The sequence below is a fragment of the Papaver somniferum genome, chromosome 10 (genome assembly GCF_003573695.1).
Source record: "Papaver somniferum cultivar HN1 chromosome 10, ASM357369v1, whole genome shotgun sequence".
Classification (NCBI taxonomy): Eukaryota; Viridiplantae; Streptophyta; class Magnoliopsida; order Ranunculales; family Papaveraceae; genus Papaver; species Papaver somniferum.
The window spans coordinates 144,151,098-144,295,276 of NC_039367.1; the positions used below are offsets into that span (position 1 = coordinate 144,151,098).

A 144,179-nucleotide genomic window follows, 5' to 3' on the forward strand; every position below is an offset into this window, starting at 1 on the left:
GAAAATAATCTTATTCTTTAGTAGTGTCCTTACTTTTATTTTGGTGTTTTTTTTAGTTTTTTTATGATTTGCACACCTTGACAAGGGGTAACCAAGGGGTTGCTCAGTGGATTCTCTTCCTAGAACCATACCGCACTCACAAGTGTGGGCCTCATCTCACGTGAATTAACAGGTGTCAGTCTTTGGGTCCCGCTGTGTTAGAACTTTTCTCAGTGTTTTGTTTTCTCGGTTTTTATTTGTATGTTAAATATGATCCGGAAGATAATAACATTATCCCCCAGAAATGAGTTTCCTGTCATGTGTGTTGTTTTTCTGTTCTCGTACAAGGTGTATACCCATTGCTGGTGTCCATAATCCCTCTCACCTGCTGCTGCTCCATCAAACAGCTAATATTGTAGTGCACAAATTTCGAACAAAGCTATTCTATGATTCCTATCAGTCCCCGCATTTTCTAAGGATCCGTAATTCATTTGAAAGAGAAGCATCAGCCGTTAGATTTTTATAAAAAACGAGGCGTCACCTCAAGTTTCTGTCAAAAGTACTTCCTCTTCCATTTTTTTGTACTAGACCGGGAACGATATTGCTTTGGTGCTTTTAACTTTCTTCCACATTAAGAATTTCAAAGTGCACTTAAGAGTTCCTCATTATCCACTGGGTAATACAACAAAAGGTACATCCTCATCCATCTTTTACTTTCTGGGTTTCAATTACAAATTCTAATTGGCTCTGCAAAATTGGAATTTAGCGTTTGTTTGTTTCTTCTCATTGAGAAATTGGATTTTTGGGTTTTTGTTTCTTCTCAAATTGATTAATTCATTGCCAAATGGTAGAGTAGGGTTTATCTGAACAACTAATTTTTTTTGATTTTTTCAGTGTCGGTTAAAAAAATGGAAGAAACAATAAATGAATCTCCATACTCTAATGGGAAAGATAGGATCAGTAGCTTACCTGATGAAATAATTCACTGCATCATGTCTTTTAATGATACCAAAAATGTAGTCCAAAGTTGTGTTTTGTCCAAAACATGGATTCATATTTGGAAATCTATCCCATGTCTAAGCATCAAGAGAAGTTCATTTTCTCCAGGCAAAGAACATGATCAAAGGTTCATACGTTTTGTCGACATGGTATTCATTCTTCGCAATGAATCTGATATTAAGTGCTTTGCTATAGATTGGTATAGATATGAAGAAGATGAAGATATTGTGATGAAAAATGTTTATAGATGGATTGTTCAAGCTGTTAAGCGCAATGTTGAAGAAATGAGGCTAGAAATCCGTCAAGGTCATCCAGAAGCTCTTGAAATTTCTCATCAACTTGTTAATTGCAAGTCACTGGTGAATTTGGAAGTGCGAGTGAATCTTGGTGTCAGATGTACATATGTTATTTTACCAAATTCAATGGACTTACCTCGGCTCAAAGTTTTGTGGATTCATGGAGCTTCGATCCCCAATGAAGAACTATCTAAAAGGCTCTTTTCAAGTTGCCCAGTTCTTGAAAAGTTATCCCTATGTCATTGTGACATACCAAAATTGACTGTTAATTCTCTCAGCCTCAAGAAATTCTTGTGCAAGCGATTACTTGGTAGTACAGATAATGTTATCAAGGTGACTACTCCAAATCTAAAAGCTTTCAGTGCACGTCTTGCGTGACTCAATTATATTCTCTCGAAAATTGTTCTCTTCTATCCGAGGTATCTTTTGATTTGGGGCTCAAAGAAAGAGTTTTAGGTGAGAATGTAGAAGCATATTGTAATTTTCTCTCACAGGAAGAAATGGTATATGCTACACATACGACGAATTTTCTAAGATAGGCTTGTATGGTGAAAACTCTGTGGTTATCATATGGATTCCTCGAGGTATGGCTTATATGATGAAGGTTTTTTTTTTGTTATTAGCGCTCGATTATGTCTAAGGAAAGTAAATCCTAGGCGCTAGGCGAAGGGCTTGGCGCCTGGCCTAGCGCCTAACACAACAGAGCTATCGACTAGTATTAGTATCTATTAGCTCTTACATTATTTTAAACAATTTCTTTGTTTCTTAAGGTTCTGTCAAGAGCGCCCGACTTATTAGTCTCTCACCAACAACCTTGCTTGTTTAATGTGCGATCTTTGTATCTAAAAATGCGGTCTACAAGAGGTTGAATGCGGGCTATAGCGTACTTGATCAAGATTTCTCCTTGGGTACAGAGTATACTTCTTTAGTCCAAGCAGGTAACAGTTAACCAAGCTTTACGTTTATTGATCTGGCCTGTGATGTAGTTCGGAAAATTCTAATACAGCGTCAATGTTTATCATGTATCTCATGGTGAATTTTATTTTTTAAGAACATTTTGGAACCTTTGAGTATGCAGGATTTCGTATTTTGTACAATTATTATTTGTCATCAAGTGACCTATTAGCTATTGTGATTGTTTTGATGTAGTTAAATTTGACCTATTAGCTATTGTGATTGTTTTGATGTAGTTAAATTTAGTGGACGTCGGGGAAGATTCGGAAGAAGGGTTGTCATCCGAGGGGATGTTGTCTCGCCTCACTTATGTTTGTTTCTGCGAAGTAGAAGGATGTGATGCTGAGCTCAACTTTTGAGTTTTTTTTGTTAAAACATGGTCAGGTTTTGACTAAAGTTGCTCTGTCCTTCTGTACTGGTACTTGCTCGCCCGATAGAGAAAGGGAACTATTTCTAGAGAAGGTTAGAGCACTTCCAACAACATCTTCAAGTGTGAAAATAGTATGTTGTCCTAACCGTCACTGTACATGATGATGTACTTGAATAATGAAAAGATAAGAATTCCATAGCTAGATCTAGTATTTTGAGCTTTCTTCCTTTTTGTTTTTTTCTTCTTATGTGATATGTGCTTCTATGAAACAGTATGATTGAAATGTCTATTAAGGATAATAGACATTTCAATGCTTTCTAATTAAGACTGTACTCGTGTGCTGCTTAAGTGAACTTTTGTCTGGAAAATAATCTTATTCTTTAGTAGTGTCCTTACTTTTATTTTGGTGTTTTTTTTAGTTTTTTTATGATTTGCACACCTTGACAAGGGGTAACCAAGGGGTTGCTCAGTGGATTCTCTTCCTAGAACCATACCGCACTCACAAGTGTGGGCCTCATCTCACGTGAATTAACAGGTGTCAGTCTTTGGGTCCCGCTGTGTTAGAACTTTTCTCAGTGTTTTGTTTTCTCGGTTTTTATTTGTATGTTAAATATGATCCGGAAGATAATAACATTATCCCCCAGAAATGAGTTTCCTGTCATGTGTGTTGTTTTTCTGTTCTCGTACAAGGTGTATACCCATTGCTGGTGTCCATAATCCCTCTCACCTGCTGCTGCTCCATCAAACAGCTAATATTGTAGTGCACAAATTTCGAACAAAGCTATTCTATGATTCCTATCAGTCCCGTGACCAACTTTTTCAAATTAAAGATGCTTTCCCCTGTATGCTTCTTCAAACCCTTATATGGTGTCTTTTCTCTGGAAACACCTATTACCTTTCATTTTTATCTTCATGGCCTCCTATAAATGTTGAATCTTTTTGGTTTGTTGTTGATGTGGATACCCCATGAACAAGTGAAACCCCAGATTAGTTTGTTGTTTGTTGTATTGGAAAAATTTCTGATTTTCCTGAGGAGGTTTTGGAGTTGGTATTTCATTTCTTTACATCACACAAAGACATGAATGTTGTTTCTCTTGTTTGTAAGTCATGGTTTAGAGTAGAGAGATGGAGTAGGAAAGAGTTCTTATAGGAAATTGTTACTCCATTACTCTTGAAAGATTGATTACTGGGTTTCCTAGAGTTAAAGCTCTTACGTTGAAAGGGAAACCTCATTTTTCTGATTTTAATTTGGTTCGTCATGATTGGGGAGGTTTTGTAAGTCCTTGGATTGAAGCTATGGCTAAGAGTTATCTAGGGCTTGAGGAGATACGGTTGAAGAGAATGGTTGTCTTTGATCACATCCTTGAGTTGTTATCTCATTCGTTTCCCAATTTCAAGTCGATTGTACTTGTTTCTTGTGAAGGGTTTACTGCGGATGGCCTCGCTGCTATAGCTGCTAACTGCAGGTGAAATATCTTTTTGGTTCTTGTCAAATTTTGATTGAATGCTCATGTCCAAAGTAATACGCGGGCGTGTCTTCATGATTGTTGTCTCTTAGGGAAATTGCATTAAAAGTACAAATTCATATGCACCATCAGTTCGAGCCTATGGTTGTTGTCGTTTCAATTGAATTTTGAGATTCGGGAATAAGTATACCAAATCCATCATTTGACGACCATAGGGATAGATGCATAGTTGTCAAATTTTGGTTAAATTTTACATTCTTTAAAGGTTCTCCTTACTTTGGTATGATCATGAAGGTGGTTCTTAAAATTTTACATTTTCTGTTTTCAACTTGACCCAACCATATGCTGAAAACAGAAAATGCACCCGTTCTGTCGTAGATATGGCAGTTGCACTATGTACCTAATTTTCAAAGACACCCAGAAGGCGGAAAGTTATAATTCTGTTCTAATACCATGTTTTTTTTTATGTAGGAATCTTAGGGAGCTGGACGTGCAAGAATCTGACGTTGAGGATCAAAGGCGCCAGTTGTTGAGCTGTTTTCCACACACATGCACTTCTCTTGTCTCTTTAAATTTTGCACGAAAAAGGAGAAGTTGATTTGGGTGCTCTTGAGAGTCTTGTGGCAATATGCCCAAACTTAAGAAGTCTAAAGCGAAACCGCTCAGTGCCCCTTGAGATTCTCCAGATAATCCTCACTCTTACACCTCATCTTGTTGACTTGGGGACTGGTTCATACCTCGCAAACTCGAGCGCGAGACCTATGAGAAATTATCCGAGGTAATCCTCGAATGTAAATATGTTAGGAGTTTGTCAGGGTTTTTCGAGGTTTCAACTGCCTTGTTACCTTATATGAATTCTATTTGCTCAAACCTGACTTCCTTGAATTTGAGCAATTCACTGGGAATCGAAGTTATGGAGCTCACCGCAATAGTTCTTCGCTGCAACAAACTTCGACGATTATGGGTTTGATCTCTTAACACACTTTTGCTAATGTTGTACTTGATTTAACCTCATTATATTGATGATTAAAGTTTTCATTTCATACGCAGATATCAAATTGTATTTGAGATGAGGGGTTACAAGTTGTAGCTATTAAATGTAAAGAGCTGCAGGAGTTGAGGGTGTTTCCATCCTTTCTTTACGGCAGAGAGAATGCATGTTCAACGGAACTTGGAATGGTTGCTTTATCCATGGGTTGCCCAATGCTTAATTCATTGTTATACGTATGTCAGCAGATGACAAATGCTTCCCTCGTAGCTGTGCCTGAGAACTGCCCCAATATTGTTCGCTTTAGATTATGCATTCTTGAGCCTAAAAAACCTGACCATGTCACCTTGGAGCCACTAGATGAAGGCTTTGGAGAAATTGTCCAGTCTTTCAAGGGGCTCACACTATTTTCACTTTCTGGACTTTTGACCGACATGGCTTTTATGTACATCGGTAAATACGGGGAACAGTTAGATATGCTTTCTGTTGCTTTTGTTGGGGAAAGTGATATGGGCATGCTTTATGTGTTGAATGGCTGCAAGAAACTTAAGAAGTTGGAAATCAGGGATAGCCCTTTTGGTAATACAACGCTTCTCACAAACATGGGAAAATATGAAGCAATGTGATACCTTTGGATGTCATCTTGCCATGTTACTCTGGGAGGCTGCAAAACTCTTGCAAATAAGATGCATGCGCTTAATGTGGAGATCATGGATGAAAGGCAGGAGAAACTTGATGATATGCAGAAGGTAGATAAGTTATATGTATACCGATCCCTAGATGGACCTCGAAGGGATGCTCCAAATTTTTTTTGGACCTTGTGAGATGAACTACAGTACATCTGCTCTTAGATAATCTTCCTTAGCAGTCATGCTGGAATACATACAGATTTCTATTGAGGATTTCTTTCTTTTTCTTTTTTTGACATGCTGCAGTCAAAAATTCTATTGTGGATTTTTTTTCCTTTTTTCTTTTTTTGTCGTGCTGGATAGGTATGGGACTGTGTTTATTTTTAGGCTTAGAATGCAGACATGTAGCAGATTTTAGTTTTTGTATGCTGCTGTGGAATTTGATTGCTTTTAGAATTGTTGGGAATGTTTGGTGCGGGGGGTATTTGTTGGATTTGTTGTGTATTGTAAATCGAAAGAAAATTCTGGTGTAAAAAAAGCAATGATTTACCTGAGTCTTTTGTTCTTTACTAGAATTAGAACTAGCCTGTCTCCAACTTTTTCACAAAATCTCACAACTTTGCATCCTTTTTTACTTTCTAGGTAAAAGAAATGTTCATTTAAATTTAACACTCTCAATTTGTTTGAACTTGCGTGTATAACAGCTGCGGATAACAGCTGCACACTAAAAATGATTGTAAACAAGAGTGTTCAGATGTTTTGTTCCCAACAACATATTTTGATGTAGCCATTTTTCTCCACATGAACAATCCTGTTTACAAGGCCAGTCTCCGCGTGTGCCATTCACATGCGTGACAGATGCTTCCACCTCAATCCATACCACCCCACACCTTAATACAAAAAAATAATTTTAAAAGCAAAATAAATTATGAAAGAAAATAAAGTTTTTTCTAAAATATAAAAAAGATTTTTAATTTTTAAGAGCAAAAGAAATTATGAAAGAAAAAGACTGTGCAGGTAATATCCGTAACTAGAAACCAGGGAATATCTACAACTATAAGGCTATTATGGTCTTCCCAAATTACTGTGAATAGTAACTGCACAGTAAGAATAATTGTAAACAAGAGTTGTTCAGATGTTTTGGCCCCAACAACATATTTCGATGTAGCCATTTTTCTTCACCTGGACAACCTTGTTTACAAAGACAGTTTCCGCGTGTGATTACGTAACTATCACAAGTTGACTGTTGACACACACTATATTTATGACAGACACGTTCTATTTATCATCTGTTAAAAACAAATTCAAAGAATAAAATGTAAGAAAGTACGATTATATATATACATACATACATACATATATAAAAGTACAAAGTTGGAGAGGTCACAGGACCACTGAATCCTTTTTACAAATCGTGCCTCGTCAAATTATTCGTTATCCTAGTGTGTCCAAGGCATTTCGATAATTTACACAATGCCTGTTCACATGTTTTGCCATCGGCATATTTCAATATAGGGATTATTCTTCATGTGAACAAAGAAACATATTTCTTAAATGTTCAATTTTAATACTCTGAAGAGTATTTGAAGCAATTGAGTGGAAATCAGATAGATCGTATTAAGTGGTTGATTTAAAGGTTTAACTTCCTCAGAATCCAATCTATAAGTTGATATCTCTCTCCATTTTGTAGATCAAGAGCTTCCAATTGTTGTAGATCCGGCCTTTGTTTTTCCAACTATTGTAGATCCGGCCTTTGTTCTTTCCTGTTCCAGAATCTTTCTGGGAAGCAGAACCAAACATTCGTTACTAGGGAAGTCAGAACCCTCCCGGAGCTTGATAGTTCATAGTTTGTACGCCGTTATACCACATTTGAAGTTCATGACTTGCACAAAGAGAAAGCACAAAAGCACAAAGAGAAAGCACAAATAAACACACCAATTATCGAATTCATTTTTCATTTTCCCGATTCATTCTTATACGTTTTTTGGATTTTTTTATATCAGAATGTCGATAACAATGTTCTAAATTTATTAATATTTTTTTTGGATTTTTTTTTCATGTCGAAGGTTGATAATTAAACTGAATACATGAGTTCGTATTAGCACAAAGAGAAACACACATGCTTCACAATCTGTATGAGCCTCCCAAATACACTGAGCTTCATATTTATTTATTACGATTATGTATCATGCTAAGTTTGAAGTTTGAACCTTCCCAAAGGTTATTGCTTCATAATTTAAAAGCACAAAGAAACACACCAATTATCGAATTCATTTTTCATTTTCCCGATTCATTCTTATACATTTTTTGGATTTTTTTATATCAGAAGATCGATAACAATGTCCTAAATTTATTAATATTTTTTTTGGATTTTTTTCATGTCGAAGGTTGATAATTAAACCGAACACATGAGTTCGTATTAGCACAAAGAGAAACATACATGCTTCACAATCCGTATGAGCCTCCCAAATACAATCTCATCCGTCAAGATCTTTTCTCAATCCGTATGAGTGGATCAAATGAAACATGGTCCGTCTATCATTTTCATTCGGATTCACTTTTTTTGTTTTTTTGAAGCATTTGTTTATTCACTTATTCTTGGTTGTATCACCAAACCTTCACTCACTTTTGAAGCATTTGTTTCACTATAAATTACAAAGATTTGCTCTAGATTTGTTTTTGTGGTCTTCACTATAATCCTGATTTCAGCCCATTTTCCAAGTATTGTCCAAGGGTTAGATAAGTGTTGAGTAATGTGCTGAAGTGATACCTTTGGATGTCATCTTGCCATGTTACTCTGGGAGGCTGCAAAACTCTTGCAAATAAGATGCATGCGCTTAATGTGGAGATCATGGATGAAAGGCAGGAGAAACTTGATGATATGCAGAAGGTAGATAAGTTATATGTATACCGATCCCTAGATGGACCTCGAAGGGATGCTCCAAATTTTTTTTGGACCTTGTGAGATGAACTACAGTACATCTGCTCTTAGATAATCTTCCTTAGCAGTCATGCTGGAATACATACAGATTTCTATTGAGGATTTCTTTCTTTTTCTTTTTTTGACATGCTGCAGTCAAAAATTCTATTGTGGATTTTTTTTCCTTTTTTCTTTTTTTGTCGTGCTGGATAGGTATGGGACTGTGTTTATTTTTAGGCTTAGAATGCAGACATGTAGCAGATTTTAGTTTTTGTATGCTGCTGTGGAATTTGATTGCTTTTAGAATTGTTGGGAATGTTTGGTGCGGGGGGTATTTGTTGGATTTGTTGTGTATTGTAAATCGAAAGAAAATTCTGGTGTAAAAAAAGCAATGATTTACCTGAGTCTTTTGTTCTTTACTAGAATTAGAACTAGCCTGTCTCCAACTTTTTCACAAAATCTCACAACTTTGCATCCTTTTTTACTTTCTAGGTAAAAGAAATGTTCATTTAAATTTAACACTCTCAATTTGTTTGAACTTGCGTGTATAACAGCTGCGGATAACAGCTGCACACTAAAAATGATTGTAAACAAGAGTGTTCAGATGTTTTGTTCCCAACAACATATTTTGATGTAGCCATTTTTCTCCACATGAACAATCCTGTTTACAAGGCCAGTCTCCGCGTGTGCCATTCACATGCGTGACAGATGCTTCCACCTCAATCCATACCACCCCACACCTTAATACAAAAAAATAATTTTAAAAGCAAAATAAATTATGAAAGAAAATAAAGTTTTTTCTAAAATATAAAAAAGATTTTTAATTTTTAAGAGCAAAAGAAATTATGAAAGAAAAAGACTGTGCAGGTAATATCCGTAACTAGAAACCAGGGAATATCTACAACTATAAGGCTATTATGGTCTTCCCAAATTACTGTGGATAGTAACTGCACAGTAAGAATAATTGTAAACAAGAGTTGTTCAGATGTTTTGGCCCCAACAACATATTTCGATGTAGCCATTTTTCTTCACCTGGACAACCTTGTTTACAAAGACAGTTTCCGCGTGTGATTACGTAACTATCACAAGTTGACTGTTGACACACACTATATTTATGACAGACACGTTCTATTTATCATCTGTTAAAAACAAATTCAAAGAATAAAATGTAAGAAAGTACGATTATATATATACATACATACATATATAAAAGTACAAAGTTGGAGAGGTCACAGGACCACTGAATCCTTTTTACAAATCGTGCCTCGTCAAATTATTCGTTATCCTAGTGTGTCCAAGGCATTTCGATAATTTACACAATGCCTGTTCACATGTTTTGCCATCGGCATATTTCAATATAGGGATTATTCTTCATGTGAACAAAGAAACATATTTCTTAAATGTTCAATTGTAATACTCTGAAGAGTATTTGAAGCAATTGAGTGGAAATCAGATAGATCGTATTAAGTGGTTGATTTAAAGGTTTAACTTCCTCAGAATCCAATCTATAAGTTGATATCTCTCTCCATTTTGTAGATCAAGAGCTTCCAATTGTTGTAGATCCGGCCTTTGTTTTTCCAACTATTGTAGATCCGGCCTTTGTTCTTTCCTGTTCCAGAATCTTTCTGGGAAGCAGAACCAAACATTCGTTACTAGGGAAGTCAGAACCCTCCCGGAGCTTGATAGTTCATAGTTTGTACGCCGTTATACCACATTTGAAGTTCATGACTTGCACAAAAAGAAAGCACAAAAGCACAAAGAGAAAGCACAAATAAACACACCAATTATCGAATTCATTTTTCATTTTCCCGATTCATTCTTATACGTTTTTTGGATTTTTTTATATCAGAATGTCGATAACAATGTTCTAAATTTATTAATATTTTTTTTGGATTTTTTTTTCATGTCGAAGGTTGATAATTAAACTGAATACATGAGTTCGTATTAGCACAAAGAGAAACACACATGCTTCACAATCTGTATGAGCCTCCCAAATACACTGAGCTTCATATTTATTTATTACGATTATGTATCATGCTAAGTTTGAAGTTTGAACCTTCCCAAAGGTTATTGCTTCATAATTTAAAAGCACAAAGAAACACACCAATTATCGAATTCATTTTTCATTTTCCCGATTCATTCTTATACATTTTTTGGATTTTTTTATATCAGAAGATCGATAACAATGTCCTAAATTTATTAATATTTTTTTTGGATTTTTTTCATGTCGAAGGTTGATAATTAAACCGAACACATGAGTTCGTATTAGCACAAAGAGAAACATACATGCTTCACAATCCGTATGAGCCTCCCAAATACAATCTCATCCGTCAAGATCTTTTCTCAATCCGTATGAGTGGATCAAATGAAACATGGTCCGTCTATCATTTTCATTCGGATTCACTTTTTTTGTTTTTTTGAAGCATTTGTTTATTCACTTATTCTTGGTTGTATCACCAAACCTTCACTCACTTTTGAAGCATTTGTTTCACTATAAATTACAAAGATTTGCTCTAGATTTGTTTTTGTGGTCTTCACTATAATCCTGATTTCAGCCCATTTTCCAAGTATTGTCCAAGGGTTAGATAAGTGTTGAGTAATGTGCTGAATATGTGTCTGTGAACAAGTTTGTTCAGATAGCCAAATTTGTTAGCATTTGGAAATGCTGTCAGTTTTGTTCATGTGAACAATCCAGTTTACAGATTCTAGTTTCCCTATTATCCATTACCAAATCCGTCCTAAATCATCATATTAATTCAACCAAAAATCTAATAAAAAGAAATGGAGGAAGGATCCGATGTAATTTTTGTGAAAATAACTCAACGAATTCAGAATTTAGGTGAAACTCTATCTCATGAAGATGAAGATAATATTAGAGGACAACTGGTGAATCTGGTAGAAATGGGGTATGATGTTAAGAAATTAACAAAAAGATTTGATTCACTAGTTGAACTTGCTAAAGAAGATCGAGAATTGGAGAATGAATTGGATACCATAAACTCTGATGAAATGGTTCAATTAGGAGTCATTCAATCTCGCATTTCTTAATTAGACAAAGAGAAGGAGTCGTCGAAAACTCATCTTATTGCTTTGAAATTAGAAATTATTGCGCTGAAGTCCAAAGTGGATAGGCAGGAACATCCGAGCAGACTGTTGGAAAAATTTAGGTTCATTGTAATGGATATATGGAAGTGATCCATGGCATTCGATGATACCAATTAAGTGGAGTTTGATCTTTAGTTTGTTTGATTTTTTGTATCCCAGTAACATATTGTAGGGTATTATTTATATATCGTTCCTTCACTGTTAGAAAACATTCGATTAACAGTCTTTCCTATTTTATTTCGTGGTCTCATTCCATATTTGCTGCAACTTTATTGGTGTTTTCGTCATCTTTGTAGCAAATGCGACTAATTGCTAGAGACTTCGAATCCTGCGAAGCTCGGCTGTACAACTATGAAAGAATTTGAGGAATCATATCAAATTAGGTGAATTTTGATAACTAAAAGAATACGGGAAGCAAGCCCAAGAAAAAAAACTAAAAGCCCAACCAAGCAGCCAATCAAGCAATCTTGAATTTTTGACAGAATTTTTGCATCTTTAAATGACCAGAACACGATCAATAGAATTTCGACAAGGATTTTCTTCTTCTACAAAAGGTGTGGTTGCATTTAACAAAAAAAGACATGACAAACCAAACATGAGCAAAGCCAGAGTTGAGTTCATCGACATAATACTTGCATATCCAAAATTCCATGTACCCTCATTCAGGTCAGAGCTGCACAAACAAACAGATAAAGGGGTTACTTCGGATGATAGAGGCCACACTTGAATATATATTTACATCATGTCAATTCACCACTTCAGATATTACCTCAAGGAACTGTTTCTTGTAGATTTGAACAACTATTTCCCGACGATATCGCAGAATTGACTTTTATCAATATCTTCCAAATCAATCCCCTTGATTAGATGCTCGACGAACTTCAAGGAATATACCCCGCATGAGGTTCTAATATATGCAGAAACCGAGTTGGCATCAGAAATGTGTATCATTATTTACTTAACTTACAATACAACCAACATCTCAAAATAAATTGGGATGAAATAGAAGTCGGGTGTGAGGAAAAGAGTAGTTACATGTCGGGTTGTCGAGGGAAACCCTCAACAAACTTGGGATACCAGTCAGTATCAATGTAGTTCCCCAAATACTCTGCTATACGCGTATTTCAGGATAAACTCCGTTTGATTTAGAATTATGTTGCGGTGTCATGGAATCATATATATGAATGTTTTGATGTTTTAAGTCGATACGTACCGCCACCCAGTGTTTTGTTTTGACGATATGCACCACACCATACAACATACAGACTCTTTGCCACGTTTTAGCCCCACCAAGTGGCAATATCCCTTTTTCATATTCTTTCAATTTAGCGGTGTTCGACGAAGGCTTCCCATTCACATAAGGCTGCGGAACAAAATCAAAGGTTAGTTAAAACAATACATTACTATAACAATTAAAAATAATCTCAGTATCTTACGTAACATACTTCAAAATGAGTGTCTATAGTGGTCCATCCTCCACGGATGCCAAGATTTGATTCGCACATAAGGCGCAGCATGATGTTATGTTGTATGAAAACCCAAAAGAAATAAGTTGAACCCCCACAAAAACTAAAATTTCTATTATCATAGAGTAAAAATCTGATATCAATGTTGTAGTTTAATTCAACTTAACATACATCCGTCCCTAAAATCCCATCCTTGTCGAGTAATTGTTTAAAATCTTGACAGCTTAACTGATAGACACATTTTTGTGTCTAATTTGATCTCAATACTATATATTGTTGGCACTCGATTTTGTACTAATTTTGTTATTTTATGTATTTGTAGGTATTTTTTGGAAATAAACATTTTTGGAAAATTCTGCTCGAAAAGTTGATTTTGTCACCCGGAGGACAAGTGTTATTCGGACTCTCGCTTTTGGATAAGGGGTAACCTAATTACTAAGGGGCACCCCCAGGTCACCCCAAGGAAGCTGCTATTCGCACCCAAGTTCTGGTTAGGGGGAGGACATCTTCTTCCCAAATTCAAAAAAACAAAATTGGCGGGAAAAAATTGTTATCAACTGGCAGATTTAGGGTTGGAAGTTTGGACGGGATTAAAGGAGATTCAATGGCCCAAATTAAATGGGTTTGTTCCTAGGGCCTAGATAGAGCTGGTATGGGTGTTGGATTCGGTCAAAATTGGTTAGATAACCGGTGGTAATCAAATCAGGGAAGATATTCTAAAATAAGAAAAATATTCTATTCTTGGAATTCTTGGATGGAAGAGACGTGCATGGGTTGATTTTATTGGCTGGAAACAATCCATACAGCTCAAGGATGACGCGTGAGAAGAGATAAAACATGGAACAATCCGTAACAAATCAGAGAATTAAAGAAAAAAATATCGGGAATATTTTCATTCACTGCCGAGTAATGGGAAGATTTTTTGGATTAATGGAGGAGATTCAATGGTTCAATTACGTATAAATATGTTCCTAATGTGCTACACAGAGGCTGTCGAGAGTTTGGGGAGGTTTGGAGGCGAGCAGAGAGGCGCAGGAGGAGTTGCAGAGAAGTTACCTGCTGCTGCTGCTGCCATTAACACGCCTGAAGAACACGAAGAACGGACTCGCAGCAGCAGTCGTTCCTCAACAGTGAAATCGACTGTCGTTTGTGGGTCGTAGTTCTTCAACGACAACAACACCTCAGCTCTGTCGTTGATTCTGGACGCCTTCTGTGGGTCGCAGAGTTCTGTTTTCATCAATTTCTTGTATTTCTCTTCATTGTAAAACACTTTTGAGCATCAATGAAATATTTTGAGAGCATTTTTACTATGATGAGTTAAACCCCAACACTGGGGCGACGGAGGAGGCCGAGCTTCATAAATGGGTAATTTTATTAATTCTTTTTAAGACTTTTGCATTAAAAATTTAGTGAAATATGATTTGATTAAATTGGGTGTTATTTGATTAGATGGGTCATGCTTAGCTTAGGTGATTTGATGTTCCATGCTTAACATTTACAACCAATGTTTTGAGAATCGACTTTGGCAAAATAAGAGTCCATATATGTTTTGAGCTATTATTGTTGAGAATAAATCATTAAACCTTATGTTATGAAGATTGGCCGAATCATTAGTCCCAGTTACTCTCTACCAATTTGTCAATATTTGTATATATATTTTTAAATCTAAAAATCCATTACCTTCACAAGTTCGAGTTTGAACGATACCCCTTATCATCATTACTACAACCACCAAAAATCTTATAACAAAATGGCGCCGCTGACGCGGACTTGTATATAGATTGATTTATTTTTTTTAGGTTTATTATTATTTTATTTTTTAGAATTTTTTGTTCCCTTTTACGTTTCTTTTTGTCTTTATTTTGCAGGTTCAAAGTGAAAACTAAGGACTTGGAGAGGAAAAATCTTAAAGAGAAAAGCGAAAAGAGAAGAAAAAAAAGACAATTTTAGGATTTAATTTTTAATTTTTTTTTTAGAGTGTGTGAGGAAAACTGTAATTTTTTTCTTTATTTATTTATTTGGACTTTGGACTGGACTCTTGGACTTTGTTATTATTTTTTTTAACCCTACGGAAGGGTATTATTATTAAAAAAAAAAAATTATATAAACTGTGTGCAGGGAAGGACGACGATTACTATATCGTCTCGGCCCCTCGGGTTCGTACACGGCATAGGAGTCGTGGCCCGAGTCGACGACAACGGTTCATCGCCCGTCTGGTACGGGAGGTAAGTCCAATCGAAACACCCGCGAATCTCCTGCAAGCGGGTTACTGTCTGCCTTAAGGTGATAATTGTTTGAGGACGAACCGGACTGTCTTTATTTTCCTAGTAAAGGGCAAGGCCTGGCCAATACAAGATAAGGGTTCGGATTTCATCACCGCTCCCTTCTTGCCCGCCTTAGGAAAACGAAACCTAACGCGAACCTAACCTTAAAATTTGGAATAGAACAAGACCGATAGGGTAACGAGCTTAATAGGAAACTCGTTCGAAAAATATTGGTTGCTCTTTAAGCACACTCCAAAGTTCATGATGGTTTCTGTGAGTTGAATGCGTGACTGCGCCGCCTTGTGATAGCGGTGAGGCCTTGGGTATCAAAGCTCCACTCAGCTTCCCTGCCTCAATTCAACTTACTTTGACTCGGATTGATTCCAGAGGGGTTTGCTCAAATTGCAACGAATTCCCTTTCGAAAGATAGAAGCTGGTCTAGAAACAATCTAAGTGGAGCCATCATGCTTTTTGTTTGCTAGAAATCTTTAGGTTTGTTTTGGTGGAGTCGAGTCGGCCTTGTTTGTGGTTGTGTAGAATTCCCTTGCAATTAAGAATGTCGAACTGGTATGATAGAAGCCAATACAATGAGTATCGACCTGAATTTGAATATGGACATCATCAGTTTATGACCATGGTGGGAATAGTAGTTGGGAACGCCAACCTTTCAAGGATATGGGTCATACCATGGTGAGCCCAATTACTATCCACACATGCATCAGTCTTACGAGCAAGAAGATTATAGTACTAGTTCTTCGTCTCTAGAGGATACAATCAAACTATTGAAAAGTAGTCCTTTTTATGATCCTTCTGATAATTCCTCTTTACTAGAGTCAACACGTAAAGTTAGCTGAGTCGACACGTAAGTTAGCTGAATAATAGTTTTTGACGAAAGAGAACTCTAAGAGGAATCCCTCAAGTTGATAGCTGAGACGAACGAAAGATTGCTCGAAATATCTGAATTTCCAAATAGTGTTCCTAATTACCCTTGAGATCAATAGTGAATTTGCCAATAGAGACGAGGTTAGAATAAGACACTACTTATTTAGATAAGGTTCAATCATCTTCGTACTATTATGATGATGAGGATAGTAGTGATGAAGAATCTGAAATATGTAGGCATAGTGATCAGGAATCTAGTAATCCAATTGAGCTTTATAGTGATTATAATTTCTACTTCAAATCCAAATAATTTTTATGATTATTCACCTATTCAAGAGGACGAGGATTTGATTAGGAATACCACCGTTTTAGACGATGTAGTATTTCCTTTTGATTACGAAGCCGATAGTGGTTTAGAGGAACGGGTTTATTCTGAAAATGTTTTAGAAACAATAATCTTGAATGAAGAACATAGACTCGTAGAGATGAGTAAAGATGCACTACCTGATAATAAATTAGAAGAATCAATTGACCATTTTCAAGAATCTAATGATCCAGAAATTAGGGAGATTGTAACTAGTCTATCTAGAGACACTAAAAACTCTAAGTTTGGGGGTGATTATCACCTTCATAGTGCCTTACCTTTAACTCTCAGAAAGTCCCTTCACTAGGACTTGATATCTCTGCCTCGACAATTTTACAAGATTACCTTCATACTCGTTTTCCCGAACCTAATGATGTCCTGAAAAAGGTTCAGTCGTTAGAAACCCATCCTCTGGTCGATGTGGTTTGCCCAGGCTATGATACCCAGATTGACTTTGTTTTCCCACCAAATAGTTTTCTTCCAATTGTGGGAATATAGATTTCAAATGTGTCACTTATTAAGTTCTGAGACTAAGCCTAAGTACTTTAGGAAATTAGAATCGACACATTTTCCTAAGAATGACCACTCTCACTGTGGTCAACTTTGTAAGTCAACCTGATTGACTTAGAGGATCCTCATTATTTAGGTTATTATTATTTGTGATTCTAAGTTTTATTGAGTTTTTCCAGACTCTAAGACCTAATAATTTGGATCCAACCTATGAAGAAACGCAGCCAATGAAAATATATTTAGACCCTTTCATAGAACCTGAACCTGAACCACAATTAGCGATAGTTATCAGGAAACTAGGTAAGGGCATGCTAGTCTTGTACATTTTCTTGGTTCACTGCAGTTTCCTTTTGTCAGCTCTTTTTGGTTTTAAAGACCCACAGTTATTCCGGCTACTGTTATACGGTTCGAGTTGACTAAACCTTTCCTAGTCTGGCTGAAGACTTTAAACTTAGCACTTCTTGGGAGGTAACCCAATCTCATGCAACACGGTAATATCCTTCCTTAACTCTTTGCTTCAATGGTAACATTTCTCCTTGTTCATGCTTTTAGTTTCATCTTTAGAACATTGAGGACAATGTTAGATTTAAGTTTGGGGGTATGGGAGAAACTTTTTAGTTGCAATAAATAAACTCCAGAGCCTAGAAATTTACGCCTATTAAGGATAGCACTAACCAATCTAAGTGGATGGAAACATTTTTGTTTTAGGAGTTGAGGAACCAATCTGACTAGATGGAAACATCTATAGAGTCTATTCATAAAAGCACAGAGCTCAGGTGTTAGAAATAACATGATAGTTTCGCCATATCTTGTCGAGTCCTTTTCACTTTCTATTTTTAGTTTTTTTTGTTTCAAGTGATTTGGTGGGGCACACGATTCAAGTTGTTACCTTTGCTAGGGTGAAATAGAGTGACTGAGTTACCTTTTTCAAAAAAAAAAAAAAAAAAAAAAGACCGGACCAGTTAGACCAATCGGAATAAGTATTAACACTTGGATAGCAATATGCGTGTGTTCTCCCTGTTTCCGTCGCCTAAGCAAGCGTGGAATGCAGGACCCGTGGGAACTATCGTGTAATCTGCTGACAAGAAGCATGCGCTTGGATCAAAAAAAAGATCTATTCATGCCGTTAAGTTAAAAAAAATGGTTATTGTTATGTGTAGTCAACTACTGGTTCCCTTGTATTTGCCAGTTTGTTGATCTAGATTTAAGTTATTGACCACTGGTTCCCTTGTATATGCCAGTGTGTTAATATTAGTCAGACTGGTATCTCAGTCATTTAGGTTAGGTTCATCTTGGCATATGCCTTCAGACAGATATGGGAAGCACCGTTCGCTTTTCAACCATCTACATTTTTCTTTTTCCATCTTCTTAATCTTTTCATGTGATTAGTCTGACTCCGAGTATGATGTCCATCGTGAAACTATCTTAGTAGAGCTTTGTCACTTATATGAATTTTAGTATGCTTGAGTGCAAACTCGTGTACAACAATTGGAATTTCGCATCAGGGTTCTTCCTCTTAGAGTCAATAATTGTATGCCAACCAAGGAGGTTCTTTAGTGCTTTCCAAGGTTCTGCGTAGATAGCTAGGGTCTGGAGTATTGGTTTTTGTGGGTACACCTCTGATAAACCCACCCGAGATTAACTCGGTCACTTTTCAAGAATAAATTTGCTCGAGGACTAGCAAATAATAAGTTTGGGGGTATTTGATAGACACATTTTTGTGTCTAATTTGATCTCAATACTATATATTGTTGGCACTCGATTTTGTACTAATTTTGTTATTTTATGTATTTGTAGGTATTTTTTGGAAATAAACATTTTTGGAAAATTCTGCTCGAAAAGTTGATTTTGTCACCCGGAGGACAAGTGTTATTCGGACTCTCGCTTTTGGATAAGGGGTAACCTAATTACTAAGGAGCACCCCCAGGTCACCCCAAGGCAGCTTCTATTCGCACCCAAGTTCTGGTTAGGGGGAGGACATCTTCTTCCCAAATTCAAAAAAACAAAATTGGCGGGAAAAAATTGTTATCAACTGGCAGATTTAGGGTTGGAAGTTTGGACGGGATTAAAGGAGATTCAATGGCCCAAATTAAATGGGTTTGTTCCTAGGGCCTAGATAGAGCTGGTATGGGTGTTGGATTCGGTCAAAATTGGTTAGATAACCGGTGGTAATCAAATCAGGGAAGATATTCTAAAATAAGAAAAATATTCTATTCTTGGAATTCTTGGATGGAAGAGACGTGCATGGGTTGATTTTATTGGCTGGAAACAATCCATACAGCTCAAGGATGACGCGTGAGAAGAGATAAAACATGGAACAATCCGTAACAAATCAGAGAATTAAAGAAAAAAATATCGGGAATATTTTCATTCACTGCCGAGTAATGGGAAGATTTTTTGGATTAATGGAGGAGATTCAATGGTCAATTACGTATAAATATGTTCCTAATGTGCTACACAGAGGCTGTCGAGAGTTTGGGGAGGTTTGGAGGCGAGCAGAGAGGCGCAGGAGGAGTTGCAGAGAAGTTACCTGCTGCTGCTGCTGCCATTAACATGCCTGAAGAACACGAAGAACGGACTCGCAGCAGCAGTCGTTCCTCAACAGTGAAATCGACTGTCGTTTGTGGGTCGTAGTTCTTCAACGACAACAGCACCTCAGCTCTGTCGTTGATTCTGGACGCCTTCTGTGGGTCGCAGAGTTCTGTTTTCATCAATTTCTTGTATTTCTCTTCATTGTAAAACACTTTTGAGCATCAATGAAATATTTTGAGAGCATTTTTACTATGATGAGTTAAACCCCAACACTGGGGCGACGGAGGAGGCCGAGCTTCATAAATGGGTAATTTTATTAATTCTTTTTAAGACTTTTGCATTAAAAATTAAGTGAAATATGATTTGATTAAATTGGGTGTTATTTGATTAGATGGGTCATGCTTAGCTTAGGTGATTTGATGTTCCATGCTTAACATTTACAACCAATGTTTTGAGAATCGACTTTGGAAAAATAAGAGTCCATATATGTTTTGAGGTATTATTGTTGAGAATAAATCATTAAGCCTTATGTTATGAAGATTGGCCGAATCATTAGTCCCAGTACCTCTCTACCAATTTGTCAATATTTGTATATATATTTTTAAATCTAAAAATCCATTACCTTCACAAGTTCGAGTTTGAACGATACCCCTTATCATCATTACTACAACCACCAAAAATCTTTTATCAAAATGATTCTTGATAAAAGAATAAATTTTGCTCGAGGACTAGCAAATAATAAGTTTGGGGGTATTTGATAGACGCATTTATGTGTCTATTTTCATCTCTTTTGTGTATTTTGTTAGTACCCATTTTTGCTTATTGTGGTGTTTTTATGTTTGTTTAGGTGTTTTTGGAGAAATACCCCTTGTGTAGAAAGAGTTGCTCAATAAGTAATGTTTTACACCCCGGAGAAATGCACTGAAAGGCACCCCAGAAATGCACCGGAAACGTCCCAGAAATGTACCGGAGGATCCCAGAAAAATTACCATTTCCACCCCAAAATTACTATTTCCACTCAAATTACTATTCGCACCCCAGCACTCTGGATAAGGAGCACCTTCTTCTCAAATTCAAATAAACTTTTTGGCGGGAAAATTGGTTCATCAACTGGCAGAATTTCAATCGACAAAATGAAGGTGTTGTGGTGCGATTCAATGGCTCAAACTTGGTAGGAAGATGTGATATAGGTTAAGGAACACGTTTTGGGCTTTTGGTTCGATCAAATTTGGCCATAATTAGCTGGACAATTCACGGAAGCAAAACAGGGAAACACGGGTTGGACACGGGATTGGAGAAGATTTGAGCGTGTTCTTCTCATGCATGAGGGCTCTAGAAACGTTTTGGGTCGTGTTTAAGCACTTCTAGAGTGACCAGGATGGAAATTTATGCGTACCAGAGCAAGAATGGAAAGAAAATATTCCCAAGAATATTTTTCTTTACTGCCGAGTTAAAGAGAATTATATGGAGTAATTGAGGGAGATTCAACGAGCTGTAGGTGTATAAATATGTTCCCTGGGAGTACTAGAGAGGCTGTCGAGAGTTGGGAGTCGAAAGGAGGGCCAGAGGAGCAGAAATCAGAGTTTTCAGAACTCTGTTGCTGCTGCTGCTGCTGCCCGTGAAGAACAAGGAATCGGCCACGGTTCCTTCATCCATTTGCAACTGTTTCTTCAACTGCTCTGCAACGTTTATCTTCATCGCAACAGTTTCTTCATCATATTTTGCAACAGAGAAGTAAACCACAGCATTTAATTTTCCGTCACCATTTGTTTCTCTGTAACAGTCCAACATCGTCTTCGCAACAGGAACTGCTGTTGCGATTTCTCTGTTGCATTGTTTACTCAATTGTAATCAACTTTGGAGCAATAATAAAACATTTTGAGATTATGATTAATATGAGGAGCTAAACCCAACATTGGGACGACGGAGGGAGTCTATTTTCGTCATTGTGGTAAATTTAATTTATTCTTTTTATGACTTTTGCACTGATTAAAAATTGAAAAATGATTTTAATTAATTAGTTATCATTTTATTTGATGCGGCATGCTTGCTTAAATGTTTGATGTCCCATGCTTACGATTTATAACTAATATTCTGAGAATCTATTTTGGCAAAATAAGAGTCCATATATTTATGTTTTGAGCAGTGATTGTTAAGAATAAATAAAATATACCACATGCATGAAGAATTGGCCAAGTCCTTAGTCCCAATACCTCTCGAACATCTTGTGATAAATTTGTACATATATTTTCGTTTTAAAATCTATTCAAGTCCGAGCAACGAACTTTTACTACCACTTTCAAAACTATAACATTAACCAATCGCCTTTAGCACCGCTATGCCACACAATAACAACATGATGGTTAAGAGTTACTTTCTAAATAAACAAGTACACTGAAGAAAATAACTGATATATCAGGGACACTCACCCTTGGTATATGAAATCATTCACACCATTTATGTCCTGCTTCGTTATCAGCCGGATAACTTTGAAATTTCGAAAAAAATTCTCCCTAACAGCGCATCCATCATCAATTAAAATCCTAGAATTCTTCTCACCCTTATTCTCGACATTCACGGAATTATTTTTTTTCTTATCACGTTTCCTCTTCTTACCAACTTCATTCACATCGGTGATTACATCTCGCAAAAACCTTACCTTTTTGGGAGCCGTCTCATCAGCGGCAACACTCATTCTATTCTTAGGAATTGTAGCAGTAGTCATTTCACAAGTAGTCAATCCAGGAGTAGTAAATGCATAAGTAGCATGTGGTATCTTCAATAGTTTCCCAAGCTTCTTTTTCCTAACACCCTAAAGTACATTCTCATTGGCCTGACATGATGACTGTGCCTCATCATGTTGTTCTCTTTTCTGTTTTGCGATGTTCTGAAACATATCCGGAGGGCCAGAGACAATGAAATGGAATTTCAATCAAGGAGAAACAGTTCGGAGAAAAATACATCCATATCAACAAACCCTACTATAGAACAAACAAAAATCTTAAAAAGAAAAAGAAAGATATACCCCGATTAATATCCCTAATCTAAACAACAAGAGAAACATACACTCAGGCTAACAACCCTAATTTTGAACATAAATTTTTATTTGTACCAAAGAAGACATGCACGAAATACTTACAATTTTCTCAGAGCCGCCAGATAGAGAGTCATATGAACCAGCTTTGCTTGATTCTTCCTTATGGCCTCCACCAATGTCGCATGAGGTTCTACTATATGCATAAATCGAGTTGGCATCAGATTATATCATTATCTATTACTTGCAACAACCAACATCCCTAGATAAATTGGAAATAGAACACCAATGTCAGTAAAAGAGAAGTTAGTTACTTATCGTGTTGATCAAATCCACAAGAATCATATCTCGGCAACTTCCTTCATTAAAAATGTTCTGGTTATCTATCTGTTTATCATCTTTAGATTCAATACCAGCCTCAAGTTTAGAAGATTCCATTCGTCTCCAGTACGCCACAAAATGTTGAGGTATTTCGTCCAAGGGCGTTACCTAAGTTTCTGAAGGACGACCCTTCCATGTTATATCAAAACAAAGTCAAATTAACAGGAAGCCACCGACAAAAAAAACACGATGTCTGGAAATCGTTTTCAACCGTTATTATATGGATTCATCACTAGTCAAGTTTTCCTTTCAACTTATGTGCATAACAAATTAACAAGATTTATGTGAGATTTTAACTTATAGCACAACCATAATTTGCATATTTACTCACAATAATTTGATTTATCGCGATCATTTCCTGTCTCACTTCCATCAGTATCTGCAGCACTGCACTAGTCTGAACGTTAGTATGCTCTAGTTGAGTCTTCAAGACATTCATGTCGCTATGAAGTTGACCTAAACTAGAATCCATACTCTTCGTCTTCCCATCTTCCAGGATCTCATCTTCATGCTCCATACCATCAGGCGCATTTCCCGGAACACGACCTTCATACTTCCGTAACAGACCTTTAGCCTCGAGATCCTCAAATTGTTTATACCTGAGGGGTCCTTCAGCCTCGAGATCCTCCCACTGTTTATAACTGAGGGGTCCTTCAGCTACCCAAAGAATTACTAACAGTTCCGATTCATTGTGATAACACTTCATTTCTTCACCCTCCCTCATTTCTGAACATGCCACTGATTCACATAGCTGTAGATGTCGAACGACCTTCGTGCACAACACGTCAAGAATAAGAGGGCGCCACCCTTCAACTGTATTCTTTTTTCCCATTCTCCACGCACATCCGGCAACAACGAAAGGAACCAAACCTGCGGTAAAAACAAAAACTATCAAAACACCAATTACCAAATACTAGACATGCAGAAAATTTCAGTCCAATCACTCTTACCACCAGCACTTGTGGCATTCCTTTTAGCTTGACAGTTGGTTTACTAATCATATTTCTTGCAGTCTCTTTTTTCATTTGAGATTTGATTGCAGAGTCACTTTCAAACAGAGTCGCCTTGTACACCCTCTCTCCCCATGGATAATTGTTGAACTCTGAGAGATTGTCCACCAAGTTCCACAAATCGTCAGCAATTCCATGGATGTTCTGTGTCCCCAACAAAAACATGTTGACCACTTACACTAATGCCACCTTCACCCTATCTTCAACCGGAGATGGAACCGGTTCTACGTCTTTATATCCTGCCTGACGGTTATGTATTTTCTTAGATATGGTTGCACTGGCGTCACTTGTTTTACTAACACTGGTTTCTCTGTCAACCTTCTCTATCCGATCCTGTGAGACTGTTTTGCAAAATAGAAAGTCATACAAAACCTTCCTCACGATTTATTTATTTTCAGAAAAGTACTTTTGGCTGAGTTCCGAGTCTTTTGACGCCCCCTATTGAGAGCCCAATTTAGAGTCAACACCGAGAGGTCTATCCCTCGAATCCCGAAATCTAAGACCGGATATCAGAGCAAAGTTCGTCTTTCGGAAACACAATTCTTTGTCTGCAACTCTAAATACATTTCTTCATTTTTCCTTCTTTCAGGTTCGACTTTGATCTGCCGACTCATTAGGAAACAAAATATTGCAGAAGACCAACTTTGTTCTTCGGGAATGTCCATTAAATGCCCGATCTCAGTTGTCCTGAACAAGTCTTTCTCATCTTTAGAAAGCACCTCCACAAGTCTTGTAGTGTTCCCAAGCTCGAGTAATTGCTCATATTAAAGGCGAGTCCCCGGTTTTTGAGAGGGTAGACAAACCGACTGCGAAACACAATAAAAAGTTGAAAGAAACAATGAATAAGTTACAAATAATTAGTTGAACTTACGAAAACATTATCTGAAAGCAGTATAATCCTCTGCTAGAAGTGCTTATTTTTACCTATTGTCCACAGCTGCACTAGGAACTTCAAAATATAAAGGTGGTCCTCCACTCACTTCCAATTCAATCGTCTTCTTGGTCCTCTTCTTGGGAAGTCTACTAGAACCCATTGATTATACCTACAAATACTGAATTTAGAAAGAAAGCTATAGCATTAAACGTGAATATGAGAGATTCCGAGACTATTGAGAAATATAAAGGAGGTTTTCCTTTTGCTATACACCCAGAACTTGCGTTATTTTCAGTAATTGACATTGACGATGCTTGTAAGAAAGCTATTTCCATAATAATATGTTCCATTTGTGTGCAGCTATTATCTACGGTGTTCTTTTAGTGTGCAGCTATTATCCTCAACAAGAATAATATGTTGTGCAGAAAATATCTACAACTTATTATGGTCCCTAACATCTGTGCAGGAAATATCCACAACAAAATTCTTACCAGATCTCTCCTACTCGATATAAATCTTCGAAACAATTATCTATTGATCCTAACTCAATAATCTAATTCATCAGAAACAAACATTTGAAAATCAACAACCATGAACCATCTAGAAATATAGATCACTACAATATCCATTCAAAGTTCAAAATAAAAAGCTTAAAGATTGAGTTTACCATCTCTAATCGGGTCACCAAAAAAAAGGGAAATAGAGTATCAACAAGGTTTATTAACACCAATTTCTAAGGCAATAGATTGATTATGGAAACTAATGCTGAGACGGTTCAGAAGCAAGACTGTTGAGATGAAGAATCAACCCGTTGGAGCAAAGCAATCAAGAACTGAAGAAGGAGAGATTGTGAAATTTGTCCATAAAGAGGGAAGAACTAATCATGTAGTGGCGAACGAAAACATCCGATACTGCGGAAACTGAAACACTTTTCGACATTCAAAGGAAGGATGTTGGATATTACATCCGGAGCTAAGACCAACATGGTGGAAAAACCACAAACAAGCTAACACAACTATCTATAACAAAGAAGAAGAAGGGGGATGAAGATGAGGTAATCGATGGATCTCCAAATCCCGAAAACAAAGTTGTGATGATGACAAGAAAAGGGGTTTTAACTGCGACATAAGGAAAATTCAGTAGGACAAAATCCACGATCTCAGAATCTACTAAAGAGGATCTATTTTGGGTGAACGCAGAAGTTAAGCAAACACCTGTTCTCACTCTATTAGATAGCGGATTGCAACGAAACTTAATATCTGAACAACTAGTGAAGAAGCTGAAGCTGAAGAAAACACCACACCCAAAGCCATACACGCTGGGATGGTTGAAGAAGGAAACAGAGATGCAAGTGACTGCTCAATGCACCTTCGGGTTCACCATCAACAAGAAATACGTAGATCAGGTAACATGTGATGTTGTCCCATTGGATGTTTGTCATATTGTATTTGGTAGTCCTTACCTATGGGTAAGAAATGCAACTTTCTCACCACGAGAAAGAGTTTGGACGCTGGTAAAAAGTGGAAAAAAGTTTTGAATTCTGGCTTCTAAAGAGAAGAATAAACTACAACATCTGTCTGGACAGCAAACCAAACACTTGGTAAATGCTAGTCAGAAATTTATCCTACTCACAGTTCGACAAGTTATCAAAGAACCTAGTGAATTGGTTTGTGCAAACTCTTGCGAGTGCACTAAAACCGAAAAGAACAATCTGCAACGGTTGCTAGAAGGGTTTGAAGACACCCTGCAACAGACTCATAAGGTACCACCAGAACAACGCGTGGAACCAGAAATCAAGCTACTGGACGAGCAAAACAAGTCGCCATCATTACAAGTTGCGTAAGACTTAGCTCTAAATGAAGTAACAAAAGATAATCCAACACATAGAAAGAAGACACAAATGACTACAACTAGAGAACAAGATTTGTCTCAAGACTATGTTAAGGGGAAAGGTTCAAAGCATGCCAAGTGGTACTCAAAATTAGAAAACATCTTAAAGGAAAATATTGAATTGTTCTTTCAAAACAAGAAATAAAGATAAAACGTTTATTGCAATCTGTCAGTTCTTTTTATTCTACTTGTGTAGCTATTCTCTATCTATCATTTTGGGGCTAGAAACTGATCAGTGGTATCAGACCAAGAAGTTAAGTAAGCAATGTTTCCAGCAATGATTGGAAGGGCTTCGACCCAAGGGTAACAAGGTATTACCATTAGATCCTAATATTGATAGAAAGAAGAGGACATTTGTTTCATCATCATCATCACCTAATCCGTAATAAAACACTATGGAGGAAGATATGGATAAACTAATGGAGATGATAAAAGGATTATAACAAACACCACAAGTCAAATATAGAAAAACATCCAGAGTTCATAGATGATTCTCCATTCAAAGTGGAGGCAAGAATCAGAATCGCTTATTACAACGGAGAATTAGACCCAGAGAAGTTAGATGGATGGATCAAGTATTTGAAGGTTTATTTCAACACCAAGGGATTTACTGAAGAGCAGCAGGTAAGTTTCGCTAGACTAAGACTTGATGGACATGCCCTAATCCGATGAGAAGCGTATATGTCAGGTTTGTCCCTTACCAGTGAAGCACCAGTAACTACTTGGAAGCAATTCACAACTGCTATCCAGAATCAATTATGGTTCGAGATAAATCTAACAGTAAGTAAACAAAATGGCAACTCCACCGGTTACAGAACCCGCTAAAAGATCAACAACATGACCTGTACCCATTGTAGGACGGTTATTCAAGATCCAACATCGATATTTCTCCTATGTCATGAAATGTAATGTTGAATACAACTATCTAAATAAGACTAACACCGTTTCCTCTGATTTAGACCACAAATAAAGAATCCTTTGAATTAAAAACTTTTCTTTTCAGCAAAAACCAATCTAAAGAAATCACAAAAGAATTCATAAAGCAATGTAGCGCATTATGATTTACTTATAGAATACAAATACACTCTCATGCTTCAATAAATTTTTCATAGACTGATACACACCAATTGAATGAAAACCTTCTGTTATAGTTTAAAAATTAAAATCCCACCAAAATCAATAAAAAGATCCGGATTTTTTTTCAAACCAACATTTACACAGAAATCTTAATTTAACTAATTACCTTTAAGAAAATCTCAATGCGTTCCAAAAATATCAGCAGCACCACCAGCAATCGATCTTTTAGAACGCTTCAAACAAAAAAAATTGAATAACTCATCTTAAAAATCAAAATTTTAACTTGTAATATCACAAATTCTTTATCCCGTCCTTATCTCTAGGTACATAAAACTTATTCTTGCTGAAAACCCAAAAATTCCATAAACCCTAAATGTCATTCAAATCCAAAAAATCCAAGCTACCGAGAATGTGATTTTTGAAAGAAGAACAATGTATTTAATCAAAAACCCATCTAAAAAAGTGAAATTGAGATTAAAAAATCACAGACCTAAATCAGGTGTGACAAATGAAGATGAATAGGTTAAGTTTGATTTAGAGAGTGAGAAATCGCCGGGTTAGGTTATCGCCCAGTTTTGAGAAAGAGAAAGAAAAATGTTTTTCAAACTATGGACTGAAATTAGTAGAAAGGTGATGTATTATAATACAGTTAGTATTGATTTCTAATTACTAATTAGTGGTTTCCCAACAAACACCATTGTCTCGACACCTACCGTATAAAGGGTATCTTAGTCATTATGGAAATACACACATAGTTTTGGTCAACTATTTGTATTTGTTTCAGTTTGGGTCAAATTATTGGGAATCAATCATATTTTTGGTCATTTCCACGTATTCATGCACCTTTGCTAATGTTAATTAACGTATTGGGAATCAATCATCTTAGAAGGTTGAGACTATTTTTAAATTTAAATTCTTTAGTGATTTCTTCGAATGAAGAATGACGTTGCATTTTCCTTGCGGCTCTTTTTTTTACCTTGCAAATTTCATTCTGAAAAAAGGCCATATAACGCTCCAAAACTATGCCATATCAATGATGATGTTGTCATCTACAGTCCCCATAGTTGTGCTAAAGAGGGAAAGGCCTATTTTTTTGTAACGACACGTTCTCTTTCAATTGTATTCTGCGGCTTTTTCAGACCTTTGGTATTCTGCGGCTTTTTCAGACCTTTGGTTTATCTACAAGCTGTTAATGGAAATTCCTGATTCCCATGGATACTCAAACTCTGATATCTCATCTGAAAACATGTACAATTTCAAAATCAATAAAACAAGGCAAAATTCTCCACCAAAAGATCATCACATCCGGATTACAAAAGAACATCATTTTCTGCAAAAAATCTTATCAACTTTTACTTGTCATGCCAATTATATGAATGCTAGTTTCCCAAACCATTGAGAATCCGTCAGACATTTCCATATGGTATGGACTTATATCAGCAGTTAAACTAAGAACCATATGTGTAATGAAGCTTATCATAGGCGCCCTCTGCATTCTCTGTATTAAATGCCATTGCCTAAATTTCTGTATGGAGCTCGGAGTGTTCGTTATCAGCCACCCATGCATGAGTCCCGACTGTCTCTATCTTACTCCAACAAGCCTGCCAGAATTATTACCATGGCCAACATCAGATGAAGATGAAAAAGCCTTTCTTTTCACATAACCGAATAGTGTCCGGAAAAAGAAGACAAATGCAGCATTCATGTGGATTCTCAACATTGTGCCATCTGGAATTACACTTGGTCCTTAGTCCCTATTATTCGGTTCTTCAGTAAACAAGGTGTCTGGAGATTTCGGTGTTCTCTATAACCAAACACATCCTTTTACTTGGAAACAGATTTCTTTCTCAATAAACCCCAAAGGGCCGAAACTACATATTTAGCTTTACTTTCTCCAGTCCACCACCAAAACTCACTATTTCTTCCGAACCCTAAACTTTCTGTGTAAATCCCTCTTTGTTAATGGGGAATTTGAATCATCTCCCAACTGACATTGTTTCTAGAAATACTGACTCGTTTACCAACTGAGTCAGTATTAGATTGCAAATTAGTTTGCAAACCATGGAGGAATCTGGTTTCTCATCATCCATCGTCTCAATTGCATCTAACTCGTCCTCACGATTGTGGTAAGTTGAGTTTTATGTTTAGAGCTAAGAATCGAATGCGTTATTTTGAGTATAATGAGATTCATGATGAGACACCTGAACATAGTATTAGATGGTTCAATATAAATCCTCCATTTAGATATTCCTTTCAGATTCTTGGTTCATTCAATGGTTTAGTCTGTCTTCTCGGATGGCAAGATCCTGCTTATTGTATTTGTAACCCAGTGACCAGAGAATATGTTATGCTTCCAACATTCAATTGAGAAAAATCATAGAGAATTTGGTGAATTTTCCCCCGGATTCGGGTATCTTCCTTCAACTAACGAGTACAAAGTTGTTGAGTTGTATAAGTTAAGTGGAGAACTTAACGTTATTCAGGCAGTGGGTAAGGGTGGAGAAATGTTGGGAGGTTTGATACTGAATCCCCATGTATCGATATGTTTGGTGTCGTTGCAAATGGGGCGCTGCATTTGGTGGATGTAGAAGGAAGGAAGGTGTTGGCCTTCGATTTGAATGAGGAGAAGTTTCGTGAACATATTACACTACCTCCTCCTTTGCCACCAAATGCTATGTCGTATGCTTATACTTTAGGGGAGCTGTGCAGGGTTTTATATTACTTTAGAAAGATCGAAAGTTTGTGTTCGGACATATGCTTATTTAAAGAGAAGAATGATGATCTTAACATGATGGAGCAGGTGGAACACAAGCCATTGGGATGGAGGAATGAGTTTAGTCTTCCGGCCGGAAAGAAACCATTAGCCTTTACCAAGAGCGGTGTTATTTTATGTTACAATTTTCAGTCTCTCGATATCTATGACCCAATAGCCTCGACATTGAAAGAACTTGTAGATTGTATTTTATTTGATGACATATTTCCTCACAAGAACACTTTTGTTTCGTTGAAAGAATTAGGAGAAGAAGATATAAAAATACTGGAGCCAGCTGAAATTTGAAGACAAAGCAGGTAGCAAAATGAGATCCCTGGATACCCTCAACATTCGGTTTAGCTTTAGTACGTACTGTGGAGCCGTTAATGCAAATAACTTTCCCCTTACAAGGGTAGTTCACTTTTTGTTTGCTTTCAGAAATTCTGCTTGAACTTTGTTTCCGGTACTCGGAAACTAGCAGTGCTTAGCCCATAATCGAGAAAATAGACTTAATTGTCCTAGGAATCTTGAAACAATTTCCTCGCTGCTATAGGTTTTTATTTTATTTTATATTTTGTGTCCAATCTGCTGGCTGTCAGGAATTGATCTCTGGTTAATCCAGTATGTGCAGTATACCTGCACTTCTGGTAATGTTGATGTATCATCCTAGAAGGTTGAGACCTTTTTAAAAGTTAAAATTCTTTAGTGATATCTTTGATGGAAGAATGATGTTGCATTTTCTTTCCAGCTCTTTTTTCTTTGTTGCAAATTTAATTCTGAAAAAGGCTATTTAATGCTAACAAACACGGAAATGCAAGCATATATCAGTGCTTGTTGTCAGCTACAGTCCCCATAGTGATGCTGAAGATGGGAAGGTTTTTTTATCAAAACAAATAAATAAAGACCTATTTTTTGGAACTACGCATTCTCTTTCTTGTTCAGAAGGTTTATCTTTAAGCTGTTAATGGGAATTCATCATGCTGATGGATACTCGAGCTCTAATATCTCTACTGAAAACATGTACTACTTCAAAATCATTAAAACACGGCAAGATTCTCCACCAAAAGATCATCACAACCGGGTTACAAAAGAACATCGTTTTCTGCAAAACTCTCATCAACTTTTACTTGTCATGCCATTCATATGAATCTGCGAAGCAAGTTTTCCAAACCATTGAGAATCCATCAGACATTAAGATATGGAATGGATTAATATCAGCTTACACCAAGATCCAATATGTACAATGAAGCAATTGATTTACGGCTTAACCCTTATCTCAAACCTGATAGTTATACTTACCCGAGTGTTTTAAAAGCGTTTAGTGGATTAAGAAAAGTGAATGAAGGAATGAAAATTCATACTCAGTTTATCAAATCTGGGTTTTTAGGATTTGATGTTGTTGTTGCTAGTGCACTTGTTGGTTTATATGCGAAGTGCAATCGATTTGACAGTGCGACAAGTCTGTTTGATGAAATGTCTGACAGAGATGCGGCGTCTTGGAATAATGTGATTTCCTGTTATTATCAGAGTGGGATGTCTGAGAAAGTATTGGAATTGTTTGAAGAGATGAAGAAGAGTTGTTGTTTCGAACCTGATTCAGTTACATACACGACTGCTTTGTCTGCGTGTGCTAGGCTTTTGGATTTGAAAAGAGGAAAGCAGATTCATTGGGATGTTAAAAGAAGTGGGTTGGAATTGGATGGCTGCTCTTGTGGATGTGTATGGGAAATGTGGTTGTCTTGAGATGGCTAGGGAAGTTTTTGATCGGATTCCTAACAAGAGTGTTGTTTCATGGAATTCGATGATTAGTGGGTTTGGATTAAGAGGTGATGTTCGCTCATGTTTGGAGCTTTTCCGGAGAATGAACAGCGAAAATGTGAGTCCCAGTTCAACTACAATCAGTAGTTTACTAATGGCTTGTTCCAGACACAGTAAATTGCAGGAAGGAAAATTCTTGCATGGGTATCTCATAAGAAATGGAACTGAATTTGATACGTTCATCAGTAGCTCACTTATGGATCTTTACTTCAAATGTGGAAGCATTGGTATGGCTGAACAAGTCTTCAAAAGTACACCTAAAACTGACATAGTCACTTGGAATGTAATGATCTCTGGATACGTTTCGGCTGGTTCTAACTTTAAGGCTCTTCAAATCTTTAGTGATCTTGGTTTTTCTGGTGTGAGACCAGATGCAGTTACTTTCACTAGTATTTTACCAGCTTGTTCACAATCAGCAGCTTTAGAACTTGGTAAAGAAATTCACCAATCCGTGGTCGAAAATAGACTGGAATCCAGTGAAATAGTCATGGCTGCTCTCTTAGACATGTATGCTAAATGTGGTGCTATAGATGAAGCACGTAAGATCTTCGATCAGTTACTGGAGAGGGACTGCGTTTCATGGACTTCTATGATCACCGCATATGGTTCTCATGGTAAATCTGCGGAAGCTCTGGAGATATTTTCAAAGATGGAAGAATCTAAAGTAAAACCAGACGAGTTACTTTTCTCGCAGTCATATCTGCGTGTAGTCACGGAGGGTTAGTTGATGAAGGGTGTCATTATTTCAACCAAATGACCGATACATACGGGATATCACCCACTGTAGAGCATTACTCTTGCTTAATTGATCTCCTTGGCCGTGCTGGAAGATTATATGAAGCATATGAAATCCTTTGTACCACTCCGACCATAAAATCTGATGATGGGTTGTTAAGTACTCTAATTTCTGCGTGCACAATGCACGGAGATATACAATTAGGAGAGGAAATTGCTCGACAAATTATTGAGAAGGATCCTGATGATCCGTCTACTTATATTGTGCTGTCAAACATGTATGCTTCTCTTGGGAAATGGAGGGAAGCACGTCAGGTCAGACTAAAGATGCAAAAGTTGGGATTGAAGAAGAATCCTGGGTGCAGTTGGATTGAGGTAGATAAGAAGATTCATTCTTTCTTAGTTGAAGATATCTCGCATCCGTATTCTGGAATGATATTTTCTTGTCTAGCTGACCTGTTTAGGCACATGGATGAAAACGAATCAACAATGCCACAAAACCTTCATCTTTATGGATAATTCTGGAGGCGTAGGGATGAAAAGTGAGCACAGTCACAAATTACACTATGGTTGTTGCATTTGTGTTCTGGAGATTAAATATCTAGCAGAAGTAGCTTTGCACCAGATAGTGTCAACAACAGCAACAACAAACATAGGTACTTGATGTGTAGCCGTTGTTACTGCTTTTGTAGCTGACGAATCTGCATATAAGTATCCGAATTCTTGTAAATTAGTGTATCAATGATAGTTTTCATTCTCAGTTGTAAATGAGCATCAATGATAGTTTTTCCTTCTCAGAGATTGTCTAATTTACCCGAGTCAGATGATCTGTTTCATCTGGTTCACATCCGAGTCAACGAACCTGGTTTGTGAATCTGGTGAGTTCCTGTACAGAATGGGAGAAGGAAAATTGCCTATTTTTTAACGCTTCAGTCTTCACACACTCATTCTTCTTCTCCTCCTCCGGTCTTCGTCTCACTCTCTCTGAAAGTCTCCGGTGCCAAACTCCATTTCTCAGTCGACAGTCGGCCGTATTTCGATAATCTCTGTCATAGGGATCGATTTATTTGTTTACAGTATTGAGTTGAAGTTCATGAAATGGAATTTATCAAGTTCATCGATCAAACAGTACGAGAAATGTAAGTTGATGTGCTAAATTACTCTTCATTCTTCAAGATATGTAACTCTATTTGATCAAACTGCATCGTTTCGGTTTTGATTTTGATTTCTTAATTTTTTTTTTTATTTTCTTGTAGAAAGAAGGAAGTGAATGTTAAAATTCTTAAAGTTCCTGAGATTCAACAGAAAGTAAGTAATTAATTTCCTATTTTCCTTTGAGATTCTTCATTTTATTGATTAGTTTTGTGAGATTTCTTTCGTGAATTTGATCAGTACCAAAAATTAAGAATACATTGCCATAGATCTGCCATAGATTTTGCTTGTTTTCGTTAGATTCCTTTGAAACCCTAGGATTTCTGTATTTTTTAGTTATAACTATAGTTAGATTCAACTAATTCATGCTTCTATGATGTTCGTCCAAATTATTGCGAGATTGATTAATGTATTTGCACTTGCAGGTTTATGATGCAACAAGTTATGAACCTTGGGGATCTCATGGGTCTGACTTAACCGAGATTGCTCAAGCCACTAAGAAATTGGAACATCTAGCTCTATTTCCTCTGTTGATTGGTACTAGGTAGGTTTTTTCTTTTCCGATTACAATAGTGGAAACGCAATTGTTTGTCTTCTTTAACATGATTTTAAGTGTAAATTGTTATAATGTTGTCTAGTACTGATTGTAAGATCATAATGAATGTACTTTGGACAGGATTGGCTGATGGTGGCAGCAACTGGCGTAATGTCTACAAGGTAACAGGACTTGTACTATATTGTTATTGTTCATGGTTGATGGTTCTTCATGAAATTTCAGACTCTATGAAAACTATAGCTCCTAGCGACCTTTCTTTTTGTAATGAGTTGTTTTGTTTCGTTACCTTACATCTGGCTGTGAAAAATGCATTTTTCTTTCAACAGGCTTTGGCTGTTATGGAATATTTGGTGGCACATGGATCTGATACCGCAGTTTATGACATCATAAATCACTCTTTTCAAATATCAGTAAGTCATTTTTTGATATTCTTACAAATGGCGTTGTTTCTTATATATGTTGATTGAAGATAGTATCAGCTTTCTTTAAGTTCTGCGCTGCTGATTCACTTTTTGTTGGTGAAGTCACTCTCAACTTTTGAAAATGTTGAACTCAATGGGGAAGACATGGGTATGAGCATCAGAAAGAGGCTGATACCATACTTTCCCTTTTAGATGATAAGGATAAAATACAGGAAGTTAGAGATAAAGCTGCTGCGGACCGTGATAAGTGAGTGCAGTTCTCTCGTTGGTTTACTTGTTTTATAACTGAATGAACACATAAGCTTGTTTAGCTACAAATGAATTAAATTTGTGACGTGTAACTGTTCTTAGGTTTTTTTGGACTCTCGTCAACCGGAAATACATGTATGCCTAGTTCAATCATCAAAGGACGGCAAGAAATTCAGCTGCAGTGATCGTCATGGAAGTTTAAGTGCTACAAAAGAGGGGGAAATGTTGGATAATAGTTATGAAGACAGAGAGTGCTTTTAACATGACGAATCACGCAGCGCTATTGCTGGTGGCAATCAAGGGATAAAAGCCAAGGATGTTGCTGTACATAATGGGAGGTTTGTGCTGTTATATTCAATGATCAATAAGTTGCGAATAATTTGTATCCATTTTTCTTTTAGTTGGGGTTACCACTTAAAAGAAAAGATCTGAACCATCTGTGGTGCCGATTCCTGAGTGTATTATAAGTTCAGTTGTCCTTGGTTCAGCATCAACTGGCCCTTGTTGTGCTTTAGTGTACACTACTAAGCAGGTTCATCATAAACGTTGAAAAAATAATTAGGTGTTGGAATTGAGATAATGGATAACTTCTTTTCCCTATATAAATTGTTGGTTGATATTTATATTCTTGTATACTGAATTTGTCTCAGTGATCACACTGCTTCGTCATCCAGCTCTCCAAAGGCCCTTTCTTCCAAGTGTAGTCCCTCCCAAGACTTACCTCTAACAACTTGCGCTGAAGATGATTTTGAGGACTTTGATCCCTGAGAAACTTCAACTGCTGGTAAGTAATAAAAGCTAACAATAATCATTACATTTTCCAAACAGAATTGTTAAGATGCTCTGTGAAAATTTACATGAATCTGGATATATAAGTATGTTCTATTCCTGTTTGGACATGTTGGCCTCTTGGGCTTCTCAAGGAACCTTGTCTGGTAAATACTCTTATACACTGGGTGGAAAATGTTTAACCATGAGCAAGTTTTGATTTAGACCGATAGAATTTTGTTGTGTAGATATATATTTGCGTTGTCTATATGCATGGTTATGTAATGAAATGGGAGTAGAAAGGAGGACCAACCAACAACCCTGCAACTCATACAGAGGTTGATTTAATTTATCCTTCTAGTGATCTAAAAAAGAAATTAATGTAGGGTGACATAGCCAAAAATGGTGGCTTGACATAAGCACATTGATGATCTATTCTAATTTCTAAACAAATCAAAATCGATTTATTGCCTCCACTTTTTGTTGATGTCCTATTGAACTTGTTCTCTAGTATCGGTGCAGCATATTGGTTATTTACTTAGAGGTATAGGATGCCAATCTGAATACATTTTTTGATATAATATTTGTTAACTTGGCAGAGGTAGCTCCTGTACAAGCTGATGAGGTTGATCTGTTGGGTGACTTCATAGATGCACCAAACATTTCTGCCAAAACCCTGCACCTATAGTGCTTCCTCTGAAGTTGATCTGTTTCAGGATACAGTTTTTGTATGAGCAACACCTCGTGTTGATTCTGGAGTTAGCTCCCAGGCTAAGGTCAGTTTTCAATCTCATCATTTTCGAATATAATAGAGAGAAGTGAAACTACGCCTGTTTCATTTTGGTTACAGGACTCTTGTACACATATTATGCTTCTTTTCAGATTCTAGTGCATAGATGGATTAAGGTAGCAAAGCCTCCTCAGATTTATCTTGTAGTGTTTTTTTTTTGTTTTTTTGGGCGAATTATATTCATCATATCCTGTACAACAGTATTTCTTGAATAAAGATTTACGTATTCATATTCTGTACAGCAGCATCAAGAAATCCCTTTTGCATTGCCCACCAAAGTGTATTTTCTAAAACATTTTGATTCGATTTCTTATAAAACCAAGTCTCAATCTTGATTTTGTGTTGCTCTTTGTATATGTGTTTGGCCTCTGATTTAGCAAGATGTATTTCTACCATTTATGCAGGCAAATGTTGATCTGTTTGCTGCGAAGCCTTTCAGTAGTTCTGCATCCTCTTCAACAATGGTCGATTTTTTCACTACTCGAAGACCAGTTTTGCAAGCTAAAACCAAGACTGGGGTTGTGTCTATTAAATCACAAATTGGTGATCCTTTTTCTGAAATGCTGCTGAACAGTGTTGATGAGTCTATTCGTTCACAGACTTTTGATCCCTTTTCTGGAAAGCAGCTGAACAGTTTTGATGACTCTTGACCATTTTGATGCTTTCACTTTTTATACTGATCAAGTGTCCAGAAAACCTGCAGAAATGCGAAGTTCTATCAGTGAGAGGTGCCTTGAAAACCAGGACCCAAATACTTCAACAAATTCTAAGCGTCAACTGAAGAAGGATTCTTTTCAGGTCATCTACTAAGTCGTGGGCTGATTGATCTCAGTATAACTGCTGGTAAGCTTTTCCACTCTGTTGTCTTAGTCATGTTATTTCATTGTCTGCACATTTTCTTTCTATTTCTGTAATTTGACCATCTATCTAGTTTTTCTACAATTGAGGATTGCACTTTTGATTGAATCAAACATTTAGATTCTAATAGAAGTTACAAGACCTACATATTACATTCTTTTGAAAAGTTTTATATTATTATTAATACCATGATTGCCGAAATTTTATTCAAAGTTAATGGTTCATGCAGTAGGACTTGGTATATGAATAGTACATTTACATGGACAAATACTTGATGGCGTCTTATTTTCAACGTTGCAGTGATTTTCTTTTAAGAATCTTTTGCCTACTATTAATGAAAATCCAAATACTAGTTAGTGCATAGTGTATGATGTTAAATCAGTCACACATTACCTGGGAAAAGGTCCTAAATCTGCCGTATTATGGTCCTAAATCTGCCGTATATAATGATGAATTTTTTTAAGTGGGTTATCATTGAACTTTCTATGTCTACTTCTTTTTTAAAGGGAGTTATGCGTGCAATTTGAAATAAATAACAAAGATTAGGATCTAAAGTAACAACTAACAAAACAAACTAGGTAATAGGCATAATAGTCCAGCATTCCATTCATCATTCATTCACGTTACTGATACAGATCAAGCTTAGGCAATAAGACAGGTTGTATGTTCTACCTGCTGTTATTGATATTCCAAAAATAAGAAGAGAATAAGAAATCTAGATAAATAAGAGATGATAATGTAGCTCTTTGCCACCTTTCTTTTTGTAGTGTTTTTTTTTTTTCGTTACCTTACATCTGGCTGTGGAATGCATTTTTCTCTCATCAGGCTTTGGTTGTTATTGAATATTTGGTGGCACGTGGATCATCGTAGATCACTCTTTTCAAATCTCAGTAAGTCACTTTTTGATTCTTTTCAATTGCTTTATTTCTTATATATATTGATGGAAGGTAGTATAAGTGTTCTTTTAAGTTCTGCTTTACTGATTCACTTTTTATTGGTGAAGTCTCTCTCAACTTTTGAATATGTTGAACTCAATGGAAAAGACATGGGTATGATCATCAGAAAGAGGGCTGATACCATACTGCCCCCTTTAGACGATAAGGATAAAATACAGGAAGTTAGAGATAAAGCTGCTGGGGAGCGTGATAAGTGAGTGCAGTTCTTTAGTTGGTTACTTGTTTTGTAACTGAATGAACACATAAGCTTTTTTATCGACAAATGAATCAAATTTGTGATGTGTCATTGTCATTAGGTATTTTGGACTCTCGTCAACTGGAAATACATGTATGTCAAAATTTTACATGATGCTGGATATATAAATATGTTGCGTTCCTGTTTAGACATGTTGGTCTCTTGGTCTTCTCAGGGAACCTAGTCTGGTAAATACTCATAGTACACTGACTGAAAAATGTTAACCATGAGCAAGTTTTGATTTACACCGACTTTTGTAATCTAGATATATGTTCGCATTGTCTTTATGTTCATGTATGAAATGGGAGTAGAAAGGAGGACCAACAACCCTACAACTCATACAGAGGTTGATTTTATTGATCCTTCTTATGATCGAAAAAAGAAAACTAATGTAAGATAGATAGCCAAAAATGGTGGCATGACATAAGCAAACTGATGATCTATTCTTAAACAATTTTAAATCAATTTAAACTGATGTCCTATTGAACTTGTCTAGTAGTGCTACAGCATATGGTTATTTACTTAGGTGTATAGGATGTTAATCTGAATACAGTTTTTGTATCAGCAACACCTCATGTTGATTCTGGAGTTAGCTCCCAGGCTCAGGACAGTTTTCAATCTGATCATTTTCGAATATAATAGGGAGAAGTGAAACTATGCTCATTTCATTTTTGGACTTGTAGTCTTGTACACATATTATGCTTCTCTTTGGATTCTAGTGCATGGCTGAACTAAAGCATCAAAGCCTCCTCAGATTTATCTTGTGATGTTTTGCGGGCGAGTTATATTCATCATGTCCTGTGCAACAGCATTTCTTGAATAAAGATTTACATATTCATACTGAAAATTTCATGTGGCCTGCATGACTTGCCATTAAGAAGTTCCTTCTGCATTACCCACCAAAGTGTATTTTTCCCAAACCAAGTATCGATGTTGATTTGCTCTTTGTTGATTTGTTTGGGCTCTTGACTTAGCGAGATCTATTTCTATCATTTATGCAGGCCAGTGTTGATTTATTTTCTGTGAAGCCTTCCAGTAGTTCTGCATCTTCTTCAACAATGATCGATTTTTCGCCACTCGAAGACCAGTTTTGCAAGCTAAAACCAAGACTGGGGATGCGTCTATTAATACACAAACTGGTGACCCCTTTGGAATGCTGCTGAACAGTTTTGAAGAGTCTATTAGTTCACAAACTTTTGATCCCTTTTCTGAAAAGCAGCTGAACAGTTTTGACGACTCAGACCATTTGGATGCATTCACTTTTTATTCTGATCAAGTGTCCAGAAAACCTGCGGAAATGAAAAGTTCTATCAGTGAGGGGTGCCTTGAAAACTAGGACCCAAATACTCAACAGATTCTAAGCATCCACTGAAGAAGGATCCTTTTCATGTCACTTCGGGAGTTTGGGCAGATACACCAAGTCGTGGGCTGATCGATCTCAATATAACTGCTGGTAAGCTCTTCTCCACTCTGTTGTCTTAGTTATGTTATTTCATTGTCTGCACATTTTCATTCTATTTCCGTAATTTGACCATCTATCTATTTTTTCTACAATGAGGATTGCACTTTTGAATCAAACATTTAGATTCTAATAGAAGTTACAGGACCTACATATAACGTTCTTTTAAAATGTTTAATATATCCTAATATCATGATTGCCGAAATTTTATTCAAAGTTAGTGGGTCATGCAGTGGGACTTGGTATATAAATAGTACATTTACAGACAAATACTTGCTCGTTTATCGCTCACAAGTCTGTTTTGGTGCGAAAATGAATCAGCCAATCCTACACTTTTACAAGGTTTTCTGACAGTCTTTTCGCAGTTGATTTTTACAGCTTGTTATATTGATTTTTCTTTTTTTGTGGGATTTCAATTCAAAATTGCAGACAAGAAGGCCACAATTTTACTTGTATGGGTAAAGCTATGGTTACTGGTTCTGGTCATGGAAGTAAATCTGGGTTTACATAAATAATACTGTTGGTGGAGGCGCCAACATCTTCTCAACCCTAAACTCAATAATACAGTTTGGTAGCTTCAAATCATATTCTATACTATCATGCCATGTGTAGAAACACATATTTTCTCACCGTGATGTAAATAGAAATCGAAAGCACAAATGAGAACTATAGCTTACAAAATTTCTAAAATGTACATCATTATCAATTGTATGAAACTATTAAACCCAATTCTCCAAGGTTGCAGTGGATATGGAATAAGGTTAGTAGTGGTGTGGGCATGTTCCTCTGTATGATCGTGCTGCATTTGTACAGCACCACAGTAAGGCCCGGCCCGCCTACCTATACACTCTTTGCTATTCCTCGGAGTTGATTCCAGGACCTTCCTTTGAAAATCGTGCTGCATTTGTACGGCACCACAGTAAGACCCGGCCCGTACCTGGATAGACTTAGTCATCTAACAGGCCCTACCGTCAACCCAGCCCGCCTTGCTAGTCGGATTTGATTCCAGGACTTTCCTTTCCTTGGTGGTTGCTAAATTCCCACTTGGTAGTAATTAGGAAAGGCAGTTCCGCTCAAACTAGGAAAGAGGTGGTACCCTATCAAACAAGTACGAGTATATATAAATCGATCGTCGGGGCTGTGGTTTATTATATTTTCACGTTCTCACACATAAAGAGAGACCTCCAAGAAGAATTATTTTCGTTTTGGATAGATCAATGGCACATAGAATTTTGAGAGACCCGGAGGTTGATGGATGGGAGTCGTCTGATTTTCCCATTCTCTGTAATTCATGTTTGGGTGATAATCCATATGTACGAATGGTAAGAAACAAAATCCTTTTCTCTATCTTTTATTTGGTTTAGAGTAGTTGTAGATGAACCCTAACCTCTAATATCATTTTTTAGGTCAATAGTACAATCACATAAAAACTTTACCAGTACATAGGCAACTTCTAATTTATTATGAAAACCTAGAATAGTTTTTCAAAATTTTGATTTCTTATTATTGGTCATGTTTTACTGCTAAAAAGCATATTATAGCATTTAGAATCCGACTATCTGGTTAGACTCACAAAGCATGCATGCTTCCTTTTGTTGCAGAAAATTGATCTTAATTAACGTTTTTTTCCTTCTTTTTCTGTGTTTGTAGACTAAGAATGAGTTTGATAAGGAATGCAAGATCTGCACGAGACCATTCACGGTTTTCCGGTGGAGACCGGGTCGTAATGCCAGGTACAAGAAGACTGAAATTTGCCAGACATGTAGCAAGCTGAAAAATGTTTGCCAAGTCTGTGTCTTGGATCTGGAGTATGGACTGCCCGTTCAGGTTCGAGACTCTGCGTTAGCTATAGATTCCTCTGACTCCATTCCAAGGAGTGATGTGAACAGGGAGTACTTTGCAGAGGAGTGCGATCGAAGGGTACGTTTCACTTTATACTCTATGCCTTAGAAATTGTATGTTAAAGTTGCACCAGTGCTAGCTTGTTGTTCAGATTGTACGGATGAGCATCAGTTAGATTATTTGCTCTCTTTTCATCTATTTTAGTTGCAAGTTGCTTCGTGCAAAGTAGAGCTTCTTAACTAATTCATGCTACTGTTACGCTTATTGCAGGCAAGGATGGGGATTGATTATGAGTCATCCTACGGAAAGGCTCCACCTGGTAATACCATATTAAAGCTTCAAAGGACAACACCTTATTATGACAGAAACCGAGCTCCTCCTTGCACTTTCTATGCTTGGGGCATATGTAATAGAGGTGCTGCATGTCCGTATCCTCATGAAATGCCTGTAACTGGGGAGTTGTCTCGCCAAAACATAAAAGACCGTTTCTACGGGTACGTTAATCACTTACATAATTTATCATCTGTATAAAACCATAATTTCCTGCTTAATCATATTAGTATCTCCACCGTTACAACAAGACTGTTTTTCCACTGTTTTTCATCTCTTCAAATATAATAGATTGCTTATCTCTGGTTTATATACCCTTTGCAGTGTCAATGATCCGGTGGCAGCAAAACTGTTGAAGAAGGCAAGTGATATGCCGTCACTGGCTCCCCCTGATGATGAAAGCATCAAATCCCTTTACATTGGGGGTCTCGATACTAGAGTTACTGAGCAGGACCTGATAGACAATTTCTATTCCTATGGAGAGATTGAGTGTATAAATTTTTTGCCATCGCGACCATATGCTTTTGTAAATTACAAAACCAGAGAAGGAGCAGAGAAGGCTGCAGAAGACCTTTCTAATAAGCTGGTCATAAAGGGTCTGAGGCTGAAGCTTTTGTGGGGGAAATCTCAAGCCCAGAGGGCAAATTTTGGGAGCCAAGATGATGAAGCATCAAGACAGGTTCAACCACAACCTATGTCTTACTTCAATATTCCGCCTCCACCTTCCGCGAATTGTTACCCATCCATGGATCCTCAAAGGATGGGAGCTTTTGTTCCATCCCAGGAAGGTTGCAGTAACAGTCCAAGTATCACAAGTTATACCCAGCAGGGAATGTATTATCCTTACTAGAATATGAGGAATCTAGCTCTATGTAATTTCCAATATAAACCTGGATACTTTTTACACATATTTTTATTCTTTGTTTTTTAATGTTCTTCAATCTTGATAAATTAAATATCCTGATTGACGAACTCTTTGTCTCAAGTTACACTAGTGGCTAACAAAATAGGACCTAAGACATAAAATACACTAGCACCTAAAACACGGACAAATACTTACTCATTCGTCCCGGCGCCATGGTGTGGGTATGGTTTACTCTACGAAACATAGTAGCAAATCGAAGGGCAGGAATATAAGGTTTTGGCGCCATGTGCATTACTCTGGAAAGTGGATTGGCATCACAAGATGGCTAGTCATTAGAAGAAGCAAAATAGTCGAGACAAGCACTGATCAAGTAGAAAAAAACGAAATTAGACTCTCAGCCCAACTGTTCCGAAATGAAATAATTTGCAATAGTCTCCTGTTTTTCTTGTCAAAGGAAAAAAAAAAAAAATCATTCTCCTGTGTTGAGAATTGAGTATTCTGGAGTTCTTTTTCTTGGGTTTCCTTCATCTGCCGGGAAAACGACTCCCGCCAAAAGCCTGATGGATCGCTGACGGAAGCTTGATCTGGTGATGTAAGAACCAACAACCGTATTATAAAAATTACTTTGACTTAAGGATAACATAGCTGATATGGCCGACTTGGTCTAAGGCGCTGGTCCGAAAGGACGTGGGTTCAAATCCCACTGTCTACATTACATTTTTACTCTGGAAGGATGATCTGGTGTTTGAAATCGTCGATAGCCATCAAAATTTTATTGTCTGCCTTGTTCAATTTTGATGCTAGAAGTGAAAAAACCTTGCTTGTGTGTATGTATGGTTCCTTAGGTGATGTAGTATTGCTAGATAATGGGATTATCTGTTCAGACTATCTGGAAGGTTTAAATGCCCATGGGTCATTAAACTAGGTGGGAACCCTGTGACTCAAACAGAATAAGATGAAGTGAATGATCGTCTTGAATTTCTTAGCTTGAATGATATTAATTTTGTTGGTAATTATACTTGGTCTAATCGAAGGATTGGTAATTAATTTTGAAAGCATTGACAAATTAAGCCTTAGGAAATGCTAAATGGTCTGATGTTTTTCCAAATTGTGTTGTTTATCATTTGCATGCTCTTGGTGGTGATCATTGTACCATACTCCTGGTTAGCTCCAGAGAGGAAAACTCTACTATGAAACCTTACAAGTTTAACAAGTGTTGGTTTCTGAATAGTACTTATAAGTAATAACTGGACTAGTTAGGAAATACCTTTAAATTCACTAGATCTCTTTTCAATGTCAAGCATGTTCTTAGAAATTGGAATATACATACTTTTGGAAATATTCAGACTAGCTCAACATCAGTTAGCTTTGGCCAGTTGTAACAATACTAGTAGACATAGGTATGAAATATATAATCTAGAGAAAAATATCAAGTATCGGTATGATGTCCAAACATGAGTTTTAAACAGCTGCGGAACCAGAAATTAAAGTTGAGGGGGGCTAAAAAATAATTTCTATAAAATTTAGTGGACTAAATACTAAATTATGGTGGGTTAGATATTAAATACATGATAAAACTAAGGGTTATAACATGAATATTATGATTTTAAGGGGGTTAGAGCCAGGGTTAGTCAACCCTCGGCTCTGCCCCTGGTTTTAAATTCAAAGAGCTAAGGAAAATATCTTGTCTTTTGAGGATACAAGAATACTAGGTATTTTTACGATATAGTTAAATTTATGAAAAGAAGAATGCAGATTGATTCTTTGCAGTCGGGGATTCGAATATCGCTGACTGATAGAGAAAGCATAGCTAAGGAGTTTAGGAATCACCTTTTAAATATCAATCAAATTAGTAATCCTTCTCACTCTGATCTTTTTCTGAGTAACATTATCCCTTGTATTTCTGTCGGGGAGTGAAACAAATTGTGTTTCAAATGAAATAAAACCGTGGATCTCTCCAGGTGGACCAGGTCCTGATGGTTACCCGTCAGGGTTGTACCAACAAACGTGGGATATGGTTGGTGAAGATACAATTAAGGTAGTTCAAGTCTTTTTCACTCCAAACATCTTTTAAAGCATATAAATCATAGTTTTATGGCTTTAATCTCTAAATCTAATTGCCCTCAACATACCTCCGACTTTAGACCAATAAGTCTAAGTAATTAATAATGTCCTATACAAAATTATAAGCAAACTCTTAGCTAGTAGGTTTAAGAAAGTCATGGACAAGTTCCTTATCAATTAAGCTGCCTTTTAGCTTTCGACAGATAACTGATAATATCGTGATTGCGCATGAGATTGTTAAAAGTATGAGAAAATGTAAAGCTAAGAAAAAGAGTCTTATGGCTATTAGACTTATACGTCTAAGCACTTTGATAGAATTGAGTGAGATTTTTTGATTGTCGTGCTTAAAAAGCTAGGGTTTAAAAATTATTGGTGTAAGGTGATTTATTCTTGTTTCCATGTCTATGTTTTGAATGGTTTACCAGGTGAGATATTTTATCCTACCAGAGGCCTTAAACAGGGAGGCACTTTGTCTACCTATTTGTTCATTATTTGCATGAAAGTTTTTTTTTAGGCTTATCCTTAGTGCAGAAAATAAAAATGAGAATCAAGGTATTAAAGTTACAAAAACAGTCCAACAATAAGTCATTTTTATTTATTTTTTGCGAATGACTGCCTTATTTTCACTAGGGAAAATATCAAATGTGCTAAGAGTCTTGATAACATGCTTAAACATTCTGGGTAGTCAATCAATTTTGATGCCTCTGGAATGACTTTTAGTCTTAAAGTGAATATTGGCATTGAAGTTCAGATTACAAATATCTTAGGAATCAAGAGGTTAGCTCTTCAGGACAAGTACCTTGGTGTCCTATTGTTAATATATCGAAATAAGATGAAGACTTTGGGCCATTTGGAAGGTAACTTCCATAATAAAATGGCAACATGGAAGAGTAAGTATATTAATCAGGCTACCAGGACTGTCATGACACAATCTGTGATGGGTCTTTAGCATCTCATCACTTAGTGGTCTTTCCCATGCCTAAAAGGCTTACTGATAGGTTGGTAAATTTTTCTAGAAGAAGAAGCAAAATGGCAGAAGTTTTACGTTGAGAGAATAAGATTCTATTGCTATGCCTAAGGTTTTAGGAGGGTTTAAAGTTTAAACGTTAAGAAAAATGTAGACCTAAATAAAGTGTTGCTTGTCAAGATATCATGGAGAATATTGAACGAACCTGATGCCCCATGGACTAGGATCTTAGGAGATACGTATTTTCCTTCTGTTAAACCTTTTCACATCATTAATAACCACGAGCTTTGGGATGGAAGGGTATTTGTGAGTGATTGGAAATAATTGGGGATAATTATTGTTGGGAAGTGGAGGATGGGAAGATTATATTTATTTGGGATGATAAATGAATACCTAATAGGCTTGACTTAGTTTTGAAAAAGCAGGGGTCTAACAACCACACCCAATATTTCGCTTAGCAATCTGTATGGACAAACTCCAATATACTTTCAAGAGAATCAACTAGACAGTTAGACTCAATCTTAAGAAAAGTATATCCATGTATCTCCCAAGAAATCCTTACCTGGCTTATTCTTTTCTGGCTGACGACCTCTGTGTATAAGTACCCGTGTTAAGTGAAACCAAGCTCTCCATATAAATCACGAATTGATGGGTTCCATACATGCAGAAAACGGAACTAGGCCGGACTTTCAACTTTGTCTGTAGCCAGTGATTCTTACCAACTTGTAGTCTACACTATATGTTGTTGATGGACATTAAAGAAACAACATATAGTGTAGTAATTCTAATGACATTGTATACCAATTAACAAAAGTGCTATGGCTTCTCTCCCATGCATGGTGCTAGTACCTGTTCTTCCTCCTTTTACAGTGATGTGCTGATATCTTATTTCTCGGACTCTCATCATCATATGAAGTCCATGTTTTGCATACTCGTTTACTCTGTAAGGTAGCTTCAATGGGTAAGTGAGAAAGTAATATGTTTTCCATGATATATGTGGGAAGGTTCTCCATGAAGATGAATCTGCGTTCAAAAGCAAATCAATACAAAATCAATCCGATATTCTTAATTAATTGGTTTTAATTCCTTGGATACAATAAACACAGGTGGTTTGTATTTATAAGAAAAAGATCAGAACACTACAAACCAGTTGAAAAAGAAAAAAAATCCACACGACAGAGAATGAAGAGAAACTGGAGAGACTTGCAACCAACTTATAAAACCCTAGCAAGACAGGGAAGAAAAGGCTAAAAACTTCATTGGTGCATATACGTACAAAAATCACATTACTTATATATCCTCCAAGCAAGCTATATTTACTATCCCCACTTTCCCTATTTCTCATATACATTAATTTCTATCCCTGATTATCTTATGTACCACCCATCTAAATTTTCAAGAGTTATGCTAACGTCCTCCCCCATTAGTCGGTCAACGAAATCCTCACTCTTGAATGGCCGAAAAACAAGTTATACCTCATCATGACCGTTAATTTTAAATACAATTGATTCGATCTAATGTTACAAATTAAGGGATAGTGTTCACCCTCTTTTTGTGTTGGGTGGTCCGACGAAACCTTTGCATCTAATTGGTTGAGATTCTATAAATATTCTCACACCATGTTTATGTAATTAAAATAAGATCGTGTTCATAAGATTTAAATTGAATTACTCAAAATAGATTTATAGGACAGAAATATTTAAAAAAATAATAATTTCTTTTGAGCAATCGTCAACGAAATCCTAAGGTATCAGTCAAACATCATACGTAGAAAAGGTTTCAGTCAATCCGTTTTGACGGACAGAGTCAAATCGGTCAGAGCTGGTTGGAAGCGATTCGTATCGAAGTGACTGAAATATCCTTAAATTGGTTAACCTAACCATACCTGGTATAGATATATAGTAGTTTCTCTTTTATTCTTCGTACTCCCTCTTTATGGTATCCCTCAGTTTTTTCTTCTTCATCGTTGGTTAAAAATCGTAGTACAGAGTTTCGAGCTAATAGTATTTCAAATCCAGTTGATCTAAATATAATAATCTACTTCCATCATGTGCGTACGTTGCTATTAGTTGTATACGTGTATGCTTAGGGCAAACTACAGAGTTCCGTTCATCAGTTTTGTTTTTATTAATTTGTTACTCTTTGCATACCAATTTTCAGTTAAGTTCTTGATTTGAGTTGATTTATATTATGCCCTTGTTTGTCAAAAGGTACTAATTCTAAATTTTCTTGATTTTTATTGGGGTAATCTGTAATTAATGGCTACAATTTTAGGACCGTCACCATTGGCATCTTCAAGTGCTCAATTGGGTCACAGTTTTATTCATTCTGCTTCAGATTTCTCTATAGAATTGCTTCGAAAAGGTGTGGAGCAGTATTACTAGTTCTTGGTTAATGTCTCCTGAGAAGCAATCCTCTAACGATGGATGCGGCCTATGAAAGTCAATTGTAAGTTTTAAGAATCAAGAAATACTGAAATTGGCAGAGGAAGTTGTATCAACTAGACAGTCAGACTAGACAGTTGGCAGAGAAAGTTGTCCAGTCTGACTGTGTGCGAGTTTGAGATACACAACTATCCACACAAGTCAGATTGCCACAAACACAGACTTATAAGGTCTTAAACTTGTTTTCCTGCTCTGATACCAATTGAAAAAGCGGGGGTCTAACAACCACACCCAATATTTCTCTTAGAAATTTGTATGGACAAACTCCAATATACTTTCAAGAGAATCAACTAGACAGTCAGACTCAATCTTAAAAAAAGTATATCCAAGAGTTGTATCTCAATTTCTCAATTCAATCTGCAATCAAACAAATAGGAATTTGCGAGCCCGATTGAATATAACAAATAACTTGGACGGTATAAAAAACCAATATCCAAGTGTCAATCAATTTAATGAACAACCCAAAGGTCGGATTCACAAACTGATTGAAATTATGCACAACCTGTGATATTTCAATTATATAGTAGAAAACATAGTGCGGAAATGAAATAACACAGACACCAGAAATTTTGTTAACGAGGAAACCGCAAATGCAGAAAAACCCCGGGACCTAGTCAAGATTTGAACACCACACTGAATTAAGCCGCTACAGACACTATCCTACTCCAAGTTAATTTCTGACTGGAATGTAGTTGAGCCCAAACCAATCTCACACTGATCAAGGTACAGTCGCATTCCTTACGCCTCTAGAACCACGCCGGATTCTACGCACTTGATTCCCTTAGCTGATCTCACCCACAACTAAGAGTTTCTACGACCCAAAGTCGAAGACTTGATAAACCAATCTGTCTCACACAGAAAAGTCTATTGAATAGATAAATTTGTATCCCACACATATATCTATGAGTTTTGTTCCTTATTTTGATAAATCAAGGTGAACATGAACCAATTGATATACCATACTTATATTTCTGAAGAACAACCTATAAATATCAATCACCTCACAATAATCTTAATCATATGGTAGTGAAACAAGATATTGTGGAATCACAAACGATGAGACGAAGATGTTTGTGACTACTTTTTATCTTGGCTATCGGAGATTAAATCTAGAGCAATTAGAGAAGATATTACTCAATCACGATAGAAAACAATAAAATCAGAACGCGAAACTACAGAGAAATAGATGGGTCTGGCTTCACAATCCCAATGAAGTCTTTAAGTCGTTAACCTATTGGGTTTTGGAAAACCTAAGGTTACAGGAGAATCAACTCTAGTCACAACTAGTATCACACATGAGGTGTGGGGATTAGGTTTCCCAGTTAATAGAGTTCTCCCTTATATAGTATCACCTTGGTAACAAAGTATTCAATATTCACTGTTAGATGAAAACCTGATTAGACTAGAGCTAATATGTTTCAACCATTAGATCGAACTAAGCTTGTTACACACAAATGAAAAGTGACTTCATTTAGAGATGAGTAACCGTACCTAAACGTGTATACCTTGTTGGGTCACAATAGTTAACCGAAGTTAGCCATATGAACACTTTCGTATCAACCATATTCATCTTAACCATAACTAGTTCAAATGTCTCAAATGAAACTAGTTCTAGAGTTGTTCAATTGTTTATATTCTCATTGAAGTATACAAGACACAATTGAAGAAAAATAGATTTTGACTCACTCGAATCAATTCATGAACATTATAGCCACGGTTTGCAAAATAAAGCATTCCTTATTATATAAATGTATTAGTTCATGAACAAGCCGATTTTAGAACATAACCTACTCAAGTATGCAAACGGGTACGCACACTTAAGTGGCCGGACCAAGTTTGGGTTCGCCGATATACGGACGGTTACGCACACCTTCCAAACTCAGTTGAATTTCCGGAACTTGAAGTTCACGCCAGTACGCATACCGGTATGCATACTATGTGCCTGGACTTTCATTAACTAACCAGTACGCATACGGGTATGCATACCATGGTTCCCGGACTTGGAATAACTTGAAAAAGTTAGCATAAAATTACGCATACTGTGCTATATCAAACCATGGTTATTTGTTCTAAACTCACATTTCAATTAGGCTGCATAAGAACCGTCCCGTCCCATGGAACCGTCCCGGAACCGCAGGAACCGTACCGGTACCGTCCCGAAACCGCGGTCAGATGGGACAGGTACAAGTACTAAAACTGGTACCATGCCTAGAGGAGGTACGAGTAACTGTCCTATGATATTCTCGTCGCGTTCCGTAGTACCGAGGATCTATATCAGTTGAAATTTGTGGTTAAATCCTAGTCGTTGATAGTAGGGGTTAAACCCTTTCTCTATCGTATTCTCTTCATTTTTGTTTCCTCTTAGTTTCATCTTCCTCTCAGAGAAGAGGCGAGAAGAGGTCGTCGACGCACCAGTCACCACCATGTTCTAATCATCATCACCAGTTCTAAGTTCTAATCATCATCACCACACCATCTTCTAAGCCACCGCACCACCATTTTCGTTTTTTATTTACTGCAAGTTTAACCCTAGAAATCAAACAAGCTCCTTCTCGTTATTAACAAACCCTAACATTTTCGATATAATTAACAAACCAGCTTTTTCTATTTGATGCAAGTTTGTCATCCTGGTACATCTTCTTCAGGTATAATTAACAAACCCTAACATTTTCGATAATTTCATTTTGTTTTTATTCATGTATCCTGGTTGGCTTTACATAGTGTTGTTGTTTACTTGTCTAATGATTTAATTGAAAGGGTTCAAATCGTGTAATTTGATGTATAGATTTGTGCAATTGCAAATGAGATATGGATAAATAGGGAATATCAAGGTGTATTCATATCTCCCTGCATTTTTGGTACTTTCATTGATGCATCTGTGTAACTGTGAGAACCTGCAGGTGTTTTATTTTTCTTAACTTTGTATGTGTTTGTGGGTTCTGATTGAAATTCATGTTAGCTAGGTGTTTTGGGTTTAATTTGGTGTGGACTTGGTAAATTGTGTAGTGTCCTGTGAAAAGGTGTGAATTCGTTTCTGCTTGAAACTCTCATATTGGTTTAATTTCTGCTTGAAACTCTCATATTGGCATCAAAAGGTGTGAATTCGTTTATATACTTCACATGATGTAAAGTTTCTAGAAACATTGATGTGAAGTAAATCTGTAATTTGTGTCAGTAAATCTGTATTTTTGAATGAATTTTGTTTTTCAAACCATTTCTTATGCAAATGCAATACTCTGTATTGATGAGCTCTCAGTTTAACACTTAACTTGTTTTTTTCATTTCAGATGGATGCAAATGCAACTCAAAGTCAAGCTGCAACTGAAGTTGGTTTCTTTATTAACCCTACATCTGTACCTGCACCTTCTGCTGATGCACAGCAAGCTATACAAGGAGATCCAAATGAAGCTACAACTCCTGCTGTTGATGTAGCCAAGAATCCGAAATCCACTTCAAAAGCTTGGAAGGATTTCATAAAATTAGATGAGGTATGGGGACAATGTATTCATGTGTTTGTTCGATAATACCTTGCTGATTACTCCCTCTTCTTTCTGAACAAGAACATTACCATTGAGTTTTAAGTCTTACTCTACATGCCTTATGTTATTCACTGACAATCAAAGACCCTCATTCCCACCTGATAATGCTTAGAATGTCAATGTATTTTTTTTATTATTATCCTTTAACAGAGATTGCTGGTTATATGTGCCTGTTGCTAGAATTCGACTCATGCCTTTTATGCATAAACTGAAATATAATTGTTGTTGCAGACATCTTGGGTGTGGTTCAATTGTCAGAGGTCTTGGATGCTTGATGCTTGGAGATGGAGTTCGTTTTTTGTCGCACCAAACTTATGAAAGTGGTCAATTGCCAAAGCGAAATGCTGTTTTTTTGCTTTGCTTTCTGTTTTTTCTAGTTGAACTCTTAAACAGTTAATGTTGTTAAACTTAGAAGTTTAAAGATTTTTCTTAAAGTATGTATCAATTCAGGTCTTAAGAAAGTCTTAACAGTTAAAGTTTTTAAACTTAGAACTCTCAAGATTTTTTGCTTTTCTTTCTTGTTTTTTTTTTTTACATATGCATTATGCATATATGCTGCAGGTAAAGAACCGGTCCCGTCCCGTACCGAGTTAAACAGGTACAGGTCCCGTCCCGTACCGTACCAAACAGGTACAAGGTATAGGTACCGTCCATAGGGAGGTACATGTACTGAGCTAGGCAAAAAGCCGTACCGTCCCGTCCCATGTGCAACCCTAATTTCAATCATTGAAACATTCTTGGAAAAAGACAATAGCTGTCTCACACAAACTATTAGCTTCGAAGCAATTTCAAGTGATCGAATGGTCAATACGAAACATTCTGAGTCTACATCAAATGAATGTCTCACACAAATCATGTAAGATGTTACAAGGTGATTTTCACATGATCATCTTTTGACTTTCGTCAAGAATATAAGATGAACTTGGTTAAAGCGAAAGCTTACCAACACATATTTCGAAAAATATATAAGTGAGTCGAAATATCAAATGTGTATAATCGAAGTCTATATAGCTATACGACTTTTGTCTCAAATAGGAGATAGATTAGATATACTTTTGAATGATAGATGAGTTCAAGTCTCCACATACCTTTTATTGATGAAGTTCCACAAGCTCCCCTTAGTAGTTCTTCGTTTTCAATCGATGAACGCCGTGAAGTCTAATGCTCAACTACACTTTCTATCGCCTAATCCGAGAATTAGCTATAAGTAGACTAGAAATAAAGACTTATAGTTTTGGCAACTAAACTTGACAACAAGCTTGAGATAGCAATGCTTGAGAGTTCGACCGAGCAGTGCTCTAAAAATCTCCCCCTCTGTCAATTTTAGTGACAAAAATATCAATACACATATGGATTACAAAATAAATAAACTTTGTAGCTTCTCATCCAAATGCTTGATTTCCTTGGTTCTTCAACATTACTCGAAATCTTCATCACTTCTAAGTACTCCAGTGATTCTGAACGTGTTCAAATTAGCATCATAATTGTTGAAGATCCGTAGCTATAACAATGAGAAAACAGTAGCTCTCAATCATTGTTATACAGTGTCATAGTATTACTACACAACATTAAAGTCCAATTGTATCACAACTTTGACAACAATACTATGGTGATATGTATCACTCCCCCTTAGTAAATACTTCATCTCACAATGAAAATTACTCCCCCTTACATAATGATCCGTAAACCATATGTATTTTTAGCGTGAACTACACATTAATTCTCCCCCTTTTTGTCAATAAAAATTGGCAAAGATACGAAAACTAGTGGGATCATAATGAAATTCCGTAGAGATATTCATGACCAAAAGAGAACATATCAACTTTGTTTCGATGATTTCACATAGTCGAAACTTAGTGTATTAATCAAGGAGTTAATAGAGATACAAGAAAACTCCAACAATATTCCACAGCCGCACTCCCCAGAAAGTTTTGGCAATTAAGAACAAGTTCGAAAAGAACTCTCCCCATAAAATGTAATTCCCGAAAGAACAATAAGAGCGACCTTACTTTTACAAGAAAAGAATGATTTCTTGGGACATTAACAAATTACATGAAACATGAATTTGTATCCAGAAATCTCAATTAAATTAACCACAAGAGAACCCGTGATTAATTTAATCGGAAATGCTCAACATAAGAGAATTTACGGAGCCACACAGTACTTTCACATAAAAGTGGATCAGGGAAAGATCAATAATGCGGAATATTCAAAGATTCATTCTATTTTACATCAATATTTACATAAAGACATATAATAGGCTTAATCTTTGCAATCAAAAGTTTATCATGTCTTCCGTCAATATTTGCATAATGACATAATAGGCTTAACTTTTGACATATATGGGACAATCATAATTCACGGACGCAACCACACATATCCCATAATAATTTTTGCAATTATATATAAAACCAATAAAGATTAGGGATATTTTGACTTTGGGTCACAAAAAAGTGACCAGAGTTGCGTTTGGGTCGTAGAAAATTTTAATTAGAGTTTGGGTCACGAGACCGTCGTTGACCATCTTGACCGTCAGTTAATTTTTTTATTTTTTAAAATTAACTTTGATTATCTAACTTTGTTAGTTGCCATTATTAACGCCACAATCGCCACCACCACACAACCGCCTCCTTCAGTTCAAGCAACACCAAAATCACCCCCACAATCACCTCGGACACCACCACCAATACCCAATACAAGCAATTACAAGCAAAATGAAATTAGTTAAACCAAAGCAATTACAAGAAAAATACCACCTGCATATGACGACTTCCCGTGACAAAGATGCCACGATAGCTGTTTTCACGGAAAAATATAATTCAAAACCAAACCAAACTTAAATTCTCAAACAACCCATTCTTCTTGATCATTCAAGGACCGGAAAGCACTCATGAATTTTCTTCATTCACTAGCGACAATCAACAGTATAACACACTTCATTGGCTAATCTTCTTGGCATCAGAACTTGCCAAACTTAAACTCAGCAATAAGTTATTTTTCCACTTCTCGATTCAAAACCCTTCAATCTTCTTCAATTCTTCTCGGTTTAGCAACATCACATCTAGTTGTTTTTGGTATCTTTATCCCCAATTTCACGATTTCAAAATCCATCGATTGATAGTAAATTTTTTAACTCATTTCCTGTTAAATTTACCTTAATTTGTTTCCATCTTCTTGTCTTCTTCATTCTACTGTACTCGGTTAATCGACAGCTTCAATTTCTAGTGAAGACATATAAAAGAAAATGTCTTCTCTCGGATTCACGATTTAAATGGCTAAATATGTAAATAATCATAAATCCAAGTTTTACTTTGTCATTTACACATTTAACAGATTTCTTAACGGTCAAGACGGTTAATGACGGTCTCGTGACCCAAACTCTAATTAAATTTTTTCCATGACCCAAACGCAACTATGGTCACTTTTTTGTGATCCAAAGTCAAAATATCCCTAAAGATTAATACTGCAAAATCATCTTCCAAATAAACTTTAGAATCTAAATAAATAAATCTACAAACATTACAAGATGGAAAACGTTGGCAATAACTATGTGTACTCACAATAACTGCTATTCCAAACCCTAATTATCCTTCTTAAAACACAAGAATAAATTCTCATAAGAAGTTTCCTAGACATAATAAAAATCAAGTTTCTTTGATAATTAACATCGTACCTTTGAAAGGGTCCATCATAAAAGGTATCACTAATATCCTTGATTCTTTTGACCGTGGAGACCCCATGTTCATGAGTTAGAACATTAACTTTCCGATTAACAATGCGGGCAAGATGCCTAGATTTTACACAGTCCATGATGAGTTTCTTCTGATTCCTGATCAAGATCTTTTGATTTTCAAGGATTTTGGTCTGGCCATCAATAAGCTGATTTATTTGCAGTTGAAGATTTGCAAATTAGACCCTAGAGTCATTCTGAAAAAGAATTAAATCCTTGACAGATTCTCTAATCCAGGAGTTGTAACCTTTCCTTTCAATCATCTTTTTCAAGACAAGTTGAACAAAATCACATCATTTAATGTCTTCTTCCATCTCAAGATTCACCACTTCTTGAGGTCCTGAGGAGTTCTCCATTTTTTTTAAATAGGGAAGGCAAAACAATATATATGTTTACGAACAAGAGAAGGACACCATTGTTATGGAAACCCTAAAACTCCCAAGAAGGACACGGAAGTTCGTGGACTGGATGTGAAAGGTTAATGGATCAGAAAGGATCCAAGATCAAGGAAATACTCTTTGTTTTCAGATATTTCTTACCATCCTGGCTCAATAATTAAAAGATTTAATCAGAGCATAAGGAAGAGATACCCTAGTTTCAAGGACTCAAGAAATGACTCAACCGTCACAAAAGAAAAAAACGGCTAAATCAAACACAAGACAAATGGTAACCTACAATAGAATTTAGCATCTCGCAAATATCATCCTTGCAAATCTCAAGTTAGATACAAGGATGAAATTACTTAGATCTAGGCAGCAAAGTGAGATGTAATCCTACTATGAATACTGAGAGATGAGTTATAAATACCATATGAGAGTTTGAACCTAGTATACCTTACCTTCCTTCAGCTATTTATTATTCCAGAAGAATTTGACATAACCTTTTTAGAAAAACAACAGAGGGATTTTTCTGAGGATTAAGTCTAGGACCTCTAGAAATCGGTTCTAAAGGATTAGAAGAGAGAGATCTCCACCTTCTAGACTTAGATATGCCATACTTATTCTCATAAACACTGGGAATGTGTATTTTTGTGGTGTAGGAATTTGCACCATAAGGAGAAACATGATTCCTGTAGATATTTCGAGATGAGTGACCGTTGAAATCCCTTTTGTGAGAATTAAGGTTTTCTGTAGGACTGAAATCCATTGTAGATGTCGTTAGACAATTTACTCTGTCGATTATAAAAAGAAGTTGAATTTGGAAGATCAGAAATTTGTTTCTTTATAGCAAAACAATGTTGAACATAGTGATTCTTTTTCCCACAAAAAGAATAGGTTCGTGGAAGAGAAACATTGGAAGGAACCTGTTTTAAGTTCATAGCCCTATTAGAAGACTGCAAGTTATGTAAACACTTCTTAGCAGGAACTTCCTTTGGAGAATTTTTCTTCATGTACTGTAATTTCGTTGGCACATAATATTTTCTCATTAAAACAGAGTTTTCTTTCTTCAAGGATTTGCACTGTTCCTCCACTAGAAGAAGGGAAACAACCAATTTCTCTTTTTCAACACGAAGGTTGTCCAGATCTGATGAATGAGTCTCGATCAAACGTTTTTCTGTAATTGAATCTTCTTTAACAATATCCACAAGAGTACTAACATTTTCACGATGTAGAGTAGTTTCTTGAAAAAGTTTTTCGATATTGTTAGAGAAGGACTCAATGATGCTATAGAGTTCCCGTTCTCGACCTAGAGACTTCTCAAGTTCATCAATAAGCTGATCATGTTTTCCTTCAAGAGATTTTTTCTTAGCATCTCGAAAAACAATAGTCTCAGTCATATTTTTTTGATTTCTGGTGAGTTCCATTTCAGTTTTAAAGATGGTGTTCAATGTCATATCAGAAGGAATGTTATCAGAATCTGATAGCAAAATTTATTTACCTCGGGATTCGGAAGAATCAGCAAAGGAGTTATTCTTGGAGGTAAGCCCAAGAAATTTGGCATAATTAAAATTTTTAGAACTCATTTCTATGTGTGCGAGTTTGAGATACACAACTATCCACACAAGTCAGATTGCCACAAACACAGACTTATAAGGTCTTAAACTTGTTTTCCTGCTCTGATACCAATTGAAAAAGCGGGGGTCTAACAACCACACCCAATATTTCTCTTAGAAATTTGTATGGACAAACTCCAATATACTTTCAAGAGAATCAACTAGACAGTCAGACTCAATCTTAAAAAAAGTATATCCAAGAGTTGTATCTCAATTTCTCAATTCAATCTGCAATCAAACAAATAGGAATTTGCGAGCCCGATTGAATATAACAAATAACTTGGACGGTATAAAAAACCAATATCCAAGTGTCAATCAATTTAATGAACAACCCAAAGGTCGGATTCACAAACTGATTGAAATTATGCACAACCTGTGATATTTCAATTATATAGTAGAAAACATAGTGCGGAAATGAAATAACACAGACACCAGAAATTTTGTTAACGAGGAAACCGCAAATGCAGAAAAACCCCGGGACCTAGTCAAGATTTGAACACCACATTGAATTAAGCCGCTACAGACACTATCCTACTCCAAGTTAATTTCTGACTGGAATGTAGTTGAGCCCAAACCAATCTCACACTGATCAAGGTACAGTCGCATTCCTTACGCCTCTAGAACCACGCCGGATTCTACGCACTTGATTCCCTTAGTTGATCTCACCCACAACTAAGAGTTTTTATGATCCAAAGTCGAAGACTTGATAAACCAACCTATCTTACACAGAAAAGTCTAGTGAATAGATAAATCTGTCTCCCACAGATATACCTATGAGTTTTGTTCCGTCTTTTGATAAATCAAGGTGAACAAGAACCAATTGATATACCGGACATATATTCCCGACGAACAACCTAGAAATATAAATCACCTCTCAATAATCTTAATCGTATGGTAGCGAAACAAGATATTGTGGAATCACAAACGATGAGACGAAGATGTTTGTGACTACTTTTTATCTTTCCTATCGGAGATTAAATCTCGAGTAAATCTTAGAGAAGATAGTATTCAATCCCGATAGAAAACAGGAAGATCAGAACACGCAACTACAGAGAAATAGTTGGGTCTGGCTTCATTATCCCAATGAAGTCTTTAAGTCGCTAACCTACTGGGTTTTGGAAAAACCTAAGGTTAAAGGAGAATCGACTCTAGTCGCAACTAGTATCACATAGGAGGTGTGAGGATTAGGTTTCCAAGTTTCTAGAGTTATCCCTTATATAGTCTTCAAATAAGGGTTTGCAATCAATGTTAACTTGGTAACAAAGCATTCAATATTCACCATAAGATGAAAACCTGATTAGACTCAAGCTAATATCTTTTAACTGTTAGATCGAACTTAGATTGTTACACAAAAATGGAAAGTGACTTCATTTAGATATGAGTAACTGTACCTAAACGTGTACACCTTGTTGGCTCAACAATAGTTAACCGAAGTTAGCCATATGAACACTTTCATATCAACCATATTCATCTTAACCATAACTAGTTCAAATGACTCAAATGAAACTAGTTCTATAATTGTTCAATTGTTTATATTCCCATAGAAGTATACAAGACACACTTGAAGCAAAATCGATTTTGATTCACTCGAATCAGTTCATGAACATTATAGCCACGGTTTGCAAACGATTGCATTCCTTATTAAATAAATGTATTAGTTCACGAACAAACCGATTTTAGAACATAACCTACTCAAGTATGCAAACGGGTATGCATACCTAAGTGGCCGGACCAAGTTTGGGTTCTTCAGTATGCGAACGGGTACGCATACCTTCCAAACTTAGTTGAATTTACGGAACTTGAAGTTCACGCCAGTATGCATACCGGTATGCATACTAAGTTCCCGAAATTTCATTAACCAACCAGTACTTATACGGGTATGCATACTATGGTTCCCGGACTTGGAATAACTTGCAACAGTTAGCATACAAGTACGCATACTGTGTTATATCCAATAATGGTTATTTGTTATAAACTCACATTTCAAAAATTTAAACATTCTTGGAAGATGACAATATTTGTCTCACACAAACTAGCTTCGAAGCAATTTTCAAGTGATTGAATGATCAATACGAAAAATTCTGAGTCTACATCAAATGGCTGTCTCACACAAATCATGTAAGATGTTACAAGGCGATTTTCACATGATCATATTTTGACTTTCGTTAAGAATATAAGATGAAATTGGTTAAAGAGAAAGCTTACCAACCTATATTTCGGAAAATATGTAAGCGAGTTAAACTCAGCTCGAAATATCAAATGTGTATAATCGAAGTCTATATATCTATACGACTTTTTTTTCCAAATAGGAGATAGAGTAGATAGACTTTTGAGTGATAGACGAGTTCAAATCTCCACATACCTTTTGTTTATGAAATTTCACAAGCTCCCTTTAGTAGTTCTTTGTCTTCAATCGATGAACGCCGTGAAGTCTAATGCTCAACTACACTTTCAATCCTAATCCGATAATCAGCTATAAGTATACAAGAAATTAAAACTTTTAGTTTTGGCAACTAAACTTGACAAAAAGCTTGAGATCGCAACGTTTCCGAGTTCGACCGAGCAGTGCTCTAACAAGTTTCGTATAGGTTTACATCTAATTATCTTAAGACTGTTAACCATCTTATGTTAGATGATTCAAAGGTACGGTATGTTGAACTTATACATGCTCTTTTTGATAATTATATTGTTACTGTTTCTGCCATATGTAATGTGAGAATTCCTATTATTGGTACTGACAGGATGCGTCAGACACCATCTCATAATGGGATTTTTACTTTGAAAACAACTTATATGACTGTCAGTAGTGCAGGCTATAATGCAGACACTATGCAGCTAAATTAAACTTTCCATGGATTAGGTTCTGGAAAACAAATATACCTCCAAAGATTTTGTACTTTCTTTGTAAATGCATTCATCATTGTCTTCTTGTCAATGAAAGGTTTTCTAGGAATGCTCATAACATTAGATATTTATGTCCTTTATGCAACTCTGATGTGGAATAAATTGATCATTTGTTTCTTGGGTGTCATGTTTCTAGGCAGATTTTTCTTGCTCTTAAAACCAATTTTAGTTAGCATATTGAATGGAAAGACTCTTAAGCAATGGCTGTTGACTTGGTTTTTTGTTAACAACACACATAATGACTTAATTGTCTTTGCAGGTTCACTATATGAAATCTCTGGAAGGCTAGACGTGCTTGTGTTTTTGACAATGTACAGTTGTAGGTTGATCCCATTGTGAGGGCAGTGAAACAAGGAATTATTGAGTGGAAGGAGCATGTTAATAAGAAAAATGTTGTTGGTTCGAATCCTGTTAGGATTAAGGAACCAGTTAGATGGGTTTCTTTACCCACTGACTTTCATAAAATCAATTTTGATGCTTCTTTTTTAAAGGCTGATAAATCTATGGGCTTAGGGTTTATCATGATTGATGATGCATGAAGATTCCATGGAACATAGTGTATCCCTGTGATAGATGAAGAGGAGGAGCATGCTGAGACTCTAACGGCGTTAGAGACGACAAAGTGGGCCAGCAGCTGAAGTAATATCCAGAAGTTACAACTTGAAAGCGACTGTCTTAATGTAGTTAGATCCATAATTCTAATGATATGAAATGACTGGATAATTCAATCATATTACATTGCAGGAAACTTTTAAATGGTTTTAATGATTTGTGTTGTGTTCATGTTCCTAGTAAAAAATAATGTAGCCAATAATCCAACGAAGGAAGCTAGAGTTAGTACCGTTTTTATTTTCTGGGGTCCTTATTCCCACCTGTGCTTGTCAACTCTTGTAAGAAAGAAACTGATTGTTGCCAATTAATGATTTAATAGATTTTCTTTTCCTATTAAAAAAGGTGGGAATATTATAAATACCTTCCATTTTTGTTGACCTTGCACTCCTGAGGGGTAAAGATAATTTTTTTGGAGTCAACTTGAACATGTTGTTTCCACTCTTTGGAAGCAACTTATATGAAGTTGCATCCACTTCCCAAAGAAATTTGTGCTACTTGTTTCCACTTTTCAGAAGATAGGGGTATTTTTAAAAATTGAATAGGGGTATATTTTAAGGGGCGGATTTTGAGAAGTATTTAAATAATGTTCCAAAAAAAAATGCATTTAAGCTTATTTAATTTCTTCAAATAAAATTAAGAAACTAATTCGGGTATTTCTTAGAAATTTGTTCTTCTAATATTATTTTACAGAACTAGACAATTTTGCGAAACTACTGAGATTTCTTTCTACTCTCGTCACCAATTCTTTTTACATCCTTTGAGCCATGTCGCAGATTTTAGATCACGAGGGCATATATCAATACAGATGATGTCGATGTTAGTTTACATGGTAAATTTTGGTCAAAGATGTAAATTTTGGATCCTTTAGAAAACTCTGTTTAAGGCGCACTTTGGACCACATTACTGGTTGATTTTCGGTTGGAATTATTTTGAGTTATGAAATAAATTTTAGATCACCGTGGCTGATTAGATTTACCTTAATGTAATCCTGGCGAGCAACCTCCAACTTAATTCATCTCAAATGTGCAATTGACCACAAATTCTTAACAACTTGTGGTGCCCAAGAGCTTTTACTCAAATTCATTTTGACCTTGATGAAAATAACCAGCCCCTGTGCCACGACTCCAGCGCTCGAGCCAAATTGGAACAACAAGCTCGAGACAAATGCAATATGATTCGTTAATCGCCACTGCTGAACCCAAGTTATATGGATTCATTACAGCTAATCCCTTTGTACGACATTATCAAAAAAGAACAAAGAGAATTTCTTGAAAATCCATAAATAGTCAAACAAACATGAATCTCCCCTAATGACTTTTTGTATCGGTTGATGCAAAAATAGGGATCAAGGAAGTATACAAATGGAGCCTTTTGCAAGCAGCACAGAATTCTACAAACCCAAAACAAATTTTAAGGAGATTCATCAAAAAAATACAAATTAGAAGACAAAGTTTGCAATTAGATCTCGCAGATCCAAATTTAGCTCTTCAATCTGTATTTTGTTTGTCTAAATTGGGATCCAAATTTAAGCTCTTCATTGTGTAGTTCATCAACAAAAGACAATCAAAAAGACAAAGATTTTGTTTATAAAAACCAAATGAACTAGTTGTATTGTCTATATATGAACTGACAATGACCCGTGAATGTATACAAACATTTCTAGGTTACGACATTTTGTCCTTCGAGGATATTGACTCAAGCATCGTATGCTTCCTATAATCCTGTTGTATGGCTGACGGCAGTGGCGAAGCCTGAAATGAAGGTGATGGCATAAAAAAATGCAAGCGGTGGCATGGATGAACTTCGGAGTCTAAAATTTTGAATTTATTAGGCTTGGGAGACAGACTAGCGGAGTGTGCAACTGCGAACTGCCAACCCTTACCATGAGCTGGTTCCGCCTTGAGTGGTTGCAGCTCTGCGCCTCTGCCCCCCTGGCTGGATGAGTTTGTTTTGTTAGTGGAAAACGATCTAATCCCGTTGAGGTAGAGAGCCTTAGTTTTTTCTTATACGAAAACTTCCATAACATGCAGATCCAAAGCCGTAAAGATATTAATTCTTCATCAGCTTTGGGGATAGTGCAGTAACCATTATGCTCAACTTCTTATCTACCAGAGCCAAAAATACATGTGGGGCATAGAAAATGTTGCTTAATTAGATTAGGGGCCATTTGTTGTTTGGCACCTAACAAGGTTCGACCAGGATACCAAGTTTGTCATAGGGGCAGAGCTAGCTAGTCAGCTAGGTTGGGATAAATGGAGGGCAATCGCCTCACTTATGAATTGACTTTCAAAGCATTTCCTTTATTTTTCTCCCGACGTTCAATTCTAATTTCTAGTTCCGCTAGGTTTAATGACTATGTATCTCTGTCCAAGTGTTTTTGGGCTATCAAATTTGAACTCTATTTAGTTCAATAAAAAATGTTGATAGTTGACTGGATTTTTTTAATTGGTTTGTTATTGCTTGAGCATTGTCTGAGCATTTTATGATCTAGCAAAATCACATCTAACCATTGGGAACTATCAAATATGGACAGCGTTGGGTCGATTCATCTAATTTATGTAAGAAATAAATAAATTTAGTCATCATAAGTTCATGACCATCAACTTACTACTAACACGTGATTTTCTAAAATGGCCTAGAACATGTATGTGTCTTTTCTAGGCAAATTCCAACTACTGAAACAACTACAACGCAACCCATTTATGACTTAGGGCGGTTGAATTTTTATTAGGCTTGTGAGTAACCTTATATGTGGGAGAAGGTTGTTGTTGGAGGAAAGCTTGTGGTTGTGGGTGACATGAGGAGGAGGAGAGAAGCAGACAAATAGCATCATATCGCGGGAAGAAAGGGTAGAAGAAGACAATATTGAGTTCTCATGCTTCATCATCTCCTCCTCTCTCTAACTGAAAGGACGTCCTCCACCACCCACTTGCATGCCATTATTTTATTTTGTCACTTCAGTTGAAAAGCTTCATTAACAAATTTAATCCCAATTAACATTAACAGAAAAAAATCTCACAGTTAGGTCAAAAAGTATTTTACCCCTTAAATGGTTTAAAGAAGTTTGCCGGTTGCCTCGAATATTTTAGTTGTCAACGTGAGTTACAAAAAATATCAGTTGTGACACTCGTAGGTGAATTACCTTGCAGAATGGAGAAAAGAGGAAAATACTTGCATTAATTATACATGACAACCAACAGATCAAAAAAATCAAAAACTGCCATACTCAATAACCGAATTTAGGTTTAAAAAAATTCGGCACCAAATTCTTCATCAGATCGAAATATCAAAGGTCAAAAAATATGCATATATTTCAGATTATGTTTTATTTTCTCGATCGGTCTTTCGGATTATGTTTATAGGCACTCCATTTTTCAATGTTTATTATGAAACCACAAACTTACTAGCTGTATTATATTTTTACCAATGCTTTAGCAAATTTCGCAATGTTAATAGCAGCAACCAAAAACCGTCCTTCAGGAACCTCCGTGAAATTATAACGGCCTTGTGTTTTACTTCTGCATTTCAGATTTAAAAACTGTATTGTTTACCAAAGGCCAAAGCTAATGACATTTGCTTAAATGAGTTAGAAATGCACGTGCTATGCATAACAACCCTCTCTATAAGACCCTAGTTAGCAATTCGGGATTCGGCAAACGTACGGAACGGCAAACGTACGAGTATTGTACGGTTTTGTAAAATTCAGATTCGGTCCAAAATTCGGTCAACGGGACGTGATTCGTCATTAATTCGGAACGGTATACGTACGTGTATAATTCGATTTATAAATGTGAGTTCGGCTCTGAAAATTCGGTATCTATATATAACAAATAATTTGTATTTATAAGGTCATAGACCAATTTTTATGCATATGTGTGAGTTATTTAAGGAAAAATAAACTCAATATGATGATATTAATAATATATACAACATTAGTTATCCAAAAGGACGTCGTATGGTGGTTTAGATGCTTGGTTAGTGAGTTTGAGATCTCTCTCACCTTCACCTTCAAATCTCTTCAGTCGTTTTTGTTTCATAAAAATTACAACACGTCTAATATTCGGTCGTGTATGTTCGGGAGGCAGTAAAGCCCAAAAAGTGGAGTCTTTGAAAAGTAAAAGCTAAAGAATTTATGGCGAATTAAGCGGACGTATCATTCGGGATACGTAAAATTCGTGAACGATTCGCGAATAATCCGGGAATGCCACATAATACGCGATTTGGGTTCGGAGTTGCAAACGTACGCGAATAAGACGGTAAAATTCGTGATACGAAAAAATTCGCGAATGATTCGCGAATCATTCGCGAACTTACTAACTAGGTATAAGACTGACTAAATTTCTCTGACTAAAAAGATTATGAACTAATACGAGATTAGCATATCTAAGTTAATACTAGAATATATGTACTAATTAGAAAGATCAACAAGTTTAAGTTGAATACATACATGGCAAAGTACAACCAGCATACTGTTCAAGAGAGCAGCTAGAAACCTTGCGTGCAAATGCAATACGTCTCTCTCTATACCAGCTAGACTCTCTCTATCTCTCTCTCCCTCCTTGTTTCCAGCTTCTGGCAACCCCAATTCTGTCAGTGTACTCCCGTTTTAAAATTGTCTTTAGAATATACTACTACTAGTTTTCATGACCTTACAGTATTACTATATCTGTACACCCTAAATTCATCTATTTGCTAGAGAGACAAAGGGAAGTGACTCAAGTGAAGCTAGAATTAGGGACATGACAGTGCTCTTCTTATACTACCAATGTTATATCAATTAAAATAAACTAAATGATATCATCAAAATCAAAGTTTTTCATCAAGAACAGAATAGTGGAGTGCTCAGTTTGAGTTCAGTCAGTTTCTGATCTTATTTTCATCAATTAAGGAGAGCCCATTGAATTGGAATCACATTCAAATAGAAACACCTAAAAACTACCCAATGGGATCCTATCTTCCAAAGAACTAAAAACTACTACCCTATTTTTTTTACACCTCTACCAATGTGACTCAAAAAGCCTGCTCTTTACATCTCAAGAACTGAGATCCTTAAAAACTGTTACAATTATATTTTATTACTGACTGAATCACACTCAATTTTTTCCTCATATTTTATGACATGTATTTGAGTACTAGCTAAAAGTTTCATAATAAGATCACTACCCTATATATTGTTCATCCTAGTAGCCATACTTAGAATATAAACCAAATCTTCAAGTACATATACTTCCACGACACAAGAATATTGCCTTTCTCTCCATTATTTTGCATCTTTCTTTTGCTAGCTGCCTCTCTCTTGTCGCTATAAGGTAAGAAACCTGCCTTCCACTGCTGTATCAGGGGTGTTACAAGAAGTTAACTTTTGATTTAGCGTGCTTTGATCTGTTTTACATGATTCCTACTTGTTTTTTTAGGTTCTTTTTTTGTTTGTTCATTTCGATTGAGTGTTTTAGGGGATTTGGAAGTTACCTTGGATCACATTCTTTCTTTGGTCATCTTTGTACTATTGTACAGTTCAACATGATATCTTTGTTTTATGAAATTGTTGTTCAAGATTGAATATACTTTGTAGTTGTAGCTAGCTAGATGCGAATTGGTTGCTTAACTGACGTTATCGATGACTTTCTTTTGCTTGTGATGACAGTTATTACGAAACAACATCAAAAGGAGATATAAAATTATAAAGACTAAGGAGATATTCCAGCTTTGATTCTGTTACATGAGGTCATGTTATGTTATTTGAAGCTTTAGATAGTACGATTCGGTTTTAGCTCATTCGTCAGATTCTCCGACGTAGTCGTCGTTTATACCTCTCCTCCTGAATCCGAAATCGACAAGGTAAGCCAGTGCTTAATTTTACTAATCCGCATTTTACAGGAAAAAATTCTGATCTCTTATTGTTAATTTTTGTTTGGTTTTCTTTTCGACGTTTTCTGATTTTCCTAGTACTAATGTTGAATTAATTGTTCTCTCCACTGGTTTTTCAGGTATAGTTATATATAGATTGAAATGGATAGCTTGGGTTGGGATATACATATGTTTGGCAGAATGTCACCGAATGTTCATCCAAGCTTATGGAGCAACAACGACATTCACCGTCACGAAGTCGGAGAAAGCTTTGCAGCTTCTGAATATTATACCAATACTGGTGGGAAGATGGCTGATCTTGCTGAAGATTTTTTGGCTTTAAGTCCAATATTCCAAGGAGTTAAGACATGCAATGCTAATCGTTCGAATTGGAATAATATAAACGTCGTTTCTCATTCGAATCAAATCCAGAAGGAAGATGCCAAAAGATTAGAACCAGCTGACATGGTTCTTGCAGAATCAGGGGAAAGTTTGGTCAGTCAATTATTTACGAGTACTTCTTCTCGAATGATCAACAAACCTAATGTCATGAACCCATTGACTGCTCTTATGGAAGATTATGGTTCATCATCAGCACATGACCGACTACAAGTTGGCAATGGCGGCGGTTGCGGTTCAGCAAAACATGAAGCTGGATTCTCGACGGTTGAATCAGTTGAGTCTCTGGACTGTTTACTGTCAACAACAACAAATAGCAACACCAGTGCCTCAGTGGAAAATGATGGTATTTCATTAATCTTTTCTGCTGATTGCAATAATAATTTATGGAACCATGTGTCATCAGGAGAGTCAGAAAACAGTAATGGGTCTAAAGAATACAATAACTGTGATCAAGCAGTTTCTCAAGCTTCTTCAATTCCATGTACTGCGACTACTAATAATAATGCCGTCCGGCCATCCTTGGACACTAGGCCTAATTCTTCTAAGAGTTCAAGAAGGGAGCAACAACAACAACAAGTGAGTATGAACAACAACTCTCATTCTTTTGAGCTTGTTCATTCTGATTCAGCGACTACTCAAGGTGGTTTTAGGCTCATTACTGACAACCAACCAAAGACAAAGAAGCCGAGATCTGAAAAGACTTCGAACATCAACTTTCAAAACCAGCCCGACGATGCTTCTTTACCTTCATTCGATGAACCAGATATGGAAGCTATTGCATATATGAAGGAAATGATTTATAGAGCTGCAGCATTCAGGCCAGTAAATTTGGGTTTAGAATTGGTGGACAAACCTAAAAGAAAGAATGTCAAGATATCAAGTGATCCACAAACTGTAGCTGCCAGACAAAGGAGAGAAAGAATAAGTGATAGAATCAGGGTTTTGCAAAAACTAGTCCCTGGTGGTAGTAAGATGGATACTGCATCCATGCTAGATGAAGCTGCTAATTATCTCAAGTTCTTAAGAGATCAAGTTAAAGCTTTGGAAACTTTAGGTGGAGGAAATAACAATTCTTCACCACTACAAGATAACCAGAATTTTCCCATGCAGAACTATTTTCCATTTGCAAAACACTAAGAAAAAAACATCCAATACCCCAAAAAGAATGATCATTTTCACTGACAACAAAAGAAACCCACTAATGCAATTATCATTAGCATCCAAGATCCAAAAATGTTTTGATCTTTATCATCATTACATCTTTTTACTGATTTGGGGTTTATAAAGCTTACTCATTTTCATAGTACTTAATCATCATCACTTCATGAGAACACCCTCCCACTACTACCCCAAAGATTTAACAAGTACAAATTTAGGGATACAAAGTTGTGCCACCACATGGTTCACCGTATCAGATATCAGTGTAGTATTAGTATACGTCTGTTTTCTGATAATTGATACTGATCGATGTTTTATTACCACGTAGTTTCTTTTTTCTTTTTTTTTTTGCTTAAAAGTTAGTTTTAATGCTTAACTTTCAGATCGTAAAATGTGTAATATTTAAATATGATTAATGATGAAAACTTTGTGCAAATGTTGAAGACATTCTCTTAGGGGTTGTGAATTAGATTCAGACAGTAAACTGATCAAAAACTGTCTTTCTGTTCTTTGTCTGTTATTCTTTTTGAAAGACTATATAGGCGTGCCCTTGGAATTCAATCCCATTTTCAGTGGCCATCACGTGTGATTCTTTGTTTAATATATTTTCTTAATTGCTGTCTAACTTTGGGAAATTCTTAATCAGAAAAAAAATTACTAGTAGATTTTTAGTACGGTGTAAAGATTGCTGGATGTGGAAGTTGTACAAGTTAGGACTTGACTGACTACTGACTTTGTTCATTGTTATTCACTGTTATTCTCGTATGGTAAAACATGCAAATGGGTTCAAATATTTCAAACAATCAATGGTTCAAATATCATTTCAGGAACTAGCTAAAGGTTTGTTTAAAAGGGTTAATCAAATAGGAAGGTTGTACAAACTTGCATTGGAACTTGAAGAAAAGATTAGCCAAAAAAGAAAAGGAACTAAATTGAGCCTAAGGTCAGTAAAAATTTCATTTCTTTAACTTGTTAAGCCCTTTGTTGACTTGGAAGGCTATAAAGCTGGCAGCCACTGTAAAGTCCCGTGGAACGGATTAGTTGGTTAAATCTGGCCTCTGGAGTCTCAACAAGAACAGCTATTAAATGAAAGGTTCCAAATTGACATTAGAATTTCTGTCTTTTTAAATCCTAGCTAGATTTTTGTTTTCCTTCTGATTGTTGGTTGTGATGACGAAGGATGGATTACTGATAATGATGATGATGATGCCAATGTTGGTTGTTCATGAATCTGATTGGGTTGAATTTTTAGTTTGGTTTTTCTTATGTTATACGTTTTCCATTTTCTTTTTTGTCTTTAGAGTTTTGAAAGCTGGTTGGTTTCATTGAATGAGAGACTCCATATGGTTGGGATAATATTTGCTATTATTAGCAATTCTGTTATTGTGCAGGGATACTGGTTTTACTTTTATCCCTATTTAGGCTTTAGTGAAGCTGACTCAATTGTTAAAATTTTTGTCTTTTGAAAAGTTTCAACGACAACCGTGTCAAGTAAAAAGGTTTGCAATAGTTTCAAGTTTGTATAGAGATGTGCAGGCAAATTATGTTCAAGTAATTTTGCAGCTCAAATGAGAAAAAAAGTTGGAAAGTATTCAGGCGAAGCCAAATAAACAACACATTAATAAGTTGATCGCTTTAATATCAACAAGGGCGAAGCCAAATAAAAACACATTAATAATCTATTTGCGCAGGTGCATGCCCCACTCCTCACTTTCCGACTAGCTCTCTTAAAGATTATCCATGCAATTTTGTACACAAAACTCCCTGATTAAAACCTTTATTACCCCTTTTGTCACCAACTGCTATTGACAGTGGTAGCTAACCATAGTGATTTTATCAGGCGTTTCAGTGGCTACTTTAGAAATAAATCAGCAAATAACTCAATAAGTTAAGTGACTTCTCGATATCAACAAGTTGATCGCTTTAATATCTGACCAGGGCGAAGCCAAATAAAAACACATTAATAATCTATTTGCGCAGGTGCATGCCCCAATCCTCACTTTCCGACTAGCTCTCTTAAAGATTATCCATGCAATTTTGTACACAAAACTCCCTGATTAAAACCTTTATTACCCCTTTTGTCACCAACTGCTATTGACAGTGGTAGCTAACCATAGTGATTTTATCAGGCGTTTCAGTGGCTACTTTAGAAATAAATCAGCAAATAACTCAATAAGTTAAGTGACGGACTAATTAGGCAGCTGATCACGTGCACTATTGGGCCCAAAAAGAAACAATGAAAATGGGCCCTAAATACTGCAAACTATATCAACAACAATCAACAACATACCGATGATGCCCTCATGCTAGCATAAAATGCATGTTGCCCAAAACCATGAATAAATAAAGAAACCTATTAAAGGGGCTCCAACCAAAAGGTTTTGAGGTCTCACAAAATGACAAAAACGGATCATTAAATAGTAATCTCTACAACCCCTTATTCTATCATTTTTGTTAATATCTAAAATGCCCTTTTTAAAAATTTGATTATCTAAACTAAGTTGGATCTGTGACAGGATTAGACTTTGAAGATGAAAATCAATTTTTTTTTTTTTGGGAGTAAAGTAGAAGAAGAACAAGTGAGGAGATATTTGAGAAAAACCTAAAAATTTGGGTTTTATCGGCTAAAGTGAGTAATTCTAACAAGATCAATGAAGTGGATGAATCCTCATCCCAAATTAATGAAGCGGATGAATCCTCATCCCAAATCAGAGAACAATCCTCCAATTATAGATAACCAAGAATTTTTTTAATTTCAAAAACCCCAAATCCAAACAGCAAGCCCTCCTACGGTGGGGAATTTTTTATCGACGAAACCGTAGACTAAGTATATACGGTTTGGATATGGTATGTTCCACACCGTAGTCAGAAACAGTTCGGTGTGGAATTTATGAACTCCACACCGTAAGTTACTCTACGCTAGGAAACCAAACCGTATGTGTGTATACTGATGGTTTTTAAATAGTGATTGTAGTTGTAGTGATAAAAAGGTTCTTTAGGACTTGTGAAGAAAACAATTTCTTTTTTAGATTTAATTTAAAAGGAAAATAAACAAAATAATTCAAATTTATAGAAAAACACCAAGACTAGGATTCCACCAATGACCATTTTAATAATAAACTCTAAATAGTTCTTATGCAATTTTATCTTTAAAATCAATTCTAATATTTGCCTCAAATAAGTTTTTGAAGTAATAATTGTAATTAAAAAGTATAAAACATCAAAAGTTACTAAAACGCAGCATGCTTCATCAAGTCAATTCACAATTACTCAATAAAAACTATTAATTCAATTTTAATTCGTGCAAATAATCAAATAATAATATTGCAAATAAATATAAAAATTAGAATTATACCAATAAATTTTGTGCCAATGGCTTCCTCCTTCGTCTCGGCTAATGGGTTTAGCTCCTCATCCCAAAAACATAATCAAAAGATGTGTTCATGACTTAATAGGTGTTTTTATTGATGAATATGGTGATAGAGAGAAGTTTGCAACGCTGTATAAACGTTACAGCGTCACTGTTACAAAGATGAGTATTGTCGTTTATAAACGATACATATCTAGCCCTGTTGAACTACGACACTAGTTTCTGGTTTTAAGACTGTTGAAGAACGACTGTCTTAGCAGGTCTGTTCTTCCTCTTCTTCCTCCTCGAACAGCAGCAGCAGCACTCTAACTCTCTGTAATCGCTTCTCCTCGGCTCTCCTCTACTCCCAATTCTCTCCAAAGGGTTTCTAACCCTTCTTATGACTCGAACCAACACTTATATAGCTATCAAACCCCAAAAATCTCGAGTGAATCCGACTTCTTCTTTCTTCTCTCTTCTCTGCGCTGTTGAGAAAATATCTCTCTTGTGATCTCCCTGTACGCGTTTGTTAGCTATAAATTTTCTACCAAACTCTTATCAAGACTTGAACAGGACCAAGTATAGTTTACTTCAGCGCAAAACTCTCCCAGAATCTCTTGAAAATAGCTTTGAAAGTTAAACAGAGAGTACGTGTCCTGGTTGGACTTTGATCCATTCTCCCGGTCATTCCAGCCCAATTGGTTGGGTCCAATCGATCGTAACAGACTTGTTTACTCAATTACAGCCCATTAGTAGCAAATACAGCAATTGAATCTCCAAAAATCACGTCCAAAATTTGATCACCAAATTTGCCAGTGCTGTAACAAGTCTTCCCGCCAAAAACCCATTTTTGAATTTTGAGAAGGAATGCCCCCTATCCTCTGATGGGGTGCGAATAGCAAGTGGGGTTGAAATAAAATTCTTGGGGTGGAAATAACCAAATCTTGGGTGCCTTTAGTAATTTTTCTTGGATGTTTTCCGGACTTTTCCGGGGTTCCTCTGGGGTACTTCTGGGTGTCTCCAACATACTTCCGGGGTGCTTCTGGTAGTTATCAACGGAGGTCCAAATGCCGCATTTTTAGCCAATTTCGCCACAAAGCCTTATTCTTCCAAAAACACCTACAAATAAATAAAATAACCAAATAAGTACGATATCGAGCACCAACAATATATACAAATGAGCTATATTAGACACATAAATGCGTCTATCAAATACCCCCAAACTTATTATTTGCTAGTCCTCGAGCAAATCAAAACTACAAAACAAAATCCTAACTCACTGTCGCAGGCATCGTCGATTGCATTTAGCGTATGCAATAAGCCTTTAAACCCCTAGGTGGTCCTAGTGGCCGAGTTATAGTCTCGGGAGGGCTTGCCAGAGATATACCCACAAAACCTGTACTCCTAATTGGTCACAAGTATCCAAAGAGCTATGAGAACATACATATTCTCAACCTATCTCCAAGTAAGTAGAATGCCATAGAAATTAAAGGTGTCAGCTCTAAAGCTGACTGAAGAAAAGGGGAGACACATCTGCATGACTGCTAGATAAAGAGATATCCGCTATACAGCTAGATAAACATTGTAAGATGCGTCCGCTGCTTTACAGCTGGATAAGATTAGGAGAGAGATAAAAATGAGAGGGACATCTGTTACACAGCTGGACTAATTACGTGTGATGAGTTAAACCAGTGCTAGAAAGATCTTGTGCCAGATTGAAAGCAGACTAACAAAGCAACCAAATGCATCTTTCTTCGACTCTCTCAGTGCCAGTAGAAACAACGTCTTCTTCGGTCTTCAACTGTTGATGATAAACTATCGAACCTCATAGAACCTTGACAATTAACTCTTCTCTTCGATTTCTTGCTTGACTTATAAATTTCTTCTTCCCTATGGCCTTATTGAACAAAAAGAACGTAATGATGTTTCATATTTTTTTTTTTTTTTTTTTTTTTTTTTTTTTCATTTTTTTTAATAGAAAAAATTACAAGACAAAAATTTACATGGCCATGAGAGAAGGACTTTCAAAACTTGGATCTTCGCAACTTGTGATGTCTTGGTATCATGGATTCTAACAACTTATATCATTTGCTCTTATAACTTCAACTTTGATTTTTGAATTATTCTTTTCTTGTTGCTTCTAAACCTAAAACGTCTTCACTTTCTTCATAGATTTTGATGTCGCTCCGCTTGTTGATGATGATAAGTTTCTACTGAGAGAGAGTCGCAATCCAGTAACTAAGACTACATTGTGAGGTTGCTTTGTCTTTCTGGCATTTCCTGACCTACTTGCCTTTCCATCATGTATGGTTAGGTCCATCACGGTTACCCTCTAAAAAGAACAAGTTCTCTCCTGAATTTCAAGGATCTCAATGTCTTTTTCTCTAATGTCTCAATAAGTTGTTATCTGTAGCATTCCAATTTCTATCTTTTCGGTGAGAAACAGTATGTAAACTTAGCTAACCGGATACCATGTGACGCTAGAAGTTTCAAAAGTGCAACACAAAAGTTTCTCCCATACCCCCAAACTTAAATCTAACATTGTCCTCAATGTTCTAAAGATGAAATTAAAAGCATGAACAAGGAGAAACTATTACCACTGGGGGAAAAGAAATAAGGAAGGATATTACCGTATCACATGAACGCGGGAGCCTCCCAGTAAATGCTAAATTTATAGTCATTAGCTAGACATCAAATACCTCTAAAAGAATTGTCACCTTCCAAAGTCGTATACCAATAGTCGAAACAATTGTGGGTCCATAAGACCAAATAGAACTGCCACGAATAGGAGACAAATGCTCAAGATCAGAAAAATGAGCAGATAGAGCACAACCTGATCTAAAGTTTCTCGCAAGACAACTGGATTTATCTGAGGTGCCCACTTGGGCTTCATATGAGTGTCTCGGCAAACAGATTCATCCGAAAAACGGGTCTCTAACATATGGATTTTCTCCTGGACAGTATCAGGCGGATCAGGTTGTGGAGTCTGAATAGACTCAAGCGATACCTCAGATGCACTAGGCTTGAGTCCCAAGTTAGGGACTTCTACTGGGGATAATTGACAATCTCTACCCCCAAATTTAGGGTAATCACTATTCTCCGTAAGACCTTTAACTATGGCTTGAATTTCCGGATCCGGAGAGTATTTAAAATACTCTAGAGCTTCTTCTAGTTCACTACCCCCAAACTTAGAGTTTTGGGTGTCTCTAGATAAACTAGTCACAATATTCCTAATTTCTAGACCATCCGGTTCCTGAAAAAGGTCAATTGCTTTCTCTGAGTTATAATCAGGTGGTTCATCCTCTAAATTCTTTTGAGGTATACTAGCTATAGGACTTATATGTTTCATATCCTCTATGGTCATCCCTAGAGTTTCCTTATTGTGTTGAAGCACAGTTACTGGCCTAATCTCATGATCACTATCCAAATGGAAGTTATAGGAAAATCTCAGATGGGCCTACAAATGCATAATTGGGGTCCAACTTAGGAGGATCTTTAGGCTCTTCGAAATAAGGGCTTAAGGTAGATTCGGTAGCTAGTAATGGTTCAAACCTAGATTTCCATCTATCGGTATCTAACATAGGAATAGAATCCAACAGAGCATTTACTTGTTCAATGTTGCTATCATCGTCAAAATCCATGCTAAAACGGGCTAGACAACTCTCTAATGGATCTTCCGATTCGGTGTTTGGTACAGACTTCGGAACTAAGGTTCCTATCATGTTGACCTCTTCAATGCACGTGTCATCTAGCTCAGAATGTAGCTTATTGACATTAAAAATATTCAACTCAATAGTCATATTACCAAAAGATAGATTCATAATACCATTTCGACAGTTTATGATCGCATTAGACGTGGCTAAAAACGGGCGACCTAAAATCACTGGTATTTGGTTCTCTGGGTCAGGGACAGGTTGGGTATCTAGGATAATAAAATCCACTGGATAAATAAACTTGTCAACCTCTATGAGAACATCCTCGATCACACCACGAGGAATTTAACGGACCTATCAGCTAACTGAAGTGTTATCTGGGTAGGTTTCATCTCACCAAGTCCTAGCTTAAGGTACACATGGTATGGCATTAAGTTCACACTGGCTCCTAAGTCAAGCAACGCTTTCTCAACACGGTATTTACCTATTGTGCAAGAAATGGTCGGGGACCCTGGGTCTTTATACTTAGGAGTATGGTATTCTGAATAATAGAACTCACATGACTAGCTATGAAGGCTTTCTCTGGACACTGAGCTTACGCTTTCGCGTACACAAGTCCTTAAGGAACTTGGCATAAGAGGGAATCTGCCTAATTGCATCTAATAATGGAAGGTTGATATTAACCTGCTTAAAAACCTCCAATATATCATTAAAGTTGGACTCCCTCTTAGTCGGAACTAGCAGTTGGGGAAACGGGGCTCTGGGAACAAAGCCGGGCTCATCAGGACCCTTATTGGTCTCTTTGGAGACTCTATCAGTCTCCTCATTTTCTGGCTCAGCAGGGTGAACTAAGCATGTTCACTATCAGGCATGGAAACCTTGTTGTCAACTTCTTTCCACTCCTAGGGTTGTGACAGCATTCACATGATTGTACGATTTCTCTCCTTTGGGGTTAGGATCAGTATGACTAGGGAACCTTCCATTTCTCTCTCACTTATAAACTTAGCTATTTGTCCTACTTGAAGTTCTAATTTGGCAAGACTCTGGGAATTATTCTTCAATTCTTGCCTAGTTTCTTGTTGAAAGCTCATGTGGTTCTTTGATAGCATGTCATGGTTATTTGCTAACATAGTGAGAGTTCCTCTAAGGTAGAGATCTTTTTCTCAGAAGTGTTCTGAAACTGGGTTTGACCTGAAGTTCTTAAAACCAAAACCTGGGGGAGGCTGAGAATTGCTAGACTGGCCTTGACTCTGGCCCTTAGACCAAGAGAAATTAGGATGGTTTCTCCAACCAGGGTTGTAGGTTTCTGAGTATGGGTCAAACTTCTGACGGTTCTCAAACCTAGCATTGTTATAGACAGCATGGGCTTGTTCTTCACTAACCTGACCTTCCCAAAATGAATTATCGGGCTCTATTCCACAACTAGAGACTTGGAGGCTCTATTAGGTTCAACAAGGGACCTTTTTAGGACTGATTCAATTCCAAAGCTTCTAACCTTCTAGATAAAGCAGCAAACTTAGCATCTGAACCAAAACTTGTATCTACCACATTGGTGCTACTTCTATTGACCAAGAGTCTTTTAGGGGGTTCAACACAAGATTCCCACTGTTGGGATTTTTCAGCGATAGCTCCTAAGAAGGTAAAAGCATCATCAGCATTTTTACTAGTGAACTCACCAGCGCACATAGACTCAACCATGGCTTTGGTCGAATAGTCTAAACCATCATAAATAATCTGTACAAGTTTCATATTATCAAATCCATGGTGAGGACACTGAGATAGGAGATCATTGAATCGCTCTAAAAACCTATAAAGAGACTCTCCCTCTTGTTGCACACTAGCACTAATTTTCTGCCTAACAGCTGCAGTTTTATGCTTAGGGTAGAATTTCATATAGAAGCAGCAATAAGTTCCTGCCATGTTTCAATGGATTCAGATGGTAGGTTGTTTAGCCAGGTCTTGGCTTTATCTCTCAAGAAAAGGGAAACATCTTAAGTTTCAAGACTTCATCAGTAAGGTCTTTTATTCTAATTGTCCCACAGATTTCCTCAAAGTCCCTAATATGAAATAAGGGTTCTCATCTTTTCCTAAGAATATAGGGATCATCTGAAGAATACTAGGTTTTATCTCAAAATTAGCCGTAGTGGCTGGCAATTTAATGCATGAAGCTCGGTTGGTCCTAGTTGGGAACATGTAATCTTTCAAAGTTGCCATCGTTGGCACAAGAGTACTAGGGGTACTTTTCACTCAGAGATAAATTCTCAAAACTGAAGTTTCCAAAAACAGGGCTCTCAAAAAGAGTCTTCGAGCTCCCTGCTTAAATCAGAAGAACTACTAGGTTTTTCGCTAATCAATCGACCTAGAGTATCTCTTTTCCAAGCCCTATTAACAAAATCGGGCATACACTAAAAAGAATTCAAAAATAAATAAAAATCCTAACAGGAAGGTTCTAGCAATCACACAGCAGGCTGACTCGACTTTACCACAGCAAACCTAAAGATTTCTAGCAAACAACAAGCATGATGGCTCCACTTAGATTGTTTCTAGACCAGCTTCTAATCCTTCGAAAGGGAATTCGTTACAATTTAAGCAAACCCCTCTGGAATCAATCCGAGTTAAAGTAAGTTGAATCGAGCGAGGGAAGCTCAGTGGAGCTTTGATACCCAAAACCTCACCGATCCAATGCGGCGCAGTCACGCATTCAACTCGCAGAAACCGTCAAGAACTTCAAGGTGTGCTTAAAAGAGTAACCAATATTTTTCGAATGATTGTCCTGTTAAGCTCGATACCCTATAGGTCTCTTTCTAGTCCAAATTTTAGGCTTAGGTTCGCTTTAGGTTTCGTTTTCCTAAGGCGGGCAAGAAGGGAGCGGTGATGAAATCCGAACCCTTATCTTGTTTAGGCCAGGCCTTGCCCTTTACTAGGAATATAAAACAGTCCGGTTCGTCCTCAAACAATTATCACCTTAAGGAATACAGTAACCCGCTTGCAGGAGATTCGCGAGTGTTTCGATTGGACTTACCTCCCGTACCAGACGGGGATGAACCGTTGTGTCGACTCGGGCCACGACTCCTATGTCGTGTGCGAACCCGAGGGGCCGAGACGATATGTAATCGTCGTCCTTCCCTGCAAACAGTTTATTTAAGGGTACCCTTCCGTAGGGTATAAAAATAAAAAAATGTCCAAAATTAATGTCCAAAGTCCAAAAAAAAATACAAAAGAAAAGAAAGTCTAAAAAAAAATTAAAAAAAAAAATGTCTCTCTTTTTTTTTCTCTCTTTTATCAAAAAAAATAAATAAAATTCTTCTTCTTTTGCTCCTTTTGCTTTGCCTTTTACTCCAAGTCTTTAAATGTCCACCAAAAACTTTGGCAAAAATTTCTTTCGCTCCAACTTCAAGAATCTGAAAGAAAAAGACAAAAAACCAGAAACGTAAAGAAGAACAAATAAATAAAAAAAAAATCTAAAAAAAAATGCTAACTAAACACAGGTCCGCGTCGGCGGCGCCAAAAATTGATGGTTTTTAAATAGTGATTGTAGTTGTAGTGATAAAAAGGTTCTTTAGGACTTGTGAAGAAAACAATTTCTTTTTTAGATTTAATTTAAAAGGAAAATAAACAAAATAATTCAAATTTATAGAAAAACACCAAGACTAGGATTCCACCAATGACCATTTTAATAGTAAACTCTAAATAGTTCTTATGCAATTTTATCTTTAAAATCAATTCTAATATTTGCCTCAAATAAGTTTTTGAAGTAATAATTGTAATTAAAAAGCATAAAACATCAAAAGTTACTAAAACGCAGCATGCTTCATCAAGTCAATTCACAATTACTCAATAAAACTATTAATTCAATTTTAATTCGTGCAAATAATCAAATAATAATATTGCAAATAAATATAAAAATTAGAATTATACCAATAAATTTTGTGCCAATGGCTTCCTCCGTCGTCTAGGCTAATGGGTTTAGCTCCTCATCCCAAAAATATAATCAAAAGATGTGTTCATGACTTAATAGGTGTTTTTATTGATGAATATGGTGATAGAGAGAAGTTTGCAACGCTGTATAAACGTTACAGCGTCACTGTTACAAAGATGAGTATTGCCGTTTATAAACGATACATATCTAGCGCTGTTGAACTACGACACTAGTTTCTGGTTTTAAGACTGTTGAAGAACGACTGCCTTAGCAGGTCTGTTCTTCCTCTTCTTCCTCCTCGAACAGCAGCAGCAGCAGCACTCTAACTCTCTGTAATCTCTTCTCCTCGGCTCTCCTCTACTCCCAATTCTCTCCTAAGGGTTTCTAACCCTTTTTATGACTCGAACCAACACTTATATAGCTATCAAACCCCCAAAAATCTCGAGTGAATCCGACTTCTTCTTTCTTCTCTCTTCTCTGCGCTGTTGAGAAAATATCTCTCTTGTGATCTCCCTGTACGCGTTTGTTAGCTATAAATTTGCTACCAAACTCTTATCAAGACTTGAACAGGACCAAGTATAGTTTACTTCAGCACAAAACTCTCCCAGAATCTCTTGAAAATAGCTTTGAAAGTTAAACAGAGAGTACGTGTCCTGGTTGGACTTTGATCCATTCTCCTGGTCATTCCAGCCCAATTGGTTGGGTCCAATCGATCGTAACAGACTTGTTTACTCAATTACAGCCCATTAGTAGCAAATACAACAATTGAATCTCCAAAAATCATGTCCAAAATTCGATCACCAAATCTGCCAGTGCTGTAACAAGTCTTCCCGCCAAAAACCCATTTTTGAATTTTGAGAAGGAATGCCCCCTATCCTCTGATGGGGTGCGAATAGCAAGTGGGGTTGAAATAAAATTCTTGGGGTGGAAATAACCAAATCTTGGGTGCCTTTAGTAATTTTTCTTGGATGTTTTCCGGACTTTTCCGGGGTTCCTCCGGGGTACTTCTGGGTGTCTCCAACATACTTCTGGGGTGCTTCTGGTAGTTATCAACGGAGGTCCAAATGACGCATTTTTAGCCAATTTCGCCACAAAGCCTTATTCTTCCAAAAACACCTACAAATAAATAAAATAACCAAATAAGTACGATATCGAGCACCAACAATATATACAAATGAGCTATATTAGACACATAAATGCGTCTATCATATACCAAAGTACGGTGTGAAAATTTGTAGACTTAACTTCCTTCAAAAGTGGAGCAATGTTCAGTTCATACACGTTAATGGAACCTCAGTTTCAAATCACAGTCATTTATGTGTTTTGTTTTTGTGACTTAATAGCATTCAGAAGTGGCCATTAGCCATGCTAACTTCATAAGCATTCATGGATGTCATTTTCAAAAGTTGTTGTAATTATCAGTCCAATGTTTCTTTGTAGACCTGTTGGCTTCAGAAAAGTGTGATTTCTTGACCTGTGACCTGTTCGCTTAAGAAAATGTGTGATTTCTTGACCTGTGACAAAAAAACAAACAAACTACGCTATGAAACACCAACCGTATGTGAACTCAGAGAAGCATACGGTTTGGAAAAAAACTCTAATATACCTAACTACGGTGTGAAATTTTTTATGAAAAAAAAAATATTTACAGTTTGAAACATCATCCGTATGCAAACACAGAAGAAGCTGGACAAATATAGGGTTTTCTACGGAGTGAAAGTTTGAATATTCTCCACCGTAGAAAAACAATACGGTTTGGAATTCTTCTTTTTCAACCCGTAGGTTAAGTCTCCGGTTCAAAACGTAAGTTTTTTCCGCCGTAGGAAGTTCTGAAACTGAATTTTAGAACCCTAAATTCATCTGATTGTGGTGGATTGCTTACATATGATGTTAACTTTGGATTTGGATTCTTGTTTCCATTAGAAACTTTTGTCCCATCGTATACGACGGTTCTAATAGCAGATGAATGATTTTGCGGTTTAGAGGAAGAGGAACAAGAGGTGGGGGAGAAGAACAGAAAAAGAGGTGGGGAGAAGAAGATACGATTTTCCTTTCGTTTTTGTTTTTGTTTTTGTTTTAGTTTTAGGTTTAGGTTGGTTATTAATGATTATACATAGGGTCCCCTTTATCTTCATCTCGGGTAGTTGAATCCATAGGAGCCCTCAAAATTTTTTTGTTGGAACCCCTATAATAGGTTTCTAAATAAATACTACTGTATGATGTTTAAAAAGACAATGATACACTTATACACCAATATTCTTTAAAAAGACAAAGAAACAACTATGATATCTGGGACTGATTATGTAATCAGTGCTGAAGAGAGCTCTTACGAAGGGTACTACAAGCATAGTCCGAGGCTTGAGCCATCTTCTCTGGTTTAACACCTGCATTGCACATATTTGCTAAACTTCGCATATATTTCAATCCATATCGAGAAAATGTTCCACAGTTTTTCTTATATGCTTCCACCTAAACATGATAGATAGAAAACTTGATTAGGCATACAACAGTTCCCAAAAGGCGTGACACTAAATTTAAGACGAGTTCAATTAAGATTTCTCACCATTGTCTTATAACAACTCCAGTCATCAACAACAGGTTGTCCAGAAGGTCTTACAGCCTTCAGCACCTCGGACGCCATCTCGGTTGTTCCAAATAGAAACTTCCCAATGAGATCCATACTGCCGTCTACATAATTTCTATCTTGCACAACATTTTGGTATCTCTGCCAAGCTTTAGCTTTCTTTTCAGATCCCTCCGGAGCATTTTGATACTAGTGCAACAATTGAAACACAAACAATTTACAAACGCAAAGCACAAAAAAAGTAATGGTAATTCGAATTAAATAATCAGGGAAGCATACCTGTAGCTGGAAATGAATGAGATCGTTATCACGTTGATTCCTTGTGTGGGATAGCATTTGAACCGGTTTCGAGTTGGTTTCTATTGAAAACTTGTACTCATCATTTTCTGGATTCGTACCAATATAAGTATACATACTTTGGTTTCTAAGTTGTTTAATATCTCCATATTGAATTACATGTGATCCATTATCTGAAATTTCGTACAAAGTTCTTCTTCTCACCTGCCCAAATTACCCAAAAAATATCTCATTAATAGTTACATATCCAAATCTTTATTAGAAAATTGAAGAGTTTTATTATTAGTTTTCATAATTTACCACTTCAAATTGCTTCCCCAAAGATTCAGTCTTCATGTTATGTTTTTCACTGCCCCATAGCCATGAGAAATGGAGATATCAAAACATGATGGAATTATCAAATGACATCATTGAATTTTGGTTCAAATTTCATAAGCGAAGCCATGAAACACATACCTTTCTTCTAACCAAGCAATACTGTACAAATCACCCAGACAAGTAGTATATTCAGATGGAGCAGCCGGAACATCATCAGGACAATAGTATCCCCAACTGCTTTCGTGAGCATTCGATGCTGTCGTTACATATATATTCATTCTAGGTTTTAGTAAGCCCTCAAACATACTTCCCGCTTCACAGGCTTCAAGATAGATCACCATACTTTTGTATGTTCCGGTTTTATGTTTTTTTATCAATGCATCATTAAAGTCGTTCGCATACAAGGGCTCCGAAAATACGCCTGGCATAGAGAGTACACCTGCACCACCATGATCAGCATAGTAAACAAAGATTGTGTCATTAGGACCACTGGAAACAACTTTTCCACTCCCTTTGCCTGTAAGAGCAGACTTATTTCCGTGAAGAACGTTTAAAAAGTTATTGACATTTACATCGCTTCCGATATAATCCTGAAATTGGAACGAATAGACAATTTATAGCTTGAAATCAAAATTCTTTGTGTAATTTGCATTGCTGATGAGTATATGTACCTTTGGAACTCCATGGTAAACATCCTCACTGCGAGGATTGTTAATGATAACACCTGGTCTAGGGTTTTTCTCATTGAACGCAATATCATCGTACATGAAAACTACTATGTTTTCATCTTTTAATCCTCCTTTTTTTAAGACTTGATATGCATGGCATACATCAGCCTAGACATAATAAAAGGGAAAATTGCTATGAAATTATTTTTAACTACAAAATAAAACAAAAAAACAAAACAAAACCATGGATTTTGATACTTATATACCTGATGCCTATAATTCGAATAACCATCCGAACCAGCAAGAAGAATAGCCCATCTTGTTCCTTGAGGTGATTTATCATCATCCCTACTTATAAATTCCTTTACACTAGAATAATCCACATTTCTGCTCTCAACACATATATGATTTGGAATAAGTACTGCAAAATGCAATAGTAAAACGCTAAAGGAGCAAAGATTCATTTTCATTATGTTACAAGAGAAGATATTTTGTTTTTTGGAGCAATGGCAAGTAATTGGAGTAATTTATAGTGCTGGCAAATATTGTAGGTGCAGATTAAAAAAGGCATAAAATAAATCGTGTTATTACATTTATGTAGGGCTGCACATGGGTCGGTTTGGGTCGGTTTTTGTCTCACCCACACCCTCTGATGGTGGGTAACAGAAGTTGTCAACCGTAACCAACCCAACATAACAATAGGTCGGTTTTCATCCGACCCACATTACCGTGGGTTGGATCGGGTGGGTGGTGGATTACCCACCATAAAATATAATGAACATACATTACAGTTACATACTTACCTGTATACAAATAACTTCGACTCTTACAGATTGGATGTAATAGCTTTTATCAAAAACCTGACCCCAAATCAAGTGTAAACAAATGACAATTAAAATCCAGAGAAGTAAGAAGTGGGTGCAAAATTACAAACTGCGTGTAAAGTGATAAAAATAACAATAACAAGAAATGAGTTCAACTGATTGAAGACTCTTCAGTCTTCAGTGAAGAGAAGTTGGCGATGATTAGGTTTAGGCATTATATATCATTACTTCAACGGATGTGATTCATCTAGGATAGGTAATTTAAGGGTCAGTATTAACTTAGAAATATTTAGGTGGGTGGGTGGGTTGAGTCGGATGAGGGAAGCTGTCACCCACAATCGACCCACCATACGATGGATTTTGATGTTGTGAGCTCATGATCGACCCGCTCCTAGGCGGGTGGATTGGGGCGGGTGTGGATTGGGTAAGTGGGTTGAGTCGGTTTTGTGCAGCCTTACATTCATGAGTAGTTTCCAAAACGTATTATAATAAATTGTATTTTCCTAAACTAACAATAAAATTGATTAATTGGGTTAATTAATGATATTCTTATCTTAATTACCTAGAATCTTCATTATTAAATACTCAATCTGTCCAAAAAAAAAAAGTCCAAGTGAGATTTCACCAATTTAAGAGGGGACTTCAATGCATTGCCACTCCCATTTATCCATACTAATCAGATAAATCTGTAAATTAATTAAGAATACAAGAAATTCTCCACTTGCTTGTTTTAAATTTTAATGGCAAAAAAGAGATAAGGATACAAAAATATACCCCTAAGATACTAAGATAAAGCATTAATATTCTCTCCATCGATTCCAGCTCTAACACAGCAGTTTTCTTGGTGAGTTAATAACTTTTTTTTTTCAAATGGAATATAATTAATTTGTGGTTAAATGCCTTTGTCGTTGCGCGATTAAAACTTTCGTTGAATGAAAAATGAATTCGGAGTTTTGATAGGAAACAAGTGATACGTACAAATGTATAATGTATGTTCATATGCCTTTGTCAATTAGAGTGCCTGTAATGGGCCGGTGCAGGAATAACGGAAGCTTTGTTTTCATGTACAGTATTGAAACAATTGAAACAAGGCGAGCTTCTCCAATGGATTGTATGTGAAGATAAATGTCTAAGTCCATATAGGATAGACATTTTCCTTAAAATTCATTTTCAACCCCAATATCTTACATGGATGTGAAGATGACATGGCTTAATCTTTGTTAGACATTGTCAAGGTGAATGTGGATTTTTAGACATTCACCTTGACAATGTCAAACTGTCCTAGTAAGCTTTAGCTTACCTATATTAATTCTAATATATTAAATAACCATTTCTAACTCTAATAAAATCTAAAAATCACTAAAAATAAAAGTTACATCTAATCCATTAAAAATCACAAACAACACCATCGGAGATGAACTATTTTTCCTCCCTAAATTTAAGGAAAAATTGGAATGAGAATGTCTTGTTTTTGTTGTCAGCTAAGATATACAAACAACCACCATTGGAGAAGCTCTAACTTGGGAACTTCCGAATCTCCCATATTTGACAATTAAATCTGGTATCTGCCAAATTTGGTCATGCACACATTATGTAGTAGTGAAAAATCTCACTACTACACCCCTCAGATAATCTATATAACAAATTAGGAAATCATCATGAAAAACACTTATAAGGATTTTATTAAGCTTAGAAATCAATACAAGGAAAGAAGAAGATAAAACCCTAACTTGGGGAGCAAATCACTTTCTCTCTCCTATAGTTCTACCTTAACTCTCAAAAAGACCTCTCCTAACACAAGGGTGGTTGGTCCTATATATAGGAGTTTTACATAGTGGATAACAGCTAATAAAGCCCCTATTTCCGGATCTGACGTGCGATGTGTTCGCACCCGTGTATTGGATCTTCTCGCACGTGCTCTTGAACTTCGCACTGGCTTCACACTTTTGTGACCTTATGACGTCATTGATTCCGTCATCTGGGATATAATACGTGCGAGTACGTTCGCCTCCTTATAATAGTACCGCTTCGCATGATACCTATGGATGCGATATTTAACCCCTACATTTTGCCTCTTCTCTTAGCGATCTTTATTATGGAAAGAGCGATGAGAGAAACTTCTCTTATAATCCTCTTCGCACCTTTTATGCGATTTTCCGCACCTTATCAACTTTTCATATTCCTTAACTGACATTATTCCGAGATCTCGGTCTTTAAATTCTCCACGTGTCATTCTTATCGCTTTATTTTTGAACACGTTGCGAATAATCCCTGCAACTGTCACTCCATATCCTTTCACTCATTAATGCATTCATAAAAGTGTATCTCATGGGGAGGAAACAAAATCCTTTATAAGCCTCCTTCTCGTTTTCATTCCTTTCTTTTCACTTTTTTCCTTCAACCTCTGCAACCTTTCTTTTCTTACTGTGGTTATTTTTTCCGTCAGATTTTGATCCTTGATCTTTGTTCGTTCCAACTGTTATTTATGTTTCTGTCTGTTGTATTATTTCACCCCTTTGATCATCTTGGCTATCTTGACTACTTTGATATTTATAATCCCATTCTACAAGAACTACAACGGGGCACAAGCCAGGTTGGAGAATGGTAGAACAGTTTGATAAGTTACAGGTCGACCTTAGGGATAAAGGTTTCACATTATCCGCTCCTTCTTCATCAGTTTGATAAGAACTATAAAGCTTCTCGCTGGTCTGCCTATCCCTCTCTTGGATCCGCGAATTCCTCTGTTTTATAAAATACTATCACATGATAAATTTAAACGTGCGATTTTTCAGTTGAGCGGGGACGCTATAAGGATTATGGTGGAGTTCGCTCGTCGTGCGGCTGGATTAAGATCCCTTTATCCTAGAGAATACAGGAATGAAGCGTGTACTGACTTAGAAATTATTTCTTCTGATTATACTGTTGAGAGCTTCTTTGCTAACTACGAAGTGGTGATTATGAAGTCTGAGTCATCTCGCTGGGATGTTCGTCTGTCAAGGAAAGATGGCCTCGCAGAGAATCGAAGGATTATGCGAGATGTTGATTTTAACGATAAGACTAATCGCACTTCACGGAACTCTAATGAAAATCGCTGGGATGTTTATCCTGTTATTCTTGAGGGTCCATATATCACCGGTTATGGCGACAATAGGTTGATAAATCCCATTTCCTGAGGGTTTTTCGCTCTGCTCTCCTTGGGAGTTTAGTTGGATTGAGGAGGAGAAAGGGGTATGTCTTTCTAACCGTCGCCCCTTTTATTAATATTTCTTTATTTTACTTCCATTTTTATGTGTGTTACTAGTTTCTTCACCTTCAAATTTCCAAGTTGAAGAAGGAATATAATGCTCACAAGAAACAAAGCACACTGGAATCTCTACGTTCGACCACCGATGAAGTAAGAAATACTTTTAATTTTACTTTTACAATATTGTTGCCTATATTTCTTATCTTTATCTGTGTGAAAAGGTGGATGGGATAGATATTGGTGGCACTGATGATGAAGATTCTTCTGAGGGTGAGAAAGAGACTTCCACTCGCACAAAGCTTAAGGGAAAAACCGTTGCTTCCAAGTCCTCCGCGAAGAATGTCAACAAGAAGAGTAATCCCAAGAAGAAGAGAAATATTACCTCTAATACCTCGTCTCCTAATTCTTCAATTCCTCTCTCTCATGAAAATGAGCTACCGTTCCCTGATGAACCTATTTCAGCTTCCCCCATGGCCCAATTATCTCTCATCTTCAAAGATTCTTTCGCAACTGCTGGTGATGATTACTTAGTTCGCACCTGCCAAATGATTTCATCCATATGCGATGCCCCCACTTTGAGTCATGAATCTCTGCGAGGATCTGCCTTAGCCATATCTTATGAGTTCCTATTTGGTATGGCTTCCATGGTATGTCTTCTCCTTCTCTTGTAGGTTGGGGTGAGTTTCAGCTAATGTTTTTTATTTGTATTTTAATTATTTTGAATTCCTTTATCTTATGGTCCTTACAGGTGGCGCGAGCTTCTCATGCGGTTTCCTCTGATTCTCATAAGAAGAATCACTCCTTGGAGGTTGAGTGTGCGAAGATTGAAGGGGAGGCAGATACTCTTCGTCAAAGGAACAATCAGCTAGTAGGTGTGTTTCTTTTCACTTCCTCATACCTTGTGAATTTTGTTATGTCTTCATATTTTTTATACTACTTAAACTTGCGGAGCTTTATAACTTAACCGAAGAGGCGGGTAGACTTCCTGATGATAATGATGCCCTTTAGAGCTTCTTAACCCCTCGGTGGAAAATTTCCCCATGCGAGGTCTAGAGAATCTTAGATGGAAGGAATTAAGGCTAAAATAAAAAGCCCTTATTTTTGATCATAGACCATTGTTAGTTTCTAATAGGACTTTTCAACGTTGCGCCCGTGAGGATAGAGAGAGAATTAGAATTTTAGAAGCCAAAAAGAATACTCTTATAACAGAGAAATATCAGGTAACCGCTAATGGTGCAAAGGCTTTGAAGCAATTTCATGAGGCTCAACTCAATATTCAAATGGAAAGGGATTGTGCTATAAGTGAAAGGGATGCTCTTCTCGCCCGTGAAAATAAACTTCCTCTCGTCTTCTAATAGAGAATGATGCCGAGTTTGCATGGGCTGCTAGAGTCCTTGATAATGCTAGTCTGGAGTTGGCTACAAATGTTAATTTAGAATCTGACCATGCATCCCTGGTTAAAACCATCATTTTCGAAAAAGAAGGTTTCTCATTGTCTTTGTTAATAATTTTTCCCTTATTTTATCTCTTGTGTTGTGTTTGTGCGATTTTGACTCTTATCCTTATCTCTTCGCAGCTGTTGAGAAGGAATTCCTCGAAAAGGAGCAGAAGTATCAGAGAGATATTGAAAGCTTACAGGCGAAGTCTTTTGCTGAGATTGAAAGATTGGAAGCGAAATTCATAGCTCGTGATACCAAGTGCCGTCGACTCAAGAAAAAGCTCAAAGCCACCATTTTCAACTTAACCAAAGATGCTATTCGCATACGTGATGGGGCTATTAAAGAGGAAGTGGGCGAGTTTTGCTATGAACATCGCATTCCTTTCCCATCTCATTATGAGTTTGAGGCTCCTTCGAAAAATGAAGAAACTTCCGAAATCTCAGATAGTGATGCTGAATATGAGGATTCTGATGAAGAAGATCGGGACTCTGAGTTTGATGAAGATAATGCTGGCAAGAAGTAGTTGTTTTCTTTCTCCTTCTTTTTCATTCTTTATATTATACCTTCCTCTTTGTACATATACTGAGTATCTTTCATCCTTTAATAGATTTCACCTTTTTTATGCTTCTCCCTCCTTCTCCTGACTGTTTATCAAAAGAAAGATGCTTTCCTTTCTAATAATTTGTGTTAGTAATACATGTGTGTAAGTCCATCATGTGCACGAATATAATAATACATGTGTATAAGTTTATCATGTGCGCGAATATATGATTGCTATCATGTTTGACACGAGGCAATTATGCTAGTGTGAATAACATATTTTATTGTGTTTATAATCCCATTCTTGCCTCTTTTATTCGTAGGAGTTCAATTGCCTCTGTTAAATCCTCAGTTATTTATGTTATCTTTGTAAATCAAAATCATACTTTTTTGTTTTAATCATACCTTTGCCTCTGCTTTTATTTCATCCTGCAAAAATAATGTTAGTGCGGTATTTTGTGTTTGTTCGTGAGGTCTTATTGAGCCTCTCTAATTAGAGGTCTTAATCAGCCTCCACTGTTAATATGACTTATCTTTGCCTCAGGGTATTCATTTTGGTCTTGCGACGAAATCACATGAGGTCTCTACGCTTTCGCAGCGACCCATTGATCTCGTCTTATCATCTTTCGTATTATTGCCTCTGCAGGATTTTTTTTATGCACCAATACGACAGGTCTATACTCTTGTTTGAGTTATAGTCCTATGATATTGACGTCTTTTGACACAATTCAGCTCCATAATGCAGGGTGTCGTCCTTATCTTCTCCCTGGTTGTCCTTTCAAGGAGGTGTACCCCTACCGGGTTGGGGTTGGCTCCTCCCATCCAGTGATGCAACAACAAGTTGTTTTCGCGGTCTCTTTCGAGATCGCACCCTAAGTGGGGTATCCTGAGGACCGAGTCTATCATACCCAGAGACTTGCCAAGAGCGGTGAGGTACGCTCCAGACGCCCCCGACACCCATGGCTCAACCGTGTACCGCGACGCCCTGGTCGAGTTTCTACACTCCATGATAGAGAACTTAGTACCTTAGTCTTTCGACTAAGGAGTCTATACCGGATAGGATTTTATTTCTCCCTCAATATCCATGACTCAGGCTCCAGGGATGGTATGGATTTCGCCCGAGCCATACATTACTAGTTTTCCCCAATTATGACGCGCGTTAGGGATTATTTATATTGCCTCTTGCACAAGTACGAACTAGGGTACACGCCATAATTGGATACCTGGCCTCCCTAGTTAGAGGTTTTAAATTTTGTTTCCCCCTAGCGAGGTCTTATTTTTTCCTCGTTTTTCTGCTTGTATATTAGGAGTATTTGTTGTAGAAGGAACAAAATTTTTCTATTAATAATCTCTGCTTGTACAATTCTGATTTTGTTTTTTCTTCTTATTTCGCACAAATAGAAATATCTTACTAATACTTTATAATAATCTAATAGCTACCTCGCCCCTTTAACTTCTTCATCCACTTCGCATGTAGGTAATACTTTTGAATTGATGTTGTCGCACGTCCTAACAGTAATACTTCTTTAGATATTTCTTGTTATAAAGCCTACTCTCCATATTTCTTCCATCTCTTTATATTAACTTGTACATACCATCACCAACGTATTTCTTCACCACATAATGTCCAGCCCATGTTACTTTCCCTTTCTTCTTTCTCCCTTGTTTTTGATATGGTGGTATTTCACTCATGACTAATTCTCCCATGTTGTAATGCTTCGCGTATTCATGCTTTTATGCTTCTTTGACTGCTTTCATGTGATTTTCATTATTGTTGTTTCCTCCTTGATTCTCCATTTTGATCCCAACATCTTCTTCTTTTGATAATTCCTCACTTTCATGGTACTGCTCGACTTCTTCTTCTTTCGTTATGAAGGTAACCATCAATCTTTCGCACCTCTTGTTTTCTTCTACGTCACGATTCCAATTTCTTCTTTTATTCGAACGCACTTCACTTTTCTCAACATCAATTTCATTGTATGTTTTCGCTTCATTAGTGTCTCCTCTGATGATTCCAACGCCTTGAGGTAATGTGAATTTAATACTTTGATGATATGTGGAATCCACTCCCATAACGCTATGCAACCATGGTCTTCCAATTAATGCATTGTATGGAGATTCAACATCCACGACACAAAAGGTTATTTCTGTAGAGACTATCTTGAGAGGGATTCGCATGGTAACTTCCCCTTTTGGCTTGTTGGCTGATCCATTAAAGCCGTATATTTATAAGTTGAAGGAATCAAGTCTTCATATTTTCCTCTCATCTTCTTGTATGTATGGTAGAACAGAATGTCCACCGAGCTCTCAGAGTCAATTAGTATCTTATTTATCGCCCATGTGACATCCTATTCATCTTCTCCTTTGTCCAACTTATCTTTTGGTATTATATCCAGTTTAACCACCAAGGGACTCTCGTGAAGTTCGCCTTCTCCAGATACTTCTTCTGCGCTAAATGTGATTGGTTGTTTCTGCCATTCCTTGTGCTTTGGTATCTTTGCAAGATTCAATATTTATTTTCCTTCAGCATCCCTCGCATATACTCGACTCAGCATATTGTCATGAAAGTCTTCTATACTTTTGATGAGTGTATTATTGAGTTACAATGTAGATTCTTGGCATTTGCTCATACTTCTATGAGAAAGGTGTTTTTTCCTTTGTCTGCTCCTGATGTCTATCCACCTGTTGTTGGTTGCAATTGTGGTGGAGGAGGTAGTGGTGTAGCTAGGAAGTGGTTAAGATTTCCTTGTCCAATCATCTTTAACATGATTCTTTGTATGTTCTTGCAGTTATTCGTTGTATGGCCATGGAAGCGATGATAAGCACAAAATTCTTTACTTCTTCTTCCGGATGGTGGTTCTTGCCCTAGATTAGGTGGTGGTGTTATCTCCTACATTAATATAACAGCTTCCCATACTTTATCCACTGTTGTGTTAAGAGGTGGCATCCTGACCTCCTCATGGACTCTGTGGTTCGCTTCTTGATTGGAATACCTCCTATTTCCTCCATATCCATCTCCCTGATTGTCGTATCTTGCGACTTTGTTGTTTCCTGCATGATTGTTATATTGCCTCTCTCTGTACTCTCGCTCATACATTTCTTGATCTTTGCTACTCATTGCTACCTGTTTTTGTTGATCTTCTATGATCATTTTTTTTGCTTCCCTACGAGGTTTTCCCAACAGCGTTCGCCATCCTTGGTAATAAACTCGCATTCCCTCTCCTTTCACTCACGACTGCAACCGGGTAAGATTACATATCCCTCTTCTTTTCTTCAAGAGCAATATACTCTTCCTGGTACTCGCGTAGCTCCTCCATCGTTATCCTGTCCTTCATCCAGAATATATGTGTGTACAACAAGTCAGTAGGAAATAGGGCATTGATGAATGCTATGATGATATTCTTTCATCCACTCGTCCTGCCATTTCGCTACACATTGTCCTCCATCTAGTTGTCACATCTCGCAGGCTTTTATTCGTTCTCCTCCTTAGGCTGAATACTTTCTCGATTCCTGGCCTTAGCATGTTGTTGCTGATGTATTGTCTTAAGAACAAACTCTGCAGGTGCTGGAATCATATTATTGATCCTACTGGAAATCCTTCAAACCACTTTAAAGCTTCTCCTGCGAGGCTGCTGGGAAATACTTGCATAAGACCGCATCGTTATCTTCATATTGTAGTAAAGCTAAGTTGTACGCCTTTATTTGTTGGATTGTGCATGTAGATCCATCAAAGATGCTAGGAAATGTGGGTAGTGTAAACTTCGTGGGTATTGTTATTAATTGTATCCGTCGTGCGAAGGGCGTCTTTGCTGCTTCTGTTATTGCCTCTTCTAGCTGCCTTCTCCCTCCATATTTCCCTTTAGCCAGTAATTCTGCTATTTCTCTTAGGATTTCATCGTTAGAGAATGGGTTCTCTTGTTGCTGCATCGGTCTTTTCAAGCGTGCCTGTCTTAGTCAGTTTTCATGCCTGTTTTGACGCACGACCTCCTCTAATTCTCGTTGCTCAGCCTCTTCTCTCCTCCTTTTTCGCCTTTCTCACTAGTGGAAATCAGCAGTTTTGCGACCGACAAAGCAAGTCATTTAACTCGTATCTATGACTTGCTTTGTCGGTCAAGAAAGGGTCGCTGTTTGAGCGTCTTTTTCAACTATGACGTGTCTCTTGGGGTCGTTGAAAATCTTATATCAACGACCGATTTTAACAGTAAATACTTTATGACTGACTTCAATACTTTATGACTGTTATAAATCTTAATATAAAAAAAATAGATTCAGATTGGCTGTCTGGCCTGATTGAATCTGAAAAAATATGAAATGAAACACAAATGAAACTCATATGAGAATCATATGAGAATCAAATTAGAATTCAAATGAAAACCAAATTCAAATCAAATAAAAATGAGAATCAAATTAAACTTGCAGAAAAATAATCATTCAATTTAACATTTATTGATTCATTGGTTTCAAAGTACACAAAGGATTAAAATCTGTAGTTCTAGGATTCGATTACAAAACAATGAACTAAAAAACTATTGATTAAACAACAAAATTATAAACTCCGATGATGATGAACAACTTATTCCTACTTCATAATGGTGTACATGAACAGCAAAAGCCATCAGCTGATTAATGTGGGGAGGTCACAATACTCAAGAAAATGCTTATAAATCCTTTGTTTAGACCAATATAAGTTAAAAATGCTCTATTCACATTTGAATTCAGCTTAAACTTGGGCTAAAAACCAACTAAAACCTCTAAACGAAGTACATTGATAATACTTTCTTACATTTGGTGCAAACTAACCAACATACCAGGCCATAGATAGAGATGTCATGATCAAAAAAAATGTGAGCTTCCCTGATAATGTCAGAATGGAATGCCCAGGAACTGGTGGTTGCAAGAAAGCAAGAGGATAAAGAGTCATGTTGCCCACACCAGTAGTACGCATCTCTTAACGCAAGTTCCACTGAAATGTGAAAAATGAAGTAAAAACAAAACAATCAAAGGTAATAAGATCAATGAGGAACCTAATGTACAAGCTCAGGTATGAGTTCATTCAGAGGCATGGCTTAAGAATAAAAAAAAATCAGAGGCAAGCGTAAGCCAATAGAGTTGTACAAGTAAATACCATGAGTGTTGAAGATCAAGTACAAGAACCCAGTTAATGCATGTACAAAACATGACCTTTTGGATAACCTGCGTGTTGATACCAGAATTTCTACAAGTGTTCAGTTTTGAGATTCAGAAAGGAGAACAAAGCTTTTCAATAATAAAACCTACTGCCAACCATGTAAGCCTAAGCGGTTGAAAGAGAGAGCGAGCAATAATAATGAGGGGACAATCAGACGAGAAATAAGAGTTTGGTACTAAGCTTATATTGAAGCTTAATACCAAACTTCTATTAATTATAAATATTGCTTGTGTTCAAGAGGCATCTGTGCAAAACTTCCAAATCTAGAGATAAACAAAGTCATAAAGGTGCAGAACAAAACTATGATACTATAATCTAATCTAATGAGAACCAACAAGATGGGGAGAGAGAGGATTGCATCTAATAACTACCAAAGCAAGGTCATATTTCATATCATGCAAAGTTTACATGCAATAATAATCCTGGGCACAAAGAACAGAGATCTGACTTAAAACCGAATATGCTTCAAGATTTTAAGCATGTGTGAATTAGTTCTCAGAATCTATTGAGAGAGCCTAATACTGCATACAAATAAAAGAGAAAGTACATAATATGTAAAATATTTGGAAAGGATACTAGAACTAGTGGAAAACAGAAGATCCAGTTGGTGCAAGAGTTTCAGGCTCATCAAAGTCACCCATAATTTCATGTACTTCTCCATCCTGAAGATGCAATCAAAAATCAACACTAAAACAATTAAAAAATGCCAAACGCAAAAGAAAAAACAATCTGAACTTCGATATATACACACACTTAACCAATTCCTATCGAAACAAATGTATGTAATCAAAAATCATGTATGGATTGGGACACAAATGTGCTCAATACGGCCTTATAAATATTTCACTACTTACCAACCTTCCCTGTGAACGAGAACTCTTAACAATAATCACCTTAACTTATTTCTTTGGCTTCAACTTTCTCAGCATTACATGCAAACTTTCTTGCCTGCACATGACACAAACTTAAACAATTAAGTTATACTGTACAATAAAGATTTTGTTTTTTTTGCAAGAGATTTATCATAGAACAGTCTGGCTCGTTTTAGTTTTGATACGATAAAAATGAAACTTTATCAGATAACTAAGCTAATAGAACTCTATCATGTAGATGCACATGTATGTATACATATGAATATCAGCTGAAAACTAAATATTAACTTCGCTTCAGGCATCTCAAAATCATTTTAAACATTTGTTCGTATAAAAATTGACCAGCAAGTCAGAAAGAACTGAAACATCAGCAATAACCATTACTACAACATTGGAGATGATGTGTTCTAACATCAAATAGATGGATTGAGCTAACTGAAACACTAATAAACAAACTCACTTAAATATACAGTGGGATAAATATTTCTCAAGTCCAAGAGATGCATGATGAGTTTATATAATTGACCTCCTGCCCAAGAGATGCATGATGGATTTATATAATTCACCTCCTGCAGATTCATTAGCCCGCACTTCATTCGACATTTTGAATTCAGTTTACGCTTAGGCTAAGAAACAACCAAAACATCTAAACAAAAACTGAATTCTCACATTGTAAGTTCTAACTTAGCATTTCTTTAACTAGGTAAACTATAATGCTTTCTTACTTACAATCATGCAGACTAAGCTAATGGACATGAAACATCAGAATAAATCAGCAAAAGAGGAATTGAGCTCCCCTACTCAGAAGTCAGTCTTGCAACTACTTGTAGGAAAAATCATTTTGGGTATTAGATGTTTAACTACAAAGATACATCCTGATTTTGGAGGCGAGACCATGGTTATCCCTCAATACAGCTGCTGCTTCGTGATTTAAAGGATCCTCCTGATTAGGATGCTGCACTTATTCGCAAACTGTTAGGATGTAATCTTAAACAAAACAACATGCAAGATACAATACCCTTAAGGATGAAAAAGAAGCCTATGCATTCATGTCAATTTTGGTATAAAGAAGGAAGAAAATCACTAAGGCCTTGCTTCAGCAGATTAAAATCGTTCCACAGTATATATGGACAGATTAAAAAAATCAATTAAAAGAATCTAAGGGATAATAGAAAGCATTTAACTTCAAAGACTGTAGTTGCAGGAAATCCTACACTACACCCCTCATATAATTTCATTATTAATCAACTCATTTTTAGGTTTACACTCTTAATTTTATTGATCAATCTTTGAATGTTCTTACAAGAAAAGATAAAGAAATCAAGAATGACCTCTGATTTAGACTTTATCTCTCCTATTTACTTGTTTCTTACTCAAAATAGATCTCTCCCTTTTCTTTACAACTTGAACGACTATTTATAGGGAAATACATAGTGGATGACAGCTAATCTGTCCTTTATTTTCGGATATGATCTGCGACATTCTCACAACCTTACAAATATTAATTTCGCAAGCTCTATAATTCTCACAGAACTATCACATCTTTCTCGTGATCTTAGCTGACATCATTTATTATATTCTTCCTGAAATTGTTCTGCGACGCTGTTGTATTGTGTTGTTGACAATTTCGCTGAAATATTGTCACTGCGAGATTCTGATCCTACATCTTGCCTCTTCTCATATCTTTTCTGCGAAGTAGAGAATGATGTGAGAAATGCCGCAGTTGTTCTCCTCTTCATATTCTGCATTTATCACACGTATTCTTTCTTCCATCTATTTCTTGACACGTCTTTTATAAACGTTGCTTTTTAACCGCTTATATCTTTCCCTATTAATCGTGTTTATTTTCTCGAGGAGAAATTCCCTCTATATATATTCCTTTTCACTCTCTTTTTCTTTCTTTTTATTTTCTCTACAACTTCATCGTTTTTCTGCAAATTCCATTATCGCAACTTTTCTTCTTTCTTCTCCAATCTTTTTAAGTTCTTCTTCATCTTCATACTATTTCTTCTGCAGATCTTCATCTTTCATAATTTTATTCGAAACAATCTCCCTGCTATTGTTTTCCATGGATTCATCAAGGTTGGTTTTCTTTTTTCGTCTTTATGGGTTTTGCTGAAATTGATCTTGTTTATTGCCTTATTTGATGTTTGTTTATGTGATTCCCATACTCTTGTTATTTCAGAAAAAGCGCCTCCAACACTAGATCTACAGTTCAGAACCCTAACATTCCCAAATCGCAGCATAAGGTTGTTGCGCATAAAAGAAAGTCTGCGAATGAGAAGGTAGTAAGAAACACTATCCTTTCCTAATAACAATATTGTTTCCTCTGTTTCTTATCTGGATTGTAATTCGCAGAGTGATAAAGATGTCAATAAACCTCTCAAGAAATCTCGCCACCTTAAAACTTTTCCAACTTCTGTTCCCTTCCACTTACTCATCTCTTCTAAATCTCTTGTGACATCATCGCAAGATAAACCTTACAAATATTAATTTCGCAAGCTCTATAATTTTCGCAGGACTATCACATCTTTCTCGTGATCTTAGCTGACATCATTTATTATATTCTTCCTGAAATTGTTCTGCGACGCTGTTGTATTGCTCTATAATAAGACCACATGATAAAACAAAATATTTATATGTATTCGTAACAGATTATTTTTTGAAAGAAAGATAATGAGAGGAAAGTATGGGAATCATTACACAAGAAGCATTATCTTTCTCATCAACAAAATATTAAAAGGAAAAGTTGATTCCAAAGTTGGTTGAAAAATTTAACTCGCAGAAGTGATAAAAATAATACAGTTCAAGAAGACAAAGCTAGATAAGAAGCTCAAGCTTCAGTATTAATTTCAGTAGCAGGAGATAACAGAAATTCTTCGCCAATATTCTCATTATCGCAAGCCTCTCCTTCATTTCGGTTCTGATCCTCGCCTTGACTAGAATCTTGATTATCGCCAGCAATTACTTCTTCGGGAGAAATTTCTTTCTCATTTTGATTAACACCAGAAGATTCTTCTTTAGAAGGAATTTCTTCTTCATCTTCCAAGAAATTATCCTCTGCACTGCTTTCGTAATCATAATCACGATCAGCAGGACGATGAACTTCATCATCATCTACTTCTAAAGGTTCAATTGATGTAGGAGGAAGAGATTTGGATAATAAAATGTCATTTACAAGGACTTCAGCCCGGAGATGAACTTGACGAAGAAGTGCTCTCTGATGATTCCTATATTGAATATCCTTAAAATAAGCAAGATAATCAAGTCTTCTTTCTTCTCGGTCGCGAGAACCAGTAAGGGCAGAGACGAGCAATGCATTTTCTTTGCGAATTTTGGCATATTTATCCTCCAAAACAGAAATGGAAGAATGAAGATTCTTCTCAGACTCTGCGAAAGATAGAATACAAAATTTCATTAAGATGAAGAACTCAGAAAGATATGACAAAGAAAAGATAATTAAGGCAGTCAAACTATTATGACTACCTTCCTTTTGCGAAATAAGGTGTTGAATTAAGGACAAACAACTATTCTCCCAACGATCCATTGCATCATCAAATTTATCTCCAACTAAACCTTTAAGTCGAGACTGAAGATTTTTTCTCTTTAGAAATAAGAAAGGCATTTTTCTTCGCATGAGAAGAATAAGATTCTTCTAATTTGGAATATTGTTCTATAAGCTGATTCGCCTTTACACTTCAAGTTATTCTACCTTGAATGAGTGTATCTCTTTCGGCGATAGATGACCCTGTTACTTCTTTAAGTTCATTTCTCAAAGAGCGAAGAGATTGCTCTTGGTCATCATATACTTTTTGAAGAATACTGAGTTGTTGTGAAGATATCGCCATCTTGTTTAAATAAGTTCGCTTTTCTTGAGATAAGGTTTTATTCTCATCTGATAATGTTTCCATCCCTAAATTAGCTTTAGTTAAAGAATAAGAAAGGCCAGATACTTCATTACTTAATAAATCTTGTCTTTGAACTAATTGGGTATTTTCATTGGTAAGATTATTTATGTGATCAAGAGAATATGAATAGAGGTTATCTAATTGGTTATATTGATCCATCAAGATTTATTTATCAACACGGGCTTCTTCAACAACAAATTCAAATTGATATCTCTCCATTATTCGTTTCTGGTTTAAAGCTTAACATGCGAAAGAGGGATTTCAAGGATAATTAAATATGGGAAGGATAAAACCATTAAAAAGGCAAATTAAAGACACAGATAAGAAAATCACACCTCTCAATTCATCATTCTTCTTGCGAAGATTGTCACGATCCAGCAAAACATTCTAAAGCTTTTGATTTTCAAGACGAAGAGCATTACATTCTTTTTCAAAAGTTGTCTGCGAAGTAGCTCTGTCGGAACCTAAGTGCTTGCTCAGAATTTCGCAAACATTAGACTTGATAGGATCAATAGAAGACTTCTTGACATCATCCAGGACTTCAGATAAAACTTTGAAGGCAATATCTATCCCTTCCACGGTTTCTTTCGAAAGAGGAAGAGACTTAGTTAGAGAACTGGTAGTGATAGAAGGTTGAGAAACATTCTCAATGGGAAGAGAAGAGGTCCCATTCACAGAAGGATCAACAAGGGGGGTTTCAATCATTGAAAGGTCAGCTGAAGAAATGAAGTCTGAGGCATCTTTATCGCGAATTGGAGATAAAGGTTTATCTTGCGAAGATGTCGCAGGAGATTTAGAAGAGATGAGTAAGTGGAAGGAAACAAAAGTTGGAACAGTTTTAAGGTGGCGAGATTTCTTGAGAGCTTTATTGACATCTTTATCACCCTGCGAATTACAATCCAGATAAGAAACAGAGGCAACAATATTTTTATTAGAAAAGGATAGTGTTTCTTACTACCTTCTCATTCACAGACTTTCTTTTATGTGCAACAACCTTATGCTGCGATTTGGGAATGTTAGGGTTCTGAACTGTAGATCTAGTGTTGGAGGCGCTTTTGCTGAAATAACAAGAGTATGGGAATCACATAAACAAACATCAAATAAGGCAATAAACAAGATCAATTTCAGCAAAACCCATAAAGAAGAAAAAAGAAAACCAACCTTTATGAATCCATGGAAAACAATAGCAGGGAGATTGTTTCGAAGAAAATTACGAACGATGAAGATCTGCAGAAGAAATAGTATGAAGATGAAGAAGAACTTAAAAAGATTGAAGAAGAAAGAAGAAAAGTTGCAATAATGGAATTTGCAGAAGAACGATGAAGTTACAAAGAAAATAAAAAGAAAGAAAAAGAGAGTGAGAAGGAATATATATAGAGGGAATTTCTCCTCGAGAAGATAAACACGATTAATACGGAAAGATATAAGCGGTTAAAAAGCAACGTTTACAAAAGACGTGTCAAGAAATAGATGGAAGAAAGAATACGTGTGATAAATGTAGAATATGAAGAGGAAAACAACTGCGGCATTTTTCACATCATTCTCTACTTCGCAGAAAAGATATGACAAGAGGCAAGATGTAGGATCAGAATCTCGCAATGACAATATTTCAACGAAATTGTCAACAACACAATACAACAGCGTCGCAGAACAATTTCAGGAAGAATATAATAAATGATGTCAGCTAAGATCACGAGAAAGATGTGATAGTCCTTTGAGAATTATAGAGCTTGCGAAATTAATATTTGTTAGGTTGCGAGAATGTCGCAGATCATATCCGAAAATAAAGGACAGATTAGCTGTCATCCACTATGTATTTCCCTATAAATAGTCGTTCAAGTTGTAAAGAAAAGGGAGAGATATATTTTGAGTAAGAAACAAGTAAATAGGAGAGAGAAAGTCTAAAGCAGAGGTCATTCTTGATTTCTTTATCTTTTCTTGTAAGAACATTCAAAGATTGATCAATAAAATTAAGAGTGTAAACCTAAAAATGAGTTGATTAATAATGAAATTATATGAGGGTTGTAGTGTAGGATTTCCTGCAACTACAAAGACAATGGTGTTAACATCAATGAAGCACGTTATATTAATATACATAGAAAGAAGTACAAACAAGAAGTAAGAGGAACACCACATATCTTTTATTATTAGAAATCAGAAACATACCGTAAAAAGATATTTGAGTCCATAGATGACTGTGTTTATGTTGAGGACAGGTTTCCAGTCTTCATGTAAGATATTGAGGTAGACATTTCCTTCCAACTCAACATTGGGATGGTAAACCTGCGAGTAAGAAATTATCGTAAGACATAGGCACATGATAGCACAATGTAAACTGATTAAATTAAATGCACCAGAAAAGAAACCACTAAAAGAATGGTCATTGGAGAAAAATCTACCTTTGTCTTGTACTGGACTTTTGGTGCTTCATGAGGGTAGGTAGGGGAGACTTGGAAAGTAAACTCAAACTTACCACTCCTGTCACACATGAACAAGTTCAAATCATGCCACTAGAAAGTAAACATATTAAAAGGATGCAATTGTTTCATTATCTCAAAATCTAAATAGTTTGCTTCATGCAGATCATTAGGTTCAACAAAAAAATCACACACCTGTAGTATACTTCATCAGGTCGAATGATGATCTCGAAGTTTATCAGCTCATCCTTGCCATTAGGAAATGATATTTTAGTAGTTTGGGGAAGATTCTACTGCCAACACGACAAGTAGAATGTGAAAACCCACTACTTATTCGGATTCAAGCTAAGCCATCAAAATATGAACTCATATTCTAACCCTAAACATATATGTCAACAGAACACATCAATGACTGATGTTTTTGTAAATTGAGATAACAGGGTATCATAATTAAACTTCACTATTGACAGTTGCCCACTTCAACAGAACAAACAGATTGTAGGAAACATTATGCAGTCAGAGACAGATTAACAGATTGACAGTTACCTAAATCTAATGTTTTTTATATGCGGTGAGAATCAGATTTATGTTCTAACTTACAACTCACTCATACATCCACACAATCGCCAAGAAGAGAAAACTGACGCTGCAAAAAATATAAGCACGGGAAAACTGTCACTACAAGTTCAAATTAAATGCTAAACAGTTCTATATTGACAACACAATATTCTAACTCCTTACCAGTGAGGACATTGGTAAAAGATGGGCTTGTCTATTCTGGTGTATTCAGCATCATTCCATAATTCCGAGAAGCAAGTAGTGCAGAGATTAGAATTATCTCCTACAAAGAGATTCCCTATGTAAACGAATTAAACGAAGGAATAACTAACTTAAAGAGATCCTTAACTAAATGGAAGGAACCAAAAAGACATTGTATTCTTACACTTCTGACAAAAACTGAGGTCCTGTAATAGGATGTACCCCAACATCGCACTGCACGCCCTTGCGGAATACACGACCAGTGCTGCCAAAGTGGCTGTAAAATCAAGTTATCGATGTATGCATCACAAAATCTATTACAAAATCTGATAAATAAGAGAAGGGTTTTGATAAATTACCTGGTTAGCAACAACCTTAGCCATTCTACTGAATTCATTTTTCATGACAGTTTTGTGCACCAAAGTTGGAGGGTTCTTCTTTTTGTTGGTCTTAGTAGTAGCAAGAAGAATACCTGAATCTTTTCCATCTTGAACTGATCAAAAAGTCTTTGAATTAACCCTACAAATACCCAAAACATCACCAACAAAAATCATTAAATAAATCCCTAAAATATCACCCAATAAACTCAAAAGAAACCCAAATCGAAAAAACCCACAACAAATCAGCCTAGATCAGCTGTTGTGTGTGAAACATAGATTGAGTACAAAATCAAATTAAAAACCCCAAATTAAAAACATAGGGTTTCATTGAAAACTCCAAAAATGAAAATAAAATCGCATGATTTAAATCAAAACCAGAAGTAAGGAAATGGAAATAATCATTTTTTATTGTTTAATTACCTTATTGTTGGTAAATTAGTTGATACTTTTTCTTCTGCTGTTGGTGAATCCATGAAATTAGCAAAATAACCAAAACCCAGTCACAATAATATCCCAAAATACAATACAAAATCATATTGAAAAACATAGATCTATCATAAAAGAACGATTTTACAATCAAAGTATACCTTAAACGTTACACTGCTCTTGTATTTGCAAGAAAAACAACTTTTACATGATAGAAGAAGAAGGAGAAGATAGAGAAGAGATCTCATCTCTTTGGAGGAGATGAAGAAGATTGAGAATAAATCTCTTCTCGTTTCTTCCGTTGGAGTTAGAAAGAAAAGAAGAGTGGGAGAGAGGTGGTGAGGGAGTGAGACGAAGAAGATGGAGAAGAGATATTTTCTCTTTCTTCCGTACGTTGGAGTTAGAAAAAAAACGAAATGAAGGAGGAGAGAGATTGTGAGGGAGTGAGTGGCGACTTCCAAGAAATTTTTTGTATTATATATACTTTTGTATATCAAGCCATCTAAAAATTGAACCATACAAAATACTAGGTTCACTAGCCACGGTGTGGGTCGTTCAGAAGGGAATCAAATATTAATAAAAATTTTAATTCAACGACCAACTTTAACTCTTGAAGGTGTGGTCAGAATTTTTATTAAACCAGGGACCGTCTTAAACTGGTCGACGGTCAATCCATTGCTATTTAGGGTCGGGGATGTGGTCAATAAAACTCCATTTTCCACTAGTGTCTCTTTCATCCCTTTCGTTCTCTTGTGCGGCTCTATTTCTCTCGTTTTGTCGCCTCAACATTTCTCTTCCATGGAGTATCATCCTTGCTTGTTCTGGGTCATTTTCCTGTTCTGAATCGTCTTGGATGCGGTTGTATTCTCCATTTTGCTTCGGTCTATCTTCCCTGTGACGTCCTCTCCTGGATTCATTCTCTCCCGTCTGTACTATCGATCTTCTATTTGATTGCGTTCGCGCTCCTCCTGTATATTGTCACCTACCTGAAGATTATAAGCCAAATTATTATCTATAAATTACCTCTGTTCATCGTTACTGTGATCAGATCTGCTTCGTCTGGAGGTACTTCTACTTGTCCTTGATCTTGAGGTTGCACGTGTTGTTCTGGATCTAGTTTCTGATCTTTGTTCCTGTAGTCTATGGTTCTCTTGTCTTAGTTCATCATTCCGGCGTATCAAGTTCTCACGCATTTCCTCCTCCCTTCTTCTTTCATCGACCAGCCTTTGCCTCAACTCTGCAATGGTCATGTTCTCCTCGTTTTCTCCTACCATTCCTTCCTCCTGCGTTCTCCCTTCGTTTTCTTCTGCAGTATCTGTATCCGTAGTGTGAACACTTACTTCATCATAATTTCTTTGATCGGTCTCCCTTGGTTCCTGATGGATCTGAGATCTGACCGGTTGAGATCTGTTGTTCCTCTCTCACACTCTTGATGCCTCTGCGATTTCGCCTCTTTTTATACCTGCAATTCTTCTACTCCTCCTAATCGGTGTTGCATTTTATCCTGCAGATGTTTGTCTTACCATTTTGGGTTCCTGGAATAACACTTTTCTCGTGAATTTATGCAAACTAAGACTTCCTTCCTAGATGAAAACTATGTTTTGAAAGATTGAATCAAATGTTGAAATTCCGGGAAAACAATCGAAATCTTTCACGAAACAAGAACAACAAGAAACCTTTGAAGAATATAACCCATAGGATTACTCCATGGGTTCGAAATCAGCGAATACTCAAGAACAAACTTAGGAACTTATTTATTTTGTAAACTGAAACCCAAAGAAAACAATCAAAAATCTTTCACAAAAACAAGAATATAAGAAATCTTCGAAAAATCAGTTTAAGATTTTCACAAACAGGTGTAATCTCTTCCCCGAGCTGTATTCTAGCGCCAAAATGTAGTAGTGAAAAATCTCACTACTACACCCCTTAGATAATCTATATAACAAATTAGGAAATCATCATGAAGAACACTTATAAGAATTTTATTAAGCTTAGAAATCAATACAAGGAAAAAAGAAGATAAAACCCTAACTTGGGGAGAAAATCACTTTATCTCTCCTATAGTTCTACCTTAACTCTAAAAAAGATCTCTCCTAACACAACGATGGTTGGTCCTATATATAGGAGTTTTACATAGTGAAGGATAGCTAATAAAACCCCTATTTTCGGATCTGACGTGCGATGTGTTCGCACTCGTGTATTGGATCTTCTCGCACTTGCTTCACACTTTACTCGTGACCTTATGACATCATTGATTCTGTCATCTGGGATATAATACGTGCGAGTACGTTCGCCTCCTTATAATAGTACCGCTTCGCATGATAACTATGGGTGCGATGTTTAACCCCTACACAATAAGTGTGAGGTCGTCTCCTGGCACAGCCTAAGAACGAGCCTGGCAACAAGCTTAATCTTAAACTTAGCATCTTACGAAGCAACTTGCCAACTAGCACCAAAAGAGTCATTACTTACCAGTTTTACATAAGATAAGATGTTCCATATAAATGTCAATAGTAACTCAATAAACAGATGAAAAAATTATGTTTTATTCTTCATCAAATTATCTTAGCAAATACAACCAATATACTTGCACCACTAATTCTCGTAGAAAGAGTGAGTGACAAAGCAACGAATATGAAATTTGGGACTTCTCATGTAATCAGTGCTGAAGAGAGCCCTTGCGAACTGTAGTACAAGCATAGTTTGAAGCGTCAGCCATCTTCTCCGGTTTAACACCAACATGTTTGCTAAGCTTCGCATATGTTTGAATCCATATCTAGAAAATGGTCCACAGTATTTCTCATATGTTGCCACCTGAACAACGTAAAATATACCGAACGTCGGTTCCACGATATATCATTTCCCGAAGATAAACTTGATGTGTCCACCCAATTGAAAATAGTAAAGTTTAAGATATATTACCATAGCCTTGTAACAAATCCAGTCATCAACAAGAGGTTGTCCAGCAGGCCTTACAGCTTTCATCATATTTGAAGCCTTTGCGGCCGTTCCAAATAAAAACTTCCCAATGAGATACATACAAGCATCAACATACTTTCTCTGTTGCACAGCGTTTTGGTATATCTGCCAAGCTTTAGTTTTGTTGTCAGATCCCTCCGGAGCCTTTTGATACTGGTGAAAAAACATAAACCAAAACAGTTTACAAATGTGAAGCAAAAAGAAAATTAAAACTAATTAATGGTAATTTGAGAAAAAATAAATAAATCAGGGAAGCATACCTGTAGATGGAAATGAATGAGATCGGTATCACTTTGATTAATAGAATGGGATAGCATTTGGACCGAGTTGTTTTTTATTGGAAACTTGTAATCATCATTCTCTGGATTCGTACCTATATAAGTATACATACTTCGGTTTCTAAGTTGTTTAATATCGCCATATTGAGTTACATGTGATCCGGGATTAGTATTTTCCTCTATCGTTCTTCTTCTCACCTGCACAAATTAACAAAAAGTATCTCATTAGCTATATGTAGAAATCTTTATCACAAAATTGAAAACATTATTGTTGGTATTGAAATTTACCACTTCATACTGCTTGTGTAGAGATTCGGTCTTCATATTGTACTTTTCACTGCACCATATATAGCCACAAGACATATATAGATATTAAAAGAACAACAAAATAAAATATGACTTAGTACAAACCATTCTTGATTCGAATCTAGCAAGATGAGAAGACGAGTGAAGGAAACATACCTGTTTTCTAACCAAGCAATACTATACAAATCACCCAAACAAGTAGTATATTCAGAAGGAGGAAGTGGAACTTCCTCAGGACAATAGTATCCCCAACTGCTTTCATCAGCATTCGATGCTGTAGTTACATATATATTCATTCCAGGTTTTAGTAAACCTTCAAACATACTTCCTGCTTCACAAGCTTCAATATAAATCACCATATTTTTGTATGTTCCTGCTTTATGTTTTTTTCGCAATGCATCATGAAGTTCATTTGCGTACAAAGACCCTGAAGTGCTTGGCATTCCGAGTAAACCAGCAGCACCATGATCAGCATAGAAAATGAAAATAGTGTCATTCGGACCACTTGAGACGACTTTCCCACTACCATTTCCGGTAAGAGCAGATTTATTTCCGAGAAGAACATTTAGAAAGTTACCAACATTTACGTCTTTTCCGATATAATCCTGAAATTGAAACCAATAGACATTATATATATCTCCAAATCAAAATAAGTAAGATCTATTTTACAAATTGTATAAATACATACCTTTGGAACTCCATAGTAGACATCCTCACCGCGAGGGTTGTTAATAATAACACCAGGTCTAGGATTGTACTCACTGAATACGATATCATCATACATGAAAACTATTATGTTTTCATCTTTTAGTCCTCCTTTCTTTAAGACTTGATATGCATGACATATATCAGCCTAGAGACAAAATATCAAAAAAAAAAAAAAAGGAAAACATGAGAAATCTCTAATGAATCATTCTTAACTACACAAACAAAAAAAAACTCCGTAATTTTTGACATTATAGCTACCTGATGTCGATAATTCTCGTAACCGTTCGAGCCAGCAAGAAGAACAGCCCATCTTGTACCTTGAGATGTTTTATCATCATCTCTACTAATGAATTCCTTTAAACCCACATTTCTACCCTCAACACATATAAGAGTAGGAATAAGCACTGCAAAATGTAGTATTAGTAAAGTGCTAAAGAAGGAGTAAAGATTCATTTTGATTTGTGTTGCAACTAAAAATGTTGAACTATTTTCTGGAATGATGTGAAGAACTCAAGGATTGGAGATCAATTTATAGAGCTAACAAGGAAAATTGTACTTCCAAACATTTAAAATGGTCAACTAATTTGGTATGGCATTTATGATTATTTTTCAAAAACAGATTAATTAATTGAGTTAATTAGACCAACAATCTTTCCCAGTAGTATTAAATACTTGGTGCAATTTACTGAATTCAGTTTGGAGCACTCACTACACGACGAAGCAATTGACACATACAATGCGTTTTTGGTAGTAATTTGTTGAGCCCATAATTATTCCTTTTTTCTCTCTGGAGCAAGGCGTTTCAACTGAGATGCTTTATTTCATTTTAACAGCGCTAATTTACTACTCTACTAGTAGTCTATCTCACAAACTTTTCCAAGTTTTTTTGACGTCGTAATTCAAGTTTTCTTCGTTCGGAACCAGGTGCATGGTGATAGACGCATTTATATGTCTATTTTGATCTCAACTGTATGTATTGTTAGTATTCGATTTTGTATTTATTATGGATTTTTATGTTTTTGTAGGTGTTTTTGGAGAAATACACTTTGCGGAGAAATTAGCTCCAAAAGTGGTCCTGGGAGAAAATTACTAAAGGCACCCTGCAGGCACCCCAGAAGTATGTTGGAGACGCCCCAGAAAAGTTATATTTACACCCCTGAAGAATTTCTAAAGGGACCCCAGCAGTGGATAAGGGGTAACCCAATTACTAAGGGGTGACCACCTTCTATTCGCACCCCTGATCTGGATAAGGGGCACTCATCCCCTAGCTTTTTAAACCTCAATTTGGCGGGAAACTTTCTTCACGCTGCAGAATTAGGGTTGTGATTTCGGAAGGGATTAAATGAGACTAAAGGGCTGGATTTGTTTGGGCTTGCTCCTTAGGCCTAAAAAGGATTGATGTAAGTGTTTGCTTCGGTTAAAAGTGGCTCAATCATGATCTGAAGTAAAATAGGGAGAAGACATTCAAGGGAATGGCTTTGGGATATACTTGGAAGATTTCTGAAGATGAGATGATTCTGTTACCTAATAAAAATGAAGTTGACGTGTTTATGAGCTAAGGCTAACCCCTATGGGCTAGATTGAACTGTTAGATTGGCCAAAAAGTGTTGCAAATCAAGAAAAAAGTGTGGGAAAAAAGTTAACACTACTTTTGGATACTTCTCTTTCCTAGCATTTGCTCGCAGTTCAACTAGCAGCGAGATTGAAACGATGAATGGTTCGGCGCTCAAAAAGTGACCAAAACGCTGAATGGTTCGGTGCTCAGAAAAATCACAAAAATCTAACGGCTGAGATTAAAGCGTTGAATGGTTCGGCACTCAGAAAGTGACCAAAACGCTGAATGGTTCGGCGCTCAGTGGTCCCACATGACGTGGACTGCTAATCTCGCTGCTAGATTAGCACTCCCATAAGACTTAGGAGGTTTCCCTATCTGACGTGGATGACCAATCTAGCAGCTAGATATCTAGACCATAGGACTTAGCCTAATAAAGGGATCTAATAATCTTATAAGTGGAAGTTATCACGATACAGGGAAAGTAGGCGAGTTATGATCAAGATTCCTACGAAACTTATCTCGGGTTTGGTTATTTGATATTTTTGGGAATAACGTGGAAATAAGGAGAGAATATCTTCTGTTCGACTCAATTTTGGAATTTGGACAACAGGGAAGCCGCGAAGAAAAGAGAAAGAAATCTCGTGACTTGCACGAAAAGAAAAAGAGAGATTTAATCGAGATTTCAGGAGTTTGATGGTGTATAAATAGATTTTTTAGAGTCCCAGGTATGATACATACATTTTGGGGAGACTTTGGCGTAGAGGTGAGGCCGGAGAAGCGAAGAATCAGAAGTTGCAGGAGGTAGTTCTGCTGCTCCACAGCTCAAGAACACGAAGAACATTAGACACACAGAGTCTGTCGCAGAGGTAGTCTTATATTCAACTATAGAAATTTGTTATCGTTCATATCTGAACTCTCTTAAGACTTTCAGCGACAATTACTTTCCTTGCAAAAGGCTTTATGTAACTACAGGTCATTCTTTTCATCATATACCTTCAATAAAAACATCTTTTGAGCTATGAAATATTATTTTAAGTGCGTTTTGAGCATGAGGAGCTAAACCCCAACACTGGGATAATGGAGGAAGCCATGTTTCACAATTGTTTGGTAATTATACTTGATTCTTATGACTGTTTGCATTGATTCTTAATCGATTTATGATTTTCATTGATTATTTGTGATTTTGTTTGATAGTGTATGCTTAGTCTAGGAACTCTTGATGCAGTATGCTTATGATTTACATCTAATGCGTTATAAAATCTACTTTTGGCAAAGAAATAGAGTCTAGAAAAGAGCTAAAATTATTATGAATCATTGTATGAACCAATTGGTTGTGAGGTTTGGTGGAATCCTAAGTCCCAGTATCTCTCACCTTTGTTAAAATCTTTTCTTTGTTTTTAGTATTTCTTTGTTTATTACATCTGAAATCAAATCTCTACAAGTCTAAGAATCGAACATCTTATTTACCACTTTTACAACACATCAATTTTTGGCGCCACCGACGCGAACTTGTATTTAGTTTTAGGTTTTGAATTTTTTAAGGTTTTGTACATATTTATTTTATTTTTATTATTATTATTATTTTAGATTATTTTTTGTTCTATTTTACGTCTTTGGTATTTTTGTTTTTGCTGTGCAGGATTGGCTTGAAGCGAAACGTGGAAAGTTGAACTTGCCTTACAAAAAGGGAGGAACTGAAGATTTTGTTTTTAGACATTTATTTTATTTCTAATCGTTTCTTTATTTATATTTTTTGTAATTTTTGTTTCCTTGTTTTTTTATTTTTAGTGTTTTATTAATTGTAAAAAAAATAAAATAAAAAACGCACACACCAATTGCATTTTCGTCCGGCGCCGATTTTAGGAAAACAAGTGGTTTAGTACGGTGAACCCTCTGGGCGTTATCATCCGAAACACCACAAGCCTCAGCCTCCTACCTTTGGGTATATTTTGTTGTAGGTAACCCAAGCTTACATAAATTAGTTAGCCCAGCATTTGCATGTGCACATTTTTTGTTGAATCCTTGTATGCCAGAACGAGAGACGCTCTAGGACGGTTTGTGCGTGAAAAACCTAGAAGTGATATCTTAGGAAACAAGAATCTTGATTACCTTAATCTAGAGAGTCCTATTTTTGGACGTTCTTCTAACAGTGAGGAAAATATCCCTAGTACTTTGATAGTACCAGCAATGACAACTGTAAGAGATTACATGTACCCAACTAGGTCCACCCGACCATCGTGCATAAGATTACCAGCCTCTTCGGCTAATTATGAGTTGAAACCTAGTACTATTCAGATGATCCCTGTATTCTTAGGGAAAAATGATGAGAATCCATACTTTCATGTAAGGGACTTTGAGGAAATTTGTGGAACAGTTAAGATTAAAGACCTTAGTGATGAATTTTTAAAACTTAGATTGTTTCCTCTTTCCTTAAAAGATAAAGCTAAATCTTGGCTAAATAATTTACCATCTGAGTCCATACCAACATGGGATGAACTCACTTCTGTGTTCTTCCAAAAGTTTTACCCAAAACATAAAACCTCATATATTAGGAAGAAAATTAGTGTCAGTATGCAACAATAAGAAGAGTCTCTTTATAGGTTTTTAGAAAGATTCAACAATCTCTTGGCGCAGTGTCCCCATCATGGGTTTGAAAAAATGAAATTAGTGCAAATTATTTTGGACGGGTTAGACTACTCGACCAAATCCTTGGTTGAGTCATTATGTGTTGGAGGGTTCTTAAATAAAACTGATGATCAAGCTTATTCCTTTTTAGAAGAAGTAGATGAGAAATCCCAACAGTGGGAATCATGTGTTGAACCCCCTAAACACTTTTGGTAAATAGAAATAACACCAATATGGTAGACTCAAGCTTTGAGTCTGAAGTTAAGTTTGCTTCCTTATCTAGACGGTTAGAAGATTTAGAATTAAATCAGTCTAAACATAAGTCTTTGGTTGAAACTGGTGGTAGGTTTAGAACCTCTCAAGTCTCTATTTGTGGAATAGATCTCAATAACTCATTTTGGAAAGGACAAATTAGTGAAGAGCAAGCCCATGCTCTATATAACAACTCTAGATTTGAAAACCGTCAAAAACTTGACCCATATTCAGAGACCTATAACCCTGGTTGGAAAAAGCATCCTAATTTTTCATGGTCTCAGGGTCAAAATCAAGCTCCCCCAGGTTTTGGTTATAATAAGAACTCTTCAGGTCCAACCCATTTCCAAAACCCTCCAGAGAATACAATGTCTAGTTTAGACAAAACTCTTACCATGATAGCAAACAACCATGAAATGCTATCAAACAACCACTTTAGCTTTCAACAAGAAACCAGACAGAGTTTAGAAAATAATGAGTTAGAACTTCAAGTAAGTCAAATAGCTAAGACTCTAAGTGAAAGACAGAATGGAAGGTTCCCTAGTCAAACCAATCCTAATCCCAAGGGAGATAAAACATATGCTCAAGCGAATTCCGTCACTACCCTTAGGAGCGGAAAAATGGTAGATAACAAGGTAGCAAAACCTAATAGTGGACATATTGTAGATCCACCTTCTAGCTCCCATTCTAGTTCCCAAGAGGACCAAGAGAAACCACTAGCTGAAGATACTGACAAAGTTTCTAGTGATTCCAATGCGGTTCCTCAGAGGTCCGACTTTATGCCTAGAGCCCCATATCCGCAGTTGTTAGATCCAACAAAGAGAGAGTCAACCTTTAAAGAGATAATAGAAACATTTAAGCAGGTGAATATTAACACCCCATTATTATAAGCAATTAGGAAAATGCCTGCTTATGCCAAGTTCCTTAAGGACATTTGTACACGAAAGCGTAAGCTTAATGTCACTAAGAAAGCCTTTTTAGCTGGTCAAGTAAGTTCAATCCTTCTGAACCAAACATCCCCTAAGTATAAAGACCTTGGATGCCCCACTATATCTTGTGTGATAGGTAACCACTCAGTTGATAAGGCATTACTTGACTTAGGAGCTACTGTGAACTTATTCCCGTACCATGTTTACAACCAGCTAGGTCTTGGTAAGTTGAAACCGACTAAAATGACATTGCAGTTAGCTGATAGGTCTGTAACACCTCCTAAGATGGCAGCTGACTAATCCATGAGATTAACTATAAAATGAGGCACTAAGGATCAAAATCATCTAATTAAACACTAAGAAAGAAGTTCTAAACAAAGATCAACCCGAATCTAAACCTATTCTGATGTAAATACAAGAACTCCTCTCTAATGATACATATTAAACAGTGAGTTGATTTACAAATAGAATATAATCACGAAATAAACATAACGGAAGCCAGCATTACATCTCTAATTCGATAAAAAAGCTTTAAGCTACGAAAACACATATCTTCACGCGCACCTTTTCTTCTGATTACTGAAACTGAAGTGGGAGCGAGTGAGCACATCATCCCAAAAGGGTGCCCAATGGAAACATATAACTTTCAAGTAATCACTAACATGCTTCACAGTTCTAAAAGATAATGAAATTGAAACAGAACATTAGAAGAAAGCAGATAACACCTTTTACACACAACACGAAGAAGAAGATTGTTTCAAATCTTTTCCCCAGATATTGCGTCCACCGTGGCAATATCCATGAAAGATACACCACCGGATGGATCTACGAGAATTGAGTTAAACAACTTAAACATATGTTATCCTAACCTCGTTCACTCAATGGAGAACAAGATGCTAGGAATAACTCCAGTCTCAAATGATAGCATGAATCCAGGTACCGTAAGATATTATCGTGGAATGCGTACACCTCATAAATCCCAATGCCACCATCTAAGTCTATAATATAATAAGGTTTTGGTTACTATGATCTGACCCCGCACAGCAGGTTCACAAAAGGCCCAATCATTATTCGTAGGCCGAAGTCTCCAAATAATGACCATATCCAGTCATGAACCTAGAATTTCTTCCTAAGTCAAGGTCATAGTAACCCAGTCATACTACTAAGACTGAACAAACAAGTATGATATGCATATGAGTGAATTCCCCAAATATAATAGTATATATACTATCAAAATGGATGAGTTACCGCCCTTCTAAGGTAATATTACATATGGATGAGTTACCATCCTTCTATCTTAATAAGCAAGAAAGTAAGTAATATTGCAGACGGATGATTTACCGCCCTTCTAAGTAATATTTTAAACGGATGAGTTACCGCCCTTCTAAAACTTAGCAAGAAGCCATGGGGAATGACAGACACTCCTCGCAGGGAACCACATAATGCATATCACACATCATACTCATTCAATTACAAACATCATAGTCACTGAAAAAATAACTCATCATGCTCGCAGATAAGGTAGACTCAATGATTACAAGAAGGTTACAGAGTTCCCACCTGATTTGAGGACAAGCTACTTCTACCTTGAGATCCTCATTCCACTGGTTCATCCTTTGAATCGATTGTTGTTAATATAGACTAAATGTTAATCACATAAGCACTTGAAGAAATTATCCAAAAGGCTCACACAAGGTTCATAACATAATCTCATACAATTGTCTAATTATAAACTAAGTAAACTATCTAATGGTTCTAAGCCCATTTATGATTCTACACCTTTCATTATCTATCTTTAAGAATGATTTTTTAGGGACCATGGTTTTTTTGAGGGGACCATGGTTTTATTAGGCCACCTTCCCTATAGTGATAAGGGGTGTCCTAAAATGTTGAAATGACTAACCTACCCTTAACCTAATTTAATTTAAAACCAACCTAATAACCACCTATATATATAACCACCACCTCCTCCCACCACCACTGCCCACCACCGCCGATTACCACCACCACCACCTCCTATTACCACCACCACCAACCACCGATTACCACCACCACCGCCCACCACCGCCGATTACCACCACCACCACCTCCGATTATCACCACCACCAACCACCGATTACCACCACCACCTCCTCCCACCACCACCACCACCGCCTATTTAAGAAATGTAACAACATCAATGCAATCACAATTAAGTTCCATTACATGATAATTTTATCGAGTATAAAAGACGCCAGCCGCAGCCTGATTCTTCCATGGGACCACTCCGGAGGTATTTTCCAACAAACCCTTCACTTTAATTTGATTTTGATTGCTTCAATCGAATAAAAATCATCAAAATAGGGTTTTAGTAGGGGTTACAGAGCCATGTTCGGTTAGGTCGATTTTTCAAAAAACCCTAGTTTACTAACCGAACTTCTTGAAAATGAAGAACGCGAAGAACAGTTCGGTTCTATTGGATTTAAAACTAAGTCACCGAACTCTCTGTTCGGTTGTTTCGCAAAAAAATTTAAAACTACAAAGTAACCGAACTCCACCCTTAGAACCGGAAAAAAACAACAAATCCAGTCTAACCGAACTGTGTTGTTGTGGCCACTATCTTGAGTTCCAAAATAACCGAACTTAGCCAATAGAGTTCGGTTTTTTCGCAAAAAATTTTAAAAATACAAAGTAACCGAACTTAGCCAATAGAGTTCGGTTGATTCGCAAAAAATACTTTTAACCGAATTTCTTATATTAGAACAACAGAAGTCCATAAGTTCGGTTCCTTCGCAAAATAAGGATATCACCGAACTTTAGTTTACGAAAATAATGAGAAGTCCACAAGTTCAGTTCGTTCGCAAAAATGTTAAGTTTTCTTTGTAAACGAACTCTACCTTTGAAACTTCGTAACCGAACTCTACCTAATTCGCCAAGAAATAAATTTCGTAGTAACCGAACGTTTTCCTAATTGCATATATGCATATATAAGCCCAGTTCGGTTGATTCACAAAATATGTTGAAGTTTGCGAACCAACCGAACTTCTAACACTAGGTTACTTTTAACCTGCAGTTCGGTTGGGAATTTGGTTGCGTTGAAGTTTGCGAACTAACCGAACACACAAGATGTACCCAAATAAATTGTTAAGTTCAAAGTTCGGTTACCTATCATTTTATCCTAGGTAACCGAACATTACACTGTACGACCAAAACCTCCATTAACGAGCGAGTTCGGTAACCTGCGTGTTTGGAAAACGTAACCGAACTACACTTTCAGGTGTGTTCGGTTACATGTTCTTGACATATGGTAACCGAACTGACCCAAATCTACATAAAAATTTTCATTTTTTTTGAAAGTTTGGAGCAATTCAACCAACATTATCTAAGTTTGAAGCACTCTTGTGTACCCAAATACCCTTCATCCGGTTGTGGTTGGTAAAATCCATCGTTTTTCATGTTTTCCTTCTTCATCTTCTCTAACTTTACTCTCTCAATAATTCTACTTCTTTAAAAAAAAAAAACATTTGATTTTTTAATCTAACTAATTATCTTTAACTTAATCATCTCACTAATCATTACACTAACTATTATTAACACTAACTAATCATCACCCAAAATTAATCAGGAGGGTAATTTAGGTATTAATATAAATATTCAGATAAGAAGTGACCTAGATTTACTTCTAATGTCTTTACCCAAAATAAAACCATGGTCCCCCAAAAAAACCATGGTCCCCAAAAAATCGTTCATCTTTAACACATCTAAAGGCCCACTAAATCAATTAGATTGGTTCTATAGTTCACTAGATATGTCTTATGAATATTTACAACTCTGTAAAAGGGACCAAAGACTAACTCGGACCACAAGGTCCAATTCACTGTTCAAAAGTAAAACTGGCTCTAAGCCCAAGTCTGCTAAACCGTCCCATTAATCTACAACCCGGTCCAACAGGGTCAACTAACAGTCAAACGTCCAGTCAAGGTCAAGTCCAGGTCAAACGGTCAGAGTCAATTGGTCAAGTTCAAATCGGTCAACTGAGCCAACTTAGGTCAAGATAGGGAACTCGGTGAGTCAAAAGGATTCAAATCATTCAGATATCTAAGTCAGGGTATGTTAGGTAAGTCAGGTTCTCACTAAGCTGAAAAGCTCAAGGCCAAAGCCTTGCACAGGCCAGAGCCAATGCTCAGGACAAATAATACTAATGCACAAACAAGGTACAACACCTAACCTGCCAAGACTAAAATGATGCAAAACAACACATATCAAGATCAAGAGAAATTCTAACTCTCTAAAAAAATAAAAAAGCAAAACATCACTTCCTTGATTCAGTTCAAACACTATAATCACCATTTCTATTCCAATTCCAATACACCCACCAACTCAACTTCAAAAACGCTCAAGACGACAAATCAGTCTTCATATGTTCATAAAACATTATTCTGAGTCTTCTGCCAGTTCAATAACACTACCACAACCTCATTCATACCACTTGCAACTTCAGTTGAGATCATACTCAGACAATACTCATCACCAATACTTTCATTTCACTTCATCATATACAAGTACTTCAACAACACTTAATCTACAACAACAACAAAAAATCTGCAACCACTACAATCAAATGCATCAGTACCTCCTAACCAACACAACTAGCACCACCAGTTTCATCATTAAGCCATAGAATTTGCAGTTCTAACTCATACGCTTTACAACTCAACTGCACCACCAGCACCAAGTGAAATCAACTTCAATCCCACCTGAATGACTACCAGACTCAAGAATAAGATCATTACAATAACTTGCATCACCAGTTCCACTTACATACATTCCAGCTCATCACTTCTACTTATTGCTACCACCTGCAGTACCCATTCTAAGTAAACTTCAACTAATTCAATATCCAACCATACTTGAATAACAACAACAACTTCAAACCCATCTCCTTTTTAACTACCACAACATATCACCAGTGCCAGTTCAAAACCATCACCTCCACCTAGCCATGAAATATTCACCTGTCGTTCATCAACATCTATATAACATTACCAGTAGCAACACCACCACTACATCCAATTAATCCCATTCTCTATCAATTTCACAACTTCACCTAAAGTCACCACCACCAGAACACCATACTCCAGCTTAACTATTTCAGCACCATTATCTACAACTCCATACACAACCACCAACAGTTATACTCCAAAAGAACTTCTTCCGTGCGGTTTCCAGCAAAACATTTATCTCATTATCATTTCATTTCTCCCACAGTCTAAGCATTCATCTAAACCTAAACCCAATCAAGACATCATCGACGACACTGCCATAACAATTATACCTCCCCTGCATGCAGTTCATCTTAACCATTAATCATCTCAACCAATTCCTTCATCTGTTTCAAGGTTGATCGTTGCCAAACTCATCTCTTCCAGTTACTGTAAAATATTCAATCACTCCACGAACCCTAATTCCAATTTGGAACAGAACGGAAACCCTAGTTTCTATGAAATCAAAATTAAACTTCATATAATCGTCTACACTTCAATTAACAACTAACCCACTCTATAATCGATCAAATCAGACAATTTTATAAAAAAAATTCAATAAAAAACGAAACCCTAACTCCGCTTACCAGAATTCTGCATTTCCAGAACTCAATCGACAGCAGCAGCATCACCTTCTTCCTCAGATCAACATGCTACTAAGTTATTATGAATTGATTATACAAACTCATCTCGATTTTTTGAAACTGAAATCGACAGAGGGGGAAAGAGATAAATAGAGAAGAAGAAGAAGAAGAAAGAAGAATAGAAAAGAAAAGAAGAACTGAATTTTCTTCTCGATCGGTTTTGTGGATAAGGCCGAACAGAAATTATTAAGGCACCCAAGAAACGGATAAGGGCAGCCAGGAGGTTTTAGTGCAAGAAGACTATTTTTCATTTCCTACAAATCTGATGAAATCTTCTTCGGTCGGCATCTGATTTCCACGTTCAAGTAGTCCATCTCGCATAAGTTTTCGAGATCTATCTAGTGATACTAGTTTTTTATCTAGATCGTTGTTATATTAATATTTATTAATTAAGGTTCATCTCTAATTAATCGAGTCATTAGCGGCGTAGTCGTCTCTTGACTGGTCTAATAGCGTTGACGAGCTTGAGGGTCCTTACAAGGTATGTGAAAGTACCTTTTGGTGTCATAGAGGATGTTCTGATTGAGGTTGATAAATTTATTTATCCGGTGGATTTTATTGTTTTAGATACTCATCCTGTTCAGGACCCTAGTACTCAAATTCCGATGATTTTAGGTCGCCCATTTTTAGTCATAGCTAACGCAGTCATCAACTGTAGGACCGGACTTATGAACATATCCTTTGGTAATATGACCACTGAACTAAATGTATTTAATGTTACTAGACAACCTTCTGATGAATTAGAGGAAGTGAATATGATTAGCACTTTATTGGATGATTCTTTGGATGAATTTGATGAGATTCTTCTAAGTCAGTTAGGTGACCAAACTAATTATCTAGAAGAAGATCTCGAGTACTTCAAAGACTCTACGGACCCTGAAATTCAAGCCGTAGTGCTAGGTCTTACGGAGAGTAGTGTTGACCCTAAGTTTGGGGTTAATGAACTAGAAGAAGCTTTTGAGTATTTTAAAGACTCCGAGGATACGGAAATTCAAGCCATAGTTAGAGGTTTTTCTGAAAATACTGACTACCCTAAGTTTGGGGGTAGAGATGGTCAAGTATCCCTATTAAAAGTCCCCAACTTGGAACTCGAGCCTATTATTCCTGAGGTATTACTTGAGTCCCTTCCGACTCCACAACCCTATCCTCTTGTTGTTGTCCAGGAGGAAATCCAACCATTAGAGACCCATTGTTTGGATAAATATATTTTTCAAGACACTCGTATGAAGCCCAAAAGGGCGCCACATATAAACCCAGTTGTCTTGCAAGAAATTTTAGATCAGGTTGTGCTCCGTCTGTTCATTTTTCTAATCCGGTGCAGTTGTCTCATAATTGTGGCAGTTTTATTTGGTATTGTTGATCCACAGTTGTTTCGACTATTGATATATGATTTGAAAGGTAATTAGCCTTTTTTGAGGTATATGACGTCTGGATGAAGACTTTAAACTTAGCACTAATTGGGAGGTAACCCATGCTCATGCAACATGACAATATTTTTCCTTAACTCTTTTTCTTCAAATGGTAACAGTTTTCTCCTTGTTCATGTTTTTAATTTTATCTTTAGAACATTGAGGACAATGTTAGATTTAAGTTTGGGGTATGGGAGAAACTTTTTAGTTGCAATAAATAAACTCCAGAGCCTAGAAATTTATGCCTATTATGGATGGCACTAACCAATGTAAGTGGATGGAAACATCTTGGTTGTAGGAGTTGAGGAACCAATCTGAGTGGATGGAAACATCTACGTAGAGTCTATTCATAAAAGCACAGAGCTCAGGTGTTAGAAATAACATGGTAGTTTCGCCATATCTCGTTGAGTCCTTTTCACCATCTGTTTTTATTTTATGTTCTTTTTAAAATATGTTTCTAAGTGATTTAGTGGTGCCCACACATCGAGTTGTTACCACTGCTATGGTGAAATAAAGTGATTAAGTTACTAAAAAAATTTATAAGAAATAAATTAAAAAAAATACCAGACCAGGCCAATCAGACCAGACGGTATAATTCTTAAAAATAAAAACTGACACTTGGATAACAATATGTGTGTTCTCCCTGTCTCCGTCGCCTAAACAAGCGTGGAATGCAGGATCCACGGGAATTACCATGTAATTTGTTGACAAGAAGCATGCGCTTGGATCCGCAAGATTTAATGTTCAGTGAATAAATTGACCGCTGGTTCCCTTGTATATGTCAGACGAGTTGATCTAGAATTAGGATTGTCGACCACTGGTTCTCTTATATATGCCAGTTGCATTGATATTATTCGTACTAGTATTTATCCTGGCAGTGGCCTTCAGACAGATATGGGAAACACCGTTCACCTTAGTCAACATCAAAACCATCTACGTTTTTCTCTATATCCATCTTCTTAATCTATTCATGTGATTTGTTGACTCCGGATATTGATGTCCATAGTGCGACTATCTGAGTATAATTCTGTCACTTATATATGAATTTTAGTATGCTTGAGTGAAAACTCGTGTACAACAATTGCGATTTCGCATCAGGGTACTTCCTCCTGTAGTCAATGACAGTATGCCAACCAAGGAGATTTTTTTAGTGTTATTCCAAGGTTCTGCGTAGATAGCTAGGGTCCGGAGTAAAGGTTTTGTGGGTATATCTCTTTTAACCCCTCCCGAGACTATAACTCGGCCACTAGGGCCACCTAGGGGTTTAAAGGCTTGTTGCACATGCTAAGTGCAATCGCGATGCCTGTGACAGTGAGTTAGGATTTTATTTTCTAGATTTGATTTGCTCGAGGACTAGCAAATAATAAGTTTGGGGGTATTTGATAGACTCATTTATGTGTCTATTTTGATCTAAATTGTATGTATTGTTAGTGCTCGATTTTGTATTTATTATGACTTTTTGTGTTTTTGTAGGTGTTTTTGGAGAAACACACTTTGCGGAGAAATTAGCTCGAAAAGTGGTCCTGGGAGAAAATTACTAAAGGCACCCTGAAGGCACCCAAGAAGCATGTTGGAGACGCCCGTAAAAGTTATATTTACACCCCATAAGAATTGCTAAAGAGACCCCAACAGTGGATAAGGGGTGACCACCTTCTATTCGCATCCCTGGTCTGGATAAGGGGTACTCATCCCCTAGCTTTTGAAAACTCAATTTGGCGGGAAAATTTCTTCACGCTGCAGAATTAGGGTTGAGATTTCGGAAGGGATTAAATGAGACTAAAGGGCTGGATATGTTTGGGCTTGCTCCTTAGGCCTAAACAGGATTGATGTAAGTGTTTCTTTCGGTTAAAAGTGGCTCAATCATGATCCGAAGTAAAGCAGGGAGAAGACATTCACGGGGATGGTTTTGGGCTATACTTGGAAGATTTCTGAAGATAAGATGATTCTGTAACCTAATAAAAAATTAAGTTGACGTGTTTAAGAGCTAATAAAGGGATCTAATAACCTTATAAGTGGAAGTTATCACGATACAGGGAAAGTAGGCGAGTTATGATCAAGATTCCTACAAAACTTATCTCGGATTTGGTTGTTTGATATTTTTGGGAAGAACGTGGAAATAAGGAGAGAATATCTCTGTTCGACTCAATTTTGGAATTTGGACAACACATGGAAGCCGCGAAGAAAAGAGAAATAAATCCCGTGACATGCACGAAAATAAAAAGGGAGATTTAATCGAGATTTCGGAATTTTGATGGTGTATAAATAGATTGTTTAGAGTCCCAGGAATAATACGTACACTTTGGAGAGACTTTGGAGTAGAGCAGAGGACGGAGAAGCGAAGAATCAGAAGTTGCAGGAAGCCATGCTTCACAATTGTTTGGTAATTATACTTTATTCTTATGACTTTTTGCATTGATTCTTGATCGATTTATGATTTTCATTGATTATTTGTGATTTTGTTTGATAGTGTATGCTTAGTCTAGGTACTCTTGATGCATATGCTTGTGATTTATATCTAATGATTTATAAAATCTAGTTTTGGCAAAGAAATATAGTCTAGAAAAGAGCTAAAATTATTATGAATCATTGTATGAACCAATTGATTATGAAGTTTGGTGGAATCCTAAGTCCCAGTATCTCTCAGCTTTGTTAAAATATTTTCTTTGTTTTTATTATTTTTTTGTTTATTACATCTGAAATCAAATCTCTAGAAGTCTGAGAATCGAACATCTTATTTACCACTTTTACAACACATCACATCACTACAAGAAAAGTCGCTTTTAGTGGCAAAACACCGTGTCACAAAAACACATTTTTTCGTTCCCAAAAGAATTCAGCGGCGCAAAAAATTTCTTTACCTATAGCGAGTCGTTGAAAGTGTTCTGTGATGTGCTTAAGAAATCGTCACCGAAATTTTTTTAATTAGCGACATAAGTCTTTTTGCCACCAAAACTATCTTTTCGTGAGCAAATAAAATTGACATTGTTCACTAATTTTGTGATGAAGAATTTTGTCACTCTAGGTATTATTGGTGAGGAAAATATTTTATCACTTAAAAGAGCTTTAGCTGTGAAATTTGTTCTTCTCGAAATATACTTATCGTGAAGAAACAAATTCGTCACTTAAAATAGTTTTAGCCGCGAAATTTGTTCGTCTCAAAATATACTTATAGTGAAGAAACAAAATCATCACATAAATAGTTTTAGCGGAGAAATTTGTTCGTCTCAAAATACATTTATAGTGAAACAAAAAATTCATCACATAAATAGTTCTAGCCGCGAAATATTTTTATCTCTGAAAAAATAATGATTTAGCAACGGAATAGATTTCTTCTCAAAATAAAACATCAATGACAAAATTTAGCCGTCTCTAAAAACAAGTATAATGACCAATTAGGATTGTCTCTGTATAGTAATTTCAATAACGAATCTCATCGTTTCCAAAAAAAATTCAGACAAACTCATTCGTCTCAAAAAATTATTAGAGACATAACACTACCCTCACGATAACTATTTTCTCATCGTACCAAACTCGTCACCATTTTTTCTTTGATGACTAACATAGATTTAATATCATACAAAAAATAAATAATATACGTTGAATAAAAAATAATTATCCATTAAAATAAATTGTTAATACAAAATCCAAACTAAAACAAATCTGATAAATAAACTCTACCGGTAAATAAATAAATAAACATCATTACTAGAAAAGAGAAAAAAAATACTAAACACCAAATTATTAATGTGACTACATTCAACTTTCAGTTCCATTAGCGGTAATGTTGTTCAGCCCGAGAGAACGTATCATCATATCATGCATGTTTCTTATGACCTTTTCACTGTCTTTTTTCAGAAATGAATTACCTTGAGGCTTTCTATCAATGCATCTCTCTCGCGGAGAGGTATTTTGGTCCATGACCTGTGTCGTAACGGGGCAAGGGAGCGAACAATTACCCCACACTCGCTTGCGAGTGGACTAGCATTTCGCTGTCCGGCTTTTCTTCTAATTCTGAGAAGTTAACACAAAGCTTCCCTTTATTGTCTATAGTAAATGCATCCAGCTTAAGCCCTCTTTCTCGGGCCCCTCACTTTCCTTGATGTGGGTGTTGTGCCTACAAATGTGAAAAAAATCAATTTTGTGGGAAGGTAATAAAGATAATGTGAATAGTAAAAAAGTGGTACCCTACACATATTTTACAACAAGACATATTATACAAAAGTGGACCAGTAAGCACTAAAGAGATGAACAAGATGGAAATCAATTTTATGTTCAACTTAGTTTTCAGACTCCAAGTAACAGAAAGAACTTTCAAACACTACTGCTTGCAGTTAGAGAAGGAAGGGTCCAATTAAGCTACCAAATCGACCTACCGACACATATACAAGGTGATCTGAGTTATTGAAAAACGATAAATACTCAAATTTTATGAGTGATGCATTAACCTAGCTAAAAAAGTTAATACATTGCAGACCTAAATTATGTTGTGATTGTTGCTGACTTAAAATTGCTTAATGCAACTCAATTAAATAACGCTAACTAAGTTTCAGCTGGCACACAAAATTGTGAAGTTAATCAAGATCCATACACAAGTCTAAAAAGGATCAAAAACTACCGATCTAATTGAAAAATGAAAGCCTTAAATACAGACATTTTGTGGGTGTTACATAAATTTGACACAAAGTAAGCTACCAAATAGACCTACCTACACATATACAGCTACCATCACCGAGCAGTGATGAAGAATCGTTACAACATAGAAATGTGAAGGAACAACAAGAAAGACCCATTTATTAGTTTTCCTTAAATCACAAAAGGTTTGGTTAAGACAATTTTTCAAACAACCTATGGGAAACCCACTTTGTATTAGCTGCAGCAGAACAGTACTGATTAACAGAACCATAGTCAAAGTTTCAAATCAATGATAAATTAAGCTTATTCCAACCACTCAGCACAGATTGAAACAGACATATCCAACTAGCAACAATAGTGATAAACATAACCTAACAGTGAGAACAGATTGAAGCAAAAAGAATAAAAAACAACCAATATAACTGTGTTGTTGAATTAAGTAAAGTCTAGAAAGAACAGAAAAGGGAAAAGTGATACGTACCCTCAGAAGATGATGTTGTTAGAGCTGGTTGTTCATTGTTGTTAACCATGTTTCACCTAGGTAATGAGAAACACCATGATTAAAAGAAAAACTAAGAAACCACAGGAAAAACATGAAAACTTGATGATGTATATATATTTTAAAAAAAAACAACAGGATACAAAGGGAACACAAAGGCTAAGAACAAACCTTAAATTAGAGCTCTGAAAACCTTTGAAATTAGGATAACCAAGGGATAAAATCAGCCTGAAATTAAAAGATCAAAGAATTACAAAATTAGTGTTTGCATGTATGATTTAACATATGAAATTGAAGAGTAAGATGAGATCTAGAGAGAAAATACCTTCAGTCAGCATCTTGTGATAACTTCACAACTTTGGGGTCGTATTTATAGGAGAGAAAATGGAAGATCAAGCGGGAAAGAATACCGCCCAACTTTTTTCCTTTTGATTTATAAAAAATTGGTTAAAAAGTCCAAAATCAAGAATTCCTGGGTGAAAAAGACTTGTACATTTTGATACTGTTTAAATGGACAAAAATTAAAAAGACATTGTTCAAATGGACAAAAATATAAAAATAGCCAGGATGTAACCAATTTCATCCTACCCATTTTCAAATATTTTCTTATTTTTAATTTATATCAGGATGCATCCAATTTCATCCTTTCTATTTTCTAAGTTTAAACCGCGATGAATCCAGTTTCATCCTTGCTATTTTTTTTGTCCATTTCACCCATACTAATTTTTACTCTTCCATTTGAACCATGTTTTAATTTTTTTTTGGAAAAATGACCCATTTTCCGTTTGATTTACATGGCGCCAAAATAATTGGAAGATTAACCAAAATCGAAATGGTTTCTTAACTTGAATTTCTCTGATTTTGATATAGAATTAAGGTTCTTCTGTTTATCCATATCTTCTTTCCAAATAAGTGCAAATATTATTCTCCCCCGAAATTACTTCCAAGATACTTCTTAACAAGGAAAATTAAAATGTTTGGATCGACATATACATTCACTAACAGCCATTTGATCTTCTCATCTACCCCTGGTTCAACCGTTCAACCTCAAAAAAAAATATTCCGAAAATCTTTCAGCTAAATCAAACTTTTTTTATAGTAAAATCCAAACAGTTCAGCTATCTCTATATTTTAGGAAATCCATAACATAAAAAAGGAATTTTTCTGTTTATTAGGGAAGAAAGATGAGTGAAGAAATTTTCTGGAGCAATCGACGGAAAAAACGAGATTTCTCGCAGCATATACCAGAGAGTGATAACATGGTGTAGCAAAGTGTAACATAACAAGTTACACTTTATTTATTAGCCGTTCAAATATTAATGTTACGCTTTGAGATCATTGAACCAAATTAGGCGCATCGAAATTTCCTAGCATCTATTATAGAGAGACTATATCCTAGTAAGGAAGTGTCATACGCTTTACGATGCACCAATTTAAGATGCATCATAACCACAGATCCATTGTAACTTGCGGAGTGTTATACAAGAAAATCAAAGGCTCATGGTTGTTTAAACAAATACTTTTGTTTTTGGTTATACAGAACCCCGTGGATTTTATTTATAAAAATGATTGGTCCACCGAGATTCTACACCGCAGGGTGTATCGTGATGAATTATGTGAGAGGTGGAGTGGGTCTTACTTCTGCCCCACTCTTTATCCCAATGTTTAGAACTGCTGCGGGATCGTTGGATTCCCCCGAAGTACACTTTGCGGTGCAAATCTTCGGTGGGTGTATCATTGTTGTTTTATTTACCCCTATAAATATAAATATTCAAACTTATAGTTAATTCGGTACTAAAATATGTACCGGAGTGCATTTTCAGTAAAAAATTGTAGTCAAATCCAGCCTGGCAGTGCACTCGGGACCCGCCAGTGCGCCTACGACGTGTCTCCGCCGAAGATGTATCAAAATTCATCCTCAAAATTACTTGGAGGACCACTAGCTTTTAAGGAGAATGCATTTTAATACTGAGAAAATGAGCACGTGCAAGGATTTTATGGATACCCGGTGCATTTTAGGACGTGCTTACAAATATCAAGTGCGCATTGGTAAATCCCAAGTTGAGTGCAAATTTTTAAATCACAAGTAGATTATATTGCAATGGAGAGTGACGAAAACACAAAAAAAAATTGTTCAAGAAATCTTGAGATCCAGTCAGTATGCCTTCATTACTTTCTCTTTGTTAGTAAAGTATAGAGGAAAAGCATAAATGACCCTTTTTTGTCTTACAACTAAGTTTCTTATCTTGAGATTGTAAATTATCGAAACAAATGAAAAGATACCACAAAAATTTATTGTCGCGTTAACAAATTTTAGTTACACTTGAATTTTTAGGGTTGGTATATTTAAATTCTTGGTTCACAAGATATATTTTTAACGTACTAGTACATTTATACGAAACATTCTTATACTTCATTTTTTTTTACCATATAATGGTGTTTATATATACATATACAATTTATATACTAGATGATCATTATTACAGTTGGAAGCAAAGAGCTCAACTTCTTAATAGGAAGAAATTTGGAAAAATTAAAGAGAACTTGGAAACCATTATAGTGATATTATAAATTTATGGAAAGAGATGAGAAGATACCGATGATATTTCAAACAGAGTTGACAAGTTTTTTCCTCACTGGAAAAATTGGAGTTGAAATGTATTGGGATTTATATTCTTAACTTACAAAATAAAGTTTTGGTACAATTACTACTGGATTTAATTTGAACTTGATGAAAATTTCGAGTCACTAAGAAAATTTTGATTATAGATAATAATAATATTTTGTGTACATATGCATGCTTCAATCACAAATTCGTCGCATCTTCTTTATTCTCTGGACAGCTTAAGGTGAAATTGGATTCAAGTCTTTCAAGGTAATCGTATTAATGAAAAAATCGAGTCACAAGGTATTACAAATAAATAAGAATATATTTATGTGCATATATATCCATATTGAACACTTTCATGATGATAGGCGGATGAAGTACTCAACTTCTCAATCAAAAGGAAGGATGGTTGCACCCGAAACATCGTCGAGTAGTGTAAATGTGGTAGTACTCTAGCACCAGTTCTATAGAGCATTCTTTTTCCCGTGCATTCTTTTCAATCTTTTCCCCTTATATGACGTAAATAAATGACGACTTGTATATTTCCCCTTTTAAAAAATTTCTTCCACAAGTAAATTGATTTTCTCTAATTTATAAGTTATTGTTAAATATTATGCTTTACATGGTGAATTACATTGTTACCAAAAACCTATTCTTTGGAAGCTATGTATTCTTTTATCACCATAAAGAATTCTTTGTGACAACATTTCAGTAATCATTGAAACAACAAATTGCGGTGAAGTTATAGTATCACTGAAAATGACTAAAGCGACAAAATCTAGTTCGTTGCAAATGTTCTTACTTGTGACGATTAAAAGTTGTTACTATATAAATATTTGCAACCAAACAAGTTGATGGTCACTAAAAATAAATCTAATGTCAAACATTTAGTTTCGTCACTATAAAAATAGTTAGTGACGAATTAATTTGGTCGGTATAAATTTTTCTTTTGTAACGAAATTTATATATTATCACCAAAAAGATTTCATGTCAACTTTTTAGCATTATTACAATAGACTTAAATGGTGACAAACACATATAATCACAAAAAACTTATTATTGACTAGACATTATTTCGTCTCTAACTGAAGTCACAAAAAAACTTATTAGTGTCTAGATATTATTTCGTCTCTAACTAAAGTCACTAAAAACTTATGAGTGATGAAACCTGAGTCCCGTTGCGGAAAACCTAATAACAGTGACAAAAATTATTTTGGTCACAATAACTAAGCTTTAGCAATGAAATATTCTTCACCGTAAAAACTATCGTCACCAAAGCCATGTTTTCTTGTAGTGCATGTCCAAACATGTTTCTCCACTATGGGAAAAGAAGTGGGTGGTTGATCATCAAGCGCCGGGTCAAAGAACAACCGCCAGCGTTTGTACTTAAAACTCGGCGTTGGAACCACAACCGCCAGCCTTTGAAGCTTAAATGCAGCGTGCCTACGCACGCTGACGGTTGTAGCAAAAACGCCAATGGATAGTTTTTCTTCACTTTTGTACCTATATAAATTACCATCATCTTCAAACAATTCACTCACACCAAAATTCACTTCTCTTGTCTTTTCTCTTCCAAATCTATTTCAATTTCTTAATTTATTGCTGAAAATGGCTGAAAAGGCAATCACACTGTTTTGCGATGCAAAACTTGAAGCTGTTGTTTCTAAGATATGTGGGAGTTTTAAAAAGATTGAAAATTATAAGAGGAAAGTGCAAGTTTTTGAAGTTGCTCCAAGAAAATGTTCTGCTAAAAGGCAAAGAAGAGCTCCAGTTTTGAAAGTTAACAACAAAAGATTCAAAAACAAAGGCGAAACTGTCAAAGAGTGTGTTGAATGGAAGATACGTCAAATGAAGATAAACAGGAGGCCAAAGGTTGTACTTAATTTTTATTGAAGTTGTTTAGTACTTTTTATTATTGTCTAAGTTTATATCTTGTAAAAGAATTGGCAGTAATATCAATGAATGAAAATATTTTGATTTTAAAATAGATTTCCACTTCAGATTAAGAGAAATTTATTACAATTTAAACTTGCAAATAACATCAAACTACATTTTAATAAACCACAACAAAAACATCAAACTACATCAAATCCAGCGACATTATCTCTGTAGAGTTCACAACATTCAAAACGCTTAAACTCTCTTGCGGTTTCTTCAGTAAACTTGGTCTGAGCGATGGTTTTCTGTAAAACAGATAAACAACAAGTTCAGATATTTATGATGCAGTTGATAAGTGAGGACAAAGGTAAGATACTCACCAGTTCTTCGTTGGATAATCCAGAATTGCTACGGTGAACCATCCAAAAAACTTCTGTATAATGTTTGACTTCGTTATGATGAATGCAATTCTTAGTTCAAGCGTCTTTTACTGTTTCTTATGCCTTTTTTCCGCGATGATACAAAATGTCCTAACACTCTTTCCCAGAAATAATCATTGTTCATTGGTCTCATCATATGATGTAACCAACATCGAACAAGAATAACATCTATCTTCTTTCATTGTAAAGACCGGGAGAGGCATTCGAGTGCAGTAAAAATTTTCTTAAGATGGACCATCTTTTAGAATTCTAAAACACGCTTCATAACAAAAGGTTTACCGTGAGATTCCTCCCAATTATCAAGAGTTGTCAGGATCACTTCATCTTCTGTACACCGATGAACTTTTCTCGATCAATTTCAATTACCAGAGCAAGAAATGGCTGGACTACAAGCCTAATAGATTTAAAACGATCATGCAATCGACGAGCATCTCAGTTTCTTGGGTTCCCTGTCAGTGAGACAAACATTTTAAAAACGTTCTCCTAAAAAGAACCATCTTGAAATCCCATTAAAATGATTACCTTATGAAAAAAATATGATTTGCATATAGTTATATCATCTTCTTCAGTAAACTTGGGACCACGATTTCTAACAGACATTTCTGCAGAGTGAGAGAGATTAAGAGTTTTAGAAAAAAAGAAGAAGAAGAAGATGTGAATTTGGAGATGGGAATAATGGAATTTATAAGGCGAGAAAGAAAATCGAGTCGTTGGCGTTTGTAATAAAACCGTGCGTCTTTATTAAAACCGCCCGTTTAAATTACCAACGCCTATTTTTTTTTGTTATAAATACAACACCAGATATTATTCTCAACCAAACCAACAGATTTATTTCTTAAGCCACCAACATCCACCATGTTTTCTAAATTAAAAGTGAAGCAAATATTATGTGTCGAAACAAAAGAGGTTTCATGGATAACCACAGTCTTATTCAGTTCCCTTGGATGTATTCAAAGTGTCCGTAGGAAAGTTGTTCACGCATCAGAATGGTGATTGAATGACAACCATAAAAGCTCAGGTATTTTCAATTAATATCAAGATCCCAACTTTACAGAGGAACCAAATATTCTAGATGATGCTATGAAGATTAAAGAAGAAGAAAAAAACATTGCAACACTCTGCAAAAACTTCAAATTTAGAGCCAAACTAAAGAAGAAGTTATTACACTGCAAGCATTGTGGATATGGAGATGACAAATACAAACATTTTCCACAGAGTCAGCGGATTCTCAAATCCCGGTTGTAAGACTTTTATGCATTTGTGCACTTCTTCTGAAGAAGACACGTATGGAAGGCATTTCTGGAAATGTCCTAGGTGTTTTTTGATGGATTGATGGAGTGGGTTGATTGAAGTTGAAGGACAAATAGATTCATTATGGTATTATGTTATTTAGTTTGTTGTTTATTTTGTGTTATTACGATTACCTAAAACCAAACATGTGGATGTCTTATGATTTGCATCATCAATATCATAACTAATTTAAATTTTTCTTGGATTTAACATTGCACCATCAATCTCATAAGTAAAAACATAATTTATTTAACAACCACATCATACATGAGAATAAAAGAAATACATTAAATTAAAACAACTACTACCTTGGCATCAATTCTCGTCGGGTGGTGGAATTCCTAGGGGATGTAGGGATTGTATTTGTTAAGCACTCTAAGAATATTGAAACAAGCATGGAATTTGAAAGTAATTCCGGCGTGAGATACTGCCTACATCGCTAGAGTTCTGGGTTCCACTTCATGTACAGCTTCACCGTTGAGCTTATTTATGTGATTCTCTATTAGTACAATGATGAACTCTGATACATGGAAACTAATTGAACTAAAATGATACGAAAATAAGTGAGGATCACACCCATTAATGTTTCCCATCTTAGTGGAGAAAATTTCATGAACTTTCTCCCAAATCGTCGATTGGGATACATTCCTACCGACAACATTTTGTGTCTGAAAAACGAAGGCTCTGCAAATAGCTAAATCCGCTTCTTGAGTGAATCTAACACCACAAAATTTGGGAGGGATTTTTGTAGATGATTTTAGAGTGAAGAATGTGTAGAATGTGTGAAACTAAAGTTGAAATGAGGATTTTTTATAGAACTCAAAAATTGTAGACCTTAGATCGCAAGAATTTTCAGCCGTCCAGATTTAGCCGTTGGCGGTTTGGGAAAAACGCGATGCTCTAACCAGAGACACTGGAGAATGACAGAACAACGGGACGTTATGGGACAAACGCCAGCGATACTGGCTCAAACGCCAGCGCTTGTGGCACCATCACCTGGTCTTCCTTCAAGCGCGCGCTTGTTCTTCCATATCACTCAACAAACCAACAAATTTGTTGGTTTGTCCATCCGTTTTGTATGGTTATTGAGTCCATAGTGGGATTAAAATCAACAAATCCTTATTTTGTTGAGTCTATAGAAACTGTTCTTAGTACTTATTGGGCACTCATGCATGTAACAAAAATAACTGATATTTATCTCAGTGGTATATATTATGGTGCTTTTATTATTTTTAGAGCTGACAAATTGACAGTGGTATATATTAAGGCTTTGTAGTTCGTGAATAATGTTGGGAAGTGTTCATAAGACCACAACTATGCCAATATGGAACCATATATACATATAAAAAGCAGTAATTTTGTTTCTGATAATAACGGTACATGTGAACAATATATAAGAACATAAGTTACTTAAAAAAATTACCTGAAGTAAAGCAAAATTATCGACAAATTCATTGCTCATATCTGTAGAGGCCCTTCTCATCTCTATCATCAAATGTGCAATCACCATGGTGCCCCAAGAATAGGTACAGAACTCTTCCAAAAGATCCAAGTATTGTACATGGTTTGCACTATACTCACCCTGTTCCTACTAGAACCGGGGAATACCTTAGTGCCAAAGATGAATAACAGGTACGCAGCAGATGTATAACGAATTTGGGCGGGATCCCATTCATCATTCTTTTGTTTCTCCTCCGTACCTTCAAAACTTTCCTCAAGCATCTCCAACTTGATTGTCTTTGTCCTACAATTCTTAGATATATATAAGTTTTCCACAGAAGTAATTCGTAGTCCCAGCCAAACATCTTGTTAGTCAAAGTGTGTAACTTCGGACATTCTAGGTCCAGACAGTTATCTCCTTCTGCAATTGATTTTCCGCCAACCCATATGCCTAGAATATTCTTAGTATCTTCAGGGATCAAGTTCATTTCCCCAAATGGGAGGTGCATGGTATCAGTTTCACCATGAAACCTCTCGACGAAAAAATTGAGTGTCACAAAATCATACTTCACACAATTTTCAACCAAAAGATATAGCCCAGAGTCCTTTACTAATTGTTGGACGTCTACACATTCCTTAAACAAACACCAATCACTCGCGACTTGGTTTCGGCAAACACATACAACTTTTTTGTGATCCTACAAATAGGAGACAATGAGATTGTACATTAATATAAATAAAAAGAAAGTATACATAAGTATGAGACATTGAAAGAAAACATACATAACAATACACGAACACAAGGTAAAAATTCTTACATAGATTTGCTGAGCCTACGTGTCCTTGTAGCCAAATAGGAGTTTTATATCGCGCGCTTGACCCCAAACTTTACCGTCATCACGGGAAGGAAACATGTCATTAGGATGAGGAGGGTGCGAACCTTTTATTTTGACTAATTTTTTCTTATCTTGTTCTTCTTCTATTTCACTTTCACCTTGTGTCGCTTGTTCGCTGGGCCCACCATCTTCCTCTAAAACTTCCCTTTGGATAGCCTGTTCACTTGGCTCAACCTCATCATCTTGCTCTTCATCGTGACCATCATCTAATTCTCCGGTACGTTCAAGGATTTCGATGTTTCTACGGTCCCACTACACTCACAATATTTCCCTCTTGCAGAGCCTTACCCCAAACACTTATTGTGATCAAAATCTCTCTATTGAGGAGGCAGAGACTCGGGAGTACCAAGAGCGTTCTTTTTTTTTAATGCCAACATCTTTACTTTTTTACTTTCTTTATTTCCTTAGCTTTAGCCCTATCAAAAGACATACGAAATAAATAAACGACAACTAAAAATCATATATTTGATGCCAACATAGATATGCTAAATAACGACATTGAAACACATGGGCTGGCATTGTTTAACGAAAATCGTCCATTCCGGGACCATAAAACGACATTGTAAAATATGCCGGGACACAAAGCCGGCTTAAGTGAAAAAATGCCGACAATGCTGGTAGTCTTAGGTAATTCCTAGGTTATTCATGTATACGAAATGAGCATTTCCCGCATACATGTAAAAATTAAAACAATGCCGTGACCAACTCCTGACGTGGTATTCATACTAAATTCAATGTCGTAACATAGTACCGGCATTGTATTCATACTAATTTCAATGCCGGAAGTGACTGTAACTAAATTGTTTGAGTTAGGGTTCGCGATTCTAACCTAACCCACTGCTTTAAATCGATTAATAGACTTACAAAACGTTTCAGAATCACTTACTTTGTCGCACAAGCCATTTTTTCGAGAGTTTGATGGTATGAATCCTCTTCTTCTTCTTCTTCTTCAAGAGCAATCTGATTGACCCATTTTTCTTGTTTTTGTTGAGCTACTGATTTTGATTTTGATTGCAGAGTGGGATTGTGTTTCTTTCGTGGAGGCATGATTATAGATCGGGTAAGCGACGAAGATATTTTTGAACCGACGATTAATCAACGATAAAGAACGATGAAAGGAAAACAAATATTCAAAACCCTAACAAACAAGAGTGTCGGAACAGATGCGGGGATATGATTTTGGTTTTTTGATTTTAAGATTGAAGATTTTATTTTGTGGGAAGGGTATTATAGTCTTTTCATAATGTTTTTAAATAACCCAAAGGGTATTTTAGTATTTTCGTTCCCAAAAAACACCCCCCTTAGCAGACATTATTGGATGGGGATAGTAACTTATATCCCCCAATTAGTTTTAGTATCCCCCAATTGCGCGTTCTTTAAAAACCAGACACCAAGTAAACATGATATACTTAGCTAGCCTTATTTTGAACTGCAACAAAAGTGCTTCTCCTTGTTATTAAAATTGTTAGAGAACTGCTCGGTCGAACTCGAAAAGGTTGCTATCTCAAGCTTGTTTTTAAAGTTTAGTTGATTAAAACTATATACTTGATTTCTAGTCTACTTATAGATGTGTCTCGGATTAGGATATAAGTGTGTAGTTGAGCTTTAAACTTAGGATAACATGAGGACCTGACCTGTGGTATGAAATATGGAGATATTAATTGAAAACGATTAGGTCATAAGAGTCTGTGGTAACCCAACATTTATGTCTTCTGATACCAAATTACTAAATTTCTCGATATCATTTACGAGAAGAAGAAGAAGATTTAATGAAGAGCTTGGAGGAACTTCATCAACAAAAGTATGTGGAGACTAAAACTTATGTATCACTTAGAAGTTTATTCTATTATATCCTCTAAAGAGACTAAGTCGTATAGTTATATAGACTTTTGAAATGATATACATTTGATATTTTGAGCTGAGTTTATCTCGTATATATTTTCTCGAAATACGTGTTGGAAGCTTTTAACTTTAGCTAAGTTCATCGTATTCTTGACGAGTTTAGTTGGGGACTATTTATTTGTTGGAAATTAAATATTAATTAAGCCAAAGATGATCATGTGAAAATTACCTTGAACATCTTACATGATTTGTGTGAGACAATCATTTGATGTCAACTTGGGAAGTTTCGTATGGATCGATTAATCACTTGGAAATTACTGGAAGCTAGTGGTATGTGTAATATTACCATTAATTGTTGTATTCCAAGGATGTTTCAATGATTAAATGAGAGTTTTAGAACTACTACCATGTATGGATATAATACAGGTTGTATACTTTGTATACTAACTGAGAAAGTCTACTTCAGGTCCGGAACTATATTTTGCGAACTATGTTTGCAAACTGGTTTACCTGTGAAAAGAACCGAAGCTGTTGTTCCCGTACCCTGTTTTGGAATGGCTAGACAAAGCCAAGTCCGGAGCTGCTGTTCCCGTACCCTGTTTTCGAAGGGCTGGACAAAGCCAAAGTCCGGAACTGTTGTTCGCGTACTCAGTTTGCGAACACAGTGGTTAGTTTCTAAAATCGGTAAGAATGGATTTTCATACTATCATTAATTAAGTTCGTTTGCTAACTCAGTTTGCGAACTAATTTTCCTGAAACTTAATGAAATAAGGAATACAAACTTATTTTCCAAACTGTGGTATGATGTTCATGAATTGGTTCCTATATACATTTCTAAAAGATGATGAACATTTGAACAACTCTCTAGAAACACATTTAGATTCATTTGATTATCTATCATGATTGATTGATCATCATATTTGATCTTAGATGAAAATGGCTGAACTATAAGCGTTCATGTGGCTAACTTCGATTAACTACTATTGACCCAACAAGGGATACACGTTTGGGTACAGTTCATCTATATCTAAACATAAGTATATTTCATTTGTGTGTATCAAGCTATGATAGGAACCTAAAATACATCTTTTGAATGTCAATTTCTTATGCTTTTATTGACTATTTCTTTCGTATTTGTGTATATTATGCCTTTTTTTGCATTTTGTAAGTACTTTGGAGTCTTGCAACATGAAAGAAAAAAACATGAGCTTAATTCATTGCTTGTCGACATTGGAATTGGCGGAATTGAAGTATAAAAGTTCTTATCATCACAAACTACAATTACTGGAGCTCTAGGGAATAAATACTTGGGGATGCCAATGAAATTCTCTTGTGAATTGCTAAAGACAGACTAAATTTCGTTAAGGGGGCACCTCTTTCTTTATAACTCAAACCTAGATCGAGTCCAGCATTACTACATTCATTTTTTTCCTAACTGAGAAAGATGATGTTGTTGCATCTCCACATTGGCAAGCTCAGGTCAAATGGGTTGTGCTCGAGGTGTTCCTTCATTTCAGAGGCTTAGATAAGAATGGAAAGTAATTCAAAGTTGTGCAGAGTCTATTTAACCGAGAATCCAGAGCAAGATAAGAGTGAACAAGGTTATGTACTTCCATTGAAGATGTGAGATGTTGTCGTTGAATCAGAAGATGAACAAAAGATTATGAGGTGTTTGGGATTCAACAAAAACAAGACGAGAAAAGGCCTGAAACCAATTCTTCACAACTTCAAGTTCAGTTTGCGACCAAGGTCAAACATTTAGTGAATGGTAACAGTACGTAAACAGTCCAGAATTTCAGAGATCATAGCAAGAAGAAAAATTAAAATTGCTTGATATCCCTTAAGAATGCAACAATTTTTTTTTTCATTCTCTGGTATTTGCAATTGGTTTAAACCATAATAATGATACTTTGCCCTCCAAGGTCGATAGGGAAAACCGAATCTAGTTGACTTATACGTTTATTTTAAAAAAATAAAGAAATCATTATCATTATTCTTTAAAGAGAAAAAATCCACTTTTTATGGTTGGTGAATGGTTTCTTTGAAGGAATAGAAACCAATGGTTTATAATTTAGATAAAACCATATTGACCAACAGACAAACATACCAAATTGATTGGACGTAGGTTTTTCAACCATGCATATGATTTATTATCATAAAGGTGATCAAGTCCGAACCAACACCATTTTTTGGTGATTATAGTTTCATTAGAGGCATAGAAACTATAAACCTTCTTACGATGATTTTTTTTTCTATGAAAAAATTAGAGAAGAAATAAGACACCAATTTTTGGTGATTACAGTTTCAATGAAGGAATAAAAAAACAATCTTTCGATAGATTTATTTTTCTTTTCTCTATGAAGAGATAAGAGAAGTAAAGGAAAATCGAACTTCAACAAAGTCGATCATCAATGGTCTATATATAAACTATATAGTTATTGGATTATCCAATCGATTTTAAGTGCACCAAAAAAAGGAAAAAATAACTTAAAAGGATACCATAGTCGTATGGCTAGTGCAGGCACCGAAGATATAAATCAATCATAGAAGAGTAATCCATAGTCTTAGAACATATTTATAGACTCAAAAACTTGAGTGCGTTATTTTCAACAAAACAATATGATAATATGACGAATAAGACTATTAAATTGATTTGATAACAAGATATATATGGTCCGAGAGATATTAACGAGCCTTTAAGCTCTTAAAGCTCTCAAACTAAGAAATAACCAGTAAGAGACTCGGAAGCAATTAAAAAAATATGGTATCATAAAGTCAGTTAATAGTTTTACCGAGAGCTTGCAAATTGAAGTTGGTGGGCGTTGATTTACCCATGAATATGAGCAACAACCATATATTTGTGTGATTCATTAAGGTTAAATAAATACGTCGGCAGTCACAAACCTATAATAAAACCAATGTAAAATTTATTAGAATCCTTTTAATAAAATGAAAATATATATATAAAAAACCAATAAAGGAGTTTAGATATAAATGTGGAGAATCTTCTTCCAATTCCATGGATCAGTTGATAGAACAACGTGCGTGATAACGTCTTGTGAAATAGAAAACAAGACAAAAAAATAGGAAGAAGAAGTAGAGAGGAATCTTATTAATGTGTGTATTACACAAACATTAGCCTCTATTTATAAGGCTAGACAGAATGGCATCCCAGTAGTCAACGAGATTCACCCTAGATATTCTTAACATAATTACACGTTTATAAAAAGTGTGATATTTGTGATTATTTCGAAAAATACATTAATTAATTAATTAATTGGGTTTGTTAGACCAACAACGGTTCCTACAATTTAAAATACCTAGTGTAACTTGTTGGAGCACATTCAGTTTTGTAAACATTCCTTACAATTTTTCTCTTTGGAGCAAAGTCTTACAACTGAGACGCTTTATTTCAAGGCTAATCTTCTGGCATAATTAAATTCTTTTTCACAAGATTTTTCAAGTTGTTTTGGGTTTCTTCATTTGTATAGTTACATGTGATTTAGGGTTTGTATTTTGCGGTAGCGTTCTTCGTTTCACCTGCAAAAATTAACAAAAATTATCTCATTTGCTACATCTAGAAAGCGTTATCATCAGCAAATAGAAAAGCTTATTGTTGGGGTTAAATTTACCACTTCATAATTATTTTGTAGAGTTCCAGTCTTCATATTGTGCCGGTCATTGCACAATATATATATATATATATATAGCCAAAAGACACAGAGATTAACGATATAACAACAAAGAACGACATAAAAAAAATCCATCTTGATTCAAATTTAGTAAGAAAAGACTACGAGTGAGGAAAAGTTTCTTATCTTCTAACCAAGCAATACTATACAAATCACCCAGACAAGTAGTATACTCAGAAGGAGGAAGTGGACCTTCGCTTACTGAATATACTTCCTGTTTCACAAGCTTCAATATAAATCACCATGCTTTTGTATGTCGTGCGTTATGTTTTTTTGTCAATGCATCATGAAGTTCATTTGCATATAAGGGAAATGACATGCGTGGCATTCATAGTAAACCAGCAACACTATGATCAACATAGTAAATGAAAATAGCGTCCTTAGGACCACTGGAAACAACTTTCCCACTACCATTGTCGGTAAGAGCTGACTTATTGCTCAGGAGAACGTTTAAAAAGTTACCAACATTTACGTCTTCTCCAATATAATCCTGAAATTGAAACCTTATATATATATATATGTCTCTAAATTAAAATTATTAATATCTACAAGTTGTATTACTATTGAAGATATACCTTTGGAACTCCATAGTAAACATCTTCGCTATGAGGGTTGTTGATAATAACACCATATCTAGGATTGTACTCATCGAATGTAATATCATCATACATGTAAACTATTATGTTTTCATCTTTTATTCCTCCTTTCACTAAGACATGATATGCGTGACATATATCTGTCTGAAACAAAACATAGCAAAACATTTTAGAAATCAGTAATTAATTATCCTTAAACTACACAATAACAAAAACAGAACCCACATTTTGACATTATATTATACATGATGTTTATAATTCTCATAACCATTTGAACCAGCAAAAAGTACAACCCATCTTGTACCTTGATATGTTTTATTATCATGTCCACTAATGAATTCCTTAAGATATATATTTCTACTCATCATCACATATAAAAGTAGGAATAAGTATTGCAAATTCTAGTACTAACAAAATGCTAAAGGAGGAGTGATTAAAGATTCATTTTGATAGTGTTACAAGAAGAAATGTTAAAATATATTTTGGAACAGTGTGAAGAAGCCTGAAGGATTTGGAGATCAATGTATAGATCTTACAAGGAAAATTGTTAATGAAGATTCAGACATCCACACATTAGAAATTCTCAATTAGTTGGGTGTGATATTTATGATTATTTTCGAAAAATAGATTAATTAATTAATTGGGTTTGTTAGACCAACAACGTTTCTTACAAGTTAAAATACCTAGTGTAACTTGTTGGAGCACATTCAGTTTTGTAAACATTCCTTATAATTTTTCTCTTTGGAGCAAGGTCTTACAACTGAGACGCTTTATTTCAAGGATAATCTTGTGGCATAATGAATTTATGTTTCACAAGCTGTTTCAAGTTGTTTTCGATCCCTTTCAAATTTCTTCATTTGTATTTGATTGTGTTTTGAGTCATGTTATCATGGTACAATAATGCACCATATGACAATAAACATGTATCTTTAAGCCATCAGATTTTACAAATCTATGTGATGATAGATTGGACGAACGAAACATGTGTACTCACTATGTACTAATGTGCAAGAAAACACTAGTAGATATTTCTCTCAGTGGGTGTAGCATTTATCTTCTAGTAACATAATTAATTTCATTTTTAAATGCAAGTTGTTTCAGGTTGTTTTCTAGTTGTTTCAAATATTCTTCGTTGGGTTTGATTCCGTTTTGAGTTGTGCTATCATGGTATACCAGATGCAAAACAACAAGGTAAATACATGTATCTCTAAGCCGTAAGATTCTGCATGCATTTAGATAATAACAAATCTGATAAACTAAAGATGTGCGTTCATTATGCAGTCATAGCACAAGCATAAGTGATTATTAAAGTTATTTTTCCTCAAAGGGTAAGATTCGAACTCTAACGTATAACCTATTTCAATCTTTTCCACAAGACATAAGATAAGATACCACACTATACAAGATGGTTATATGTTGAATTAAAATTTATGACCACAACAATAGACCCTAACTCTTTGTGCTTCAAAAATCTTGTTTGGCATGTTACGAATTTTTCACACAAAACCAAATTATACATGTGCAATTATTTTGTAAGCTGAAAAGAAAATGCAAATATCTATTGATCAAGATTCTACGCAGCCAAAAAAAAATTAATAAAAATAGAGAAAATTCAAAATAGCAACAATATTTTGGCACCCTAGTTAAATCCAAAAATATCTAATGATCAATTCAGAATCATGTTTGAAGAACAAATTAAACTGAACTCAAGTACCGTCATTAAACATCATTTTACTGTAAACAAATTAACCGTGTTGGAACAGTTCCAAATCCAAGTCTGCAAAACATGTATATACAAAACATCATTTTAATGATCAATTCAGAATCATGTTTGCAAAACAAATTAAACTTAACTTAGGTACCGCCATTAAACATCATTTTACTGTAAACAAATTAATCTTGTTGGAACAGTTCCAAATCCAAGTCTACAAAACATATATATACACGATCAAAGCAATCCAAATTCATGATTTATTTAATTTCAATGTAACAATAAAATTAGCATGGAAAACATATGAGTATTTACGAACAATCGATTTATTAAATAATTGGGTCTGTTAGACCAACCTATGTTTCCTACAGTATTCAATTTTTAGTGTAAGTTTGGAGCACAGTCATTACACGAAACAATTGATAAATACAATGCATGTACATCTATATTCAGTTTTCGTAAGTACTTCTCCCTTTCTCTTTGGAGCAAGCCTTTTCAACAGAGATGCTTTATTTCAAAACTAATCTTGTAGCATAATTAATTTTTGTTTCACAGGTTGTTCCAAGTTGTTTTCGGATTGTTTCGAATTTCTTTATCGGTATTTGATTCTCTTTTGAGTCGTGCTATCAAGGCACAACAATGCATCACACAACAATAATATGTATTTTTAAACCGTCAGATGAATATTTATCTTTTAAGAAATCGGGGAAATGAAAATATGTAACCGTTATGTACTCAAGTGCAAGATAACACCGAAAAATATTTCTCTCAGTGGAAGTGGGTGTCGTATTGATCTACTAGTAGCATAATTAATTTATGTTTTAAATGCAAGTTGTTTCAAATTGCTTTCTAGTTTCATTGGTTTTTAATCCATTTTGAGTTGTGCTATCATGGCACACCTCATGCATAATAACACCGTAAACATGTATATCTAAGCAATCAAATTTTTCATATACATGTGTATTCAGATAACAATAAATCTGACCGACTAAAACCGTGTGCTCATTATGCACTCATGCACATACAACAACTGTAGTAAATATTTTTCTTGGTGGGTATAAATTGCTTTATTATTTTTAGAGATGATATAGACTATAATATTATATCATTCTTTATAGTTATTTTTCCTTAGAGTCATACCACACTACACAAAATGGTTATCCAATAGATTCAAAATTTATGCGCACACCACCCGAGCTTTTTGTGATTCAAAAGTCTTGTTTGGCATGTTGCGAATTTTTGCACCCAAAACCAAATTGTACATGTGCGCATAGCGCTTTGAAAACAAAATGAAAATGTTTGCATGATCAAGTTTCTTTTGGACCAAAGAAAATAGAGCAAATTCAAGATAGCGACAATCTTTTAACACCCTAGCTAAATCGAAAAATATCTTTCTCTTTAAAGACCTTGATAAAATAAGCTCTCACGTTAAACGGTGATGAAACCCTCGGTTCTTATTGGTCGAAATGGGCCTTTTCCAACGTAGAAGCTATGGTGAGGGCATTTGGCATAATTCTATTGGTCGAAATATTAAAAATTGGGTTACACTTTGTTTACATCAAGTATTTAACCGTCCGTTAGTAACGCCGTCGACAAAAAAGAAAGTTGACAACACTTCCATCAAGGTTTTAGTCTAATTATAATTTTGTTACACCGTGTTTAGACCAAATACTTAACTGTACGTTAGTAACACCGCCTAAGGTATACAATACTTCTGTCATAGCTTC

General features: G+C 36.1%; 5 protein-coding genes, 1 long non-coding RNA gene and 3 pseudogenes across 6 annotated transcripts; 4 read left to right on the plus strand and 5 right to left on the minus strand.

Annotated features, from left to right (window-relative positions):
• The first annotated feature begins 31,635 nt into the window (after positions 1-31,635).
• On the plus strand, positions 31,636-41,477 carry LOC113319611 (annotated as a pseudogene).
• LOC113316400 (clathrin interactor EPSIN 1-like) lies at positions 34,394-37,882 on the plus strand. The gene is made up of 6 exons (XM_026564586.1): positions 34,394-34,434; positions 34,552-34,603; positions 34,873-34,991; positions 35,086-35,164; positions 35,330-35,413; positions 37,637-37,882. Exons 1-6 carry the CDS (start codon positions 34,394-34,396, stop codon positions 37,880-37,882), a joined length of 621 nt encoding a protein of 206 aa, XP_026420371.1.
• Positions 41,478-41,957: 480 nt separating the features above from the next.
• LOC113316401 (zinc finger CCCH domain-containing protein 40-like) lies at positions 41,958-43,762 on the plus strand. The gene is made up of 4 exons (XM_026564587.1): positions 41,958-42,062; positions 42,391-42,660; positions 42,853-43,076; positions 43,237-43,762. Exons 1-4 carry the CDS (start codon positions 41,958-41,960, stop codon positions 43,760-43,762), a joined length of 1,125 nt encoding a protein of 374 aa, XP_026420372.1.
• A 24,277-nt stretch (positions 43,763-68,039) lies between these two features.
• LOC113316402 (transcription factor bHLH87-like) lies at positions 68,040-69,542 on the plus strand. The gene has a single exon (XM_026564588.1). The coding sequence runs from the start codon at positions 68,040-68,042 to the stop codon at positions 69,414-69,416; it is 1,377 nt and encodes a 458-aa protein (XP_026420373.1). The 3' UTR covers positions 69,417-69,542.
• A 12,941-nt stretch (positions 69,543-82,483) lies between these two features.
• Positions 82,484-84,702, minus strand: LOC113319121 (vacuolar-processing enzyme alpha-isozyme-like). The gene is made up of 7 exons (XM_026567399.1): positions 84,492-84,702; positions 84,229-84,393; positions 83,696-84,147; positions 83,540-83,588; positions 83,222-83,443; positions 82,922-83,131; positions 82,484-82,827 (listed from the first exon to the last, which is right to left on the minus strand). Exons 1-7 carry the CDS (start codon positions 84,693-84,695, stop codon positions 82,666-82,668), a joined length of 1,464 nt encoding a protein of 487 aa, XP_026423184.1. The 5' UTR covers positions 84,696-84,702; the 3' UTR covers positions 82,484-82,665.
• Positions 84,703-97,180: 12,478 nt separating this feature from the next.
• On the minus strand, positions 97,181-103,044 carry LOC113316403 (NEDD8-conjugating enzyme Ubc12-like). The gene is made up of 5 exons (XM_026564590.1): positions 103,036-103,044; positions 102,853-102,947; positions 102,640-102,718; positions 102,407-102,523; positions 97,181-97,287 (listed from the first exon to the last, which is right to left on the minus strand). Exons 1-5 carry the CDS (start codon positions 103,042-103,044, stop codon positions 97,189-97,191), a joined length of 399 nt encoding a protein of 132 aa, XP_026420375.1. The 3' UTR covers positions 97,181-97,188.
• Positions 103,045-103,214: 170 nt separating this feature from the next.
• Positions 103,215-103,684, minus strand: LOC113317124. Its single transcript, XR_003343260.1, has 3 exons — positions 103,601-103,684; positions 103,399-103,498; positions 103,215-103,303 (listed from the first exon to the last, which is right to left on the minus strand). It is a non-coding gene; the product is annotated as an uncharacterized LOC113317124 (long non-coding RNA).
• Positions 103,685-106,760: 3,076 nt separating this feature from the next.
• LOC113317123 lies at positions 106,761-108,979 on the minus strand (annotated as a pseudogene).
• Positions 108,980-134,548: 25,569 nt separating this feature from the next.
• Positions 134,549-141,106, minus strand: LOC113316404 (annotated as a pseudogene).
• Between the last annotated feature and the right edge of the window lie 3,073 nt (positions 141,107-144,179).

Bases quoted from the DNA above. Each gene is read 5' to 3' on its own strand.
- LOC113316400 (XM_026564586.1), top strand. From the start codon at position 34,394: ATGGAATTTATCAAGTTCATCGATCAAACAGTACGAGAAAT. The intron at 34,604-34,872 runs GTAAGTAATTAA...TTGCACTTGCAG, and splicing joins TTCCTGAGATTCAACAGAAA to GTTTATGATGCAACAAGTTA. The intron at 35,165-35,329 runs GTAACAGGACTT...TTCTTTCAACAG, and splicing joins ACTGGCGTAATGTCTACAAG to GCTTTGGCTGTTATGGAATA.
- LOC113316401 (XM_026564587.1), top strand. From the start codon at position 41,958: ATGGCACATAGAATTTTGAGAGACCCGGAGGTTGATGGATGGGAGTCG. The intron at 42,063-42,390 runs GTAAGAAACAAA...CTGTGTTTGTAG, and splicing joins ATAATCCATATGTACGAATG to ACTAAGAATGAGTTTGATAA. The intron at 42,661-42,852 runs GTACGTTTCACT...CGCTTATTGCAG, and splicing joins CAGAGGAGTGCGATCGAAGG to GCAAGGATGGGGATTGATTA.
- LOC113316402 (XM_026564588.1), top strand. From the start codon at position 68,040: ATGGATAGCTTGGGTTGGGATATACATATGTTTGGCAGAATGTCACCG.
- LOC113319121 (XM_026567399.1), bottom strand. From the start codon at position 84,695: ATGAAAATGAATCTTTGCTCCTTTAGCGTTTTACTATTGCATTTTGCA. The intron at 84,394-84,491 runs GTATATAAGTAT...TATTATGTCTAG, and splicing joins ATTCGAATTATAGGCATCAG to GCTGATGTATGCCATGCATA. The intron at 83,444-83,539 runs GTAAATTATGAA...TAATTTGGGCAG, and splicing joins TGGGGAAGCAATTTGAAGTG to GTGAGAAGAAGAACTTTGTA.
- LOC113316403 (XM_026564590.1), bottom strand. The intron at 102,719-102,852 runs GTGTGTGATTTT...CATGTGTGACAG, and splicing joins CCTGATGAAGTATACTACAG to GAGTGGTAAGTTTGAGTTTA. The intron at 97,288-102,406 runs GTATGTTTCTGA...GAATAAGTGCAG, and splicing joins GACTCAAATATCTTTTTACG to CATCCTAATCAGGAGGATCC.